This window comes from Salmo trutta, chromosome 10, assembly GCF_901001165.1.
Source record: "Salmo trutta chromosome 10, fSalTru1.1, whole genome shotgun sequence".
NCBI classification, from domain to species: domain Eukaryota; kingdom Metazoa; phylum Chordata; class Actinopteri; order Salmoniformes; family Salmonidae; genus Salmo; species Salmo trutta.
Window position 1 is genome coordinate 2937015 of NC_042966.1, and position 144179 is coordinate 3081193.

At 42.7% G+C, this 144179-nt stretch overlaps 1 protein-coding gene and 1 long non-coding RNA gene across 9 annotated transcripts; both read right to left on the reverse strand.

Moving 5' to 3' along the window:
* Positions 1–23273: 23273 nt before the first annotated feature.
* Positions 23274–98369, reverse strand: LOC115200961 (liprin-alpha-3). 8 transcript variants are annotated; one of them, XM_029764121.1, is made up of 32 exons: positions 98183–98368; positions 95948–96321; positions 93897–95142; positions 85384–85485; positions 84692–84856; positions 84457–84531; positions 84272–84331; positions 83959–84084; positions 80914–81006; positions 79433–79485; positions 78890–78983; positions 78455–78589; positions 78144–78227; positions 66086–66217; positions 65889–65951; positions 65286–65389; positions 60337–60481; positions 55685–55878; positions 54962–55208; positions 54294–54433; positions 51996–52114; positions 51174–51352; positions 40676–40876; positions 40445–40507; positions 39934–39960; positions 37857–38032; positions 34121–34218; positions 32847–33022; positions 27605–27673; positions 25766–25928; positions 25551–25618; positions 23274–24424 (listed from the first exon to the last, which is right to left on the reverse strand). In XM_029764121.1, the coding sequence occupies exons 3-31, from the start codon at positions 94221–94223 to the stop codon at positions 25566–25568; spliced, it is 3663 nt and encodes a 1220-aa protein (XP_029619981.1). In that variant the 5' UTR covers positions 94224–95142; positions 95948–96321; positions 98183–98368; the 3' UTR covers positions 23274–24424; positions 25551–25565. The 8 variants fall into 8 exon arrangements, with proteins under 8 accessions (XP_029619981.1, XP_029619978.1, XP_029619979.1 ...); XM_029764118.1 differs by having other exon boundaries at positions 51996–52117; positions 96082–96321; positions 98183–98367; XM_029764119.1 differs by having other exon boundaries at positions 51996–52117; positions 96071–96321; positions 98183–98367.
* Positions 98370–140107: 41738 nt separating this feature from the next.
* Positions 140108–143449, reverse strand: LOC115200963 (uncharacterized). The gene is made up of 7 exons (XR_003879639.1): positions 142953–143449; positions 142702–142796; positions 142184–142464; positions 141934–142046; positions 141493–141696; positions 140566–140859; positions 140108–140435 (listed from the first exon to the last, which is right to left on the reverse strand). It is a non-coding gene; the product is annotated as an uncharacterized LOC115200963 (long non-coding RNA).
* Positions 143450–144179: the final 730 nt, after the last annotated feature.

Genomic DNA, 144179 nt, shown 5'->3' on the forward strand with positions numbered 1-144179 from the left:
CATGATTCCATTTGTGTTATTTTATAGTTTTGATGTCTTCACTATTATTCTACAATGTAGAAAATATTAAAAAGAAAGAAAAACCCTTGAATGTTTCCAAACCTTTTACTGGTACTGTATATACATTTATACACCGGACTCCGACATTGCTCGTCCTAATACTTATTATTTTACTTTTAGATCTGTGTGTTTTGTTGTGAATTGTTAGATATTACTTCACTGCTGGAGCTAGGAACACAAGCATTTCACTACACCCGTAACAACATCTGCCAAATATGTGTATGTGGCCAATAAAATTTGATTGGATTTGTATGATTTCAAATAGTTAGTCTAGATCAGTGGTTCCCAAACTTTTTATAGTCCCGTACCCTTTCAAACATTCAACCTCCAACTGCGTATCCCCTCTAGCACCAGGGTCAGCTCACTCTCAAATGTTATTTTTGCCATCATTGTAAGCCTGCCACACACACGCTATACGATACATTTATTAAACATAAGAATACATTTTTGTCACAACCCGGCTCATGGGAAGTGACAAAGAGCTCTTATAGGACCAGGGCACAAATAATAATACAATAATAATCAGTCATTTTGCTCTTTATTTGACCATCTTACATATAAAACATTATTTGTTAATTGAAAATTGTGAATAACTCACCACAGGTTAATGAGAAGGTTGTGCTTGAAAAGATGCACATAACTCTGCAATGTTGGGTTGTATTGGAGAGAGTCTCAGTCTTAAATAATTTCCCACACAGTCTGTGCCTGTATTTAGTTTTCATGCTAGTGAGTGCCGAGAATCCACTCTCACATAGGTACGTGATTGCAAAGGGAATCAGTGTCATAACAGCGTGATTTACCAAGGCAGGATACTCTGAGAGCAGCCCAATCCAGAAATCTGGCAGTGGCTTCTGATTAAATTCCATTTTCAAAGAACCACTTGTTGCAATTTCGATGAGGCTCTCTTGTTCAGATATTGGTAAGCGGACTGGAGGCAGGGCATGAAAGGGACAACAAATCCAGGTCTTTGTGTCATCCATTTCAGGAAAGTACCTGCGTAATTGTGCACCCAACTCACTCAGGTGCCTCGCCAAATCACATTTGACATTGTCCGTAATCTGGAGTTCATTTGCACACAAAAAAACAAACAATGATGGAAAGACCTGTGTGTTGTCCTTGTTAATAATGCAGACAGAGAAGAGCTCCAACTTCTTAATCATAGCCTCAGTTTTGTCCCGCACATTGAATATAGTTGCGGAGAGTCCCTGTAATCCTAGATTCAGATCCTTCAGGCGAGAAGAAATATCACCCAGATAGGTCAGTCGTGTGAGAAACTCGTCATCATGCAAGCGGTCAGACAAGTGAAAATTATGGTCAGTAAAGAAAACTTTAAGCTTGTCTCTCAATTTAAAAAACTTGTCAATACTTTGCCCATTGATAACCAGCGCACTTCTGTATGTTGTAAAAACGATACATGGTCTCTTCCAATATCATTGCATAGTTAATACTGTTAATATATTTTCATCACTTGGCATATATAACAAGGCAATTAGAAATGGCAAACGGGTTCATTTTTCTAACTTGATCACTAATCAGAATAATTCGAGAGCGCTCTTCTCATTGATGGCCTGATAAATCCTACCCCGCAAACCTGTGCATTTTCCTCCACGTCTAAATGTGCGGCATATTTCGGAGATAAACATTAGGCTGGGTATAAGTTAGGCAACACTTGATAAGTTTGATACGTGCCTACCACGCAAAGGCACTATGGATTTATTTTCCCTGGTTGACACAGGCAAGCTCAGCAAGGTGACATCACAACTTAAGCCTTCTATCTGCCTTCTCAATCCTATCCCCACCACCTTCTTCAAAACAGTTAATTGCATATTTGATGGCTTAACTGCTATGGTGAAAGCCCCTCTAAAGAAAAAAATATATGGATTAGTAGCAATTTCTGGCCAATCTCCAACATTCCTAATTGTTTTTTAAACCGCTAAATGTTTTTTTTAAGTGCCAACTGTATTTTAGAAGAATTCCAGTCTGGTTTTCATGCCCACCACAGCACAGACACATCCTTAGTTAAGGTGATAAATGGTCTTAGTGCCAACACAAATGCCAAACAGCTCTGCGATGGACTCTTGGATTTAAGTGCTGCATTCGACATTGTTCACTATGATGTCATTCTAGACAGACTGGAGAGGTGGGTTGGCCTCTCCAGTCCAGTTCTAAATTGGTTTAGGACCTATTTAACCAGTCTATAGCTTGTCACCCTTGGTGAACATAGCTCAGAGAAAATAGATATCATGTGGCTTTCCACAAGGTTTGATTTTGGGTCCGTTACTGTTCAGTTTATATGTTACCCATTGGCAGCATTATCAGAAAGCACAGCATTGACTTTCACTGCTACGCAGACAACACATAACTTTACATTTGTGTCACCAGAGGATTTTAGCTCCATGGATACATTATTAGTCTGTATTGGTGATTTAAATACTTGGATGGCTCACAACTTCCTCCAGCTAAATCAAGATAAGACCAAGGTACTTATTGTTAGAGCCAAAACACAGAGAGAGAATCTGGCCACATATTTAATTCACGGGCAATAAAGATAAAATTTTATTTTACACTGCTTTCAGAAAGTATTCACACCCCTTGACTTTTTCCACATTTTACTGTGTTACAACCTGCATTTAAAATGGATTAAATTGAAATGTCTTTGTCACTGGCCTACACACTATACCCCATAATGTCAAAGTGGAATTACTGTATGTTTTTCAAAATTTGTACTAATTAATAAATGAAAGGCTGAAATGTCTTGAGCCAATAAGTATTCAACCCCTTTGCTATGGCAAGCGTAACTTTTTAAGTGTTCCACTCCGCTAGCAAGCAAGCAGGAAACAGTAATAATCAAGAGTACTGTAAGAAATGGAAACAAGGAATGCAGGAAGAATGTTAAAAAGTCAGCAGACGGGTAAAAGGAATTATGACAGCAAAGTCAGAACCTCTGTGTTGCAACCAGGCGATCGTGTCCTCATCAGAAACATGACACCACATGGAGGTACAGGCAAATTTCGTAATCGCTGGGAAAATAACATTCACACAGTTGTACGCCAGGTGGGAGAAGACATTCCGATCTACGAACTGAAACCTGAACAAGAAAAAGGACAGTCCAGACCAGTCTTGCATTGCTACCTACTCTTACCGTGTGACCATCTGCCCGTGGAAGTTCAAACACAGCAAAACTCCAAGCCAAAGAAAAGAGGAACAAAATAAAGTAATGGACAAATGGAAGAACTTGAACAGGATGATGACGACAACGATGATGAATACTACAGAAATGAAATACCGTCTTGGTGTACCCATAAAGAAGCGAAAGTACTGATGTATAACCCACAGAACACGCAGTTGACCCCAAACAGGACACACCTGTGGAACAGAAAGAAGTGGAACAGACAATGGACTTAACTGTGGACAAAGAAGTTCCAGCTCTTCCGTCACCAGCTCAAAGTGACTACACCAGTGAAGTAGAGCAAAAGTCTCAGTTGTCTAGGAGAGAACACAGACTGCCAAAGTTCTTCACTTATTCCGACATTGGAACTCCAGCCTGCTCTCCAACAAGGATCCCGACGACACACTGAGCGTAAATATATATTGATTGCAATTGTTCCCGAATGAGTGAGCGTTCATGTGCAAAGGATTAGCATATCAATTGTTAATATTAATGAACCCTGTGTGCCTCCCACAGCTGACCTTTTTATGACCCTTTGTTTAACCTGTTATGGCTAGGGGGCAGTATTTTCACGGCCGGATAAAAAACGTACCCGATTTAATCTGACTATTACTCCTGCCCAGAAACTAGAATATGCATATAATTATTGGCTTGGATAGAAAACACCCTAAAGTTTCTAAAACTGTTTGAATGGTGTCTGTAAGTATAACAGAACTCATATGGCAGGCAAAAACCTGAGAAGATTCTGTACAGGAAGTACCCTCTCTGACCATTCCTTGGGCTTCTTGGCTCTGTTTATTGAAAACTTAGGATCTTTGCTGTAACGTGACACTTCCTACGGCTCCCATAGGCTCTTAGAACCCGGGAAAAAGCTGAATGATGTAATTCCAGCCGCTGGCTGAAAAACATTAGCGCCTTTGGTAAGTGGTCTATCAGGGGACCATCAGACTGAGGCGCGTGCACGGGGCGACCTCATGTTTTTACTTTCTCTCTCTTTGAACTAAAACACAGATTCCCGGTCGGAATATTATCGCTTTTTTACGAGAAAAATGGCATAAAAATTGATTTTAAACAGCGGTTGACATGCTTCGAAGTACGGTAATGGAATACTTAGAATGTTTTGTCACGAAACGCGTCGGGCGCGTAACCCTTCGTCACCCCTGGATAGTGTCTTGAACGCACGAACAAAACGGCGCTATTTGGATATAACTATGGATTATTTTGAACCAAACCAACATTTGTTATTGAAGTAGAAGTCCTGGGAGTGCATTCTGACGAAGAACAGCAAAGGTAATAACATTTTTCTTATAGTAAATCTGACTTTGGTGAGGGCTAAACTTGGTGGGTGTCTAAATGGCTAGCCCTGTGATGCCGGGCTGTCTACTTAGAATATTGCAAAATGTGCTTTCACCGAAAAGCTATTTTAAAATCGGACATAGCGAGTGCATAGAGGAGTTCTGTATCTATAATTCTTAAAATAATTGTTTTTTTTTTTTGTGAACGTTTATCGTGAGTAATTTAGTAAATTCACCGGAAGTGTTCGCTGGGAATGCTAGTTCTGAACGTCACATGCTAATGTAAAAAGCTGGTTTTTGATATAAATATGAACTTGATTGAACAAAACATGCATGTATTGTATAACATAATGTCCTAGGCGTGTCATCTGATGAAGATCATCAAAGGTTAGTGCTGCATTTAGCTGTGGTTTTGTTTTTTGTGACATTATATGCTAGCTTGAAAAATGGGTGTCTGATTATTTCTGGCTGGGTACTCTGCTGACATAATCTAATGTTTTGCTTTCGCTGTAAAGCCTTTTTGAAATCGGACAGTGTGGTTAGATAAAGGAGAGTCTTGTCTTTAAAATGGTGTAAAATAGTCATATGTTTGAAAAATTGAAGTTTTTGGATTTTTGAGGAATTTGTAATTCGCGCCACGCCTATCATTGGATATTGGAGCAGATGTTCCGCTAGCGGAACGTCTAGATGTAAGAGGTTAACAGGCCGCCATGCCTGTTTAGCCCACTAGGGCACATTACTCTACCAATTCTTTGTGACGATAATTACTGTTTGTATGCTTTCTGTGAATTACTTAGTTTAGTAAATAAATGATTTTAAGAGAATTCATGTATGGATGACTCTTAGTAAAGGCTGGGTTCGTGCAGATACAACAATTTACGACATTTGGAATGAGACTGGACGCCAGGTAAAATACACCATTTAAACCAGAAGATAATCGGCCTATACTATAATATAATATTATAATATAGGAAAGTTATATTAGGAAAATTATAACTTTGTAATCTGAATATTTTCCTTGGTGCCCCGATCTCCTAGTTAATTATAGTTAAACGATTAATCAGTTTAATCGCGTGATAATAATTACAGGGAGTTATTTTGATAAACATGTCTTCAGTTTAATGGTGACCCAAAGACACGACACTGCACTATGCAAATCCACAAGCAATGGCCTCATGGATCACTCCTGTTCAACTATACCAGTACCAGCAGTATGTCTATGGAATCTAAAGAAAGACTAGTACTGCCTAATACAGAATAGACTGTTTAGTGTGCAAAGAATATGAACGTGCTCATGGACTTATAATAGAGCCGAGTACAGAAACAAAGAAGCTTAAGGACTTGTGATACAGTTGAGCACTAACTCGGGTATAAAAGAGTTCCTGTTGCTATGAGAGAGAGAACATGTCTAAAGAGCCATATGAGACAAAATAATGTTAAAAGAGCCATATGAGGTCAAAGACTTCCAAAGAGCCATACAAAGAATGTAAATTCAAAGAATGTCAAAAGATTTCCTGAATGAAACATTCCTGCAGCACTTAAGGTCAACGGTGATGTTATTGGGAAGATAACACATTTTGAAGGGAAGTGTGTGATATTATTAAGGCACTTTTAATTCTAGGAATTCCTGTAGGGGAACACAGGGCTTCCCAGATCACTCATTGCAAGTGACTTGAAGCCGAAGCTACATCTATGTCATTTATTTCTGTATTTTCCCCTTTCAAGTATGAATGTGATTTCTAATGTATTTGGTCCTGTCAGAATATTACAGATGTTACTGTGTGTATTTAGTCAGTAGCAAACATGTTTAAATCAATGGATATCATAATGTTTGTAAGTCGCTCTGGATATGAGCGTCTGCTAAATGACGTAAATGTAAATAAATCTGTTATTTGTATGTTTAAATGTTAGCCTTTTTGCTAGATAGCTTGCTAGAAGTCTGCTCACCTGCACGAGGTAACTTCATGATCAGAGAGAGAGAGACCATGTGCACAGCTCCTGTGTGTGTGGGTGAATGGGATTAATGGAAAGCTTTTGGGAAATGTGAATGTTGTTGTAATCTAAAGCACTAAATACAAATTAATACAAGGTTATACATATTTTCTTTGTTATTAGGATGAGATTGCATACTGATAGGAATTAATACATATGTAATAAATATAGGAGAAGTATATACAAGGATAATTCATGGCAATAATAAATAGTGGGACACGTGATGCATTTAAAAAGCTTGAAATATTTGTCATTGCATTTCATAGTGTCAATTTAAAAAGAGGGATAATAAAAAAGGATTAATTGAGCCATTGTAATGTATAAATGAGACAATACTGGTTTATTGAACAATTGTAACAGCTATGTAATTTTAGAGAAGATATTTTGTGCATTTGTGAAACATTCTATTTTGTACCTATCGTGCCTTCAGACCAATTGAATTTTTCCACATATTGTTACCTTACAGCCATATTCTAAAATGGATGAAATAAAAAAATCCTCAGCAATCTACACACAAAAACTGAAATACCCTATTTACAGAAGTATTCAGCCCATTTGCTATGAGACTCAATATTGACCTCAGGTGCATCCTGTTTCCATTGATCATCCTTAAGATGTTTCTACAACTTGATTGGAGTCCACCTGTGATAAATTCAATTAATTGGACATGATTTGGAAAGGCACACACCTGTCTATATTTTTTATTTATTTATTTTTATTTTACCGTTATTTTACCAGGTAAGTTGACTGAGAACACATTCTCATTTACAGCAACGACCTGGGGAATAGTTTCAGGGGAGAGGAGGGGGATGAATGAGCCAATTGTAAGCTGGGGATGATTAGACAGCCGTGATGGTATGAGTGCCAGATTCGGAATTAAGGTCCCACAGTTGACAGTTGACTCCCACAGAGCAAAAACCAAGCCATGAAGTCGAAGGAATTGTCCGTAGAGCTCCGAGACAGGTTTGTGTTGAGGAACAGATCTGGGGAAGGGTACCAAAACATTTCTGTTGAATTGAAGGTACGCAAGAACACAGTGTGGCCTCCATCACATTCTTGAGTGGAAGATGATTAGAATCCCCAAGACTCTTTCTAGAGCTGGCCGCCCGGCCAAACTGAGCAATCGGGGGAGAAGGGCCTTGGTCATGGAGGTGACCAAGAACCCAATGGACACTCTGACAGAGCTCCAGAGTTCATCTGTGAAGATGGGAGAACCTTCCAAAAGGACAACCATCTCTGCAGCACTCCACCAATCAGGCCTTTATGGTAGAGTGGCCAGACGGTAGCCACTCCTCAGTAAAAGGCATATGACAGCCTGCTTGGAGTATGCCAAAAGGCACCTAAAGACTCTCAGACCATGAGAAACAAGATTCTCTGGTCTGATGAAACCAAGATTGAACTCTTTGTCCTGAATGCCACGTGTCACATCTGGAGGAGCATGGTGGTGGCAGCATCATGCTGTGGGGATGTTTTTCAGAGGCAGGGACTGGGAGACTAGTCAGGATCGAGGGAAAGACGAACGGAGCAAAGTACAGAGAGATCTTTCATGAAAACCTGCTCCAAAGTGCTCAGGACTTCAGACTGTGTGAAGGTTCACCTTCCAAAAGGACAACGACCCTAAGCACACAGCCAAGGCAACGCAGGAGTGGCTTCGGGACAAGTCTCTGAATGTCCTTGAGTGGCCCAGCCAGAGCCCGGACTTGAACCCGATAAAACATCTCTGAAGAGACCTGAAAATCGTTGTGCAGCGACACTCCCCATCAAACATGACAGAGCTTGTGAGGATCTGCAGAGAAAAATGGAAGAAGCTTCCCAAATACAGGTGTGCCAAACTTTTAGCGTCATACCAAAGAAGACTTGAGGCTGTAATCGCTGCCAAAGGTGCTTCAACAAAGTACTGAGTAAAGCGTCTGAATACTCCTGTAAATGTGATATTTCCGTTTAAAAATATATATATAAATTAGTTTTTGCTTTGTCATTATTGGGTATTGTGTGTAGATTGATGAGAAAAAATCTATTTAATCAATTTTAGAATAAGGCTGTAACGTAACAAAATGTAGAAAAAGTCAAGGGGTCTGAATTCTTTCTGAATGCACTGGTGGCGATAGAATAGTAACAACAATGCACTATAAATATGAACTATAATGACTAACAAGCGCTTGTTAGTACACAGTTAGCCAGATGTAGAGAGTCACTGTCACGTCCTGACCAGTGAAAGAGGTCATTTGCCATAGTAGTATGGTCAGGGCGTGGCAGGGGGGCTTGTTTTGTATGTATTATGGGTTTTCTGTTTCTATGTGGGTATTTCTAGTATTCTATTTCTATGTTTTGTTTTCCATGTTTAGGCCGGGTATGATTTTCAATCAGAGGCAGGTGTCTTTCGTTGTCTCTGATTGGAAGCCATACTTAGGCAGCCTGTTTTCCTTTGGGGTTTGTGGGTAGTTATTTTCCGTTGTAATCTAGTGTACCTGACGGGACTGTGTTGGTCATTTTGTTATTTTGTCAAGTGTGTTCATTAAAAAGTTTGAAAATGAGCACTATCCACGCTGCGTCTTGGTCTCCATTTTACGACCCCTGTGACAGAACTACCCACCACCAACGGACCAAGCAGCGTGCATTCTTGAGGAGGAAGAGCAGGACCAAGCAGTATGGGTCAGAGGAGTAGACCTGGGAGGAGATCTTAGATGGGGCAGGACCGTGGACAAGCCCTGGGGAGTATCGCCGTCCACAGTGGGAGATAGAGGCAGCGAAGGCGGAACGGCGATACTGGGAGGAATGGCTAGGCAGGCAAGAAGAGGCCGAGAGGCAGCGCCCCCCAAATTTTTTGGGGGGGGCACACGGGTAGATTGGCGAAGGCGAGGTTAAGACCTGAGCCAACTCCCCGTGCTTACCGTGGGGAGAGAGTGACAGTAGGAGCATCGTGTTATGCGGTGGTGCGCACGGTGTTGCCCATGCGCACTCACAGGCCGGTGCGCTCGGTGCAAGCTCCTCACCGTTGCCGTGCTAGAGTTGGCCGGCAGCCAGGGAGAAGTGCACCGGTTCAACGTATCTGGTCTCCAGTGCGTCTCTTCGGCCCAGGTTATCCTGCACCTGCTCTACGCACGGTACCCCCCATGCACCAGCACGGCCCAGTTCGTCCTGTACCAGCGCTCCGCCCTTGCCGGGCTATAATCAACATCGAGCCAGGACGGGTTGTGCCAGCCCTAAGCGCCAGACCTCCAGTGCGCCTCCAAGGCCCAGTGTACCCTGTGCCTGCTCAGCGCACTCTTCCTCCAGTGCACCACCATAGCCCAGTAAGTCCTGTGCCTGCTTCTCGCACTCTTCCTCCAGTACGCCTCCATAGCCCAGTACGGCCGGTGCCTGCTTTGATCACGCGGTCCTCAGTGCGTCTCCCCAGTCTGGTGAGACCGGTTCCAGCTCCCCGTAGGAAGCCTCCAGTGATGATCAATGGTGCGAAGGCTCCAGCGATAATCCATGGCACGAAGCCTCCAGTGATGATCCATGGCCCGGAGCCTGTAGTATTAATCCATGGCACGAAGCCTCCAGTGATGATCCATGGCCCGGAGCCTGTAGGGATGATCCATGGCACAAAGCCTCCAGTGATGATCCATGGCGCGGAACCAGTAGTGATGATCCATGGCACGGAGCCTCCAGCGACGCTCCTCAGCCTGGAGCCTCCAGCGACACCCCTCAGCTCGGAGCCTTCAGCGGCGGCCTGCAGCCCAGATCCTCCAGCGGCGGCCTGCAGCCCAGATCCTCCAGCGGCGGCCTGCAGCCCAGATCCTCCAACGGTGGTCTGCAGCACAGAGCTTCCGGTAAGGATCTACAGTCCGATTCCTCCGATAATGATCCACAGGCCAGGGTTACAGAAGCTGAGGGATCTGCGGGCAGAACGAGGGTTACGCCCTGATCCGGAGCCACCTCCGTTTCTGGAGGATCGGAGGCAGAGGAGGGGTCTGGGTGTAGCGCATGAGCCGTCATAGACGTTTGTCACCCTCCCTTCCCTCCCTTTGTGTTTGGGGTTGTTTTTGTTGGGTTTTTGTTTGGGTGCAGTCGGGGTCTGCACCTTCGGGGGGGGGGGGGGGGGGGGGGGGGGTACTATCACGTCCTGACCAGTGAAAGAGGTCATTTGCCATAGTAGTATGGTCAGGGCGTGGCAGGGGGGCTTGCTTTGTATGTATTTTGGGTTTTCTGTTTCTTTGTGGGTTTTTCTAGTATTCTATTTCTATGTTTTGTTTTCCATGTTTTGGCCGGGTATGGTTTCCAATCAGAGGCAGGTGTCTTTCGTTGTCTCTGATTGGAAGCCATACTTAGGCAGCCTGTTTTCCTTTGGGGTTTGTGGGTAGTTATTTTCTGTTCTAGTCTAGTGTACCTGACGGGACTGTGTTGGTCGTTTGTTATTTTGTCAAGTGTGTTCATTAAAAAGTTTGAAAATGAGCACTATCCACGCTTGGTCTTGGTCTCTATTTTACGACCCCTGTGACAGTCACTCACTTAGTAAATAACAGCCATTGACAGAGACTAATTGCGGGATGGAAAGTCACATTGTTTGTCTCCCAAGACTCTTCAGAATATCTCTCTTTTTGTCTGTCACCAATTCTGTCTGCCGTCACGTGGTCTTCTACAGTTGTCCCCAACTCTGAAACACTCCTGGAGGAACACTCCTCCAGTACTTGTCCACCCTTGCCTCTCACCTCCCTGACCTGTTCATGAATTTTGTTTGCACCTGTTTGCTGTTGAATACTCATAATTCTGTCCTTGGGGGCAGGTAGCTTAGCGGTTAAGAGAATTGGGCCAGTAACCGAAAGGTTGCAGGTTTGAATTCCTGAGACAGCAAAGTGGAAAAATCGGCAAAAAAACCCCCAAACAACAAAAGAGAATGCTACAAAACTACATTTTATGGCGTCAGTGTACTATATGTGTAGTCTATTTGATGTCAGCTGATAATGAGGTTTCTGGTCATGTTTGACTAGAATGCTGCCACATGTGTGGTGGCCTATGAGAATTTGTCGGATGTAGCGCTGACTCATTTTGGGGAACAAGTCCAAATGCAACGAAAATAGATTTTTGGGAAAATTGAGATGTTTGTTGTTTTGGACACTTTAAACCCTTTACTTTATTGTATTGTAGCCAGCATACCTAATGTGAAAACACTAGCTCAAACGTCCCTGACCTGAGAGTGCCGCAGCTGACTTGGCCCATTCCAGATTGCATGCTACAGATCAATTAAATCAGGCTGGTTTAAACACCGAATAATCAGCTAGATAGTTAGTAATCTAGTAGTATAGTTGTAATTTACAATCAACAACGTAGTTATGAATACAACTTAAATTTTGCCTACAAGTAGCCGTACATCGGAGCTAACGAGTAACGTTCATAAGAGGTTCACACTCTTCTGATGCTGCTTGATCAGTGGGTATGCCTATAGATGGGGTAGCTGACACGCTTCAACGGATCAGAAGTTTGTAAGTTGTTGTGATTCTTAATGGTCAGATAGCTACCAACAATAAGAAGAAACTGCCATTTGGGGAATCGTAAGTGACATGTTTCAGCTAGTTGCATCTTGTTCTTGATACCATGTCTTGTTTTGAGGTGTTTTGACTGATTTCATTTCAATGCTAATATGGCAACAATTAACTAGCTAGCTAACCAACAACTGTAACAATGTATTTTATCTTTTCAATAAACATTGGAGACAAAATATATTTTAGATGTCAACAATCCAAGCCAATTGCGTCTGTTTTGCATCATAGTTGCTAACGCATCGGTTTTGTTGCTAAACAACCAACCCGTCTATTAGCTGGACAAAATTACATAAATCATCAAATCAAGCTTTATTTATACAGTGTATATCACACTTCAGACATGGATGCAATGCAATGTGCTTCACAGGAAAAAAACAAATAAAAAAATACAAATATAAAAAAAATACAGAAATATTTACTACACAACAAATATCAAAGGATAAAAAACCGAAAGATTAGCAATAAAAACAGAAACTAAAAACCACCCTAAGGAAAAGCAGTTAAAAAGGTGTTTTTAAAATCCCTTTTAAATATGTCCACAGTTTTGGCAATTCCAGAGAATGGGGGCATAGTAACTAAACACTGCCTCTCCATACCTTTTGGTCCTAGCCTTTGGGATAGTTTTAAGGCCAGTGCCAGAGGACCTGAGGGACCTACTGGGTAGATTAAACTAAAAAGCATGTCTGACATGTATTGGGGTGCACAATCGTGGATTGACTGAAAAACCAATAGAATAATCTTAAAAGGTATTCTTAAAACTTCTTCAGGAGACCCTGTGAGCAGGTTGTAGAGCGGGCTAGAAAAGCATGAGAAGTCTTTGATGTATTGCTTATAGTAGCTCAGCAACCCTATGATTCCTCTGGGCTTGTAATGGCTGTCGTAGAGAGGGGACCAAAGCGCAGCATGTTGATTGCTCATGATGAATATTTATTAAAACTCAAAACACTAAAGGAAAAATAATAAAGAGAAAAACGAAAGCGCACAGTTCTGTCAGGTACATAAACTAAACAGAAGACAACTACCCACAAACACAGGTGGGAAAAAACCCTACTTAAGTATGATCTCCAATTAGAGACAACGAGGACCAGCTGCCTCTAATTTCTGTCATAATAAAGTGCTTTGAGAAGCTAGTTAAGGATCATATCACTTCCACCTTACACCCTAGACCTACTTCAATTTGCATACCACCCCAAAGGATTGAAAGACGATGCAATCGCCATCGCACTGCACACTGCCCTATCCCATCTGGACAAGAGGAATACAGTATCTATGTAAGAATGTTGTTCATTGACTACAGCTCAGCCTTCAACACCACAGTACCCTCCAAGCTCATCATTAAACTCGGGGCCCTGGGTCTGAACCCCACCCGTGTAACTGGGTCCTATATTTCCTGACGCGCCGCCCGACGGTGGTGAAGGTAGGAAACAACACTTCCATTATGCTGATCCTCAACACAGGGGCCCCACAAGAGTGAATGCTCAGCCCCCTCCTGTAATTCCTGTTCACCCATGACTGTGTGGCAATGCGCGCCACCAACTCAATCATCAAGTTTGCTGACGAAACAGTAGTAGGCCTGATTAAATCAAATCAAATTGTATTTGTTACATGTGCCGAATACAACAGGTGTAGACCTTAGTGAAATGCTTACTTACAAGCCCTTAACCAACAATGCAGTTTTAAGAACAATACAAACAAAAGTAACAAATAATTAAAGAGCAGCAGTAAAATAACAATAGCGAGGCTATATACAGGGGGTACCGGTACAGAGTCAATGTGCAGGGCCCCGGTTAGTCGAGGTAATTGAGGTAATATGTACATGTCGGTAGAGCTATTAAAGTAGATAACAAAGTAGCAGCAGCATAAAGGGGGGGCAAAGCAAAGAGTATGGGTAGCCATATGATTACTCGTTCAGGATTCTTATGGCTTGGGGATAGAAGCTGTTTAGAAGCCCCTTGGACCTAAACTTGTTGCTCCGGTACCACTTGCCGTGCGGTCTTTCTGCCACAGGGGGGCTGGAGTCTTTGACAATTTTTAGGACCTTCCTCTGACACCGCCTGTTATAGAGGTCCTGGATGGCAAGAAGCTTGACCCCAGTAATGTACTGGGGCGTACGCACTACCCCCTGTAGTGCCTTGCGGTCGGAGGCCAAGCACTTGCCATACCAGGCAGTGATGCAACCAGTCAGGATGCTCTCGATGGTGCAGCTGTGGAACCTTTTGAGGATCTGAGGGCCCATACCAAATCTTTTCAGTCTCCTGATGGGGAATAGGTTTTGTCGTGCCCTTTTCTCGACTGTCTTGGTGTGCTTCGACCATGTTAATTTGTTGGTGATGTGGACACCAAGGCACTTGAAGTTCCCAACCTTCTCTACTATAGCCGTGTCGATGAGAATGGGGGCGTGCTCGATCCTCCTTTTCCTGTAGTCCAATCTTCTTTGTCTTGATCATGTTGAGGGAGAGGTTGTTGTCCTAGCACCACACGGCCAGGTCTTTGTACTCCATGTTCACTCATGGAGTACACGGCCAGGCATGACTCCGCCACCATTAAGTTCGCCGATAAAGGGAGGTTAGAAACCTGGCCGTGTGGTGCACTTCATGGCTACAGACGTGAATGCTACGGGTCGGTAGTAATTTAGGCAGGTTACCTTAGTGTTCTTGGGCACAGGGACTATGGTGGTCTGCTTGAAACATGTTGGTGTTACAGATTCAGACAGGGATAGGTTGAAAATGTCAGTGAAGACACTTGCCAGCTGGTCAGCGCTTGCTCGGAGTACACGTCCTGGTAATCCATGTGGCCCTGCGGCCTTGTGAATGTTGACCTGTTTAAAGGTCTTACTCACATCGGCTGCAGAGAGTGTGATCACACAGTCGTCCGGAATAGCTGATGCTCTCATGCAAGTTTCAGTGTTACTTGCCTCGACGTGAGCATAAAGTAATTTAGCTCGTCTGGTATGCTCGTGTCACTGGGCAGCTCTCGACTGTGCTTCCCTTTTGTAGTCTGTAAAGTTTGCAAGCCCTGCCACATCCGACGAGCATCGGAGCCGGTGTAGTACAATTCGATTGTAGTCCTGTGTTGACGCTTTGCCTGTTTGATGGTTCATCAGAGAGCATTGCGGGATTTCTTTAAGCTTCCGGCTTAGAGTCCCGCTCCCTGAAAGCAGCAGCTCTACCCTTTAGCTCTGCACGTACAGTCACTGTGGGGACGACTTCATCAATGCACTTATTGATGAAGCCTGTGACTGATGTGTACTCCTCAATGCCATCGGAAGAATCCCAGAACATATTCCAGTCTGTGCTAGCAAAACATTCCTGTAGCTTAGCATCTGCTTCATCTGACCACTTTTTTATTGACTGAGTCACTGGTGCTTCCTGCTTTCATTGTTGCTTGTAAGCAGGAATCAGGAGGATATAATTATGGTCAGATTTGCCAAATGGCGGGCAAAGGAGAGCTTTGTACACGCCTCGGTGTGTGGAGTAAAGGTGGTCTTGAGTTTCCCCCCCCCCTCTGGTTGCACATTTAACATGCTGGTAGAAATGAGGTAAAATTTAAAATATTTAAGTTTCTCTGCATTAAAGTCCCCGGCCACTAGGAGCGCCACCTCTGGATAAGCGTTTTCCTGTTTGCTTATGGCCATACATAGCTCATTGATGCTGGCACTAAGACCGCATTCAGTTTGCTGTGGTAAATAGACAGCTACGAAGAATATAGATGAAAAGCTGTAGACCACACTATCATGAGATACTCTACCTCAGGCGAGCAAAACCTTGAGACTTCCTTACCAACAATGACTAAACAGCCTTCAGGGAGGAGGTGAGGGCCTTGGCGGAGTGGTGCTAGGAAAATGACCTCTCCCCCAATGTAAAAAAAGAAAAAAGAAAAAGGAGCTGATCGTTTACTTCAGGAGACAGCAGAGGGAGCACGCCCACATCAACGGGACCGCAGTGGAGAAGGAGAAAAGTTTCAAGTTCCTCGGCGTACTGACAATCTGAATGGTCCACCCACACAGACAGTATGGTGAAGAAGGTGCAACAGCGCCTCTTCAACCTCAGGAGGCTGAAAAATATTGCTTAGCCACTAAGACCCTCAAACTTTTACAGATGCACCATCCTTTCAGGCTTTATCACTGCCTGGTATGGAAACTGCACGGTCTGCTCAACGCATCACCGGGGGCACACTGACTGCCCTCCAGGACACCTACAGTACCAGATGTCACAGGAAGGCCAAAAAGATCAAGGACATCAACCACCTGAGCCACAGTTACTCAACCCTTCACCTTAGAGGCTGCTGCCCATGTACTGTGCATTTCGAAAGTGTTCAGACCCCTCTGCTTTTTCCACATTTTGTCACGTTAAAAAAAATCCCTCATCCATCTACACACAATACCAGAAAATGACAAAGCAAAAACTGGTTTGTAAAAAAATGATATTTCACATTTGCAAAAGTATTCAGACCCTTTACTCAATACTTTATTGAAGCACCTTTCGTAGCGATTACAGCCTAGAGTCTTTTTGGGTATGACGTGACAAGCTTGGCACACCTGTATTTGCTTGGCACACATTCATCTCTGCAGATCCTCTCAAGCTCTGTCAGCTTGGATGGGGAGCGTTGCTACACAGCTATTTTCAGGTCTCTCCGGAAATGTTAGATCGGATTCAAGTCCGGGCTCTGACTGGGCCACTCAAGGACATTCAGAGCCTTGTCCCGAAGCCACTCCTGCATTGTCTTGGATGTATGCTTAGGGTCGTTGTCCTGTTGGAAGTTGAACCTTCTTCCCAGTTCATCTTTCCTACGATCCTGAATAGTCTCGCAGTCCCTACCGCTGAAAAACATCTCCACAGCATGATGCTGCACCACCATGCTTCACCGTAAGGATGGTTTTGGCCAGGTGATGAGCGGTGCCTGGTTTCCTCCAGACGTTATACTTGGCATTTAGGCCAAATAGTTTAATCTTGGTTTCATCAGACCAAAGAATCTTGCTTCTCATGGTCTGAGAGTCCTTTAGGTGCCTTTTGGCAAACTCCAAGTGGGCTGTCATGTGCCTTTTACTGAGGAGTGGCTTCCGTCTGGCCACTCTACCATAAAGGCAAGGGGTCTGAATACTTTCCAAATGCTCTGTATATCAGGCAATGGGTAAATCAGGCACTGGCTGAGAAGGACGTGGAGGTTTTTGACCAGGTAAAAATTGTCTGCTGTTCATTTATTTTCTGTCCCTCTAAGAGATATGTAAGAGATGTATTTGTAATAATGTGAAATATATTTGCATGTATTTCTGAAGGAAGAAAGGAAGGTGAGACCAAGGACACCTTGTTGCTCTTTCGTGCCTAGCTGTGGTCATCATCAGCTAAGGTGAGCATAGATCTTATCTGAGATTTTGCACACAAAATAACCCGTGCCCGGTCAGTATTCAGCCATGGGTTGAATTGAAACAATAGCTTTACAAACGCTATGTGGGCCTTAATAGTATCATTGATATATGACTTTTAAAGTATGGGTACATTTCAGTTGCTTTGTTAAAACCTCTTAGGGATCCCTTCACCCCCATTCCCACTCGAATCCCGTTAACGGGATTGCTTTGACAATACAGTGAAATTGCAGTGCGCCAAATTCAAAAAAACAGAAATACTCATAATAAGATTTCATAAAACATACAAGTGTTACACGTCAAAATACAGCTTAACTTCTTGTTAATCCAGCCGCAGTGTCAGATTTCAAAAAGGCTTTACGGCGAAAGCAGACCATGCGATTATCTGAGGACAGCACCCCGCATACAAACACATGAAAGTCATATGTCAATCAGCCAGGTGCGACACAAAAGTCAGAAATAACGATATAATTCATGCCTTACCTTTCAAGATCTTCTTCTGTTGGCACTCCAAAATGTCCCAGAAACATCACAAATGGTCCTTTTGTTCGATAAATTCCTTCTTTATATCCCCAAAAATGTCAATTTATTTGGCGCGTTTGATTCAGAAATACACTGGTTTCAACTCATCCAACAGGCCTACAAAGTATCTGATAAGTTACCTGCAAACTTGGTCCAAACATTTCAAACAACTTTCCTAATCCAAACGTAGGTACCCTAAAACGTAAATAATCGATACATTTTAAGACGGGATATACTGTGTTCAATACAGCGTATTCCAGTGACTTGAGTCACTCTGAGTGACACATGGAAAGAACAGGATTACTTCGTCATTTCTCAAAAGAAAAACATCAACCAATTTCTAAAGACTGTTGACATCTAGTGGAAGCCATAGGAACTGCAACCATATTCCTATTAAAAAGGGCTTCCCACCTAATGGAAAACAGATTGACCTCAAAAACAAATTCCCTGGATGGATTGTACTCGGGGTTTCACCTGCCAAATCAGTTCTGTTATACTCACAGACATTATTCAAACAGTTTTAGAAACTTCAGAATGTTTTCTATCCAAATCCACTAATAATATGCATATCCTAGTTTCTGGGCCTGAGTAGCAGGCAGTTTACTTTGGGCACGCTTTCCATCCGAATGTCAAAATACTGCCCCCCCGACCAGCCTTAAGAAGTTTTAAACCTGCCATTTCAAATTAATTCAATAGCAACAGTTAATCAATTTAGTTATCAAGCGATCACTCAGTAACTATTCTCAAAATAGCACATTGCTAGTAGTCCGTGACAAATATCAAAGGACCGAGAGACAGCTTCTATCTCAAGGCCAATCAGACTGTTATTAAACAGCCATCACTAAATAGAGGATGCTGCCTACATACAGACTTGAAATCATTGGCCACTTTAACGGATCACTAGTCACTTTAATAATGTTTACATATCTTGCATTACTCATCTCATATGTATATACTGTATTTTATACCATCTATTGCATCTTGCCAATGCCACTGTCATTGCTCATCCATATATTAATATGTATATATTCTTATTCCATTACTTAGATTTGTGTGTATTAGGTAGGTGTAGAGGTCGACCGATTAATCGGAATGGCCGATTTAATTAGGGCCAATTTCAAGTTTTCATAAAAATCGGAAATCGGTATTTTTGGATGCCGATTTGTCCTTTTTTTCCCCCCACCTTTTATTTAACTAGGCAAGTCAGTTAATTAAGAACATTCTTAATTTCAATGACGGCCTAGGAACGGTGGGTTAACTGCCTTGTTCAGGGGCAGAACAACAGATTTTTACCTTGTCAGCTCGGGGATTCAATCTTGCAACCTTACGATTAACTAGTCCAACGCTCTAACCACCTGCTTTACATTGCACTCCACGAAGAGCCTGCCTGTTAAGCGAATGCAGTAAGAAGCCAAGGTAAGTTGCTAGCTAGCACTAAACTTATCTTATAAAAAACAATCAATCAATCATAATCACTAGTTAACTACACATGGTTGATGATATTACTAGTTTATCTAGCCTGTCCTGCGTTGCATATAATCGCTTAGGTACACGTTGCTCCAACCATAAACATAAATGTCTTTCTTAAAATCAATACACAAGTCTATATTTTTAAACCTGCATATTTATTTAATATTGCCTGCTAACATGAATTTCTTTTAACTAGGGAAAATGTGTCACTTCTCTTGCAACAGTCAGGGTATATTCAGCAGTTTGGGCCGCCTGGCTCGTTGCGAACTGTGAAGACTATTTCTTCCTAACAAAGAGCCGACTTCGCCAAACGGCGGATGATTTAACAAAAGCGCATTTGCGAAAAAAGCACAATCGTTGCACGACTGTACCTAACCATAAACATCAATGTCTTTCTTAAAATCAATACACAGGTATATATTTTTAAACCTGCATATTTAGCTAAAAGAAATCCAGGTTAGCAGGCAATATTAGCTTGGTGAAATTGTGTCATTTCTCTTGCGTTCATTGCACGCAGAGTCAGGGTATATGCAACAGTTTGGGCCGCCTGGCTCGTTGCGAACTAACTTGCCAGAATTTTACGTAATTATGACATAACATTGAAGGTTGTACAATGTAACAGGAATATTTAGACTTAGGGATGCCACCTGTTAGATAAAATACGGAACGGTTCCGTATTTCACTGAAAGGAAAAAAGTTTTGTTTTTGAGAGTTTCCGGATTCGACCATATTAATGACCAAAGGCTCGTATTGCTGTGTGTTATTATGTTATAATTAAGTCTATGATTTGATAGAGCAGTCTGACTGAGCGGTGGTAGGCAGCAGCATGCTCGTAAGCATTCATTCAAACAGCACTTTCGTGCGTTTTGCCAGCAGCTCTTCGCTGTGCTTTAAGCATTGCGCTGTTTATGACTTCAAGCCTATCAACTCCCAAGATTAGGCTGGTGTAACTGATGTGAAATGGCTAGCTAGTTAGCCGGGTGCGCGCTAATAGCGTTTCAAATGTCACTCGCTCTGAGACTTTGAGTAGTTGTTCCCCTTGCTCTGCATGGGTAACGCTGCTTCGAGGGTGGCTGTTGTCGATGTGTTCCTGGTTCGAGCCCAGGTAGGAGCGAGGAGAGGGACGGAAGCTATACTGTTACACTGGCAATACTAAAGTGCCTATAAGAACATCCAATAGTCAAAGGTATATGAAATACAAATCGTACAGAGAGAAATAGTCTTATAATTCCTATAACTACAACCTAAAACTACTTACCTGGGAATATTGAAGACTCATGTTAAAAGGGACCACCAGCTTCCATATGTTCTCATGTTCTGAGCAAGGAACTTAAACGTTAGCTTTCTTACATGGCACATATTGCACTTTTACTTTCTTCTCCAACAGTTTGTTTTTGCATTATTTAAACCAAATTGAACATGTTTCATTATTTATTTGAGGCAAAATTTATTTTATTGATGTATTATATTAAGTTATAATAAGTGTTCATTCAGTATTGTTGTAATTGTCATTATTACATAGAAATAAAAATTGGCCAATTAATCGGCATTGGGGTTTTTGGCCCTCCAATAATCGATATCGGCGTTGAAAAATCATAATTGGTCGACCTCTAGGTAGGTGTTGTAATCTAACAATTCCACATGTTAGATACTGCTGCACTGTAAGAACTAGAAGCACAAGCATTTCACTACACTCGCAATAACATCTGCTAACAATGTGCATGTGACCGATTTGATGTAAGTAGGGCTTGGTTAAAACCCTGGATGGGAGACCAAATGAATGGCTGTAGATACAGTTGAAGTCAGAAGTTTACACATACACCTCAGCCAAATACATTTAAACTCAGTTTTTCACAATTCCTGACATTTAATCCTAGTAAAAATTCCCTGTCTTAGGTCAGTTAGGATCACCACTTTATTTTAAGAATGTGAAATGTCAGAATAATAGTACAGAATTATTTCTTTCAGCTTTTAATTCTTTCATCACATTCCCAGTGGGTCAGAAGGTTACATATACACTCAATTAGTATTTGGTAGCATTGCCTTTAAATTGTTTAACTTGGGTCAAATGTTTTGGGTAGCCTTCCACAAGCTTCCCACAATAAGTTGGGTGAAATTTGGCCCATTCCTCCTGACAGAGCCGGTGTAAGGTTCGTAGGACTCCTTGCTCGAACACGCTTTTTCAGTTCTGCCCACAAATTTTTATGGGATTGAGGTCAGTGGTCACTCCAATACCTTGACTTTGTTGTCTTTAAGCATTTTGCAACAACTTTGGAAGTATGCTTGGGGTCATTGTCCATTTGGAAGACCCATTTGCGACCAAGCTTTAACTTCCTGACTGATGTCTTGAGATGTTGCTTCTGTGTGGCTTAGTTGGCTCAGTTGGTAGAGCATGGTGTTTGAAACACCAGGATTGTGGGTTCGATTCTCACGGGGGCCAGTATGGGGGAAAAACAATGTATGAAATGTATGCATTCACTACTGTAAGTCGCTCTGGATAAGAGTGTCTGCTAAATGACTAAAATGTAAACATATCCACATTTTCCTAGCTCATGATGCCATCGATTTTGTGAAGTGCACCAGTCCCTCCTGCAGCAAAGCACCCCCACAACATGATGCTGCCACCCCCGTGCTTCACGATTGGGATGGTGTTCTTCGGCTTGCAAGCATCCCCCTTTTTCATCCAAACATAACGATGGTCATTATGGTCAAATAGTTATATTTTTGTTTCATCAGACCAGAGGACATTTCTTCAAAAAGTACGATCTTTGTCCCCATGTGCAGTTGCAAACCGTAGTCTGGCTTTTTTTATGGCGGTTTTGGAGCAATGGCTTCTTCCTTGCTGAGCGGCCTTTCAGGTTATGGTCGATGTAGGACTCGTTTTACTGTGGATATAGATACTTTTGTACCGGTTTCCTCCAGCATCTTCACAAGGTCCTTTGCTGTTGTTCTGGCATTAATTTGCACTTTTCGCACCAAAGTACGTTCATCTCTAGGAGACAGAACGCGTCTACTACAAATCTGGTTCATCCACCAAACTTGTGGAGGTCTACAATTTTGTTTGAGGTCTTGGCTGATTTCCTTTGATTTTCCCATGATGTCAAGCAAAGAGGCACGGAGTTCAAAGGTAGGCCTTGAAATATATCCACAGGTACACCTCCAATTGACTCAAATGATGTCAATTAGCCTATCAGAAGCTTCTAAAGCCATGACACAATTTTCTGAAATTATGCTGTTTGAAGGTACATTCAACTTAGTGTATGTAACTTCTGACCCACTGGAATTGTGATACAGTGAATTATAAGTTAAATCATCTGACTTTAAACAATTGTTGGAAAAATTACTTTTGTCATGCACAAAGTAGATGTCCTAACCAACTTGCCAAAATTATAGTTTGTTAACAAGAAATTTGTGGAGTGGTTGAAAAAGGAGTTTTAATGATTCCAACCTAAGTGTATGTAAACTTCCGACTTCAACTGTAGATCAATTCTCTAGTAGGAGGTGCTGCCCAGCCTATAGTTTTTTTCTGATAGTGGATATAACGTTGAAGATTTGACGTTGTTTCAAAAAGGTACTAATTCAACATATTTTATACAAGGTTTGTCTATGTTAAACTGGTTACAATGATGACATAATCCTGTGATTGAAAAAACTGTTTACGTTGATAACTTTTTCAAATCCAATGCATTTTCCATGTAGATTCCACGTCACAATATGTTGACAAATTACGTTGATTCAACCAATTTGTGCCCAGTGGGAACCTGATACGAGGGAAGGATAAAAAAAAAAATCAAAAACACATCAAGTTCCTGTTGACCTTCCATAGGAAGGATTACATAACCTTATTTGGAAGAGGAATTATAATGCAGAACAAAAAATTCATTTTTACAGGTATTTTTTAATTACAGCTTTTACAATCATTATTGTTATATTATTTTCAATTATCATCACTACTCTTCATTAATTTAAATCATAAGTTGTTTAAAAAATGTACATATACTTGTATATCTTAAATGTCCATAATTTAAAACGCATTTACTTTAAACAAAAATTACAGTCAGTCTTAACTAAGTATGAAATGAACATACAGTTCAGACACACACCATTAAAAAAATTACACAAATAAAACACACATTTTACAAATTACCCGTACCCACGCTTTCATGTCATTACATGATTGGTATCATTAATCTCACTCTAAAATGTTTTTGTTTTGGCATGCATATTAACAAACTTTTTTGTTGTTGGAACATGATTTTGTCATAACGCACTTCACTCATTGTCCATTGTCCTTCTCATTGTGCACCTCATGGTGTATGTTATGGCTTAAGAACATGATTCCATTCCCTCATATACTCTCCCTTCATAACTGTTTATAACCCTTATAACTTATTTCGTAACCTCCCTCTCCCTCTGTCCTAACACAGTGTTCCTCAACCTCTGGTCCATGGACCGACCAGTTCCTTGGATGATGCTGACTGGTCCCTCAGATGGTTAGCTGTACCTGATTTAGTCAGTTCTCAAGTGCTTGTTTTAATGTAAATGGTTCCCCAAGAGAGAAAGACCATAACTTGTGGGTCCTTAGGAAAGACCTTATCTTGCCTGTCCATGTTACAAAAAGGTTGAGAAACACGATCCCAATACAATGTTCTGAGATTTTAACAAATAGGGTATGCATGTTCTCTAGACAGTCCCAAAAAATCTGGGTCATCATTCTGTTGATCAGAATAGGAATGCAGTTTTACATCTCAACGAAAGAGTCATTATGTCAGTCATTTCACACTCACAACTGAAGATGAACTTAACAATGGGCGATGGAGTCACTTTCTACAGCATCAAACAGCTTCATGCCACAACTGTAGAGAGAGAGACATGGACATTCACTCTATTTTCACATCTTTTCATTCTCTCACATTGTCCTTGTTTCTTGAAGGATTCCAATTGAATTCTTGTTGTTTGTGTTCTATTCTCCATTTTGTTGATGATCTTCATCGTATTGTTCTTAAACTGGGTAGATTTGTTTTGGACCCTAAAACAAAGACATGGTTGATAAATAATGAAGCAACCAAAAAATAACTAAATTTCAGTATGGGTCGGCTCTTTTCTGAAATGTGTTTGGATGACGGAGAAGACTGAAATGACAAATGTGTTCTGATGACAGTACTGAAAGGACTGAAATATTTTTGGATGATGGCTCACTGAAATTAGTGGAATGTTTTTGGATAACTGGTATTTTTTTATTTTACTAGGCAGGTCAGTTAAGAACAAATTCTTATTTTCAATGACGGCCTAGGAACAGAACAGGGGCAGAACGACAGATTTGTACCTTGTCAGCTCGGGGATTTGAACTTGCAACCTTTCGATTGCCAATCCAACTGTAATTTCTGAAATTACATGTTTAGGTGACTGAAATTCAGACACTTACAGAAGGTGACAAAAGCACCATTCTAAATGTAAAAAAGTTGATGCTTTGTTGAGCCAGGAATGACCATTTACTACTTTACAACCAGTGGTGGAAAAAGTACCCAATTGTTATACTTAAGTAAAAATAAAGATACCTTAATAGAAAATGACTCAACTAAAAGTGAAAGACACCCGGTAAAATCCTACTTGAGTAAAATTCTAAAAGTATTTGGTTTTAAATATACTTAAGTATAACATTTTATGTAATTGTAAAAATATACTTAAGTATCAAAAGTAAAAGTGTGAATCATTTCACATTCCTTATATTAAGCAATCCAGATGGCACTATGTTCTTGTTTTTATAATTGACGGATATCCAGGGGCACGCTCCAACACACAGACATAATTTACAAACAAAGCATGTGTTAAGTGAGTCCGCCAGATCAGGGGCAGTAGGGATGTTCTCTTGATAAGTGTGTGAATTAGACCATTTTCCTGTCCTGCTAATAAGCATTCCAAATGTAGCAAGTACTTTCAGGTGTCAGGGAAAACATATGGAGTAAAAAGTACATACTTTCGATAAGAATGTAGTGAAATAAAAGTTGTCAAAAATTTAAATAGTAAAGTACAGATACCCCAAAAAACGACTTAAGTAGTACTTTCAAGTATTTTTACTTAAGTACTTTACACCACTGTTTACAACTTTTTGTACATGTTTATGATATTATTTGGCAATTAAGTATTTTTCTCACCTGGTGTGCTTATCTCTAGCAGGAATATGTTCTCACTGACCCTGACTCACCCCTGGGCCCAGAGTTCACTGAAACAGATAGCATTACGATTTTAAACACCAGTCAATGACACTAGATTTCCAGTCAATAACACTGAAATTATTGGTAAGCATGGAACCAATGACTCAAATAGCAGGTACCCATGGGGAAGGAGATGAAAGAGACGACCACCTCACCTTCACTTTGGACTTTCCTCAGGGTGACTGAGGGCGTGGAGATGGCGGAGGCACGGAAGTTGGCGGGTAACGTTTCCGAGGAATCAGAGGTCACGCCCCGGAGGTCCTTCTCTCTGAACATCTTTCTCCACGAGGGTGAACGAGTGAACGTCTTAGTGCCATCCTGTCAACGAGACAATATTGTATGATGATATAAGATTTACCAAGTGCTAGTCAGAAGTTTACATACACCTTAGCCAAAAACATTTCAACTCAGTTTTTCACAATTCCTGACATTTAATCCAAGTAAAAATTCCCTGTCTTGTCAGAATAATAGTACAGAATTATTTATTTCAGCTTCTATTTCTTTCATCACATTCCCAGTGGGTCAGAAGTTTACATACACTCAATTAATATTTGGTAGCATTGTCTTTAAATTGTTTAACTTGGGTCAGGCGTTTTGGGTAGCCTTCCACAAGCTTCCCACAATAAGTTGGGTGAATTTTGGCCCATTCCTCCTGAGAGAGCTGGTGTAACCGAGTCAGGTATGTAGGCCTCCTTGCTCACACGCACTTTTTCAGTTCTGCCCACAAATTTTCTATAGGGTTGAAGTCAGGGCTTTGTGATGGCCACTTCAATACTTTGACTTTGTTGTCCTTAAGCCATTTTGCCACAACTTTGGAAGTATGCTTGGGGTCATCGTCCATTTGGAAGACCCATTTGCGACCAAGCTTTAACTTCCTGACTGATGTCTTGAGATGTTGCTTCAATATATCCACATAATTGTCCTGCCTCATGATGCCATCTATTTTGTGAAGTGCACCAGTCCCTCCTGCAGCAAAGCACCCCAACAACATGATGCTGCCACCCCTGTGCTTCACGGTTGGGATGGTGTTCTTTGGCTTGCAAGCCTCCCCCTTTTTCCTCCAAACATAATGATGGTCCTTATGGCCAAACAGTTCTATTTTTGTTTCATCAGACCAGAGGACATTTCTCCAAAAAGTACGATCTTTTTCCCCATGTGCAGTTGCAAACCGTAGTCTGGCTTTTCATGGCAGTTTTGGAGCAGTGGCTTCTTCCTTCTTGAGTGGCCTTTCAGGTTATGTCGATATAGGACTCGTTTTACTGTGGATATAGATACTTTTGTACCTGTTTCCTCCAGCATCTTCACAAGGTCCTTTGCTGTTGTTCTGGGATTGATTTGCACTTTTTGCACCAAAGTACGTTCATCTCTAGGAGACAGAACGCATCTCCTTCCTGAGCGGTATGACGGCTGCGTGGTCCCATGGTGTTTATACTTGCATACTATTGTTTGTACAGATGAACATGGTACCTTCAGGCTTTTCGAAATTGCTACCTAGGATGAACCAGACTTGTGGAGGTCTACAATTTTGTTTCTGAGGTCTTGGCTGATTTCCTTTGATTTTCACCTGAAGTTTGATGGGAGGCCTTGAAATACATCCACAGGTACACCTCCAATTGACTTACATGATGTCAATTAGCCTATCAGAAGCTTCTAAAGCCATGACAGTCAACTTCTGACCCACTGGAATTGTGATACAGATAATTATAAGTGAAATAATCTGTCTGTAAACAACTGTTGGAAAAATTACTTGTGTCATGCACAAAGTAGATATCCTAACCAACTTGCCAACAGCATGTGGGAAAAATACAAGCACATGGTTCCCAGTTAATGTTGGTAGAAACAAAATGCCTTTCTTCATGAGCAATAGCCTTCGGCAGGCAACTATGCATCTACCATTTCATAAAGATTGTAACGCTTGCTTGTATGAGTCATTATTAACATTGAGAAAAACTTTGATGTTTTCATTGGCATTCTTTGATTATTATTATTTTTACCTCATTTGGTCTTCTCTCAGTTCCCATGGAGATGAGAGCATTGTACTCCTTCTCCAGCATCTGCCTCGCCTGGGAGAGAAAGAATGAGTGTTAAGATTATCAAGGGAATTTATTGATTACATTGAATTACAAAACAGTTGTAAATGAAGTAGGTTGGTGATTGTGGTGAACGATGGTTGTTCTGATTAGACTACGATAGTAGAATGGGGAATGCCTGTGCTCTGATTGGATAGTGGTCAGCCCGTCGGCATTGCTGAATTTTAGAGAACATTTTAGAGGACCCCATCTTGGCTGTGTAGAGACTTTTTTTAAATTGAAGGACATTTTCTGCAATTCTACATGTTTCTCAATGGAGTTGAAAGAAACTGTGTCAGTTTTAAAGGTGTGATATGCAGAAATCGCATCGCCATTTCCTGGTTACATTTTTTTTAATAGTTTTGCCTAATTTCAATTTGTGTGACAAAATAAGCAACAAAAACAAGTATATGAATCATTGTACCATTTAAAATCGCTGTGAAAAATATTTTAACTAAAAATATTGTATTTTCAGCTTGTTTGAAGCTGGTGTACAAAAGTATCAAAGTACGAGAGTAAAAGATGCAAAAACTAAACATAAGAATGGTAAGCATAGAAAACACGCACAATGAACACATCTACCGCTTCTTAGACTTGCTTTCAATGAGAATGACAGATCTATAACTCACATTTCTATATGAATTTGGTCAGGTCACCCAAAAGGTTACATATTGCAGCTTTATTAAAGTAAATGCCTTAGCTTTTATTTTGGTGATTGTTAGTTCTTAAACATATTATTAAAATATATATTTCATTATCTTTGTCTGGTTTTAGTCATTTAAGTTTACACTGAAAGCATTTTTCCATCATAAAATAAATATGAAAAAACTTCGACGGCCCGTCCAAGGATTTCCATGGCAGAAAAATCCCTGGTGGTGAGTACCTGCATGTTCTGACTGGACTACTGTACACACAAATATGCTGGGTTGTTTGGATGATCCAACTGTTGGGTTGCAGGCATTGGGCCACTTAGTTGGGTTGTTTACTTTAAAAAGAGCAAGGTTGGGTTATTGATGCTGATAGACCGTAGGCGTGGCTTAGCAGGAGCGTGGCTTTCAGGTAGTTTTTGGCCACACATGAGTGCAAATGTCATTCCTGTTAATCTGAACACTAATGCTTTTATAGCTTTAATAAGGGTTACACAAGTGTATGAGTCAAAAGCCTATGCATATCCGAATGTTGGGATAGTTACCACTTTGTTACAATATTGAAATACTATTGATATTCATTTCATATTAGAATATGGAAAGATTAAAAATATTCAAGGAAAATTGAAATTTGCAGTGTACAAACTTAACATGATGAACAGGACTAACATTTACTCTCACGGGTGGGCAAAAATAACTGTCTGAAAGCCATGCCTGCAAATTACCTATGGATTAGAATAAAAAAGGGTTTGTGCTATCCTTGGGATGTCCCTACCGTAACATTAACGGTTTTAAATTTCAACTGCCATGGGGTGACGTCAGCGTTGGGACGTCCCAAGGATTCCTGATAGCAAAGACCAATAAAAATGTGAATAGCAGCAGTCTTACCCCTAACCAATTCTGGCATAGATTTTTTTACACTGTTCTTACATTTTTTTGTACATAATGTCTCCACCATCATTTCCTATGACCAAAAACAGCTTACTCATTATTCACTGTATTTATTCCTCGAGTCTATTTTAATTTTCTCTTTTTTATCCTTAACTCTGCATTGTAGGAAAATAACCATAAGTAAGCATTTTACTGTTAGTCTACATCTGTTGTTTACGAAGCTTGTGACAAATACAATTTGAATGGATAAAGCCATCGATAACGTGACACCATTCATTCCTATGTGAAGACTCAATAGTGCATTGAAGCCAAATGAAGTCGGTTAAGATGGCGTCTCATGGAGACATACCATGCACAGTTTGAGCTACTCCAGGAAATGATGTTGCAGGCTAGCTCAGTGCTTCACCTCTCACTGAGTAACTCGAGTTGAAGGCCGACCGGGGTACTGCAGGCTGCCATTAGCAACTAAATTATAACTTCTTCTGTGTGCGATTTTAAAATAATAAGTTAAAGGACATACTCACACAGGCCAGTTTATTAAGTACACCATCCACGGTCACGGAAATTATTATTTCTACAGACAGTGAGTCACGTGGCTGTACCTTGCTATACAAAGCAGGCAGACAGGCATCAAGGCATTCAGTTACTGTTCGATTGAATGGGCAAAATGAGTGACCTAAGCGACTTTGAGCGTGGTATGATCGACGGCGCAAGGCATGCCGGATCCAGTATCTCAGAAACAGCCACCCTCCTGGGCTTTTCATACACGACAGTGTCTAGGGTTTACAGAGAATGGTGTGACAAAAAAATAAATAAACATCCAGTCAGCGGCAGTCCTGTGGGCGAAAACAGCTCATTGATGAGTGAGGTCGAAAGAGAATGGCAAGAATTGTGCAAGCTAACAGGTGGGCCACGAACAGGCAGGCAAATAAATGCGCAGTACAACAGTGGTTTGCAGAACGACATATCAGAACGCACAACTGGTCGATCCTTTCTATGGATCAGCTATTGCAGCAGACGACCACAACGGGTTCCACCACTATCAGCTAAAAACAAGAAGTGGCTCCAATGGGCACACGATCACCAACACTGGACAATTGGATGGTTTCTGTTGTGTCATGCTGATGGCAGAGTCATGATTTGGCATAAGCAGCATGAGTCCATGGTGTACTGGTGTGGGGAATGTATTCCTGGCAGACATTAGGTCCCTTGATACCAATTGAGCAACGAACGTTTCCAACACCTTGTAGAATCCATGCACCGAAGATTTCAGGCTATCTGGAGGCAAAAGGTGGTCTGACCCGGAAGAAGACGGGAGTACTTAAAACACTGTCAAGTGACTGTACAGCTGGTGTATTAGAAGCTATTATTGGTACCATGATAGTGTTCAAAAACTTTACACAAACATTTACCACGAAGTTTGCAATTTTTCCATTCACTATAACAGGGATCCTGTTATCTGCTAACAATTCCTGCAGTACCGCGGTTGGCTTTGAACTTCCGTGGCTTCAATGAGAGGGGGCAGTCATTCACCCCTGGGTCAACCCAGCATGAAAGTGATGGTTAAATTAGCCTGTTTGTGTAATCCAAACATATTGGGTTATTCACACAACACAACTGGCTGGTCAAAATAACCCAATGTGTGTTCTGTCCAATATTTACCCGAATATCCGAACAGACATTATTCCATTACTTGTGAGAGTATATATTTTTTTATTTCAAAAATGTGTTATACTTTTTATTTTTATTAAAAGGCTTTGACTAAAATTGTATTATCTATGTGACATTTCTACATGCAAGGAAAGACCATGACATTGCAAAATGTTTATAAAACAGTTTTGATGACAGTTTTTATGAGTGTGCCCATAAAAAAAGACTTACTGGCAGCCTACACACTTTTCACGCGTGTAGCTTGTTATTGTCAGTCAATCAAAGCAGCTTTACTGTCAGAGGCTCTATGTGTAGCAGTGAATGATCATCCAATAGGTAGGCTGTTGTTTAACCTGTTGGGGCTAGGGGGCAGTATTTTCACGGCCGGATAAAAAACGTACCCGATTTTAAACTGGTTACTACTCTTTTCCAGAAACGAGAATATGCATATAATTAGTATATTTGCTCTGTTTGTGAGTGGTCAGCCTAGTGGCTCAGAGACAGGAGATGCGCGGTCACGAGACTACTCCAATTTTTTCCTCACCTGTTTGAATGAATACAAGGTTGTCCGGTTGGAATATTATCGCTATTTTACGAGGAAAAATCGCACAAAAATTGATTTTAAACAGCGTTTGACATGCTTCTAAATATGGTAAAGGAACATTTTGAATTTTTTTGTCACGAAATGCGCCTGCGCGTCACCCTTCGGATAGTGACCTGAACGCACAAACAAAACGGAGGCATTTGGATAATAACTATGGATTATTTGGAACCAAAACAACATTTGTTGTTGAAGTAGAAGTCCTGGGAGTGCATTCTGACGAAGAACAGCAAAGGTAATCCAATTTTTGTAATAGTAATTCTGAGTTTACTGAGCCTCGACGTTGGCGAGTGTCTGAATAGCTAGCCGTGATGGCCGAGCTATGTACTCAGAATATTGCAAAATGTGCTTTTGCCGAAAAGCTATTTTAAAATCTGACACTGCGATTGCATAAAGGAGTTCTGTATCTATAATTCTTAAAATAAGTGTTATGTATTTTGTGAATGTTTATGCTGAGTAATTTAGTAAATTCACTTGAAGTTTTGGGTGGGTATGCTAGTTCTGAACATCACATGCTAATGTAAAAAGCTGGTTTTTGATATAAATATGAACTTTATTGAACAAAACATGCATGTATTGTATAACATAATGTCCTAGGAGTGTCATCTGATGAAGATCATCAAAGTTTAGTGCTGCATTTAGCTGTGGTTTTGGTTTTTGTGACATATATGCTTGCTTTGAAAATGGCTGAGTGATTATTTTTGGCAGGGTACTCTCCTGACAATCTAATGATTTGCTTTCGCTGTAAAGCCTTTTTGAAATCGGACAACGTGGTTGGATTAACGAGAGTCTTATCTTTCAAATGATGTAAAATAGTCATATGTTTGAGAAATTGAAGTTATAGCATTGTTGAGGTATTTGTATTTCGCGCCACGCGATTCCACTGGCTGTTGAATAGAGTGGGACGCTGACGTCCCACTGGCCCAGAGAGGTTAATATGAATGGAGTTGTTGGCCGGGGAGCGCAGCAAAATAGCCTCAATTAGCCTTGCTAGCTAACTTATCTGGCTAGTGTAGCTAGCTAGCTTCTTTACTTCAATTTGATGCAGTCAAGACAGACACTACCAGATGAGATGATAAACTTGTTGCTGCAATAGGTTGTCTATCTTGCGCGAGTTGGTTTGGCTACTTTCTCTCTCCCCCTCCATGTCAGACACTATGCCCCTCCCACACCGTTCTGTGCTGAAACAAGCAGAGTACACCTCTTGAGTCGCACGAGCAAGTCCCCATTGAAGTTTAAAATGTATTTAGACTATCCGGATACCATGATATTATTCGAATAGTGAAATTATTTCAAAAGCCCATCCCTAGCGTTGGTTTAGCAAACTGGGTCATTTTTAACCCAGCATTTTTTGGAGTATAACAGGAAGGGAAGGTACCTGTGTGTTCTGATTGGGCATCTGGAGGAGCAGGGCTAGGTCGGTGTAATCAAACGTGTCGTCCAGGGCTAGGAGGGCCCCATGGACCCCACTCTCTGTGAGATTATCTGCAAACTCCTTTAGCCCAATGGCCTGGACCCAACACATCACTCGATCATTGGACCATACCATCACATCTAGGAGGCGGACAGAAAGAGGCAGCTACTGTAGTACAATAACAATAAAGTGGTGTTACAAATACAGTGAACATTTGCATTTGAGAGACAAAGAATATAGCGACGTTATAGCCCAAGTTACCCGTTTTATTTGCAAGACAACAATCATTGGACAACAATCATACCGTCCTTGTCTCAGGAAGGTAAGTTGGTGGTTGGAGATATCCCTCTAGTGGTGTGGGGGCTGTGCTCTGGCAAAGTGGGTGGGGTTATATCCTTCCTGTTTGGCCCTGTCCGGGGGTATCGTCGGATGGGGCCACAATGTCTCCTGACCCCTCCTGTCTCAGCCTCCAGTATTTATGCTGCAGTAGTTTATGTGTCGGGGGGCTAGGGTCAGTCTGTTATATCTGGAGTATTTCTCCTGTCTTATCCGGTGTCCTGTGTGAATTTAAGTATGCTCTCTCTAATTCTCTCTTTCTCTCTCTCGGAGGACCTGAGCCCTAGGACCATGCCTCAGGACTACCTGACATGATGACTCCTTGCTGTCCCCAGTCCACCTGGCCGTGCTGCTGCTCCATTTTCAACTGTTCTGCCTGCGGCTATGGAACCCTGACCTGTTCACCGGACATGCTACCTGTCCCAGACCTGCTGTTTTCAACTATCTAGAGACAGCAGGAGCGGTAGAGATACTCTCAATGATCGGCTATGAAAAGCCAACTGACATTTACTCTTGAGGTGCTGACTTGTTACACCCTCGACAACTGTGAATATTATCATTTGACCATGCTGGTCATTTATGAACATTTGAACATCTTGGCCATGTGCTGTTATAATCTCCACCCGGCACAGCCAGAAGGGGACTGGCCACCCCTCATAGCCTGGTTCCTCTCTAGGTTTCTTCCTAGGTTTTGGCCTTTCTAGGGAGTTTTTCCTAGCCACCGTGCTTCTACACCTGCATTGCTTGCTGTTTGGGGTTTTAGGCTGGGTTTTTGTACAGCACTTTGAGATATCAGCTGATGTAAGAAGGGCTATATAAATAAATTTTATTGTCAATATCAGACGAGCCCCCAAATATGTTATGGTTCAAGATACCTGTAAGTTTACTGTACGTATGCTCACCTTGGTTCTGATGTTGGTTCTCATCCCTCCTCCTTTCAAGCTCCTTCCTGTCATAGTTCAAACGCTTCAAGCACATGATGCCATAATGCAGACTGACCCTGAGAGAGAGAGAAAGAGAGGGAGAAAGAGAGAGAAAAGAGCTTTACTGTTGATGTCCTCACAACCAAACACACAAACACATTAAAAACCCTGATGCAGAGAAACTGGAGAAAAGAAAAAAAACTTGAGTAGGGGAGACCAGGGTTGGTTGTCACAGTGCTAATTACTCCCAATCTAAATGGCACTCTAATATTTTTAAGGTTAAAATATGTAAATTCTTTGAAAGAACTCAAGACACCTGGTCAATTCATGTCAACATGACATGCATCCAGTAACTAGCATCTTAATTAGCATGGGGGGGTAGTGGTTGGGGATGGTTGTCACATGGAATATGGGGTTGGTTGTCACTATCAACTCCATTATAGTAAATCCCAAGCTTTTTTGTGCATGTGCTATAAAGAACTCCCTTTGTTGCCCCTCTCCCACACATTTGTTTCTGTCACACACCCACATGTGCAAACACACGCATACACTCACAAATTTACTAAAAAGGTAATTTGTTATTCTCACAGCCTAAAATGCTGAATTTTGTTAGGAATAACATTCGATCAAAGAAAGGCAATTTTTTTGTATGCTATATTGCTTTATTTCCTGTAACAAAAGGTATACGCTTCTAGCAAAAACCAACCCCATACTGTGTGACATCATCCCACAATGGGGCTGGTTGTCACAAGTGGACAGTGTTTGATGGCTTATGGAATAAGATATGAGGATAAAAATGGTCCCCCGTTTCAAACCAAGTCCTTGGTCTTTCTCCTGATATTGAAAAAATTATTGTAAGATTCACTACATAACCAAAAGTATGTGGACACCTGCTCGTCGATCATCTCATTCCAAAATATCATTCCACTAGATGTTGGAACCTTGTTGCAGGGACTTGCTTCAATTCAGCCACAAGAGCATTAGTGAGGTTGGGCACTGATGTTGGGTGATTAGGCCTGGCTTGCAGTTGGCGTTCCAATTCATCCCAAAGGTGTTCGATGGGGTTGAGGTCAGGGCTCTGTGCAGGCCAGTCAAGTTCTTCCACACCGATCTCAACAAACCATTTCTGTATGGACCTCGCTTAGTGCACGGGGGCATTGAAACGGGACTGGGCCTTCCCCAAACTGTTGGCACAAAGATGGAAGCACAGAATCGTCTAGAATGTCATTGTATGCTGTAGCGTTAAGATTTCCCTTCAATGGAACTAAGGTGCCTAGCCCGAAACATGAAAAACAGCTGCTCCAGAGTTCAATGGCGACAAGCTTTATACAACTCCAGCCGACGCTTGGCATTGTGCCTGGTGAGGCTTTTTCATGAAAACCCATTTCATGACGCTCCCGACATTTCTTGTGCTGACGTTCCAAACTGCCTCTGGAAGCAACTCGGTAGTGAGTGTTGCAACCGAGGACAGACCATTTAAACGCGTTACGCACTTCAGCACTTGGGCAGTCCCGTCCTGTGAGCTTGTCTGGCTATCACTTCTCGACAAAGCCGTTGATGCTCCTAGACGTTTCCACATCACAATAACAGCACTTACAGTTGACTGGGGCAGCTCTGGCAGAGCAGAAATTTGACGAACTCACTTGTTGGAAAGGTGGGATCCTATGACGGTGCCACGTTGAAAGTCAATGAGCTCTTCAGTAAGGCCATTCTACTGCCAATGTTTGTCTATGGAGATTGCATGGCAGTGTGCTCAATTGTATACACCTGTCAGCAAAAGGTGTGGCTGAAGTAGCCGAATCCACTAATTTGAAGGGGTGTCCACATACGTTTGTATATATAGTGTATACTGGTGCTAAGAAATACACACAAGAGTAAAACGTGTGACAACCAACCCCTTCTCCTCTAGAGAAGAGGAACAAAAGAGATGATGATAAGAAATACATGTAAAAACCATTGGAATATGTACATTGAGGGAAAAAAGTATTTGATCCCCTGCTGATTTTGTACGTTTGCCCACTGACAAAGAAATGATCAGTCTATAATTTTAAATGGTAGGTTTATTTGAACAGTGAGAGACAGAATAACAACAAAACAATCCAGAAAAATGCATGTCAAAAATGTTATAAATTGATTTGCATTTTAATGAGGGAAATAAGTATTTGACCCCCTCTCAATCAGAAAGATTTCTGGCTCCCAGGTGTCTTTTATACAGGTAACGAGCTGAGATTAGGAGCACACTTAAAGGGAGTGCTCCTAATCTCAGCGTGTTACCTGTATAAAAGACACCAGTCCACAGAAGCAATCAATCAATCAGGTTCCAAACTCTCCAACATGGCCAAGACCAAAGAGCTCTCCAAGGATGTAAGGGACAAGATTGTAGACCCACACAAGGCTGGAATGGGTTATAAGACCATCGCCAAGCAGCTTGGTGAGAAGGTGACAACAGTTGGTGCAATTATTCGCAAATGGAATCTCCCTCGGCCTGGAGCTCCATGCAAGATCTCACCTCGTGGAGTTGCAATGATCATGAGAACTGTGAGGAATCAGCCCATAACTACACGGGAGGATCTTGTCAATGATCTCAAGGCAGCTGGGACCATAGTCACCAAGAAAACAATTGGTAACACACTACGCCGTGAAGGACTGAAATCCTGCAGCGCCCGCAAGGTCCCCCTGCTCAAGAAAGCACATATACATGCCCGTCTGAAGTTTGCCAATGAACATCTGAATGATTCAGAGGACAACTGGTGAAAGTGTTGTGGTCAGATGAGACCAAAATGGAGGTTTTTGGCATCAACTCAACTCGCTGTGTTTGGAGGAGGACGAATGCTGCCTATGACCCCAAGAACACCATCCACACCGTCAAACATGGAGGTGGAAACATTATGCTTTAGGGGTGTTTTTCTGCTAAGGGGACAGGACAACTTCACCGCATCAAAGGGACGATGGACGGGGCCATGTACCGTCAAATCTTGGGTGAGAACCTCCTTCCCTCAGCCAGGGCATTGAAAATGGGTCGTGGATGGGTATTCCAGCATGACAATGACCCAAAACACACGGCCAAGGCAACAAAGGAGTGGCTCAAGAAGAAGCACATTAAGGTCCTGGAGTGGCCTAGCCAGTCTCCAGACCTTAATCCCATAGAAAATCTGTGGAGGGAGCTGAAGGTTCGAGTTGCCAAACGTCAGCCTTGAAACCTTAATGACTTGGAGAAGATCTGCAAAGAGGAGTGGGACAAAATCCCTCCTGAGATGTGTGCAAACATGGTGGCCAACTACAAGAAACGTCTGACCTCTGTGATTGCCAACAAGGGTTTTGCCGCCAAGTACTAAGTCATGTTTTGCGGAGGGGTCAAATACTTATTTCCCTCATTAAAATGCAAATCAATTTATAACATTTTTGACATAGTTTTTCTGGATTCTTTTGTTGTTATTCTGTCTCTCACTGTTCAAATAAACCTACCATTAAAATTATAGTCTGATCATTTCTTTGTCAGTGGACAAACGTACCCTTTGGTATTGTACATTTATTATTCCCATCCCACTACTCGTCTTTGCTGTTGATGATCAGAATTGTATTTGTTTTCACGTAGCACATAAATTAAGGAAGCAGATATGCCAAATCAATACCAAGATTTTGGCATGAATCTGCTTCCATACATGGAATGCCCTTCGATGACAGCAAAGATTTATTGAAACTATTTGAATCCAACCTGTGGAAGCTGTCCACCATTTTAAGCTGTCCTCTAAGCTCCTTCTTGGTGAGGTGGTCCAGCATGCGAGCGTCCACCAGAGACTCCATGAAGTAGGAACGGTACTGGGGCAGACCCAGGCTGGGCAACCACTCATTCCCTACCCACTCATGATTCATGTCCCCGTAGGCCAGGATCTAGATGGGGGGGAAAGAGGGAGGGAGAGAGAAGGGGTGTTGGGATACAAAACATAGGGGGGAAAGAGGGAGGTGGGATAAGAAAAAGTGGGTAAGAGAGAGCACCAGAGAAACAATTTATTTAAATTTCCTAAATTTCCTTCCAAAATCTTATCTGAGAATAGATAAAATAATTTAAAGGAACATTTGGGATATACAGTTGAAGTAGGAGGTTTACATACACTTAGGTTGGAGTCATTAAAACTCGTTTTTCAACCACTCCACAAATTTCTTGTTAACAAACTATAGTTTTGGCAACTCTACTTTGTGAATGACAAGTAATTTTCCCAACAATTTTTTACAGACAGATTATTTCACTTATAATTCACTGTATCACAATACCAGTGGGTCAGAAGTTTACATACACTAAGTTGACTGTGCCTTTAAACAGCTTGGCAAATTCCAGAAAATGATGTCATGGCATTAGAAGCTTCTGATAGGCCTTGAAATACATCCACAGGTACACCTCCAATTGACTCAAATTATGTCAATTAGCCTATCTTCAAACTCAGTGCCTCTTTGCTTGACATTATGGGAAAATCAAAATAAATCAGCCAGGACCTCAGAAAAAACAATTGTAGACCTCCACAAGTATGGTTCATCCTTGGGAGCAATTTCCAAACGCCTGAAGGTACCACGTTCATCTGTACAAACAATAGTACGCAAGTATAAGCACCATGGGACCACGCAGCCGTCATTCTGCTCAGGAAGGAGACACGTTCTGTCTCCTAGAGATGAACGTACTTTGGTGTGAAAAGTGCAAATCAATCCCAGAACAAAGCAAAGGATCTGGTGAAGATGCTGGAGGAAACAGGTACAAAAGTATCTATATCCACTGTAAAACGAGTCCTATATCGACATAACCTGAAAGGCCGCTCAGCAAGGTAGAAGCCACTGCTCCAAAACCGGCATAAAAAAAGCCAGACTACGGTTTGCAACTGCACATGGGGACAAAGATTGTACTTTTTGGAGCAATATCCTCTGGTCTGATGAAACAAAAATAGAACTGTTTGGCCATAATGACCATCGTTTTGTTTGGAGGAAAAAGGGGGATGCTTGCAAGCTGAAGAACACCATCCCAACCATGAAGCATGGGGGTGGCAGCATCATGTTGTGGGGGTGCTTTGCTGCAGGAGGGACTGGTGCACTTCACAAAATAGATGGCATCATGAGCTAGGAAAATGATGTGGATATATTGAAGCAACATCTCAAGACATCAGTCAGGAAGTTAAAGCTTGGTCGCAAATGGGTCTTCCAAATGGACAATGACCCCAAGCATACTTCCAAAGTTGTGGCAAAATGGCTTAAGGAGAACCAAGTCAAGGTATTGGAGTGGCCATCACAAAGCCCTGACCTCAATCCTATAGAATATTTGTGGGCAGAACTGAAAAAGCATGTGCGAGCAAAGAGGCTTACAAACCTGACTCAGTTACACCAGCTCTGTCAGGAGGAATAGGCCAAAATTCACCCAACTTATTGTGGGAAGCTTATGGAAGGCTACCTGAAACGTTTGACCCAAGTTAAATAATTTAAAGGCAATGCTACCAAATACTAATTGAGTGTATGTAAACTTCTGACACACTGGGAATGTGATGAAAGAAATAAAAGCTGAAAGAAATAATTATCTCTACTATTATTCTGACATTTCACATTCTTAAAATAAAGTGGTGATCCTAACTGACCTAAGACAGGGAATTTTTTACTTGGATTAAATGTCAGGAATTGTGAAAAACTGAGTTTAAATGTATTGGCCAAAGTGTATGTAAACTTCCGACTTCAGCTGTATGGTCTGTTTGCAATGTGATATAATCAATATAGTTTTGCTGATCCTGACAATGATATTAATGACAAAAACAACTCACCTGGTCCCAGCTGAACTCCTTCACTTCCTTCAGTGGAGGCAAAGGAAAGAGAAAAAAGGATAGATATGGAGGGAGAGGGAGGGAGAAGGAACGATTGCCAGAATGGTAAATGGCAGGAGGCATTATGGAGAGGAGAAGATATAAGGAAGGAGGGGAAGAAGGAGGAATAGTTTGTTAGTGAAGGAAAATTAGTTGGACAAACACTACATTCAAAGAGAAATTGGGGGAGTAGTGGGGGAAAGGTGCAGCAATACATTCCTAATCAGAGACAAAGACAAAGAAAACAAATGATAAATGGCATTTCATTCAGCATAGTCTCAAGTTGCCTGATGATTTTAAGCCAGTTAAATGTGTACAATTCAATCTAATACAGTTTCAAATTAATACACTATCGTTAGATAATTGAGTTGCACAAAATTTCTTAATTTGTTGAACATAGATTTAATCACTTTTGAAATAAGATACTTTCTAGGAGAACTTAAAGCAAATACAAAAATACAAAACAGCTTACTGGTTTTATGGCAGCGGTCAGTGACTCCATTTCTGCGTGAGTCATCCAGATATTACTGGTCGACTGTGATGTCATTGAGGACAATTTGAGATTGAGATTGGAAAAGAATAAATGATTACAGTTTGAATACATTTTCACTCAGACATATTCAAACTACTGGATGTGTAGCAAGTATGTTACTGAACATATGCTAATGTTTGTGTGCAGGTTATTACGTATTGTATCACTTACAGAGTGTGTGCTGGCCGGTGCCGAGGGGCTGGTGAGGGACACCATCTCCTGAATGGCCAGGCGCAGTTTAAGGCGGTGCAGGGGGTTACTGATGCCAATCTCCCGCTGGATCTCTGTGTCCGACAGGTTGGACATAATGGCACCGCTCTTCACATTGGCACGACACGCAGCCACATACCAGGCGGGCATGCCCACCCACAACTAAGACGAGGGAGACAGAATATGGGAATATTTACACACATATTACCTGCCGATAAGGCTAAATTAAATTAAATAATATGTTCATCATAATGTACAATAACAGTAAAGAAGTTGACACACCTACTCATTCAATGGTTTTTCTTTATTTTTACTATTCTCTACACTACAGAATTATAGTGAAGACATCAAAACTATGAAATAACAAATATGGAGTCATCTGGTAACCTAAAAGGCGTTAAACATATCAAAATAAATGTCATATTTGAGATTCTTCAAATAGCCACTCTTTGCCTTGATGACAGCTTTGCACACTCTTGGCATTCTCTCAACCAGCTTCATGAGGTAGTCACCTGGAATGCATTTCAATTAACAGGCGGGCCTTGTTAAAAGTTAATTGGTGGAATTTCTTTCCTTCTTAATGCCTTTGAGCCAATCAGTTGTGTTGTGACAAGGTAAGGGTGGTATACAGATGATAGCCCTATTTGGTAAAAGACCAAGTCCATATTATGGCAAGAACAGCTCAAATAAGCAAAGAGAAACGACAGTCCATCATTACTTTAGGACATGAAGGTCAGTCAACACTGGCTCTCCAGAGTTACCTCTGCTGCAGAGGATAAGCTCATTAGAGTTAACTGCTACTCAGATTGCAGCCCAAATAAATGCTTCACAGAGTTCAAGTAACAGACCACTTAATGCAAGATGGCGCCAACAGAGATGGTCGCCTCGCTTCAGGTCCTTAGGAAACTATGCAGTTATGTTTTTTTTATGTATTATTTTATGCATTATTTCTTATATTGTCAGCCCAGGAAATCTCAAGTCTTATTACATACAGCCGGGAAGAACTATTGGATTTAAAAGCGCTAACTTACCAACATTACAACCAGGAATAAGTCTTTCCTGAAGCGGATCCTTTGTTCGGAACCTCCACCCTGGACATGGGATCTTATCCCAGAAGCTGACCCAAAACAACGCGGTCGCCGCAGGAGAGGCAGACGGAACGGCCTACTGGTCAGACTCAGAAAGCGAGCACACCATCCACTGCTCCCGAGCATATTACTCGGCAATGTCCCAATCTCTAGATAACAAGGTAGACGAATTTAGGGCGCAAGTTGCCTTCCAGAGAGACATCAGTGATTGTAACATTCTCTATTTCACGGAAATATGGCTCACTCGGGATATGTTGTCAGAGTCGCTACAGTGACCCGGTTTCTTCATGCATCGCGCAGACAGAAACAAACATCTCTCTGGTAAGAAGAAGTGCAGGGGTGTATGCCTTATGATTAACGACTCATGGTGTAATCACAACAACGTACAGGAATTTAACCTCTATGGGCTATGTGGGACGCTTGCGTCCCACCTACTCAACAGCCAGTGTAATCCTGTGGCGCGATATTCAAATACCTTAGAAATGCTATTACTTCAATTTCTCAAACATATGACTATTTTACACCATTTTAAAAGACAAGACTCTCGTTAATCTAACCACACTGTCCGATTTCAAAAAGGCTTTACAACGAAAGCAAAACATTAGATTATGTCAGCAGAGTACCCAGCCAGAAATAATCAGACACCCATTTTTCAAGCTAGCATATAATGTCACATAAACCCAAACCACAGCTAAATGCAGCACTAACCTTTGATGATCTTCATCAGATGACACACCTAGGACATTATGTTATACAATACATGCATGTTTTGTTCAATCAAGTTCATATTTATATCAAAAACCAGCTTTTTACATTAGCATGTGACTAGCATTCCCACCGAACACTTCCGGTGAATTTACTAAATTACTCACGATAAACGTTCACAAAAAACATAACAATTATTTTAAGAATTTTAGATACAGAACTCCTATATGCACTCGCTATGTCCGATTTTAAAATAGCTTTTCGGTGAAAGCACATTTTGCAATATTCTTAGTAGATAGCCCGGCATCACAGGGCTAGCTATTTAGACACCCACCAAGTTTAGCCCCCACCAAAGTCAGATTTACTATAAGAAAAATGTTATTACCTTTGCTGTTCTTCGTCAGAATGCACTCCCAGGACTTCTACTTCAATAACAAATGTAGGTTTGGTCCCAAATAATCCATAGTTCTATCCAAATAGCGGCGTTTTGTTCGTGCGTTCAGGACACTATCCGAAGGGTAAATAAGGGCCCGACACGTTTCGGTTGACATGCTTCGTACTTCGAAGCATGTCAACCGCTGTTTAAAATCAATTTTTATGCCATTTTTCTCGTAAAAAAGCGATAATATTCCGACCGGGAGTGGTGGTTTTCGTTCAAAGAGAGAGAAAGTAAACATGGAGTCGACTCGGGGACGCGCGCCCCGTCCCATTGTCCTCAGATCGACCACTATCAAAATGCGCTAATGTTTTCCAGCCATGGGCTGCAAAGCCACGATTCAGCTTTCTGGCGCCTTCTGAGAGCCTATGGGAGCGTTAGAAAATGTCACGTCATGCCAGAGATCCCCTGTTTTTGTTAGAGATGATCAATAAGGCCATGAAATGGTCAGAGAGAGCGCTTCCTGTTTGGAATCTTCTCAGGTTTTGGCCTGCCAAATGACACCATTCAAACAGTTTTAGAAACTTTAGGGTGTTTTCTATCCAAATCAAACAATTATATGCATATTCTAGTTACTGGGCAGGAGTAGTAACCAGATTAAATTGGGTACGTTTTTTTATCCGGCCGTGCAAATACTGCCCCCTAGCCCCAACAGGTTAAGTAATTTTGTTCACCTGACCTAGACCTTACAATCAAATGCCGACCGCATTATCTTCCAAGAGAATTCTGTTCGATTTCGATTATATTCACAGCCGTGTATACCCCGGCCCAAAGCAGATACCTCGTCGGCCCTGAAAGAACTTCACTAGACTCTATGTAAACTGGAAACCATACATCCTGAGGCTGCATTTATTGCAGCTGGGGATTTTAACAAAGCTAACCTGAGAACGAGACTTCCTAAATTCTATCAGCATATCGAATGCGTGACACGAGCTGGTGTCATTCTGGATCATTGCTAGTCTAACTTCTGCGATGCATACAAAGCCTTCCCCTGCCCTGCCTTCGGCAAATCTGACCATGACTCCATTTTGTTGCTCCCAGCCTATAGACAGAAACTAAAACAGGAAATGCCCATGCTCAGGTCCGTCCAACGCTGGTCTGACCAATAGGATTCCACGCTTCAGGATTGCTTCGATCACATGGACTGGGATATGTTCTGGATAGCCTCAGACAACAATATTGATGTATACGCTGACTCGGTGGGCAAGTTTATTTGCAAGTGCATCGGAGATGTCATACCCACTGTGCCTATTAAAACATGTCCTAACCAAAAACCGTGGATTAATGGCAGCATTTGTGCAAAATTCAAAGCTCGAAGCCCCGCTTTTAATCATGGCAAGGCAACTGGAAACATGACCGAATACAAACAACAGTGCAGCAATTCCCTCCGCAAGGCAATCAAACAAGCAAAGCATCAGTATAGAGACAAAGAGTCGCAATTCAACGGCTTAATCACGGGACGTATGTGGCAGGGTCTACAGTCAATCATGGATTACAAAAAGAAAACCAGCCCCGTCGCAGACATCGACGTCTTGCTCCCAGACAAATTAAACAACTTCTTTGTTAGCTTTGAGGACAATACAGTGCCACTGACATGGCCCGCTACCAAAGCCTGTGGGCTCTCCTTCTCCGTGGCCAATGTGAATAAAACATTTAAACGGGATAACCCTGGCAAGCCTGCCAGCCCAGATGGCATCCCTAGCCAGCCCAGAGCATGCGCGTTTACGGACATTTTCAATCAATCTCTATCCCAGTCTGTTGTCCCCACATGCTTCAAGAAGGCCACCATTGTTCCTGTTCCCAAGAAAGCTGAGGTAACTGAACTAAATCACAATCGCCCCGTAGCACTCACTTCTGTCATCATGAAGTGCTTTGAGAGACTAGTCAAGGAGCATATCACCTCCACCCTACCTGATACCCTAGACCCACTCCAATTTGCTTACCGCCCCAATAGGTCCACTGACGATGCAATCGCCATAACACTGCCCTAACCCATCTGGACAAGAGGAATACCTCTGTAAGAATGCTGTTCGCTGACTACAGCTCAGCATTTAATACCATAGTACCCTCCAAACTCGTCATTAAGCTTGAGACCCTGGGTCTCGACCCCGCCCAGTGCAACTGGGTCCTGGACTTTCTGACGGGCCGCCCCCGGGTGGTGAAGGTAGGAAACATCTCCAACCCGCTGATCCTCAACACTGGGGTCCCACAAGGGTGCTTTCTCAGTCCTCTCCTGTACGCCCTTTTCACCCATGACTGCGTGGCCATGCATGCTTCCAACTCAATCATCAAGTTTGCAGATGACACTATAGTGGTAGGCTTGATTACCAACAACGACGAGACGGCCTACAGGGAGGAGGTGAGGGTCCTCGGAGTGTGGTGTCAGGAAAATAACCTCTCACTCAACGTCAACAAAACAAAGGAGATGATCGTGGACTTCAGGAACTCCCCCATCGACGGGACAGTAGTGGAGAAGGAGAAAAGCTTAAAGTTCCTCGGCGTACTGACAATCTGAATGTTCCACCCACACAGACAGTATGGTGAAGAAGGTGCAACAGCGCCTCTTCAACCTCAGGAGGCTGAAGAAATTCGGCTTGTCACCTAAAACACACAAACTTTTACAGATGCACAATCGAGAGCATCCTGTTGGGCTGTATCACCGCCTGGTACGGAAACTGCACCACCCTCAACTGCAGGCTCTCCAGAGGGTGGTGCGGTCTGCACAACGCATCACCGGGGGCAAACTACCTGCCCTCCATGACACCTACAGCACCTAAAGTCACAGGAAGGCCAAAAAGATCATCAAGGACAACAACCACCCGAGCCACTGCATGTTCACCACACTATCATCCAGAAGGTAGGTCAGTACAGGTGCATCAAAGCTGGGACTGAGAGACTGAAAAACAGCTTCTATCTCAAGGCCATCAGACTGTTAAACAGCCATCGCTAACATAGAAAGGCTGCTGTCAACATACAGACTCAAATCACTGGCCACTTTAATAAATGGACTTAATAAAAAGGTATCACTAGTCACCTTAAATAAGGCCACTTCAATGAAGTTTACATATCCTACATTACTCATCTCATATGTATATACTGTTCTGTACCATCTACTGCATCTTGCCTATGCCTATTAGTCAATTTAAATAATGCCACTTTAATAATGCTTACATATCCTACATCACTCATCTCATATGTATATACTGCTGTCACGTCCTGACCAGCAGGTGGAGTAGGTGTATAAGTGTTGGTCAGGGCGTGGCAGAAGGAGTGTGTTTTGTATGTTCTGTCTAGGTTGGGTTGTTCTATGTATAGTTCATTGGGGTGGACTTCCAATTGAAGGCAGGTGTGTGGTGTTGCCTTTGATTGGGAGTCCTATATTAGTTGGGTGTGTTTGTCTGTGTGTTTGTGGGGAATTGTTTGTGAGCACTGTGTTGATTGAGCCGGCGACACTGTCTAGTCGTGAGTACTGTTAATTATTTTGTTTTTCCTGTGGATGCTGTTCGGTTTTTCCCCATTAAAAGAATGAGTATCCACATACCCGCTGCATTTTGGTCTTCCCTTCAACACCACGACGAAATCCGTGACAACTGCTCTATACCATCTACTGCATCTTGCCTATGCATCTTGCCTACAGCCATCACTCATCCATATATTATATGTACATATTATTATTCATCCCTTACGTGTGTGTGTATAAGGTAGTTGTTGTGAATTTGTTAGATTACTTGTTAGATATTACTGCATTGTCGGAACTAGAAGCACAAGCATTTCGCTACCCTCGCATTAACTTGTTAGGGACCCCTTTTCTCCATTTCCGCCTGAATGACATGCCCATAGCAAACTGCCTGTAGCTCAGGCCCTGAATCCAGGATATGCATATTATTGGTACCATTTCAAAGAAAACACATTGAAGTTTGTAGAAATGTTAAAATAATGTATGAGAATATAACAATAGATATGGTAGGAGAAAATCCAAAGAAAAACCAAGTGGAAATTGTTTTTTGAGAGACCATCCTCTTAGAAATGCAAGAGAAAGCTCATATTGTAAAATGGCTCCCTGGATGCAATTCCTATGGCTTCCACAGGGAGCCATACAAAATATTTATTGGCATTTATTTTTTTACAAAACACCATGCTACATGGGGGCACATCATGGGGGCACATCGTTAATAACAGAATGACCTTCACATTCCTTGCTAGAAAATAAATTATTCAACACAAAAACTAATAATAATAATAATACATTAATGAAGAAGGTAGTAATGAGGCAGATAAGGTGATATCTCTACAAACTGATGAAAGTCCCCCCAGACATCAGTAAATTCAAAGGGTTTATTACGTTAATTGTATGTTATTTTTTTAGATGGAATATAGGAAGATAGTTCTTTTGGCCACATCTGCTTGCTTGGCGGAGTGTCACTCCTCCATATAATAGCTGTGCATTTATTGGCTACAATGACTGACAATTTAATGAATCTGGTTTTGCTACAAATATTAACTGGTAGAACAGAATCATCTCCAAGAAGAATAAGGGAAGGATCTAGTGGTACTGTCATATTAGTGACCTGTGAAAAGATCTGAATAATGTCTTTCCAATAATTGCTTAGTTCAGGGCAGGACAAAAACATATGCATAAGTGTGCCCACTCCTGTTTTACACCTGAGAATTGATCTTATACAGTCTCTCTGGTGTAAAGTAGACCCTATGGAAAATATTGAATTGCATCAACTTGTGCCTTGTGCTAAATGAAAGACACTGAGCATCTAAAAAGACCTTTTCCCCCCTTTTCTCATCCTCAGAAATAAGACCACGGTCATCATGCCACTTCATGCAAGCTTTCAGAGCTTCATCGTTCCCTAACAGAGCTTGAAGACTAGAGTAAATGTAAGAAATGAAACCTTTTACCCCTTTCCTTTCCAGCCACAGTTTATCAGTTCTAGGTTTACTCCCTGCTGAGTGGCAATATAATGCCTAACCTGTAGGTTGACGAAATTAGTTTGAGGTAACTGAAAACCTACACTCGATCCCTCCGATGTCAACAACTACAGACCAGTATCCCTTCTTTCTTTTCTCTCCAAAACTCTTGAACGTGCCGTCCTTGGCCAGCTCTCTTGCTATCTCTCTCAGAATGACCTTCTTGATCCAAATCAGTCAGGTTTCAAGACTGGTCATTCAACTGAGAATGCTCTTCTCTGTGTCACGGAGGCTCTCCGCACTGCTAAAGCTAACTCTCTCTCCTCTGCTCTCATCCTTCTAGACCTATCTGCTGCCTTTGATACTGTGAACCACCACATCCTCCTCTTCTCCTTTCCCCCTTCTGATAACCAGGTGGCGAATCGCATCTCTGCATGTCTGGCAGACATATCAGTGTGGATGACGGATCACCACCTCAAGCTGAACCTCGGCAAGACGGAGCTGCTTTTCCTCCTGGGGAAGGACTGCCCGTTCCATGATCTCGCCATCACGGTTAACAACTCCATTGTGTCCTCCTCCCAGAGTGCTAAGAACCTTGGCGTGACCCTGGACAACACCCTGCCGTTCTCCACTAACATCAAGGCGGTGACCCGATCCTGTAGGTTCATGCTCTACAACATTCGCAGAGTACGACCCTGCCTCACACAGGAAGCGGCGCAGGTCCTAATCCAGGCACTTGTCATCTCCCGTCTGGATTACTGCAACTCGCTGTTGGCTGGGCTCCCTGCCTGTGCCATTAAACCCCTACAACTCATCCAGAACGCCGCAGCCCGTCTAGTGTTCAACCTTCCCAAGTTCTCTCACGTCACCCCGCTCCTCCGCTCTCTCCACTGGCTTCCAGTTGAAGCTCGCATCCGCTACAAGACCATGGTGCTTGCCTACGGAGCCGTGAGGGGAACGGCACCTCCGTACCTTCAGGCTCTGATCAGTCCCTACACCCAAACGAGGGCACTGCGCTCATCCACCTCTGGCCTGCTGGCCCCCCTACCTCTGAGGAAGCACAGTTCCCGCTCAGCCCAGTCAAAACTGTTCGCTGCTCTGGCACCCCTATGGTGGAACAAGCTCCCTCACGACGCCAGGACAGTGGAGTCAATCACCACCTTCCGGAGACACCTGAAACCCCACCTCTTTAAGGAATACCTGGGATAGGATAAAGTAATCCTTCTACCCCCCCCCCCCTAAAAAGATTTAGATGCACTATTGTAAAGTGGTTGTTCCACTGGATATCATAAGGTGAATGCACCAATTTGTAAGTCGCTCTGAATAAGAGCGTCTGCTAAATGACTTAAATGTTAAATGTGTTAAAACGAGATGCCAGTTGTTGAAAGGATAGTAGTTTTAATTCCTTTGTTGAACCAAGAAAATGTAATACCATCTCTCAGGGCTTTGGGTAAGATGGGGTTATTATAGAAAGGTGTTTGTTCGTATATAGAGCTAAGCCCTTCTGTTTGTTTACAGACTTCAATCCATATATTTAAAAGGATTTTTAATGAAAGGGTTGTGTATGAGACCTAGCAAAGCTTTAGGTGGGCTAATATAAGGTATAGATGCCAATGTAGCAGGGGTCAGACACTACTCCTCTGTCTCCAAGAGGGTAAACTTGTATCTTGCCATACTCACACAGCCTTTACCTGAGATGTCCTTCTGAGTATGGTTTGCATAAAGTTGTGAGTTTCACTCTGGGGGGTTTCCCTTTCCACAGAAATGAAGAAACCTTCCTATTAAGTTGTTTGAAAAAAACTGGTGGAATAGGAAAGGGCAAGGTTTGAAAAAGGTACAAGAATGTTGGTAATATATTCATCTTTACACAATTGACCCGCCCAATAAGAGAAATTGGTAAATCCCGCCATCTATCCAATTCTTCCCCAACCTTTTTGAGAAGTGGAGTATAGTTCAGTTGATATGTCTTAATCATTTCAGAAGGAATTTGCAATCCAAGATATGTCATTTTCTGTGGTTTCCAAGAAAACGGCTGGACTAAGATTGGGTTCTTCATAGCTGCCCTGTTAAAAGGCATAATTACACCCTTCGATAGGTTTATTTTATATCCTGAAAAGGTCCCATATTCTTTCAGGATGTCAGCTAATGTTCGAAGTGACATTTCTGGTTTAGTGAGGTAAAGCAAAATGTCATCGGCATATAGCGAGACCAGATGTTCACGCCCACCTATACGAACACCATGAATGGATGGATGGATGGATGGATGGATGAGATCTAAAAGCTTCTGCCAGTGGCTCTATAGCCAAAAAAAAGGAGTGGACTAGCGGGACAACCCTGTCTTGGGCCACGTGATAGGGAGAACTGTGAGGAAATGTTTCCATTAGTCAGGATCTGAGCTACCGAACATTTGTACAGTAATCTAATCAGACCAACATACTTAGGTCCAATATTCATCCTCTGTAAAACTTCAAACAGGTAGTTCCATTCTATGCGGTCAAAAGCTTTTTCCGCATCTAATGAAGCCGCCACTACAAATTCTTCGTCATTCACTACATAATGCATGATATTAAATAATCTTCTGATATTATCAGGAGATGAGCGGTTTCTTACAAAGCCTGTTTGGTCCATATCAACCAAGTCCGGAAGAACCTTATCCAGTCTAAGAGTTATGAATTTCGCAAGAATCTTATATGAAGTGTTCAATAGAGATATTGGTCTATACGACCCACAAAGCAGAGGATCTTTCCCAGGTTTTAACAAAACTGTGATCAGTGCCTGTTCAAGTGTGTTTGGGAGCTTTTCTGTCTCTATGGCATAATTAAACATACTGCAAAGAGGCTCAATTAGTTTGGGTAAAAAGATCGATAGAATTAAATAGGGAATCCGTCTAACCCTGGTGATTTTCCCTCAGCAGTGTTGAAAATTATTCCCTAATTTCCTTTGATGTAATCTCTTTCTCCAAGTGCTCTCTATCCTCATCAGTTAAAGTTTGTAAATTGAGTTTGTTCAAAAACTCATGCATTGTGGCAGGGGCCATCCCCTTCAGACTTGTACAATGTTTCATAAAACTCCCTGAAGACTAGATTAATTTCCTCAGGACTGTGAACTGTGTTATTGGGTATCTTAATAGAGTGAATAACTCTACTAGCATCCTCTCGTCTTATCTGCCAAGCAAGCAACTTGCCTGCTTTATCTCCATGTTCGTAGTAATTTTGTTTTCCTAAGAGCATTTTCCACTTTATGGGTCTTCAGGTAAAACACTGCACATCATTAATGATTTCCTCCCAGTTAGTTAACCAATGAGACAACGTACCTCAAGCCATGTGACCACGGTGGGGCCATCCCATGAGGCAAAGGGAAGACCCTGACGACAGGCTTCTTCTAGCAGGTCTTGCTTCTTCTTGCTGCGGCGATCTTTCTCCACGGTGCCAGTTCCCATCTTGGCCAGGCCCAGGGGGTCGGCAGATCCCAGGTCATCAGAGGGCGTGGAGGCTGAGGTCAAAGGTCACTGCTTAAACCATAGGTGTCAAACTCATTCCACAGAGGGCAGAGTGTCTGGGTTTTCACTCCTCTCTTGTACTTGACTGATGAATTAAGGTCACTAATTAGTAAGGAACTCCCCACACCTGGTTGTCTAGGGCTTAATTGAAAGGAAAAAACAAAAACCTGCAGACACTAGGCCCTCCATTGAATGAATGAGTTTGACACTGGCTTAAACCACCTCTGTCTAGGACAGGGTTCGCCATCCCTGTTCCTGGAGAGCTACCCTCCTGTAGGTTTTCGCTCCAACCCCAGTTGTAACTCACCTGATTCAGCTCATCAACCAGCTAATTATTATAATCAGGTGTGCTATATTAGGGTGGAGTGAAAACCTACAGGACTGTAGCTCTCCAGGAACAAGGTTGGTGAGCCCTTGTCTAGGAATACTCCACATGATTACTGGAAAATCGGTTTTGCCATCGGTTTTTCTTCTTAAAATTGTGAAAGTAGCTGACCTTGTTGTATATGTCTTTAGGGTAAATTATATTACTGTTATATTGCAAATAATAGTGTATACTGTATAAGTGTGCAGGCAACCTTACATTGTTTCTAACCCTCATACCACACACATGGTTAACACTCTATATTGACTTACCCAGAGAGGCAGACTGACTCCCAGGTCCTCCAATCCTCCCTTTCTCCTTCTTTCCAAACAGGCGTCCAATGGAGGACTTGATGCTCTTCTTCTTGCTGGCTTTGTGGAGAGAGTCCTGACTACTGGTGGTTGCACCATCAGCAGACAGACTGACAAATTAATCTCAGAACATCACTAGTGAAAAATCATTACATCATTACATGGTTCTTCCCTGTGGCTCAGTTCGTAGAGCATGGTGTTTGCAATGCCAGCATGGTGTGTGCAACGCCAGGGTTGTGGGTTCGATTCCCACGGGGGGCCAGTACAATTTTTTTTTTAAATGGTATGAAATGTATGCATTCACTACTGTAAGTCGCTCTGGATAAGAGCGTCTGCTAAATGACTAAAATGTAATGTAAATGTACATGAGGGTCACTGATCTAGTTGAGTGTGACTCCAAATCCAGACCTCCATGGGTTGATAAATTTGATTTCCATTGATTATTTTTGTGTGATTTTGTTGTCAGCACATTCAACTATGTAAAGAAAAAAGTATTTAATAAGAATTTCTTTCATTCAGATCTAGGATGTGTTGTTTAAGTGTTCCCTTTATTTTTTTGAGCAGTATATTATACACTGCTCAAAAAAATAAAGGGAACACTAAAATAACACATCCTAGATCTGAATGAATGAAATAATCTTATTAAATACTTTTTTCTTTACATAGTTGAATGTGCTGACAACAAAATCACACAAAAATAATCAATGGAAATCCAATTTATCAACCCATGGAGGTCTGGATTTGGAGTCACACTCAAAATTAAAGTGGAAAACCCCACTACAGGCTGATCCAACTTTGATGTAATGTCCTTAAAACAAATCAAAATGAGACTCAGTAGTGTGTGTGGCCTCTACGTGCCTGTATGACCTCCCTACAACGCCTGGGCATGCTCCTGATGAGGTGGCAGATGGTCTCCTGAGGGATCTCCTCCCAGACCTGGACTAAAGCATCCGCCAACTCCTGGACAGTCTGTGGTGCAACGTGGCGTTGGTGGCTGGAGCGAGACATGATGTCCCAGATGTGCTCAATTGGATTTAGGTCTGGGGAACGGGCGGGCCAGTCCATAGCATCAATGCCTTCCTCTTGCAGGAACTGCTGACACACTCCAGCCACATGAGGTCTAGCATTGTCTTGCATTAGGAGGAACCCAGGGCCAACCGCACCAGCATATGGTCTCACAAGGGGTCTCATCTCGGTACCTAATGGCAGTCAGGCTACCTCTGGCGAGCACATGGAGGGCTGTGCAGCCCCCCAAAGAAATGCCACCCCACACCATGACTGACCCACCGCCAAACCGGTCATGCTGGAGGATGTTGCAGGCAGCAGAACGTTCTCCACGGCGTCTCCAGACTCTGTCACGTCTGTCACATGTGCTCAGTGTGAACCTGCTTTCATCTGTGAAGAGCACAGGGCGCCAGTGGCGAATTTGCCAATCTTGGTGTTCTCTGGCAAATGCCAAACGTCCTGCATGGTGTTGGGCTGTAAGCACAACCCCCACCTGTGGACGTCGGGCCCTCATACCACCCTCATGGAGTCTGTTTCTGACCATTTGAGCAGACACATGCACATTTGTGGCCTGCTGGAGGTCATTTTGCAGGGCTCTGGCAGTGCTCCTCCTGCTCCTCCTTGCACAAAGGCGGAGGTAGCGGTCCTGCTGCTGGGTTGTTGCCCTCCTACGGCCACCTCCACGTCTCCTGATATACTGGCCTGTCTCCTGGTAGCGCCTCCATGCTCTGGACATGACGCTGACAAACACAGCAAACCTTCTTGCCACAGCTCGCATTGATATGCCATCCTGGATGAGCTGCACTACCTGAGCCACTTGTGTGGGTTGTAGACTCCGTCTCATGCTACCACTAGAGTGAAAGCACCGGCAGCATTCAAAAGTGACCAAAACATCAGCTAGGGAGCATAGGAACTGAGAAGTGGTCTGTGGTCACCACCTGCAGAACCACTCCTTTATTGGGGGTGTCTTGCTAATTGCCTATAATTTCCACCTGTTGTCTATTCCATTTGCACAACAGCATGTGAAATTTATTGTCAATCAGTGTTGCTTCCTAAGTGGACAGTTTCATTTCACAGAAGTGTGATTGACTTGGAGTTACATTGTGTTGATTAAGTGTTCCCTTTATTTTTTTGAGCAGTGTATATATTATATATTTATATATATTATTTTTTCTTTATTTCAACGGGAAGTCAATTATATTACCTAGCTTCCTAACAAACACCACACAATGTAGACTAAAGTCATTTCTGTACCTGCGGAATTCGCGGTGATCATCCAGCCCCGCCCCTGGGTGTGTGTGAGTCATTCTGTCTAATCGCAGAGCGCGAGGAACTGGAGGATGGGTAGAGCCAATCAGGGCTAGCGCCCGGCAGTCGTCGCTCTCTTTGCTGTTCTGTATTGACAGAGAATCAGTTCAATTGAGTCACTGTAGACAACTCTTTTAATACATTTTAATTGCTGTAGGAAGATGTGTTCATTCAAGTAACTGTGCTAGTTTAATTCATTTGGAACCCTATAAACAGTTCCACCCATTTAAATCACAATAGAAAACTATATTTATTTGTTGTACTGAAAACAATTCAGCTTGTTTAAGTCACAGCACACTTGAGACTTGCAGCAACAATAAAACCAGATTGGCATAATTGTTTTTCTCGCGCAGCTACATGAGAATATATTTAGAAGACCAAACACACACAAACACAATCAAACACAGTGTAGGCATAAAGAAGAAGCTCCTTTACCCGGCGGGTAAAACTATTGAAATGATGTTACAACTAGGTTATAACCCGTTCTGATTGTAAACTGACATATGATGTCCTTTCAACTAGCCTTACCCGTTGGGGAGCAACAACCAAGAAGCGCACGTTGAAATGCTAGATGTGTCCAAACACAGACAGCCACCAGCAGTACGGTACTGTACCTGTCTGTCTGACTCTCGGGCAGGGGAATGTGACAGTTGGGGGGTGGAATGTCCAGAGCTAGGGGGAGACGGGGAGGCCAAGGTGGAGGAAGTGAGGGAGGGGGTCATGTAGCCCCTCCCCACACTCTCCCTGCCCCCGCCCAGCGAGGAGGGGGGGAGAGGGTTGGAGTCCAAGGCCACGCTGCTCACCCGGCTCTCGATCTCCTCCGCCCTCAGCTCAGTGTTCTCCTTCTCCTCCTGGATAAGCCTGAGAGGAGAGTGGCGAAGAGAGGAGAAAGGGGAGGAAAGGAAGAGTGATGAGACAGAAAGGGGCAAGTGAAGGGCATTGGATAAGTGAGGAAATGAGAAAAGAGGAGAAGAAAGAGAAGGGAGAAAAATAGGAAAATTACTCCTGAGGATAGCTGCAAAGAGATGTGTGCGGTATCACTATTTTATAATATGCATGTGCAATAAACCTCTGGCTTGAGTAAAGCGAATGAGTGTGAGTTCTTCTATCTGTATCGGTGTTATTATTCACTCCTGGTTTGGACAAAGCAGAGTAGAAAAGCAAAGAGAGGTCGATTTTTAGATATTGTTGGGGTTTTGACCTCTGGATCACCCATTGAATGGGACAGAGGATATAGTAAGAGTGTAGTTTATTGACATATTTCTGAGGCAATTTTAGGTCCGTTAGGAAATCAGTCAAACCCACCATTCCTGTTTGTGTTGTACCAGAAGACTTACTTGATCTCCTTGTTGATGGCCTCCAGTTGCTCCTGCAGCATGATGGCGAGGGTCTGCACGTCCGTCTGTCCGCTGGGCGAGAGCAGCTCAGAGCCAAACAGGGTCTCCCTGTCCTCCTCGTCATCCGAGCAGCCCCCCTCAGCTCCCCCCTCAAACCTGGGACCCAGCATGGTGCCACTGTCCCACTCTCCATACTGCAGAGAGACAGAGGAGGAGAAAGAAAGAAAGAAAGAAAGAAAGAAAGAAAGAAAGAAAGAAAGAAAGAAAGAAGAGACATGACTTGGAATTCTGTTAGCTACACTGTTAAACATTTCTTGTAAAATGTACAGTAAGACAGGGTTTCCCAAACAAAGCTTGATGATGAGTTGGTTACTTGAAAACCGCTGTGTAGCGCAAGGACAAAAACTACAATGTGCACCCAATGGGAGGCACCATGACCAAGTTTAGGAAACCCTGCAGTAACATACTGGCAGCAATTGCCCACTAATCCATTTTAGGGATTCACAAATATTACTGTAATCTAATTTACAATACCAAGTCAGTTACTGTAAACACATTTACAGTACCAATGACAATTACATCATATTACTGTAATTACCCAGTGACATATTAACCAGTGTTCTTTGCAGGTTGATTAAAAAAAAACAGCCATAGCAAGTAAAAGGTTTCTGTAACCGTTACTGAAAATGTAGTTAAGGATTCACTGATCTTCAGAATAACTGTTATTCATACGAGATATCTTATGATATACTGTATCTCTGGATAGTGATAATACATTACTGAGATATTCACCGTAATTTGATTCAGGCTTCTTGTAAATTACTATAATGTCCAAAGCAATGAAAAACAGTACAATACTTTAGAACTTACTAATAAACTGTAGCAAAGCTATTTTTACAATATTTTACTGTACTTACAAGGGATTGTATCAAGCAAGTTGACCACTAGACCATTACAGCATATTAATGAATACTTGGTGTTTCAAATAGTGATGTTACATTTGATACCGGAGCTACGATACATGCATCAAAATTACTAAGCCGTTCGCTTTGAAACAGTGTGCCGATGCTTATATCCCTTCATCAGAAGCATGTGATCAATGACGTCCGAAGCATCGTTTTGTCAAACCGCCACCTGATTGCTTTGGTATTGGTTTTGGTAGAAGACAAAAGGCTACCATGCACACGCTCTATGGCGTGTGCGAAGTCATCTATTGTAATTTTGCTGTTCTAAATGATTTTGACCAGCAGGTGCCACTAGTGTACACTGTGTTGATCAAAGCCTTGCGTAATGAACAGTTTCGACCCAATTTGCTTCAGGAGGTTTTGTTTCCACATCACTAGTTTTATATCACTTGTAATTCTAGAGGGCTAAACAAAGGCTTCTGAACTGGCTGTGATTATAGGGCAAAATAGATCAAATGGATATGGTTAAATATTCAACCATTAAAGGTTTAAAACCTATTGCCACTGATCTGTCCCCTATATACATTTGTTAAGGAACTACTACCACGTTTCACTTAAATTGGCACAGGACTCTCACTAATGGGTGCAACAAATATAGCCACTTCAAGGCATGCCTTAAAATATGTTAATGAGACAGCGATTATTTCCCCTCCCACAATGCACCATAATTTACATTACACTACATTAAATATACAGCAAAACAGTACTTTATTGTTGAATTGTATTGAAAAACTATTCATAAATTGCTGATAGTGAATATGTAATTATATATTACAGCATGCCAACTGATATTTGGTGTTTTATATCGCTTGCACTTTAGGCCTCAACAAAGGCTTCTAAACTGAAAAGTGAGTACAGGGCAAAACAGATCTAAAGGACATGGCTAGCCAATCAACCATTAACGGTTTGAGACTAGACGCCACACTGATCTGTCCCCTATGTTACTTCAATTACTAGGGACCCACTACCACATATCAGCTAAATTCGTACAGCATTCTCACTAACAGTTTCAACAAATATAACCTCTTACAAGACACACCTCAAAATATGTTAATGAGTCAGAAACAACAATACTATGCACCCACTAGTGTTCAAAAGGTTTTTGGAGCTCCAAAAATAAAGTATGATACTGTATTCTGAATTATTGTAACGAATATGTTTGGAGAAGTATGGGAGTCAGGCGCAGGACACAGGGATGAGTGCAAACAAAACGTGTTTACTCAAAAACCTACAATAAACTTCTCCCACAGCAAAATAACAGGGTTGGGAGAAACACCTCCAACAACCACAAAACATGACCCAATCACGGACAAGACAAACAGGGAAGCCAGAGGGTTAAATAATGAACATAATCAGGGAATCATAAACAGGTGTGTATAATTAAGACAAAAGAAAACGAACAGGGAAACATCGATCGGTGATGACTAGTAAGCCGGTGACGTCGACCGCCGCCTGAACAAGGAGAGGGGCCGACTTCAGCGGAAGTCGTGACAATTATAGTAAATTACTGGCAGAAAATAGTAAGTTACTGCAGAGGAAAATATTTGTAGAAATTCTTCTAATACAGTATATTACTGTATTCTGTGGGGGTACAGCGTTCCCATAATTAATTCTGTAAAACACATTTATGGTATTTTACTGTGCATTCAACAGTGTTTTACTGTTGAAATTAGAGAAATGTCTTAGTGTACTTTTATCCTTGCATGTCAAATCAAGACTCAAACGAAATGGCCCCAATGGGTAGGACTGACAGGTCACTCAGTCAATCATAAAACATTAAAACACAAAATTAGGCGCCACCCAGAGAGCTAGACTGGTCCAAGACTGTACATTGTGGGACAGGAGTTGAAACCCTTAAGAAAGGCAGCAAAGCTGTTAAAATGTTGGTATTTATTCAATTGCATCAGAACAACATACAGTGCCTTCGGAAAGTATTCAGACCCCTTGACTTTTTCCACATTTTATTACGTTAAAGCCTTATTCTGAAATGTATTAAATTGTTTTTTTCCCCTCATCAATCTACACACAATAGCCGATAGTGACGAAGCAAAAAACAATATTTTAAACATTTTTGCTAATTAATATATTTTTATTTTAAATATGAAATATGTAATTTACACAAGTATCCAGACCCTTTATTCAGTACTTGTTGAATCACCTTTGGCAGCGATTATAGCATTGAGTCTTCTTGGGTATGACGCTACAAGCTTGGTACACCTTGGGGAGTTTCTTCCATTCTTCTCTGAAAATCCTCTCAAGCTTTGTCACAGCTGCTGCACAGCTATTTTAAGGTCTCTCCAGAGATGTTCGATCAGGTTCAAGTGCAGGCTCTGGCTTGGGCTCAAGGCATTCAGAGACTTGCCCCAAAGCCACTCCTGCATTGTCTTGGCTGTGTGCTTAGGGTCATTGTCCTGTTGGAGGGTGAACCGTCACCCCTAGTCTGAGGCCCTGAGCACTTTGGAGCAGGTTTTCATGAAAGATCTCTTTGTACTTTGCTCCGTTCATCTTTGCCTCGATGCTTACTAGTTTCCCAGTCCCTGAAAAACATCCCAACAGCATGATGCTGCCATCACCATGCTTCACTGTAGGGATGGTGCCAGGTCTCTTCCAGATGTGACGCTTGGCATTCAGGCCAAAGAGTTCAATCTTGATTTCATCAGACCAGAGAATCTTGTTTCTCATTATTGACTGTATGTTTTGTTTATTCCATGTGTAACTCTGCGTTGTTGTATGTGTCGAATTGCTATGCTTTATCTTGGCCAGGTCGCAGTTGCAAATGAGAACTTGTTCTCAACTAGCCTACCTGTTTAAATAAAGGTGAAATAAAAATAAAAAAATAAAATGGGCTGAGAGTCCTTTAGGTTCCTTTTGCCAAGCGGGCTGTCATGTGCCTTTTACTGAAAAGTGGCTTCTGTCTGGCCACTCTACCATAAAGGCCTGATTGGTGGAGTGCTGCAGAGATGGTTGTCCTTCTGGAAGGTTCTCCCATCTCCACAGAGGGCAGCCAGCTCTAGAAAGAGTCTTGGTGGTTCCAAACGTCTTCCATTCAAGAATGATGGAGGCCACACTGTGTTCTTGTGTACCTTCTATGCTGCAGAAATGTTTTGGTACCCCTCCCCAGATCTGTGCCTCAACACAATCTAGTCTCGGAGCTCTACGGACAATGCCTTTGACCTCATGGCTTGGTTTTTGCTCTGACATGCACTGTCAACTGTGGGACCTTATATAGACAGATGTGTGCCTTTCCAAATCATGTCCAATCAATTGAATTTACCACAGGTGGACTCTAATCAAGTTGTAGAAACATCTCCAGGATGATCAACGGAAACAGGATGCATCTGAGCTCAATTTCGAGTCTCATAGCAAAGGGTCTAAATACTTATGTAAATAAGGTGTTTCTGTTTTTTTATTTTGCAAAAAAAAAAAAAAAAAAAAAATTAATAATAATTTTTGCTTTGTTATTATGGGGTATTGTGTGTAGATTGCTGAGAATTGTTATTTATTTAATCCATTTTAGAATAAGGCTGTAACGTAACAAAATGTGGAAAAAGTCAAGAGGTCTGAATACTTTACGAAGGCACTGTAAATGCGCAGCCTTTCTTTTCTAGGAGTTGGCTATAGCCAATACGTTATGGGACCAGGCTACCAGGGAGCTACAGTACTGTAGATAGTCCATGAGATCCTCACCTTGTTGCTTTCATCCCTAGGGGAAGCCCATCGGCCGCGGTGTGCCCTCCGGACCACCACGGCACAGGAGGAGCTGCCATAGCCGGCTGGGAGGGAGCCACCACCCTGGGGGTAACGGAGCTCTGAGGCACTCCCTGAAAGAGATCTTCAAAATAGGTTGGAGGGAAGTGAGCTCACATTGCTCGCCCTGCAGCATTGGTCACAAACAGTCGATCGCGATAGAATGGTCGATCTCCAAGTCATTCCTAGTTAATTGAGAAACATTTCTATAATAAAGCCTTGCATTCCTTCTTTTTCTGTCTTGCGTTGTTGGCCGTAGGTGCATTTGTTTCAGCTGCCCTGAACACCGGGTAGGTGAAGTATTCCCATTTTGAACCATTTCATGTGTCTGAAGGTACAAACTCTGCCTTCTCGGCGTGCTCGGAGAGCAAATCAAGTGCACCTATAGACTTTCTTGTTGATACTGTGATTCCAAAACATCTAAAACCATGACTAGAGAGAGACTGCCAACAAATACAGCAGTGCTGTTTTTATCAGTGAGTTCATGTTTAAGTTTCATTCAGCACAGTCAATACTTTTTATTCAACACTTTATAAGCCATGAAAGGCGCTGCTCCACTTGCGCTGCAACCAGCACTGCAGATTCAATGAATGAGTATCAAAGTGTATCGATAGGCTTGCGTAGTTATTATTAGCGGCTGTGTTTTTTAATATCGTGGAATATTTCACTTTCTCTAGTCATAGGAGTAACAACATGAATTTGTGTATGAGGCAGAAATGATGAGGTGTGACTCGTTTCACCATCAGCTCGAAGACAGTTTCCCCTTTATGGTCAATCTTAGCGGAGGGGGAGAGCTGAGGGACGGTCCAACGATGAGAGGCAGAACCTCTGATGTTATCCCTCCGCTGAGACTGACCATCAGATGCAGGCACCCTCAGTCCAGTAAAATGTAGAAAGCAAATAATTTAAATGTATGCTCACTTAGCTGTGTCTCAAAAGTAATACAACAAATGATGATCTATTTCCAGTGTGATCATATACATCAAGTTTTTAAATACAATTTGATAATGGTTTGAGAGGAACAACATTGGCAGGGCAATTCAATCATAGCCAATATGCAGTGATAATATATTGGGCCTATAGCATACTGCACAAACCTCATTGATACAAAACTGTTTTTAATAGATTAGTGTTGCATAGGCTTACGTTTTTTAAGTCATGTAAAAAATAAAAAAAAACATCTGTACTGTAGATCTCAGCCTGCATAGGGCAGTGGTCACCAAAAAAGAGTTTGTCATATTTTGTGAGATGAGAAAATACAAATATTTTATTCGTTATAGCACATCTTTCAGAATGTATTTCCCTCATTTCCTGAAAAAGAAAAGTTATGAATTTCTTCAGGATCGGTGGGTCCCCCACGTGACGGTTGAGCTAACATAGGCTAATGCGATTAGCATGAGGTTGTAAGTAACCATAAAATTTCCCAGGACAAAGACACATTTGATATTGGCAGAAAGCTTAAATTCTTGTTATTAATCTAACTGCACTGTCCAATTTACAGTAGCTATTACAGTGAAATAATACCATGCTATTGTTTGAGGAGAGTGCACAGTTCTGAACTTGAAAAGTTATGAATAAACCAATTAGGCACATTTGGGCAGACTTGATACAACATTTTGAACAGAAATGCAATGGTTCATTGGATCAGTCTTAAACTTTGCATATACACTGCTGCCATCTAGTAGCCAAAATCTAAATTGTGCCTGGGCTGGAATAATACATTATGGCCTTTTCTCTTGCATTTCAAAGATGGTACAAAAAATAATTAAAAAAGTATAGTTTTTTTTCTTTATATTTTATTTTACCAGATCTAATGTGTTATATTCTCCTACATTAATTTCACATTTCCACAAACTTCAAAGTGTTTCCTTTCAAATTATATCACGAATATGCATATCCTTTCTTCAATGCCTGAGCTACAGGCAGTTTGTTTTGGGTATGTCATTTTTGGTGAAAATTGAAAAAAAGGGGCGGATCCTTAAGAGGTTTTAATGAAAAACATTAACATTTGTAAATTGAGTGAAATTGTGACATTTTATCCTCAATCACAATATATGCTTTATTTTTTACACTACATTAGAAAGAAATCTAATGCTACCTCAACTAACAGAAAGTGAGAAGAACAATGTAAACTTAAAGGTCCGGAACAGTCATTCTGATTCCCATGTTTTTTTTGAGTGACTAAAGCATCACCTATAATATTTTTTTATCGATAAAAATGCTAAAAATGTTTTTTTTTCTCTCATGTCAAACTACCAGGAAGTCTGAAAAGACAGATTGAGTGGGCGGGAGCTAGTAGGATGTTTGGGTGGGGGGGGGGGAGCTCACCTTGACTGGTGATTCTTTGAAAACACCTACAGTACAGTACCAGTCAAAAGTTTGGACACACCCACTCATTCAAGGGTTTTTCTTATTTTTACTATTTTTTACATTGTAGAATAATAGTGAAGACATCAAAACTATGAAATAACACACATGGTCATAGTAACCAAAAAAGTGTTAAACAAATCAAAATATATTTGATATTTGTGACCCGATTCAGGAAACTAGGTGTATGTCGCAAGTCACGACTACACAGGAGAGCCGGTTGATGGTAAAAAATATATTTTTATCAAAATACATTTTTTGGCAGAAATGCCTTCTCGAACATGTGAACTTTCATGTGCCTTAAAAAAACGTGTATGCCATCTGTAAATACGAATAAAATTGTTAAATTATGAGCCTTGTTGGTTAAGCCACATAAAAAGATAGCAACTTTCCCACTAGCCATGATTGGCTGAGATAATGAGTGGGCTGGACATGCCGAGAGAGGAGTTCGGATTGGTCTGCCATATTCAAGGCTTATGTCTACTTGAGCTCATCAGTCTGTGTTGGTAATCCGGTCAAACACGGCATTTAAAAAAATATATATTGTGTAGTGGAGTTGCATAAGTGTTGTTCTCCACTTTCTGGAGGATCAAGTTTTGAAATCAGTGGAATTTGAGTATGATAGCTAAAGAGATGGCGAAAACACCTGTCTCTGGATTATATCTTCAAACTAAGGGCAACCATGGTATGGCATTCCTGACAGGGAGACATGTCCATCATGCATAATGATGTATACAGGTAAGATAGTCTAGCGTTAGCTAGCTACATTTTCACATATTACACGTTTCTAATTTTGACAGAAAGTGGTTTCATTTCAAGCTAAAGTGTACTGTTAGCTAGCTAGCTAATGTTAGCTGGCTGGCTCCCTAGCTGACATTATTATTTGTTTCCCAGAGCCGTTTGCTTTTCTAGTTTGAGCCTAATGTTAGCTAGCTAACATTGAACCTGGTTGGTTAGCTCCCAGCACCGTGGCATTGTTGTAACGTTGTTAATTGTTGTTTAACTAGATAATGTTAGCTGGCTGGCTCGTTAGCTAACGTTACGTGACGTGTGATCTTAAATGTTGTTTACCTTGCTAGGTTCATTGTTTACCTAGCTAGCTATATGTCTTAAGCTGAAGTGTACTGTTAGCTACCTAGTTAACATTAGCTGGCTGGCTCCTTAGTGGAGGTTACTATTCGTTTCCCATAGCTGTTTGCTTTTCTAGTTAGAGCCTAACGTTAGGCATTGTTGGAACTTTGTTCATTGTCGTTTAACTAGCTAACGTTAGCTGGCTGGCTCGTTAGCTAACGATACGTGACGTGTGTACAACATCCATTGAATATTGCGGGTGTCAGTAAAAGTCTTTAGGTTTTTTTCATGTTATCCAGAGGTAAACAAATCGTCGGCCAGAGCGTCAACTGTGCGCTCCGAGAGCGAAACGAGATGGGTGGGGCTAAAGCTTAAGAGTGTGTGAATGATGCTGAATGGGTGTAGATAAAGAAAAACTCTTCACTAGATACCAAAACATTCAAATGCAATTCTCTCAAAACTGAGTTTACAAGTTGATCAACTTTCAAAGCACAGTTACTTTCCCATTGTTCCTCAAATGCAGTGCATGATATGTCATTTTGTAGCTCTGAGTCTCTACTTTTATCCAATATAAAAAGCAACATTTCCCATTTTGCTACATAAGACCGAATCCAAGTTGTAGAAACATCTCAAGGATGATCAATGGAAACAGGATGCACCTGAGCTCAATTTTGAGTCTCATAGCAAAGGGTCCGAATACTTATAAATAAGGTAAATAAGGTGTTTCTGTTTTTAAAAAATTACACATTTGCAAACATTTCTAAAAAACTGTTTTTTGCTTTGTCATTAACGGGTATTGTGTGTGTGTGTGTGTGTGTGTATATATATTGATGAGGACAATAATTAATTTAATACATTTTAGAATAAAGCCGTAACATTACAAATACTTTCCGAATGGCTTGTATGTAAACCATGCCCCTCAGCAAACCTTTCTCCTGCGATGTTGGTTACAAGGTGCAACTTATTTAAATTCGGTAAGAGAATACGATTTTACCATTGATGTATTCAAATTAGTATTTTTGTGATGTCATCCAGCCTCCTGAATCCAAGTGTTTGACATGGGGAGGGGACCAGTAACTTTATGATACAATTTTATCAATGTAGAAGCAACAGTCATTTTTCATATTTTGGTAGTCCTACTTTGATCTGGTTTCATCCAATTATCATCCAATTTCATGAAAAACATGATTTTGACTGTTCAGGACCTTTAAAATCAGTGACTTGTCACCAACCATTATTTATGTTGGTTTTGAGGGTATTAGGGCAAAACATATTGATAATATCTCTGCGCTAGTCGTCTTAGCAAAATATAAAACAAACATTTAGAAAGTCTATCATTTAGGAGTGGTAAAGTGTTCATAACATGATCCTCAGACAAGGGGTGGATTACTTTTCCCTCGAGAGAACAAATGTGTTTATTTGATGCTTTTATCAAATGTATTTATAAATACCCTTGCAGCTCAATTGTGGCTAACCTGGAATAGGAAGAGCCAGGCCTCCCCCTCAGTTGATCCACCTCCAGCTGAATCCTCTCCAGCTCGACTATGAGCTGGTCCTGGGAGAGAGAGATGGGAGCACAGTACAGGATAACATTATATTCCAGTAAAGAAAAGTGCCTACTTGTTTACATGCATCTATTTCCATACTAAAATAACAAAACAAAGAACACATATAAGAATAACTAAAGAACAAACAGAACTGACAACTACAAGATCACAGAAGTCTTTGTCTGTTGGCAAAACCAACATCAGTACAGAGCAGTGTGACTGGTCTCCAGTTCTCGCAGCGAAACAGATAAACCCTTGCGATGATAGATTCAATTGCATATTGAGACTGGGGAGGGTAAACTATCCACACTAGTATCCCAAAAAGGGTTTGCAAAAGTCAGTGTATAGCCCTAAAAACAACCGGTGAGTAAGACCCGAGTCCAAAGTTATAAATCAGTATAAAGTACTTCTGATGTCCTCATTCCATGTATCGACAGATGTAAAGTACAACAACAATGTACATATTGAAATCTGATCAACTGGATACAATAAGGGGAAGATATGTACCTTGTTTGCTAAAAGATCATCTTGGGTTTTCTTCATGTTTGCTAATTCCTCTGACAGTGCATTCTAGAAGAGTAGAGGAGTGATTATGCCAAGTTTACTCATGTTTGACATTGATTGTGTTGATAAAAAAAATACATATGATTATTGATGGCAATATTAGCTTAATTTAGCATATGGTTAACAATGCTTTATAGTACCTTCTCCTCTAGGGCAGCCATTCTCTCTTTGAGGTGAAGCTGCAGTCGCTCGTTGGACTCAGACAGTAGCTTGTTCACTGTATCCGAGAGGCGTTTGTTGTGTTCGTCATTCATTTTCTCTCTCTGCCTTGCCTGAAACAGATGAAATTACGTAGTGAAGGTCAAGGTAGAGAAAAGAAAAAGCTGAAGAAACCGTGAGCTTTTGGGTAAGTATAAGAGTTCATAAAGACAGGATTGGGTTTAAATTGATTGGCCAAAATGCAGGGTAAGGAACACATTGTAACACATGACCACTTTAGCAGGTAAAGTATAGCAGGTATAATGCTTTGTAACTTGTTATAAGCATGTATGAGACTTTATAATAGACCACTGTAAACCCCAAGGCATTTTTGTATCAAATAATTATAGTAAGTTGAACTCAAAGTCAAGTTATGATAACAAATTAACTTTTTTCCCAGCTTGTTCTACTGCAGGTGAATTTTCTAAAATAGTTTTTAATACCTGTGTTTTGCATGTATATTGAGTGATTGATTAATCTTATGCTACACTAAAAATAAATTACATACAAGACTGTCAACTTCGTTTGTGTTTTTGTATATGTGTTTATCTTGTGTTTTCCTTCTTCACCAAATAAAAAGAAGATGAGTGTACATTTTCCCGCTGCGTCTTGGTCTCAACCCTACGACAACCGTGACAGAATCTCCCTCCAACCAAGGACCAAGCAGCGGGGTAAGGCGCAACGCAGGAACTATATGGACTATCAGGGGAATTGGACATGGGAGGAGATTCTGGACGGGGCTGGACCATGGCACCAGGCTGGGGACTACGTTCTCCCACCGGAGGAGATAGAAGCAGCGAAGGCTGAGCGGCGCCGGTATGAAGCTATATACGAGCCGATAAAGCACGAGAGGCACACCCAATAATTTATTTTTGGGGGGGGGCACACGGGTAGTTTGGCTAGGCCAGGCAGTAGACCTAAGCCAGCTCCCCGTGCTTATTATGGGAAGCAGGTGGAGAAGAGAGCGCCGGAGTATGCGGAAGTGCGCACGATTTTGCCCATGCGCACGCACAGTCCGGTGCGAGTGATCCCAGCCCCTCACAAGTGCCGTGCTAGAGTGGGCATCCAGCCTGGAAGGAAGATGCCTGCGCAGCGCATCTGGCCACCGGTGCGCCTCCTAGGTCCAGGCTACCCTACGCCTGCTCTACGCACGGCAACCATCAGGCCCCTGCACAGCCCAGTTCGCCCTGTGCCAGCAATCCGCTTGTGCAGGGCTACTAGTTCCATCCAGCCAGGACGGGTTATGCAGGAGGTGCGATCGAGACCGCCAGTGCGCCTCCACGGCCTGGTATATCCAGTACCAGCACCACGCACCAGGCCTCCAGTGCGTCTGCCCAGTCCAATTCAGCCTGTTCCCGCTCCTCGCACTAGCCTTAAAGTGCGTGTCTCCAGTCTGGTAGCTCCACTACCAGCCCCACGCATTAGGCTTCCAGTGCGTCAGCCCAGTCCCAGTCCAGAGTGTCCGGCAACAGTACCTCGTCCAGAGTGTCCGGCAACAGTACCTCGTCCAGAGTGTCCGGCAACAGTACCTCATCCAGATTGTCCGGCAACAGTGTCTAGTCCGGAACCGAGTGAGACGGCCTACAGTCCGGAACCGAGTGAGACGGCCTACTGTCCGGAACCGAGTGAGACGGCCTACAGTCCGGCACCGAGTGAGACGGCCTACAGTCCGGCACCGAGTGAGACGGCCTACAGTCCGGCACCGAGTGAGACGGCCTACAGTCCGGCACCGAGTGAGACGGCCTACAGTCCGGCACCGAGTGAGACTGCCTACAGCCCGGCACCGAGTGAGTCTGCCTACAGCCCGGCACCGAGTGAGTCTGCCTACAGCCCGGCACCGAGTGAGTCTGCCTACAGCCCGGCACCGAGTGAGTCTGCCTACAGTCCGGAACTGAGTGAGTCTGCCTACAGTCCAGAGCTCCTAGAGTCATCCTACAGTCCAGAGCTCATAGAGTACAGTACAGGGTCTACAGTGACATGTGTCAGGTCGAGGTATTTGGGAGGAGTGGACTGGTCAGGGGGTGGTCTTAGGCCCGAGCCTAAGCCACCTCCACTGTAGGAGGTTTTGGGGAGCGGGGGGGTGTATGCACGAGTGCCGTCGGTGACAGCAGCCACCCTCCCTTCCCTCCCTTTAGTTTAGGGGATTTATTTTTGTTTTGGGGTGATTTTTGTTTATTTGTGTGAGGTGCATCCGGGGTCTGCACCTTTGGGGGGGGGGGGGGGGTACTGTCACGTCCTGACCAGTAATAGGGGTTATTTGTTATTGTAGTTTGGTCAGGACGTGGCAGGGGGTATTTGTTTTATGTGGTTCGGGCTGGTTGTGTTAGTAGTAGGGTGTTTGATTTATTATTCCGGGTTTTGGGCACTGTTCTATGTTAATGTATTTCTATGTTCAGTCTAGTCATTTGTATTTCTATGTTTAGTTAATTGGGGGTTGGACTCTCAATTTGAGGCAGGTGTTTTCTCGTTGCCTCTGATTGAGGGTCCTATAAATAGGTATGTGTTTGTGTTAGTATTTTGTGGGAGATTGTGCTTGTTTAGCTGTGTGCCTGACAAGACTGTACAGTTCGTTTGTGTTTTGTATACGTTTATTGTGTTTTCCTTCTTCACCAAATAAAAGAAGATGAGTATATATTTTCCCGCTGCGTCTTGGTCTCTACCCTACGACAACTGTGACACGCACACTATACTAAATAGAAAAACAAATATTTTAACAACAGTGCAGAAATTGTGGTTTCACATAAATCAAATCAAATTTTATTGGTCACATATGTGTTTAGCAGATGTTATTGCCAGTGTAGCGAAATGCTTGTGTAGTGAAATTCAACTTCATTCGACCTCATACCCCTCACATCCCTGAATGTTCCATAGTTCACTACTCTACCTGCTAAGCTACCGGTCAGGTGAAACATTTTGTACAAAATCCTTACTACTCTGAAAAAAAATTAAATGCAACAATTTCAAATATTTTACTGAGTTACAGTTCATATAAGGAAATCAGTCAATTAAATAAAGTCATTAGGCCCTAATCTATGGATTTCACATGACTGGGAATACAGATATGCATCTGTTGGTCACGATACATTACATGGCCAAACGTATGTGGTCACCTGCTCGTCGAACATCTCATTCCAAAATCATGGGCATTAATATGGAGTTGGTCCCCCCCATTTGCTGCTACACCAGCCTCCACTCTTCTGTGAAAGGGACTTGCTTCCATTCAGTCACGAGCATTAGTTAGATCGGACACTTATGGGACACTAAAATAAACTGATGTAAAAAATACAAAACACAATTAAAAATAACAAATAATTAAGGAGCAACAATAAAATAACAGTAGCGAGGTTATATACAGGGGGTACCGGTACAGAGTCAATGTGCGGGGGCAATGGTTAGTGGAGATAGTTGAGGTAATATGTACAGTACCAGTCAAAAGTTTGGACACGCCAACTCATTCAATGTTTTTTCTTTATTTTTACTATTTTCTACATTGTAGAATAATAGTGAAGACATCAAAACTATAAAATAACACATATGGAATCATGTAGTAACCAAACAATTGTTAAAGAAATCAAAATATATTTGAGATTCTTCAAAGTAGCCACCCTTTTCCTTGATGACAGCTTTGCACACATTTGGCATTCTCTCAATGAGCTTCCCCTGGAATGCTTTTCCAACAATCTAGAAGGAGTTCCCACATATGCTGATCGCTTGTTGGCTGCTTTTCCTTCACTCTGCAGTCCAACTCATCTCAAACCATCTCAATCCCGGGATGGTATGTTGGTGGTTGGAGATATCCCTCCAGTGGTGTGGAGGCTGTGCTTTGGCAAAGTGGGTGGGGTTATATCCTACCTGTTTGGCCCTGTCCGGGGGTTTCATCGGATGGGGCCACAGTGTCTCCTGACCCCTCCTGTCTCAGCCTCCAGTATTTATGCTGCAGTAGTTTATGTGTCGGGGGGCTAGGGTCAGTCTGTCACATCTGGAGTATTTCTCTTGTCTTTTCCGGTGTCCTGTGTGAATTTAAATATGCTCTCTCTAATTCTCTCTTTCTCATTCTTTCTTTCTCTCCCTCGGAGGACCTGAGCCCTAGGACCATGCCTCAGGACTACCTGGCTTGATGACTCCTTGCTGTCCCCAGTTCACCTGGCCGTGCTGCTGCTCCAGTTCCAAATGTTCTGCCTGCAGCTATGGAACCCTGACCTGTTCACCGGACGTGCTACCTGTCCCAGACCTGCTGTTTTCAACTCTCTAGAGACAGCAGGAGCGGTAGAGATACTCTCAAAGATCGGCTATGAAAAAGCCAACTGACACTTACTCTTGTGTTACTGACTTTTTGCACCCTAGACAACTACTATGATTATTATTATTTGACCATGCTGGTCATTTATGAACATTTGAACATCTAGGCCATGTGCTGTTATAATCTCCACCCGGCACAGCCAGAAGAGGACTGGCCACCCCTCATAGCCTGGTTCCTCTCTAGGTTTCTTCCTAGGTTTTGGCCTTTCTAGGGAGTTTTTCCTAGCCACCGTGCTTCTACACCTGCATTGCTTGCTGTTTGGGGTTTTAGGCTGGGTTTCTGTACAGCACTTTGAGATATCAGCTGATGTAAGAAGAGCTATATAAATACATTTGATTTGATTTGAATTGGGTTGAGATCGGGTGATTGTGGAGGCCAGGTCATCTGATGCAGCACTTCATCACTCTCCTTCTTGGTCAAATAGCCCTTACACAGCCTGGAGGTGTGTTGGGTCATTGTCCTGTTGAAAAATAAATGATAGTCCCATTAAGAACAAACCAGATGGGATGGCATATAGCTGCAGAATGCTGTGGTAGCCATGCTGGTTAAGTGTGCCTTGAATTCGAAATAAATCACAGACAGTGTCACCAGCAAAGCACCCCCACACCATCACACCTCCTCCTCCATGCTTCACGGTGGGAACCACATATGTGGAGATCATCCATTCACCTACTCTGCATCTCACAGACACAGCAGGTAGAACTAAAAATCTAAAATTTGGACTCATCAGACCAAAGGACAGCTTTCCGGCGGCCCAATGTCCATTGCTCGTGTTTCTTGGCCCAAGAAAGTCTCTTCTTATTATTTGCTAGTGGTTTCTTTGCAGCAATTCCACCATGAAGGCCTGATTCACGCAGTCTCCTCTCAACAGTTGATGTTGAGATGTCTCTGTAAAGCATTTATTTGGGTTGCAATCTGAGTTGCAGTTAATTCTAATCAACTTATCCTCTACAGCAGAGGTAACTCTGGGTCTTCCTTTCCTGTGGCGGTCCTCATGAGAGCCAGTTTCATCATAGCGCTTGATGGTTTTTGCGACTGCACTTGAAGATCTTAAGATCTTGAAAAATGTTCTGCATTGACTTGTTTTTCTTTGCTTATTTGAGCTGTTCTTGACTGTTGTTTCTCTTTGCTTATTTGAGCTGTTCTTGCCATAATATGGACTTGGTCTTTTACCAAATAGGGCTATCTTCTGTATACCACCCATACCTTGTCACAATACAACTGAAATTCCACAAATAAGGAGGATAGAGTTATGGTCAGATTTGCCAAATGAAGGGCGAGGGAGAGCTTTGTACACGTCGCTGTGTGTAGAGTAAAGGTGGTCTAGAGTTTGTTTTTCTTTCCCTCTGGTTGCACGTTTAACATGCTGGTAGAAATTAGGTAAAACGGATTTAAGTTCCCCTGCATTAAAGTCCCTGGCCACTAGGAGCACCGCCTCTGCATGAGCATTTTTTGTTTGCTTTTGGCCTTATAGAGTTCTTTGAGTGCCGTCTTAGTGCCAGTATCAGTTTGTAGTGGTAGATAGACAGCTACGAAAAATACAGATGAAAACTCTCTTGGGATACTCTACCTAAGGCGAGCAAAACCTTGAGACTTCCTTAATATTAGATTTTGTGCACCAGCTGTTATTGACAAATAGACACAGACTGCCACCCCATGTCTTACCGGAGGCAGCTGTTCTATCTTGCCGATGGACCGAAAACCCCGGCAGCTGTATGTTATCCATGTCGTTGTTCAGCCACAACTCGGTGAAACATAAGATATTACAGTTTTTAATGTCCTGTTAGTAGGATAGCCTTGATCTGAGCTTATCCATTTTGTTATTCAATAATTGTACGTTGGCTAATAGGACTGACGGTAGAGGGGGATTACTCACTCGCCGTTGGATCCTTACAAGGCCCCCCGACTTGTTAGAAAGGTTGCATCCTATGACGGTGCAACGTTGAATGTCACTGAGCTCTTCAGTATGGGCCATTCTACTGCCAATGTTTGTCTATGGAGATCGCATGGCTGTGTGCTCGATTGTATACACCTGTCAGAGACGGATGTGGCTGAAATAGCCAAATCCACTAATTTGAAGGACTTTTGGCCATGTAGTGTACATTCACAAAAAAGTAGGGGCGCGGATCAGAAAACCAGTCAGTATCTGGTGTGACCACCATTTGCCTCATGCAGCTTGACACATCTTCTTCACATAGAGTTGATCAGGCTGTTGATTGTGGCCTGTGGAATGTTGTCCCACTCCTCTTCAATGGCTGTGCGAAGTAGCTGGATATTGGCAGGAACTGGAACACGTTGTCGATCCAGAGCATCCTAACCATGATCTGTCTGGTAAGTATTCAGGCCATGGCAGAACTGGGACATTTTTAGCTTCCAGGAATTGTGTACAGATCCTTGCACATGGGGCAGTGAATTATCATGCTGAAACATGAGGTGATGGCGGTGGATGAATGGCATGACAATGGGCCTCAGGATTTAGTAATTTTTGAGAAATAAGATATTAAATTTTTTATTTAACCTTTATTTAACAAGGCAAGTCAGTTATTAAGAACAAATTATTATTTACAATGACGGCCTACCCCAGACAAACCCTAACCTGGACGACGCTGGGCCAATTGTGCGCCACCCTATGGGACTCCCAATCACGGCCGGTTGTGATAATACCTGGAATCGAACCAGGGTCTGTAGTAACGAATCTAGCACTGAAATGCAGTGCCTTAGACCGCCACTTGGGAGCCCCCCTTTCAGCTTATTTCAGCTCATGAAGCATGAGACCAACACTTTACATGTTGCGCTTATATTTTTGTTCTGTGTATATTTGTAAGTACGGTGTCCATTGGAGGTCTGTGTTTGAAAGTAGCCTGGAATCGAAGAAAGCACCAGAACCAAGGCAAAATCAGTGGGATCTCACAGTTTGCAACACATGGTTTGAAAAAGCACGTGATCAAATTAAGCTTCAGACGTCATTGATGATGTACTTCTGATAAAGTGATACATGCATCGGCAAACTACTTCGAAGTTAGCTGGTTAGCGATTGCTACGCATGCCTCTGAGCTCTGGTATCAAACGTAACATCATTAGTACATTTCCCTGGTTTTCCAGAAATCCCAGTTGGAAGATTCCAGGAAACCCCTCAAACAGTATTTTTTATTTTTTTATCTGGGAATTTTAGTAAAGTTACCAGAGTTTTCCAACCCTACTTGCAGGTCTGATGTAGCCGGTAAACAATGATTTTCAGGCCATTGTATTAGGGTAAAGCTAGGCCTTATGAGATATGTATTTTCATAAAGAGTTATAACATTCACCTAAGAACTCTCTTGGTGAAGGTCACAGGTCTAAAATGAACGAATTCAACAACCAGGGGCTCCCGAGTGATACAGCTGTCTAAGGCACTGAATCTCAGTGCTAGAGGCGTCACTACAGACACCCTGGTTTGAATCCAAGCTGTATCACAACCGGCTGTGATTGGGAGTCCCATAGGGTGGCGCACAATTGGCCCGGCGTCGTCCGGGTTTGGCAGCTGTAGGCTGTCATTGTAAATAAGAATTTGTTCTTAACCTGCCTGGGCTAGGTGGGACGTCAGCGTCCCACTCTATTCAACAGCCAGTGGTAGACCGTGGCGCGAAATACAAAAACCTTAAAAATGCTATAACTTCATTTCTCAAACATATGACATTTTTACACCATTTGAAAGATAAGACTCTCGTTAATCCAACCACATTGTCCGATTTCAAAAAGGCTTTACAGCGAAAGAAAAACATTAGATTATGTCAGGAGAGTACCCAGCCAGAAATAATCACACAGCCATTTTCAAAGCAAGCATATATGTCACAAAAACACAAACCACAGCTAAATGCAGCACTAACCTTTGATGATCTTCATCAGATGACACTCCTAGGACATTATGTTATACAATACATGCATGTTTTGTTCAATCAAGTTCATATTTATATCAAAAAACAGCTTTTTACATTAGCATGTGATGTTCAGAACTAGCATACCCACCGAAAACTTCCGGTGAATTTACTAAATTACTCATGATAAACGTTTACAAAATACATAACAATTATTTTAAGAATTATAGATACAGAACTCCTTTATGCAATCGCGGTGTCAGATTTTAAAATAGCTTTTCAGCGAAAGCACATTTTGTAATATTCTGAGTACATACCTCGGCCATCAAGGCTAGCTATTCAGACACCCGCCAACGTCGAGGCTCAGTAAACTCAGAATTACTATTAGAAAAATTGGATTACCTTTGCTGTTCTTCGTCAGAATGCACTCCCAGGACTTCTACTTCAACAACAAATGTTGTTTTGGTTCCAAATAATCCAGAGTTATTATCCAAATACCTCCGTTTTGTTCGTGCATTCAGGTCACTATCCAAAGGGTAACGCGAGGGTGCATTTCGTGACAAAAAAAATCAAAATGTTCCTTTACCGTACTTAGAAGCATGTCAAACGCTGTTTAAAATCAATTTTTATGCGATTTTCCTCGTAAAATAGCGATAATATTCCAACCGGGCAACCTTGTATTCATTCAAACAGGTGAAGAAATAAATGGCCAAGTCTCGTGAATGCGCATCTCCTGTCTCTGAGCCACCAGGCAGGCCACTGACAAACAGTGCTCCTGTACTTTGCCCAGAGACAGGAGACGCCCCAATCCACTTTTTGGCGGCTTTAGAGAGCCAATGGAAGCCTTAGAAAGTGTTACGTAACAGCAGAGATACTGTAATTTCGATAGAGATGCAACAGAAGGACCACAAATTGTCAGACAGGCCACTTCCTGCTTGTAATCTTCTCAGGTTTTTGGCTGCCACATGAGTTCTGTTATACTCACAGACACCATTCAAACAGTTTTAGAAACTTTATAGTTTTTTCTATCCAAATCTACTAATAATATGCATATTCTCATTTCTGGGTGTCACGGTTGTCTTCAGTGAAAAAGGACCAAAGCGCAGCGGAAGTGTGGATACTCATATTTTTTAATGTTCACAAAAAGGAGTAGAGCATCCACTTGAAACAAACAAAACAACAAACAATACTCACAACAGCAACAGTGTGGCAGGCTCGTCCAAACGCAGTGCACACAACAATTCCCCACAACCCCAAAAGGCAAAGTAGGCCACGTATGTGTGACTCCCAATCAGCCACAACCCTCTACAGCTGTGCCTGATTGGAAGTCACACGGCCAAAATGAATGAAACAACACAAACACACAGACTCTTCTGCCACGTCCTGACCCAACTACACTCTCTACTGGTCAGGACGTGACAGTACCCCCCCCCCTTAAAGGTGCTAACCCCGGAAGCACCTTTAAAACAAAACCCAAAAACAAAAACAACCCCAAACAACAAAACAAAAATTCCCCTCTACTAAAGGGAGGGAAGGGAGGGTGGCTGCCGTCAACGACGGCACTGTGCTACACCCCCCCTCCCCAACCCACCTATATCAGGAGGTGGCTCCGGTTCTGGCCTTTCCCGGCAGTCGGGCCACTCTGGCAGTTCGGGGCAGTCTGGCCACTCGGGGCAGTCTGGCCACTCGGGGCAGTCTGGGCAGTCTGGCAGCTCGGGACAGTCTGGGCAGTCTGGCAGCTCGGGACCGTCTGGGCAGTCTGGCAGCTCGGGACGGTCTGGGCAGTCTGGCAGCTCGGGACGGTCTGGGCAGTCTGGCAGCTCGGGACAGTCTGGGCAGTCTGGCAGCTCGGGACAGTCTGGGCAGTCTGGATGCTCGGGACAGTCTGGGCAGTCTGGCAGCTCGGGACAGTCTGGGCAGTCTGGCCACTCCGGCAGTTCAGGGCAGTCTGGCCACTCCGGCAGTTCAGGGCTGTCTGGCCACTCCGGCAGTTCAGGGCAGTCTGGCCACTCCGGCAGTTCAGGGCAGTCTGGCCACTCCGGCAGTTCAGCGCAGTCTGGCCACTCCGGCAGTTCAGCGCAGTCTGGCCACTCCGGCAGTTCAGGGCAGTCTGGCCACTCCGGCAGTTCAGGGCAGTCTGGCCACTCCGGCAGTTCAGCGCAGTCTGGCCACTCCGGCAGTTCACGGCAGTATGGCCACTCCGGCAGTTCAGGGCAGTCTGGCCACTCCGGCAGTTCAGGGCAGTCTGGCCACTCCGGCAGTTCAGCGCAGTCTAGCCACTCCGGCAGTTCAGCGCAGTCTGACCTCTCTGGCGACTGTTGACTGACGGGCAGCTCTGACGACTGTTGACTGGCGGGCAGCTCTGACGACTGTTGACTGGCGGGCAGCTCTGACGACTGTTGACTGGCGGGCAGCTCTGACGACTGTTGACTGGCGGGCAGCTCTGACGACAGTTGACTGGCGGGCAGCTCTGGTAATGGTTGACTGGCGGGCAGCTCTGACGACTGTTGACTGGCGGGCAGCTCTGACGACTGTTGACTGGCGGGCAGCTCTGACGACTGTTGACTGGCGGGCAGCTCTGACGACTGTTGACTGGCGGGCAGCTCTGGTGATGGTTGACTGGCGGGCAGCTCTGACGACTGTTGACTGGCGGGCCGTACTGACGACTGTTGACTGGCGGGCCGCACTGACGACTGTTGACTGGCGAGGCTGGGTTCACGCACTTGAAGCCTGGTGCGTGGTGCTGGTACTGGGCGTACCCGATTGTGACCACGCACCTCCATGCTAGTGCGGGGAGCTGGCCTGGGGCTCCATTCTTGCCCCGCAACACTCCCCTTGTGCCCCCCCCTAAAAAATTCTTGGGGGTGCCTCTCGGTCTCCCTTACCTCGCCAGCCTTCTTCCGCTGCTTGGTCGTGTGTTGGTGGGGAATTCTGTCACGGTTGTCTTCAGTGAAAAAGGACCAAAGCGCAGCGGAAGTGTGGATACTCATATTTTTTTATGTTCACAAAAAGGAGTAGAGCATCCACTTGAAACAAACAAAACAACAAACAATACTCACAACAGCAACAGTGTGGCAGGCTCGTCCAAACGCAGTGCACACAACAATTCCCCACAACCCCAAAAGGCAAAGTAGGCCACTTATGTGTGACTCCCAATCAGCCACAACCCTCTACAGCTGTGCCTGATTGGAAGTCACACGGCCAAAATGAATGAAACAACACAAACACACAGACTCTTCTGCCACGTCCTGACCCAACTACACCCTCTACTGGTCAGGACGTGACACTGGGCAAGAGTAGTAACCAGTTTAAATCGGGTACGTTTTTTATCCGGCCGTGAAAATACTGCCCCCTAGCCCAGACAGGTTAACTGACTTGCCTAGTTAAATAAAGGTTAAATAAAAAAAAAAAATATCTGTCACTAACAATTACAGTCATAAGTGGTAATTCTGCAATTCACTCAAAAAGGCAAGCTGATACCGTCCAACTCAAATCTGGATCCCCCTACAGCATGTGTCAAACTCATTCCACGGCGAGTCGAGTGTTGATGAATTACTTGGTTGATGAATTAAGGTCACTAATTAGTAAGAAACCTACCCCACCTGGTTCTCTAGGTCTTACCTGAAAGTAAAAAACAAAAATCAGCAGACACTAGGCCCTTCATGGAATGAGTTTGACACCCCTGCCCTACAGGGTCACATCGACTCTATCGATTTGAATAATGACTCCAAAATCACTTTAAGTAACTGTACTCAGATATATTTAGTGCAACAGGTTTCCTAAAAATGTTTGAATAATGACAGCACATTGGGGTTTACAGTGTACAAAGAAATACTGCATTATTACCCTTTGCAACTCCTGATTCTTCTCTTCAAGTTGTGCCTCGATCTGTCGTAGTCGCTCCTCAAAGTTTCCATGGCGTTCCTCTGCCTATATAGGAAAGATAGTGTCTGTATATGAGATCAAATATAAACTCAGACTAACACACGGACAGATAGTTGGGTTGCCAATAGGAGGACAACTCAGGTCATACAGATGGACGGACGGTAGGAAGTGGACAGACAGACAGACACAACCAAGCAGTTTCACAGACAGTCAGAAATATCCACATGAGTAAACAGAACAAACGGAGTGAATTTAGACATCCAGTACAGTACCTTGTTGAGGGCAGCCACTCTCTGGGCGAGCTGGGCCTCAATCTCGGGCAGTGTTTCGGCCCGCTGCAGGGTCTGCTGGAGCTTCTGCTTGGCGTCCTCCAGACGCTCCTGGAACTGCCTGTTCTTTTCCTCACTCTGACAGCACACAGGACGAGAAAGAGGGAAGAGAGCAGATGAAGTCAGGGATATTTTTATACAATCCAGGTCTGAGCCCGAGGGCCGATTTTCTGGACTCAGATTAAGCCTAGTCCTGGACTAACACACACTTTTAATGGAGATACTCCATTGAGAATGACTTAAATCTAGGTACAGGAAATTGGCTGTAAGAATCTGTCCCTAAGTTTAAAAGACAATGCTACTCTGGATATAACCTACTCATTTTTACAGGGTTATTGTACATGTAAGCCACCCTTGTAGTCGTTTGTTAACCATTACCTGTCTGTGCAGTGACTCCTTGCTGGCCAGCTCATTCTCCAGCTTGTCTTTGATGTCATGTAGAGAGGTTGCTTCCCTCTGAGCACTAAGGTACCTGCAAACAACATGGACACATTGTGATGTGATGGTAAGAAAGGTGGATAACACCAACGGTGAACGTTGGTCGGGCCGATGACCGGCAGCGAGTAATGTCAATGTTAACGCTAACAAAGCTTATTTGGCACAATAGGAGTATAAACGTTTTCTAAACAAAGTTTATGTGCATTTATGCTCCACTACATCCCTGACCATTAGTTATGAATGTCCGCTCTTCACTGTATGTACAGTATGCAGACACAAGCCAACTGTTGCAGTGTGCTGTAACGATTGAAAATACCCAGGCATTGAGGTAAAGACGAAAGGTACATGTGTTGTGACACCTTGGTGACAGCTTTTCAGATAATGAAGGAAAAACCTGGTAGTTTGGCACCATTGTACTGGGTGTAAAAAAAGGGGAAATGAATAATCACACAAGCCAGTATCATTCTGGAAATAGAGGGTTACCTGCGTTCTAATGTAGTAATCCTCTCCTCCATATCCTCCCTCTGGCACAGAGCCTGAACGATGCAGAAACGTAGTGAAGCATGGTTAATCATCCAAATAAACATATGATTATACATTACACATTGTGAATATCACAAACTGTATAAAATGGTAACCTAAACATTTGACAGATAAATGTGCACATTTATATGAATTGACTGTTCATTATCACATTTGTTCAGTCATTTAATATGTGCACAGCTCCTCTAGTCTTTTTTGTCACCTAGGGCTCGTCGACTCTTTCTTTCATATTCAATATTAATTTACATGCTTAATAATATTATAATAAATATATATATATATATATTCTTAGGGATTGCCCCCTTTATTTCAATTTTCGCCTAAATGACATACCCAAATCTAACTGCCTGTAGCTCAGGCCCTGAAGCAAGGATATGCATATTCTTGGTACCATTTGAAAGTAAACACTTTGAAGTTTGTGGAAATGTGAATTGAATGTAGGAGAATATAACACAGGAGGATGCATGACTCGACCTTCACCTCTAACAAGCCAATTGGGGAGTTGCAGCGATGAGCCAAGCATGCTTGTGGCCATACCACCCTGAACATGTCTGATCTTGGTAACTAAGCAGGGTCGGGCCTGGTGAGTACTTGGATGGGAGACAGCCTTGGAATACCAGGTGCTGTAAGCTCAATTTTAACTAACCAAAAATAATTATGCATCATTAATCATTTACTACATTTTTGGACTTTAACATTTATATTTGTAACCATTATTTAACAAGGCAAGTCAGTTAAGAACAAATTCTTATTTACAATGACGGCCTACCCTAGCCAAACCCTAACCCGGACAATGCTGGGCCAATTGTGCACCGCCCTATGGGACTCCCAATCACGGCCGATTGTGATACAGCCTGGAATCGAACTAGGGTCTGTAGTGACACCACTAGCACTGAGATGCAGTGCCTTAGACCGCTGCGCCACTCAGGAGCCACTCGGGAGCTATATGATATATTGCCACTGATCCATGATGAATATAACTCATTAATGCATCTTTTCCCGTAATTCATTCTAGGCATTCTTATGCTCTGTGCTTTGAGATATTTGGATTGGATGCACATAATGGGATAGAAAAGCAGCTTGAACAGAGAGGCTTCGGGAACTGATAGAATGTAAGGCATGGGGTGGGCAGCCTATTTACTTTTTTTGTGTGTGTGTGTGTAAAAATCGATGCTCCTGGCCTTACTTGAGCGTCTAAAACTAGATAGGAAGTACTGTATGTAGAAATTATAATTGACCTATTTCAAAATGATATAACGGTCCTTTTTCTGTCATGCAAATTGATTTTGACAAACAAATAGGTAAAAAAAAATCACTTCAGCCCTCCGTTGAATTTTGTAATACCGATGTGGCCCTCGAGCGAAAAAGGTTTCCCACCCCTGCCCAAAGGCCTTGGCCAGGAACAGATTGGCCTGACTGACCTCCTTCACGTCCCTCTGGAGCTTCTGATTGGCCTCCTCTGACTTTGTCACCTCCCTCCTGGCGGCTGCAAGCTGTTCCTCTATTTCCCCAACCTGAAATGTCATGAGGAAGAGCAATAAGATAATAATGGACAATAAAGCACTATAACAGGATAGAGGGCCTTTATGTGTGAAGCCGTGAAGCACTGGTTTGGGTGGAGGCAGGTTATTGGCAATTATATAGAAAAGAGTGTCATGTACAATGATCAGGCTGTGTGGGTTTTGTCAAACAGATGAAATGTTATGACTGTCCACAAGAAGGAAGAAGGGAACTGGTTTTAAGAATCTTCATACACCCCCCCCAACCTAATCTATTTTTCTTTATATTTCTTCTCTTTTCTCTCTCTTTCACTTTTTCTCTTTCACACGCTCTCACACAATAGTGTTGGGAATGGTTCATAACAGTAACAGTATAAGTTGCATTAATTAAGCTCATATTATTCAACGGGTGGGTCTAATCCTGAATGCTGATTGGTTAAAAACGCATTCCAGCTGGTGTCTATTCCACAAGTTACCACCTGCTAAATCCATGACGTTAAAATGTATATTTACTCTGTTCCATCTGACTGTGCAATCCACTGTCTCATCAGCCCAGGCAGATAAGTTATAAACTTGATCTCCACTATAAAAAGCATCTAGACATTATCTCACATTTCTTTTCGACTAACATTTCATTTTCAACAGCAGAGATTTGTATAAACCTTACGACATTTGCAACATTGTTTCAATATTAAAATATTCAACTGTCCCATAGTAATGAACGTGTAGGGATCGGGAGTCAGGACGAGAGAGAGGCAGGCAGCGTTTCTCAGACAGTCAATCATGAATCAGCTGTCATTTTTATGGATATATACAAAGAAATGTCAATTGAAAAAGGGTAAAACGAAACGAAGTGCAGCTAGCTTGCGGTCTTTCCAGCTTTAGTTTGAAGTTATTGTGTTAGCTGTGTTGTTGGCTAGCTCCTCTAAATGTCCTAACAAGAGAGCAAATGTTCTATGCCAGGTGAAATCGTGCCTCATTAGCTCATTGTTATGGATGTCTCCAAATAAATGTCACCAGAAAACAGCTTTAACAAATGCAGCTACTGTTGTTATTCTGTCTACACTGTTTGACGTGACCGTAAGTTAGCCGTAGTTGGCTAGCTAGCAAGCAAAGCATAAGAACGTTGCCAGCCGGTATGGCTATGGAACATTTAGAACGAACGACTGGGTCGTGTCCATAGATACAGAACAAAAAGACTGAACGACTCGGTCGCGTCTCTGGCAACCGAACCAATAAAACGAATGACCAGCCGGCTTGGGTAGCAACCCTAGATTTGTTTCGGGACTATATCTTGTGGAAGGATGAAATAGTATGAATACATTCATCAAAATAACATTTTTCATGAAAATATGTAAATTATTATTTGAATATGTTGGTAACCCGTTGTATAAAAGTGATAATGCCCTCGAAGGGCAATATATATCATCCAAACACCGGCTTCTCGGCATTATCACTTAAATAAACAACACTGTAAAACTTTTAATGTAAATTTACAGTAACATACTGGCAGCAATTGGCCAGTAAGTCACTTTAATTTATTTTACAGTACAGCTACTGTAATCCATTTTACGGTACCACAAATATGACTAATCTAATTTACAGTACCAATTACAATTACAGAATATTACTGTAATTACCCAGTGACATATTAACCAGTGGTCCAGTATTTCAGAAACGGCCGGCCTCCTGGGCTTTTCACGTACGACAGTGTCTAGGGTTTACCGAGAATGGTGCTACAAACAAAAAAACATCCAGTCAGTGGCAGTCCTGTGGGTGAAAACAGCTCGTTGATGAGAGGTCGAAGGAGAATGACTAGTATTGTGCAAGCTAACAGGTGCGGCACAAATGGCACAGTACAACCATGGTGTGTAGAACAGCATCTCAGAATGCACAACTTGTCGGTTCTTGTCACGAAAGGGCAATTGCAGCAGACGACTACACCGGGTTCCACTCCTATCAGCTAAAAACAGAAAGAAGCGGCTCCAGTGGGCACGCGATCACCAACACTGGACAATTGAGGAGTGGAAAAAAATTGCCAGGTCTGACGAATCCAGGTTCCTGTTGTGTCATGCTGATGGCAGAGTCAGGATTTGGCATAAGCAGCATGAGGCCATGGCCCCATCCGGCCTGGTGTCAACGGTACAGGCTGGTAGCGGTAATAGTGTGGGGAATGTTTTCCTGAAACACGTTAGGTCCCTTAATACCAATTCAGCAACGTTTCCATGCACCAAATAATTCAGGCTGTTCTGGAGGCAAAGGGGTGTCCAACTCAGTACTAGATGGGTTTACTTTCCAACACACTAACTGATATTTGGTGTTTTATATCACTTGCACTCTGATCTGTTCCCTACATACATTTAATTGTTAGGGAACCACTACCACATATTAGCTAAATTTGTACAGCATTCTCACTAACAGGTGCAACAAATATAACCTCTTACAAGACACCCCTCAGAATATATTAATGAGACACTAGTGTTCAAATGGTTTTCGTCGCTCAAAAAATACAGTATGGTACTGTGTTCTGAATTACAGAAAATTACTAGCAGTGATATTCAGGACAAGGTTTGTAGAAATCCTTAAAATACAGTATATTACTGTTTTCTGTTGGGGTACAGCATTCTCACGGATGCAACAAATATAGCCTCTTACAAGGCACGTCTTAAAATACATTAATGAGCCAGAGACTCTTTCACCGCCCACAACATTTTCCCACAATGCACCATAATTAATTCTGTAAAACACATTTAAGGTATTTTACTGTGCATTCTACAGTGTTTTACAGTTGAAATTACAGAAACGTCTTACATTGTGCTGTAAAACACATTTACAGTATTTTACTGTGCATTTTAAAAATGTTTACTTTTGAAATTACAGAAACATCTTACAGTGTAGGCAATGCATACATGTACCAAAACATGTAGGGTAGGCTACATTCTCTCACTCTCTCGCTCTCTAACCCACCTGTCGACACATCAGGGCCAGTCTCTCTTTCAGCTGGGAGAGCTCAGCTCTTAGGCGCTCTATCTCCGTTTCTCTCTGTCTGTCGATCTCACCGTCCAATCCAGAAGACGGTCCATTGGGTAGGCGCTGATGTCACCGGTGACGATGGATTTCGAGAAAGGAGAGCGACGGGAAATTAGATCAATTAGACCCATGTTGAATATCAAAGAGACACATCATAATACCCATATACTATATACTGTAGTACTGTTATTAACTTTTGGACGCTAACAAACTTAAATACTGGAACCAACGTGCATAAATCCCGCCTTACATCTTTCCCGCCGTCCATCCCTTGTTGCCGTCTTTTAATTTGGTCTCTTAAAGAGATTACCTGCAAGAGAGGTAAATGACAAAAAATAGAGTGAATACATTTGTATCTTTCTTATTGTCAAGAAATTGAGATATGCTCTAATAAACATGCTCTAATAAAACATTTGTATCCCGTATGGCTTTTACCTCTTGTGCTGTTGCTTGTAGTTGATCCTCCAAAAGTGTCACTCTCTCAAGGGCCACCCGGAGTCGCTCTCGAACCTTAGGGCCAAAAATTAGAAATTAATGAGAAACGCTGAGAAATGTGTCTGTGTGGATCCCTTCATCAAAACAATAAAGCGACTGTTGAGAGAAAGCTACAGTAGCTGCTTATGAGTGGGATGGAGACCCAAAATGGAAGCCTGGTGGCCTGGTCGCCCACCTTCTCATCCAAAGCCTTGTGGTGTTCAAACAGGGACTTGAGGGCCTTGAGGACCTCCACTTCACTGGAGACCCCTGCTGGGGATTGGGCCTGTCTCTTCACCACCGTCATCCTCAGACTGCGCTCGTGACGGGACACAAGACACTCCAGGTGTTCTAGTAACAACTATATATGGGAAGGGAGAGGGAAAGATGGAAAGAGAGAGAAGGGGGGAAGAGAGTAGGAGAAAGAGACAGACAGAAAGGCATATAAAGAGATTGAGGGAGAAAGAGAGAGAGGCAGAAGAGTTAGCAATGCACGGAAGGAGATGGAGATAAGCAAAGGACAGGAGAGAAAGACAGGCAGAGTAGGAGGTGGAGAAAAAGAAAGTGGAGAGGAAGAAGGAAAAAGGAGGACAGAGAAGGTAAGAGAGGCAGAGGAGGAGGAGAGAGAGAGAGAGACAAGGTGGCAGAATGACAGAGTTTAGAGGGAGTAGACAGGAGTGGAAGAGCATAAGGTAGCAGAAAGAGAAGGGGGAGAAACATGGAGAAAAAGGAGAGGGCAGAGGGACGGTAGGAGAAAATGTGAAAGTGTGTACTAGGGAGAAGAGGGAGTAATAGAATTAATCAATACCACAACTACAATGGGTGAGAAAGAACAAACACAACTGCTGGGAAAGTGCTAGTGAGTAAAATGGCTGGTAAACATCTTACACATGTGTTGTTTCTCTCCGCCTTGAGCTCAGAAATCTCCTCTTCCCTCTCCAGTAGCTGCTCCCGGCAAACATTCAGCTCCTTAGTCAGCACAGCAAACTCCTGCAGTACCCCCAAGCAACATAACATTCATGAACTGACACAGATTACGCTGCGGTGACACTGTCAACTGGCCTTCAAGGATTAAATCACTGAGTTACACAATGATACTGCACTGAAATGCACTGGAAAGGTGAGAAACACAGCATAGCTATATCACTTACAATACTAACTGGAAACACTGTCAACAACAGTGTCAGTAAAATATCTTGCCATCAGAAGGTAATACAGCATGCAACACTTTTATAATTATTCCTTATGATCCTTACCCTTCCAAAAAAAGTGAAAATGATTCCTATTATTTGGAAGAAAAAGGAAACCTACAAATGAAGCTTGGTTTTGGCAGCACAAGCTTTATAATGTTCATTTTGGAGGCACAAGCTTAGAACATTTTCACTTGACTACCTTCAGACTGGAGGACTACAATGACAATGTATATGCTGCAATGTAAGCTGTCATCAACATGGCCTAAGACACAAAGAAACATACAGCATGAAATGCAATGCAACAGCGATGGGAGTCAGAGATAAGAGAAGGAGAGTATGCAGATGGTGACACAGTAGGATTGTTGGCACTCTGCTTTCTGGGGTTGGTCCTTGTTTGGATAAGGGTCAGAATTTCACTTGGCATCTCTGGTCATTTATTTGAATTCCATCTCTCTCATTCTCACTGTCTGTATGATCATTGAGAGACTTTGGGCTCCATTCAGGAGAACTCTTATTTAAAGAGTAGCATACAAACATACACTTTATCACACAGTCCAATTAGTAGTTGTACAGTTCACGTATGCTTTGTTTATTGTACAGAGTGTGTGTTGTGTACTTGTATGTACACTTACTAGTTCTAATCTAAAATCACAGAATGGTACTGGGGTACCGTTCAGAAATCTTTTTTTCAGAATAAGCTGTGTGTGTGCAGTTGAGGCTCCGTAAACCAAGCATACATTTATTAAACTACATAATAATAAAAACAAAAACATAACATAAACTGTGGATGTCTGTAGGATCAGTAGTGTATGCAGTGTGTGGATGAGTGGAGAGGTTGTTGTATGGTGAAAACAGACCAAAAAAAACAAAGGTGGTGGAAGCCAGCCTGCCAGTCAGGGAAGACAGAGTGTGTTGGCTGATGTGGCCACCCTTTATAGCCTGCAGGCCAAGCCTGCCCAGGTGCGCCACATCAGCTGACGATCCTCCCAGCTCTGCCCACTGGCCTCCTGCAACAAGTAAACTACCACACAGGAGATCCCAGCAGACAGAGTGGGAGGGACGTCACAAGCGCATAGATACCATAAGGAATTATAGGAGCAAAGTGATGATGCTGTTTGTATGTGGCTGCTATGAAAGTGAACTGTGTGTGTGGCACAGGAGATTGGTGGCACCTTAATTGGGGAAAACGGGCTCATGGAAATGGCTGGAGCGGAATTCGTGGAATGGTATCAAATGTTTTCCAGATGTCTGATGCCATTCCATTTACTCCACTGGCCATTCTTATGAACCATCCTCCCCTCAGCAGCCTCCACTGGGGTTCAGGTGATCAGGGGTGTATTCATTCCACCAATTCTGTTGAAAAACGTTTCTTAAAAGGAAGCAAACGGAATGAAATGGGAAAAAGCCTACCTGAACTCTCATTTGCAACTGTTTGGACTAATGATTACACCTTAGCTAGATCAGGTGTGCCCCACCTTCTTTGACGCGAGATCTACTTTTTCATTTGCCAGCCTCTAAACCAACCAACAAAATGTATTAAACGCAACACACCACTGAGTATGGACCTGCTGCTATGATACCTATTTGATACCCAAATATAATGTGGACCAATAACATGTTTTCCACAAATAAGTGCCACTCATTTAATTTCCTACCTTAGTGTGACTTTTGGCATAGGGTGGAGGCAAGTCGTTTTTCATAGTCAGGGCTGTAGCAGCTTGTTGCAAGTCTCATGCAGGCCACAAGGTGGTCATCAGTCATAACAGATCTGTACTTGGACTTTATCTTCATGTGAGAAAATGCAGACTCAGAGGTAGGTTGATCCAAAAAGGGCTGAGAGCACATCTTCTTATGTTGGGATACTTCTCCTCTAGCACTAGCTCCCAGAACTCTTCCTTCATCTCAGTGGTTGCCCTGGATTTCAGCTGAATGTCATTTTAAAGGGTGACAATTTCAGTTTCTGCTATAGTTGTGTCCAACTGAAAAAGTGATCCCATTTTGGAGGCAATGACTTCCACATTTATGTCTGTGCCAAACGGAAAGCACATTTAAGTGGCAATAGGCTCAAGTGATGCAAAGTCAGTGAAACGACTGTCAAACTCAGATAAGACGCTCTGGACGTGCTCCACGTAAGGTGCACTGTCAAGCTGTGCTGTATCTTTGCCCTGACGTTCAGGTTCTGAATGCATGTGTTGACAGAAGTGCAGGTCCTTACGTTGAAGCTTTCTTGTGAGCAGTTGTAGTTTGCATTTAATAGTGTTCACAGATCTGATCATGTCGATTACATGTTTGCCTTCTCCTTGCAGCTCTACATTCAATTCATTAAGCATATAAGTTAGGTCAGTGAGAAAAGATAAATCCAGGAGCCACTGTGTGTCCTCTAGCAGTGCATATTCTGCATGTTTGGAGACCTTGAGAAACTCCTTGATTTCACTGAATCTCCCTAAAAATGTCCTTTGGCTCAGCCACCGCACATCCGTGTGCAGCAGCAGGTCTGTGTGCTCCGCTTCAGTCTCTTCTAAGTGAGCACGAAATAGCCTCTGCTGTAGGCTTCTTGCTCAAAAAGAACACACAATCTTCATCGCAACATCCATCACCTCTTTCATGTTTAACATCTTCCCGCACAAAGCTTGCTGATGAATTACGCAGTGATAACTAAACTCAGCAAAAAATGAAACGTCCTCTCACTGTCAACTGCGTTTATTTTCAGCAAACTGAACATGTGTAAATATTTGTATGAACATAACAAGATTCAACAACTGAGACATAAACTGAACAAGTTCCACAGACATGTGACTAACAGAAATTGAATAATGTGTCCCTGAACAAAAGGGGGGTCAAAATCAAAAGTAACAGTCGGTATCTGGTGTGGCCACCAGCTGCATTAAGTACTGCAGTGCATCTCCTCCTCATGGACTGCACCAGATCTGCCAGTTCTTGCTGTGAGGTGTTACCCAACTCTTCCACCAAGGCACCTGAAAGTTCCTTGACATTTCTGGGGGGAATGGCCCTAGACCTCACCCTCCGATCTAACAGGTCCCAGATGTGCTCAATGGGATTGAGACCCGGGCTCTTTGCTGGCCATGGCAGAACACTGACATTCCTGTCTGGCAGGAAATCACGCACAGAACGAGCAGTATGGCTGGTGGTATTGCCATGCTGGAGGGTCATGTCAGGATGAGCCTTCAGGTAGGGTACCGCATGAGGTAGGAGGATGTCTTCCCTGTAACGCACAGCATTGAGATGACCTGCAATGACAACAAGCTCAGTCCGATGATGCTGTGACACACTGCCCCAGACCATGACGGACCCCCCCACCTCCAAATCGATCTCACTCCAGAGTACAGGCCTCGGTGTAATGCTCATTCCTTCGATGATAAACGCAAATCCGACCATCACCCCTGGTGAGACAAAACCGCGACTCGTCAGTGAAGATCACTTTTTACCAGTCCTGTCTGGTCCAGCGACGGTGGGTTTGTGCCCATAGGCGGTGTTGTTGCCGGTGATGTCTGGTGAGGACATGCCTTATAACAGGCCTACAAGCCCTCAGTCCAGCCTCTCTCAGCCTATTGCGGACAGTCTGAACACTGATGGAGGGATTGTGCGTTCCTGGCGTAACACGGGCAGTTGTTGTTGCCATCCTGTACCTGTCCCGCAGTTGTGATGTTCGGATGTACCGATCCTGTGCAGGTGTTGTTACACGTGGTCTGCCACTGCGAGGACGATCAGCTGTCCGTCCTGTCTCCCTGTAGCGCTGTCTTAGGCGTCTCACAGTACGGACATTGCAATTTATTGCCCTGGCCACATCTGCAGTCCTCATGCCTCCTTGCTGCATGCCTAAGGCACGTTCACGCAGATGCGCAGGGACCCTGGGCATCTTTCTTTTGGTGTTTTTCAGAGTCAGTAGAAAGGCCTCTTTAGTGTCCTAAGTTTTCATAACTGTGACCTTAATTGCCTACCATCTGTAAGCTGTTAGTGTCTTATCGACCGTTCCACAGGTGCATGTTCAATAATGTTTATGGTTCATTGAACAAGCATGGGAAATGGTGTAGGGCACAACTTAAGATCTGTGAAGTTATTTGGATTTTTACAAATGATCTTTGAAGATCAGGGTCCTGAAAATGAGACGTTTCTTTTTTTGCTTAGGTTAAGATAATAAGATGCTATGGTAGCCGCCTTCCCTTTGGTCACAGTCCTTTGAAAATTGACTGCTGCGCTGCCAGTAGATTTTTTAGTTCTTGTAACTTTCTTCTTCGTAATTCAGTCTTTGCTGGAAAATATCTTTCTTGGTTTTTGTGTGTGGTTTTAAAATGTTGTTCTATGTTACCTTTCTTTGGGATAGTGATGCTATTATAGCAGATGAGGCACACACATTTTGAGTTTGATAGACAAAAAAATAATCCTCCTCCCATTCCTTGTGGAAATGATACGTTTTCAGTTTTTTTGTATCCTTCCCTTCACTCATTATTGCTGCCGTCGACCACACAACTTAAGAACAATTTAAGGACAAATCTGTCTACAGTCGTGGCCAAAAGTTCTGAGAATGACACAAATGTTAATTTCCACAAAGTTTGCTGCTTCAGTGTCTTTAGATATTTTTATCAGATGTTACTATGGAATACTGAAGTATAATTACAAAGGCTTTTAGTGTCAAAGGCTTTTATTGACAATTACATGAAGTTGATGCAAAGAGTCAATATTTGCAGTGTTGACCCTTCTTTTTCAAGACCTCTGCAATCCGCCCTGGCATGTTGTCAATCAACTTCTGGGCCACATCCTGACTGATGGCAGCCCATTCTTGCATAATCAATGCTTGGAGTTTGTCAGAATTTGTGGGATTTTGTTTGTCCCCCCGCCTCTTGAGGATTGACCACAAGTTCTCAATGGGATTAAGGTCTGAGGAGTTTCCTGGCCATGGACCCAAAATATCGATGTTTTGTTCCCCGAGACACTTAGATATCGCTTTTGCCTTATGGCAAGGTGCTCCATCATGCTGGAAAAGGCATTGTTCGTCACCAAACTGTTCCTGGATGGTTGGGAGAAGTTGCTCTGGAAGGATGTGTTGGTACCATTCTTTATTCATGGCTGTGTTCTTAGGCAAAATTGTGAGTGAGCCCACTCCCTTGGCTGAGAAGCAACCCCACACATGAATGGTCTCAGGATGCTTTACTGTTGGCATGACACAGGACTGATGGTAGCGCTCACCTTGTCTTCTCTGAACAAGCTTTTTTCCGAATGCCCCAAACAATCGGAAAGGGGATTCATCAGAGAAAATTACTTTACCCCAGTCCTCAGCAGTCCAATCCCTGTACCTTTTGCAGAATATCAGGGTGTGGGAGACCCTGATATTTTTCCTGATGTTTTTCCTGGAGAGAAGTGGCTTCTGTGCTTCCCTTCTTGACACCAGGCCATCCTCCAAAAGTTTTCCTAAGCAAGCTCTGTACTGGTGGTGCCCTGATCCCGCAGCTGAATCAACTTTAGGAGACGGTCCTGGCACTTGCTGGACTTTCTTGGGTGCCCTGAAGCCTTCTTCACAACAACTGAACCGCTCTCCTTGAAGTTCTTGATGATCCGATAAATGGTTGATTTAGGTGCAATCTTACTGGCAGCAATATCCTTGCCTGTGAAGCCCTTATTGTGCAAAGCAATGATGACGGCACGTGTTTCCTTGCAGGTAACCATTGTTGACAGAGGAAGAACAATGATTCCAAGCACCACCCTCCTTTTGAAGCTTCCGGTCTGTTATTCGAACTCAATCAGCATGACAGAGTGATCTCCAGCCTTGTCCTCGTCAACACTCACACCTGTGTTAACGAGAGAATCACTGATATTGTCATGACGTTGCCCTCTTTGGGTACGTCGAGCACTATTTCCCCCTCCCTCTGCACCAGCCCTTTTCTATGCACCATACCCCTACCTCTTGTCTCCCAAACCCAGGCTGCTGTGGTCAGAAGAGGTCGTAAATTCCTATGAGGAGATCCTCTCCTCATGGCCACAGTATAGAGAGAGAGTGAGTTTCATAGAGAGGACAAAGGAATTTCTTCCACCTCACAGAACTGGAGAACCGAACAACATTTATGTTCTGGAGAAGGTATAAAAGATCGGTGAAGAATCCAGCTATGAACTGGTCCGTTTGGTACAATTTTGTGAAACTCATGGGAGACAATAAGGCCACATTACAATAACGCTGTTTATACAATAGCCTCAGCTATGAGGCGTACATCTAATTGTTGTATAAAATGAATGAGTGGGGATGGAACTGTTTGTGAAATTGTGTAATGTGATTTTGGACTGTTTAATGAAGGAAACTCCAATTCCCTTTGGAGTTTAACTAAATCAGAGGACTGCCCATGAGCACAGTTATGGTCTGGCGTCATGGGACAGGCCCTTTTCTGCTCTTCCGAATAAAACCCCCACCTAGGTTTTCTATCACCAGACCAGTTTACCTAGATAACGAGAGGGCCAAGGTTTGAGAGGAGACCAGCTTACCTCGATAACGAGAGGGCCAAGGTTTGAGACCATGCATTTCTCTTGATGAACTTTTAACCATACCACGTGGTTAAACTCTTAGACTATCGATACCGACAGAATAAGAACAAGTCTTTGATATTAATTACTAGTCTGCAGCTAGGAATTCGGTATCATTAAACACGAAGACCGACAACCGCCGAAACTGCTATTCTATAACGACATGAATGAATGTTACTCTGAACTATCCATTCTAACCACGACAGCGAGAGAGAGAGGGCGGACAGACACTCCAACAGAAACAAACTTTTCAACAGAGATCCCGACGACACACTGAGCGTAAATATATATATTGATTGCAATTGTTCCCGAATGAGTGAGTGTTCATGAGCAAAGGATTAGCATTTCAATTGTTATAATATTAAACTCTGGAGTGTCTCCTCAGATGACCCCCCACTCCCCTTTTGTCTAACAAGCCACCATGCCGGTTTAGCCCACTAGGGCACATTCTCCTATCATTTCCTTGTAAACATATCTACTGTTTGTTATGCATTTCTGTGAATTACCTAGTTAGTAAATAAATGATTTTAAGACAATTGATGTATGGATGACTCATAGTGAAGACTGGGTTCGTGCAGATAACCAACAATTTATGACGTTTGGAATGAGACTAACGTGAGGTAAATAATAATTCATTAATTCGAAGACTAATTGATCAGATATTAAAATATCTGAAAGTTATATTAGGAAAATTATAACTTTGTAATCTGAAGATTTTCCTTGGTGCCCCGACTTCCTAGTTAATTACAGTTACATGATTAATCAGTTTAATCGCGTAATAATAATTACAGAGAGTTATTTGATAAATAAGTCTTCAGTTTAATGATTCCAAAGGCACGACAACACGATGTCAGTTGGTCCTTTTGTGGCAGGGCTGAAATGCAGTGGAAATGTTTTTTTGGGGATACAGTTCATTTGCATGGCAAAGAGGGACTTTGCAATTAATTGCAATTCATCTGATCACTCTTCATAACATTCTGGAGTATATGCAAATTGCCATCATACAAATTGAGGCAGCAAACTTTGTGAAAATTAATATTTGTCATTCTCAAAACCTTTGGCCATGTCTGTACAAAGTTAATATATATGCCCACTGAAGTAGATTAGCCTTCATCTACTGTGGCCATGAAGGTCAATCTAATGAAAAATATGAACACAGTACTACTGTAAAATGTCTTATCAGATCCATAGGCTATTACACCTATTATCAATGACTGTATGGTAATTACAGTGCTAAAAAACAAATGTTTCCCTCAATCTGAGATGAAAAATAGCTAAAAGAAAATGCCGACAGTAAGGGAGCAAAAAGACAAAAGGGAACACAAGCACAAATCCTCTCCATGTGTAAGTACAATACCGGTTATTCTAAAGAGGCAGGAGTGGAATTAATTGATGTCCCTCTCTACAGTTGATCGTTTTTCTCTATATGGGGGAGCACCCAGATCTGCCACTGCAGGGATTTATTGTGAGCCAGCTTTGCTCTGCAACTGACGCATACATAGACAAGTACACATATGCAGTCGCACACACGCACACCCGCACCACGCACAAACACACAAATATACACTCAGACATACCAATCACACCCACATCCTCACTCACATGAAAATACATTGATTGTACCCCCACTCATACATACTGTACCCCCCCACGCACGCGCACACACACACACTACTGTACCTGTGGCAGGGCGATGGACAACTGTCTCGAGAGGGAGTCCTTCTCATGGCCTAGCTCTCTGAGGAGTAGCTGGGCCGTCCCAAGGCTGTCCTGGGTCTCCCTCAGGCTCTCCAGCAGCCTCTCCCTCTCGGTCAGCATGTTGACCATCAGGGACTCCAGGTTCCCTGTGCTGCCTCCCTCATCACCCCCAGCCCTTGATTCTCCTCGGCCACCGTAGCCCCCTCCCCCTATGGCCCCACCAGGGCCCCCAGCCCCGACCCCAGGAGAGGAGGGGCCTCCACCGCGCCCGTCCTCCGAAATGGTGGGCATCACTTCGCACATCATCATGAGACTGGAGAGTGTGTGGCGGGTTCTGAGAGAAAACGTCTATGTTGGGAGTTTGTGTTTACCCAAAAGCCCTGTGTGCAGGTGGGTCAAAGTGTGTGCACGTGTGATTCGTTGACAGAATGTCTGTTATTTGAACGAGATCTTCTGTTTGAGTCTGTTCATCTCTTACTGAAATGACAGTGTATAAAAAAGATAAATTGTTCCTTTATTTCTTTGTATGAAATAGCTTTTAATCATGTTTGACGCTTCCATTTCACTCCCTCTGATTCCATCTATTGCATTACTTCTTCTCTCCAAAACAACACTAACAAATAGGCCTAGTACACTTTTCTCTCTCGCTGCTTTTTTCTTACTGTGCAACAACCTGGGTTTTGTTTACCAGGAAGGAACTATGTCAGGGTTCCCCAACTGGCGGCCTGTGGGGCCGGGACAAATTTGGCCCTCTGGTGATATTATTTGGCCCACCCAAGTTTGCCGAGCTAAAATAGTTATTTACTTATTTTTGGACATAAATGACTGTAAAAACGCCAGCAAATCAGCTACAAGTGATTTTAATTTTGAAAATCTGTTCCAAAGTATTCTCATGCATAATAGAGAGATATATGTGATCATACACAAATGTAACAAAGATTTGAAATGATTATGTTTTAGTCCAATGTTATATCTGCTTGGGCTTCTTGCGGTCAGTTCCGCCCCCCTGACCATCCTCTCAGGAAAAAAATCAGCCCGCGGTTGAATCTAGTTGATAATCCCTGATCTATGTGCTCTTGAATGACCGAAGGAGGAAGTTTCTATGTGAAACTGGGCTGTGGTGGGAGTCTAGCATTGGCTGAGGAAAGGGAGGGGAGGAATGGATAGTGGAAGGCCAACCTTCCGACTGGATCCACAGGTTAGGTCTTCACAACACCCGGAGCGATAGCTGAAAGAAATAAAGATAGACAAAGCGTCACACTAGGCCCACCTCAGTTAATGCACTGTATACAACATAGGAAAAAACAAGCTAGGCCAGTACTACAACTACTGTAAGACAATTCCACAACATAAACCTGTAGTGTAACTTGATGTACTGTAAGTGTAGTAATCTCAAGCATCTCTCAAACATGGACAGATAATGATACGAAATATGTAATGAAATATAGGTGCTGGGGAGACACAGAGTGTGCAGGCTTTTGAGACCACACAGACTTATGTAACCTAATCTAAATGCTGAAGACATGCCCAGTTCCAGACCCTCCCCTCTCCAGATTGGGGAGCAGACCAGGAAATAGTGGCTCTGTAGTCTTTTCGAGAGAGACTACTAGTGGTACAGTAACAACAAAGGGCTGCCCGGGAAGACTACAACTCCCAGCCTGTGTTCCAATACTTTACAAACCCTTCCTTCCCTTATATTTATCTAATGATCACAGATCAATAAGGTGACTGGATGAGGTTAAAAGCTTGTTTCCCACACCTGTCCAGTTTAGGTTTGTGAACAGAGAGGATAGGCCTAAAATAGAGATCTAAGGAAAGATCAACGTTTTTCTTCAAGCCTGGTCCTGGGCACCCACAGGCTGTGCAGGCATTTATCCCTGCCCCCTGTTAACACATACTTGATTTAATAAATCGGGGTCTGGAAACTGGTGTGTTAGTGCTGTAATAGATGAAAAGCCTGCACACCCTGTGAGTCCCCAGTCAGGACCAGTAAGGAATAACACTGGTCTAGGACCATTGTTACATTTTATTACATGATGTGGTGGCTGTAGATAGGGCAAGTCAGGCCATCAGAACCATGAGTCAGTCTGGGTAACCCCTATAGCATTCCCTCCATGATCTGCCAGGAAGAGGATGTCTGGCAAACTGTAACCCACCCAGCACCTACTGCACATGGGTTACTCCTGCTGCTATATCAGCATCTTCCATCTCATCCAGGAGAGCTAAGGAGGACCACCAAGGCTGTCTCTCATGCCATCCTTCTACTGGTACGGGCAGTGGTCTCCAACCCAGGTCCTGAAGAGCTACTAGGTGTGCAGGCTTTTGTTCCAGCCCAGCACTGACACACCTGATTCAGCTCTGAGGTAGGGGTACTTAGTGATGGCCAGTGCACTGCCTGTACAGGGGACTAGAGAGACAGAGGACTAGAGATATTTACAGAAACACATTCAAAAGCAATGCAGAACACTGCCATATGATCAAAGTACAAACAGACTGGACAACCAGGCAATGTGACCCTTTAGCCCCTGCACTTCAGGACAAGTACTAGATGTGGCCCAAGTCTTTCCACCAAATATAATACCAATAGTAATGTAGTAGTATTTTCATTATCTTGTGAGGTAGGCTATTCAAACATGTTAATGACAATACAAACAGTTGACACGAGGATACAAAGGCGACAAACCTCTCAAGACAAACAAAGTCCCAAATTATGGACAAATTATTATATTGAGTCAAAGATGATTGGGCTTGTGATACCAGTTCCATCATTTTTCATGGCAAGAATAGGACTATAGGGGCAGCTGATTTTAAGCGTACTCAGTTTATGAACGCTAGTTGGTCATCTAGCACCATGTCTTCTTTGTACCTGACACACTGACTAATATGCAATGTCGACTAATACTGCATCATTGAACAGCTACAAAATGATCTCTGTATACTATTTATCATCCTACTTGCCATCCCCCTCATCATCTCTGTCACCACCCCATAGCTGTCACATTCCTAGCATGGTTGTGGTTGCTCTTTCCAGCCCAGAGTAGTAGGCTATCTCATGGTTGCTCTCTATATGGCCAATTAGGAGCAGGCCTCAATCTTGTACAGTATTAGGTTACTAAAATAGCAGCTATTCACGAATGGGGGACTAATAAGGAAAATATGAAACGTTTGAGAGAGAGAGAGATTGACGAGGAAGGAAGGAGCAAGGCAGACTACACAGCACTGTTCACCAGACATTGGGGCGGAGAGGGGAGTGTGGCCAAGCCTTTCGCTATTACCGACATTGGAAGAAAGTCGGGCATGATCTGTTCAACATAAATGGTGTCTTATATAGGCTACTCAGCATTTACGCACACATTAAATGATTTACTTGACATTTTTTACACATGAATGATGACTGAGAAAGCGGCGGTTTGTCCTGTGCCACAACCAGCCTATTTAAATCCATCTCATATCACGAAACGCATCATTGAAATCAATAACGGATTGTCGGCAGCTGGGCAGAGTGAGACAGAATCAAAGGAACGAAAGCCAGTCAAACATGCCTTTAGTCGCATCCCCAACAGTGTTTCAGTGCTGAAAATGAGGCGTTTGGAGATGACAGCTATAGACTACTTCCATGTTTTAATGTATGGGGGGAAAAAGATCATTTGATAAAACACACACACACACAACCCCACACAACTACAGACATTCCTGAATGTTCATAAGGAAGATATCTCGATGGTTAACTCTCATCATGCCATAGGATATAGGCTACTCATTTTATGGAGAACAACACGTCAGAAATACACTGTACGGGATCCAAAATACATGTCACACATTTTGGATACAATTTACTCCAGAGACAAACGAGAGAAAAGCACTAAAATAATGGTTATTCTTGGAAATCGTTGCTTAATAACGGTAGTTTATATACTAGTGTATTAGTTTATTATAAGCTTATAAGAACTTGGCAATGCATAGGCTACATATAACGTTATTTGTAGGCTACATTCTCTCTCTCTTTCTCTTGTGAGCGCCCTAAATACATCGAGGTGTGTGTTGCTAACGCACCTGTAGGTTAAGTACAGTACAGGTGCCTCGTTTATTTTATTGCATCGTTTATTGTATTTATTTTGCTCCCTCCTATATTCCCCTCCCTTCCTGACAACACAATAAACATAGGCTAACTGGTTATCGGCTACACAAAAACGCACACATTTTCACAGACTCTTCTCGTTTCATGCCATTAAATGGGTTGCGAGGGGCGGTGGAAGTTACATCCTTACCACAGTCATCGCGCGATGCTCATACTGTCCAAATCTGACGTTAAATATTTTTCGGACACATCTCCGCGGATTATGCCTCCGTGCCTGTGCTGCTTTGAAATACCCAGATATATGGTTCCCCCTGTCTCTCTCCTTTGCACATGTAAACGGCATAGGGGAGCGGGGAGCGGCGCTACACCACCTTATCATAGCCTCCCCCTCTGTCGGATTGGAAGGTAATGGGTCTTAAAGAAACATCCTCTCAGCATTCTCCACATCTCTCTGTGATTTCCGCGCGCACACACACACAGAACACACACACTGAGGCCCACCAAACACGTGATTAATTACAAGTCCCCCTGACTGCGGCGTGCAATTCAGGGCCATGTGGGCGGAGTCAAACGACTGACCACAACCACTGGTTTTTGTCCATCTGAGGTTTGACAGACACACACCGCATACAGTCACACACCGCATACAGTCACACACCGCATACAGTCACACACCGCATACAGTCACACACCGAATACAGTCACACACCGCATACAGTCACACACCGAATACAGTCACACACCGCATACAGTCACACACCGCATACAGTCACACACCGAATACAGTCACACACCGCATACAGTCACACACCGAATACAGTCACAAACCGAATACAGTCACACACCGCATACAGTCACACACCGCATACAGACACTGCATACAGTCACACACCGCATACAGACACACACGTTTGCGCAAGGCACACGTTGAATACAAACGTATTTCTTTGTGGAAGATACTAAGACATATTATATAAATGTGGTACCAGCAGATGTGTTGTAACACTTTTTGCTTCCTGCTATATTTGAGACAAGCTACAGATATTGTTGCAGTGAACAGACTTGTTATGTGTAATGCTTGGGCGTCGTGGGTGAGGAATCAAATGCAGGAAGCAGCGAATACAGGGTAGTGGCTTTTAATGGGCCAAATGGCAAAAAACACAAGCCACCCCAAACAGCGATGAGAGCGGACACAAAACAAAGTGCCCCAAACACAGAGGAAAACACAGTCGGCGCAAAACCAACGCACTAGCGCAAAAACACAACCAGCGTGTACACAAGCATACAACAGATAAACAATCCCGCACAAAGAGCAGGCGGGCCAGCTAGCTCATTTAGCCCCGCTAATCACCCCCACTAAGAACAGGTGCAAACCATAACAGAAAGGGGGAAAACAAAAAGGGAATCAGTGGCAGCTAGTAGGCCGGTGACGATGACCGCCAAGCGCCACCCGAGCAGGAGGGGGTGCCACCTTCAGTGGGAATCGTGACAGTACCCCCCCCCCCCGACGCGCGGCTCCTGCAGCCCCCCGACCCGGAGGGCGAGGCGCAGGGCGATCCGGACGGAGGCGATGGAAATCCTTCAACATGGATGGGTCCAAGACGTCCTCCGCCGGCACCCAGCACCTCTCCTCCGGACCGTACCCCTCCCAGTCTACGAGGTACTGCAGGCCCCTCACCCGGCATCTCGAGTCCAGAATGGCCCGTATGCTGTACGCCGGGGACCCCCCGATGTCCAGAGGGGGCGGAGGGACCTCCGGCACCTCATCTTCCTGTAGGGGACCAGCTACCACCAACCTGAGGAGAGACACATGAAACGAGGGGTTAATACGGTAATAGGAAGGGAGTTGTAACCGATAACACACCTCGTTTATCCTCCTCAGGACTTTGAAGGGCCCCACACACTGCGGCCCCAGCTTCCGGCAGGGCACGGGGAGGGGCAGGTTCCGGGTCGAGAGCCAGACCCTGTCCCCCGGTACGAACACGGGTGCCTCACTGCGGTGGCGGTCAGCACTCCTCTTCTGCCGTCCACTGGCCTCCTTTAGGGAGTCCTGGACGGCTCTCCAGGTCTCCTTGGAGCGCTGTACCCATTCCTCCACCGCAGGAGCCTTGGTCTGGCTCTGGTGCCATGGTGCCAGGACCGTTTGATAACCCAAAACACACTGAAAGGGTGACATGTTAGTAGAGGAGTGACGAAGTGAGTTCTGGGCTAACTCCACCAAAGGAATGTACCTCGCCCACTCCCCTGGCCGGTCCTGGCAATACGACCTCAGAAACCTGCCCACCTCCTGGTTTACCCTCTCCGCCTGCCCATTACTCTCGGGGTAATAACCGGAGGTCAAACTGACCGAGACCCCCAGCCGCTCCATAAACGGCTTCCAGACCCTGGATGTGAACTGGGAACCTCGATCAGAGACAATGTCCTCCGGCACCCCGTAGTGCCGGAAGACGTGGGTAAATAGACCAGGCCCTGGTCTATGGGAAATCGTGAACCTAAACCGGGCGAAGAACATGGCCCACCTTGCCTGACGCGGATTCAGTCTCCTAGCTGCCCTGGTAGTGTAGCCTTCCCTGTAGCTCAGTTAGTAGAGCATGGTGTTTGCAACGCCAGGGTTGTGGGTTTGATTCCCACGGGGGGCCAGCACAGGAAAAAACAAATGTATGAAATTGTATGAAATGTATGCATTCACTACTGTAAGTCGCTCTGGATAAGAGCGTCTGCTAAATGACTAAAATGTAAATGTAAATAGGGCCTCCGCAGTCTGCAGGGCCGTAGGGGCAACGGGAGGAGACGGCAGGATTTTGAAAACTGATCCACAACCACCAGGATTGTAGTGCTCCCCTGAGACGGGGGAAGATCTGTCAGGAAGTCTACAGACAGGTGCGACCATGGCTGTTGTGGAACGGGGAGGGGCTGCAACTTCCCTCTCGGGAGATGCCTAGGAGCCTTACTCTGGGCGCACACCGAACAGGAAGAAACATAGAACCTCATGTCCTAGCCAAGGTGGGCCACCAGTACTTCCCCCTGAGACTCCACACTGTCCTCACCACACCAGGATGACCCGAAGAGGGTAGAGTGTGCGCCCACCGAATCAATTGATCACGAACACCGAGCGGCACGTACATGTGACCCACGGGACACTGTGAAGGCGCAGATTCCAGTACTAACGCCTGCTCGATGTCCACGTCCACTTCCCATACCACCGGTGCCACCAGCCTAGACGATGGAATGATGGGAGTCAGATCGATGGGCCAGTCCTCAGTGTCATAAAGACGGAACAGCGCGTCGGCCCTCGTGTTCAGGGAGCCTGGTCTATAGGTAATCGTGAACCTAAACCGGGCGAAGAACATGGCCCACCTTGCCTGATGCGGATTCAGTCTCCTAGCTGCCCGGATATACTCCAGATTTTGATGGTCGGTCCAGATGAGAAAGGGGTGCTTAGCCCCCTCAAGCCAGTGTCGCCACACCCTCAAGGCTTTTACCACCGCTAGCAACTCCCTGTCCCCCACATCATAGTTACGCTCCGCTGAACTGAGGTTCTTCGAAAAGAAAGCGCAGGGGCGGAGTTTCAGTGGCGTACCCGAGCGCTGTGATAGCACGGCACCCACCCCAGCCTCGGATGCGTCCACCTCCACTATGAATTCTAGAGACGGGTCCGGGTGCGCCAACACGGGTGCTTCGGTGAACAGCACCTTCAACCTCTTGAAGGCTCCGTCCGCCTCCGTCGACCACCGCAAACGCACCGGCCCCCCCTTCAGCAGTGAGGTAATGGGAGCCGCTACCTGGCCAAAACCTCGGATAAACCTCCGGTAGTAATTGGCAAACCCCAAGAACCGCTGCACCTCCTTCACCGTGGTTGGAGTTGGCCAATTACGCACGGCCTTAACGCGGTCACACTCCATCACCACTCCCGTGGTGGAAATGCGATAACCCAGGAAGGAAACGGCTCGTTTGGAAAACACACATTTCCCAGCCTTAACGTATAGGTCATGCTACAGGAGTCTCCCAAGCACCTTGCGTACCAGGGACACATCCGCGGCGCGGGTGGCGGAATATATCAGAATATCATCGATATAGACAATCACGCCCTGCCCGTGCAGGTCCCTGAGAATCTCGTCTACAAAGGATTGAAAGACGGCTGGAGCATTCTTCAACCCATACGGCATGAGGAGGTACTCATAATGGCCCGATGTGGTACTAAATGCGGTTTTCCACTTGTCTCCATCCTTAATACGCACCAGGTTATATGCGCTCCTGAGATCCAGTTTTGTGAAGAATTTTTCTCCGTGAAATGATTCCACCGCCGTAGAGATGAGAGGTAGCGGGTAACTAAACCCCACCGTGATAGCATTTAGACCTCTGTAATCAAGGCACGGACGCAGACCTCCCTCCTTTTTCTTCACAAAAAGAAACTCGAGGAGGCGGGTGAGATGGAGGGCCGAATGTACCCCTGTCCTAGAGATTCCGTGACATATGTCTCCATAGCCACCGTCTCCTCCTGTGACAAGGGGTACACGTGACTCTGGGGAAGCGCAGCGTTAACCTGGAGATCTATCGCGCAATCCCCCTGTCGATGAGGTGGTAATTTGGTCACCCTCTTTTTACAAAAAGCGATTGCCAAATCGGCGTATTCAGGGGGAATGTGCACGGTGGACACCTGGTCTGGACTCTCCACCGACGTGGCACCTATGGAAACTCCTAGACACCTCCCTGAACACTCCTCTGACCACCCCTGGAGAACCCCCTGTTTCCACGAAATCCGGGGATTGTGATCAGCCAGTCAGGGGACCCCCAGCACCACCGGAAATGCAGGCGAATCGATAAGAAAGAAACTAATCCGTTCCTTATGATTCCCCTGCGTTACCATGTCCAGTGGAACCGTAGACTCCCTGACTAGCCCTGACCCTAATGGCCGGCTATCTAGGGAGTGCACGGGGAAGGGGGAATCTATCGACACTCGCGGAATGCCCAGCTTAATGGCGAGTCCGCGATCCATAAAGTTCCCAGCTACGCCTGAATCGATATAGGCCGATAGTTTTTTATATTTTCTGGGTCAAGGTTTGGCTTTTCAAGAGAGGCTTTATTACTGCCACTTTTAGTGAGTTTGGTACACATCCTGTGGATAGAGAGCCGTTTATTATGTTCAACATAGGAGGGCCAAGCACAGGAAGCAGCTCTTTCAGTAGTTTAGTTGGAATAGGGTCCAGTATTCAGCTTGAGGGTTTAGAGGCCATGATTATTTTCATCATTGTGTCAAGAGATATAGTACTAAAACACTTGAGTGTCTCCCTTGATCCTAGGTCCTGGCAGAGTTGTGCACACTCAGGACAACAGAGCTTTGGAGGAATACGCAGATTTAAAGAGGAGTCCGTAATTTGCTTTCTAATAATCATGATCTTTTCCTCAAAGAAGTTCATGAATTTATTACTGCCGAAGTGAAAGCCATCCTCTCTTGGGGAATGCTGCTTTTTAGTTAGCTTTGCAACAGTATCAAAAAGAAATTTCGGATTGTTCTTATTTTCCTCAATTAAGTTGGAAAAATAGGATGATCGAGCAGCAGTGAGGGCTCTTCGATACTGCACGGTACTGTCTTTCCAAGCTAATTGGAAGACTTCCAGTTTGGTGTGGCGCCATTTCCGTTCCAATTTTCTGGAAGCTTGCTTCAGAGCTTGTGTATTTTCTGTATACCAGGGAGCTAGTTTCTTATGACAAATGTTTTTAGTTTTTAGGGGTGCAACTGCATCTAGGGTATTGCGCAAAGTTAAATTGAGTTCCTCAGTTAGGGAGTTAACTGATTTTTGTCCTCTGATGTCCTTGGGTAGGCAGAGGGGGTCTGGAAGGGCATCAAGGAATCTTTGGGTTGTCTGAGAATTTATAGCACGACTTTTGATGCTCCTTGGTTGGGGTCTGAGCAGATTATTTGTTGCAATTGCAAACGTAATAAAATGGTTGTCCGCTAGTCCAGGATTATGAGGAAAAACATTAAGATCCACAACATTTATTCCACGGGACAAAACTAGGTCCAGAGTATGACTGTGGCAGTGAGTAGGTTCAGAGACATGTTGGACAAAACCCACTGAGTCGATGATGGCTCCGAAAGCCTTTTGATGTGGGTCTGTTGGCTTTTCCATGTGAATATTAAAGTCACCAAAAATTAGAATAATAACTACTGTGACTATAATGTCCGATAGGAATTCAGGGAACTCAGTGAGGAACGCTGTATATGGCCCAGGAGGCCTGTAAACAGTAGCTATAAAAAGTGATTGAGTAGGCTGCATAGATTTCATGACTAGAAGCTCAAAAAAACAAAAGGTTTATTTTTTTTTGTAAATTGAAATTTGCTATCGTAAATGTTAGCAACACCTCCGTCTTTGCGGGATGCACGGGGGATATGGTCACTAGTGTAACCAGGAGGTGAGGCCTCATTTAACACAGTAAATTCATCAGGCTTAAGCCATGTTTCAGTCAGGCAAATCACATCAAGATTATGATCAGTGAATAGTTCATTGACTATAACTGCCTTTGAAGTGAGGGATCTAACATTAAGTAGCCCTATTTTGAGATGTGAGGTATCACGATCTCTTTCAATAATGGCAGGAATGGAGGAGGTCTTTATTCTAGTGAGATTGCTAAGGTGAACACCGCCATGTTTAGTTTTGCCCAACCTAGGTCGAGGCACAGACACGGTCTCAATGGGGATAGCTGAGCTGACTACACTGACTGCGTGTACACAAGCATACAACAGATAAACAATCCCGCACAAAGAGCAGGCGGGCCAGCTAGCTCATATAGCCCCGCTAATCACCCCCACTAAGAACAGGTGCAAACAATAACAGAAAGGGGGAAAACAAAAAGGGAATCAGTGGCAGCTAGTAGGCTGGTGACGATGACCGCCGAGCACCACCCGAGCAGGAGGGGGCGCCACCTTCAGTGGGAATCGTGACATTATGTATGTCATGTACTGTTAAAATTGTGTTGATAAATGTTATAACTTTAATCAAATTATTTCATTGAGCATATATACACAGTTACTACCTATCCTGATTTATTATGCGATTTACTTTCCTCATGAGAATGAACACAGACTATACCATATAGACATCCTGACAAGCTGAATTAAAAAAATATATATATATTTCACCATTATTTAACCAGGTAGGCTAGTTGAGAACAAGTTCTCATTTACAACTGCGACCAGGCCAAGGTAAAGCAAAGCAGTGTGACACAAACAACAACACAGAGTTTCACATGGAAAAAACAAACATACAGTCAATAATACAATAGAGAAAGTCTATATACAGTGTGTGCAAATGAGGTAGGATAAGGGGGGTGAGGCAATAAATAGGCCATTGTGGCGAAATTATTACAGTATGGCAAATGAAACACTGGGGTGATAGATGTGCAAAAGATGAGTGTGCAAGTAGCGATACTGGGGTGCAAAGGAGCAAAAATAAATAAAATAAATATCAATATGGTGATGAGGTAGTTGGATTGGCTATGTACAGGTGCAGGGATCTGTGAGCTGCTCTGACAGCTGGTGCTTAAAGCTAGTGAGGGAGATATGAGTCTCCAGCTTCAGGGATTTTTGCAGTTCGTTCCAGTCATTGGCAGCAGAGAACTGGAAGGAAAGGTATCCGAAGGCGGAATTGGATTTGGGGGTGAACAGTGAAATATACCTGCTGGAGCGCGCGCTGCGGGTGGGCGCTGTTATGGTGACCAGTGAGCTGAGATAAGGTGGTGCTTTACCTAGCAATGACTTATAGATGACCTGGAGCCAGTGGGTTTGGCGACGGATATGAAGTGAGGGCCAGCCAACGGGAGTGTACAGGTCGCAATGGTGGGTAGTATATGGGGCTTTGGTGACACTGTGATAGACTGCATCCAATTTGCTGAGTAGAGTGTTGGAGGCTATTTTGTAAATGACATCACTGAAGTCAAGGATTGGTAGGATAGTCAGTTTTACTAGGGTATGTTTGGCAGCATGAGTGAAGGATGCTTTGTTGCGAAATAGGAAGCCGATTCTAGATTTATTTGGATTGGAGAGACGTAATGTGAGTCTGGAAGGAGAGTTTACAGTCTAACCAGACACCTAGGTATTTGTAGTTGTCCACATATTCTAAGTCAGAACTATCCAGAGTAGTGATGCTGGACGGGTGGGTAGGTGTGGGCAGCAATCAGTTGAAGAGCATGCATTTAGTTTTGCTTGCATTTAAGAGCAGTTGGAGGCCACGGAAGGAGAGTTGTATGGCATATAAGCTCGTCTGGAGGTTTTTTGACACAGTGTCCAAAGAAGGGTCAGAAGTACATAGAATGGTGTCGTCTGCGTAGAGGTGGATCAGAGAATCACCAACAGCAAGAGCAACATCATTGATGTTTTCAGAGAAAAGAGTCTGCCCGAGGATTGAACCCTGTGTCACCCCCATAGAGACCGCCAGAGTTCCGGACAACAGGCCCTCCGATTTGACACAATGAACTCTGTCAGAGAAGTAGTTGGTGAACCTGGCTAGGCAGTCATTTGAGAAACCAAGGCTGTTGAGTCTGCCGATAAGAATATGGTGATTGACAGAGTCGAAAGCCTTGGCCAGGTCGATGAATACAGCTACACAGTATTGTCTCTTATCGATGGCGGTTATGATATCGTTTAGGACCTTGAGCGTGGCTGAGGTGCACCCATGACCAGCTCTAAAACCAGATTGCATAGTGGAGAAGGTACGGTGGGATTCGAAATGGTCGGTGATCTGTTTGTTAACTTGGCTTTCGAAGACCTTAGAAAGGCAGGGTAGGATAGATATAGGTCTGTAGCAGTTTGGGTCTAGAGTGTCTCCCACTTTGAAGAGGGGGATGACCGCAGCAGCTTTCCACTCTTTGGGGATCTCAGACGATACGAAAGTGAGGTTGAACAAGCTAGTAATAGGGGTTGCAACAATTTCGGCTGATAATTTTAGGAAGAGAGGGTCCAGATTTTCTAGCCATGCTGATTTGTAGGGGTCCAGATTTTGTAGCTCTTTCAGAACATCAACTATCTGGATTTGGGTGAAGGAGAAATGGGGGAGGCTTGGGCAAGTTGCAGTGAGGGGTGCAGAGCTGTTGACTGGGGTCGGGGTAGCCAGCTGGAAAGCATGGCCAGCCATAGAAAAATGCTTATTGAAATTCTCAGTTATCGCGGATTTATCGGTGGTGACAGTGTTTCCTAGCCTCAGTGCAGTGGGCAGCTGGGAGGAGGTGCTCTTATTTTACATGGACTTTACAGTGTCCCAGAACCTTTTGGAATAGTGCTACAGGATGTAAAATTTGTTTGAAAAAGCTAGCCTTTGCTTTCCTAACTGCCTGTGTATATTGGTTCCTAACTTCCCTGAAAAGTTGCATATCGCGGGGGCTATTCAATGCTAATGCAGTACGCCTAAGGATGTTCTTGTGCTGGTCAAGGGCAGTCAGGTCTGGAGTGAACCAAGGGCTATATCAGTTCCTGGTTCTACATTTTGTGAACAGGGCTTTTTTTACCTTTATTTAACTAGGCAAGTCAGTTAAGAAGAAATTCTTATTTTCATTGACGGCCTAGGAACAGTGGGTTAACTGCCTTATTCAGGGGAAAAACGACAGATGTGTACCTTGACAGCTCAGGGATTCAAACTTGCAACCTTTCGGTTACTAGCCCAACGCTCTAACCACTAGGCTACCCTGCCACCCCAATGAGGTCAATATCCTTCCAGGATACCCGGGTCAGGTCGATTAGAAAGGCCTGCTCACTGAAGTTTTTTAGGGAGCGTTTGACAGTGATGAGGGGTGGTCGCTTGACCGCAGACCCATTACGGACGCAGGCAATGAGGCAGTGATCGCTGAGATCCTGGTTGAAGACAGCAGAGGTGTATTTGGAGGGCAGGTTGGTTAGAATGATATCTATGAGGGTGCCCGTGTTTACATATTTGGGGTTGTACCTGGTGAGTTCATTGATAATTTGTGTGAGATTGAGAGCATCAAACTTAGATTGCAGGATGGCCAGGGTGTTAAGCATGTCCCAGTTTAGGTCACCTAGCAGCACGAGCTCTGAGGACAGATGGAGGGCAATAAATTCGCATATGGTGTCCAGCGCACAGCTGGGGGCAGTTGGTGGTCTATAGCAAGCGGCAACAGTAAGAGACTTGTTTCTGGTGAGGTGGATTTTTAAAAGTAGAATCTCAAATAGTTTGGGCACAGACCTGGATAGTAAGACAGAACTTTGCAGGCTATCCCTGCAGTAGATTGCAACTCCGCCCCCTTTGGCAGTTCTATCTTGTTGGAAAATGTTATAGTTAGGGATGGAAATTTCAGGGGTTTTGGTGGTCTTCCTAAGCCAGGATTCAGACACGGCTAGGACATCCAGGTTGGCAGAGTGTGCTAGAGCAGTGAATAAAACAAACTTTGGGAGGAGGCTTCTAATGTTAACAGGCATGAAACCAAGGCTTTTACTGTTACAGAAGTCAACAAATGAGAGCGCCTGGGGAATGGGAGTGGAGCTAGGCACTGCAGGGCCTGGATACCCATCACCAGAGGAACAGAGGAGGAGTAGGATAAGGGTACAGCTAAAGTCTATAAGAGCTGGTCGTCTAGTATGTTCAGAACAGAGAGTAAAAGGAGCAGATTTCTGGGCACGGTAGAATAGATTCAAGGCATAATATACAGACAAGGGTATGGTAGGATGTGAATACAGTGGTGGTAAACCTGTGCATAGAGTGACGATGAAAGAGATATTGTCTCTGGAAATATCATTTAAACCAGGTGATGTCACCGCATGTGTGGGAGGTGGAACCAAAGTGTTAACTAAGGCGTATTGAGCAGGAATAGAGGCTCTACAGTGAAATAAGGCAATAATTACTAACCAAAACAGCAATGGACAAGGCATATTGACGTTAGGGAGAGGCATGCGTAGCCGAGTGATCATAGGAGCCCAGTGAGTGGCTTCAGGCAGCTAGCAGGCCGGGGCTAGCAAGCTAGCAGGAAGGCCTTTGAGGGACGTTGCGACGGAAGAAAGTCTGTTGTGGCCCCCTCATGCTGTTACGTCGGCACACAGATCAGCAGGAATCCGTGTGGTAAACCAGGCCAATTGGCAGAATAGGTAGAGTGGCCAAAGAATTTGTCCGATGGGCCTCTAAAGCTAACAGTGACAGACGTGACAGCACGTGACAGACGTGACAGAGTCTGGAGATGCCGTGGAGAACGTTCTGCTGCCTGCAACATCCTCCAGCATGACCGGTTTGGCGGTGGGTCAGTCATGGTGTGGGGTGGCATTTCTTTGGGGGGCCGCACAGCCCTCCATGTGCTCGCCAGAGGTAGCCTGACTGCCATTAGGCACCGAGATGAGATCCTCAGACCCCTTGTGAGACCATATGCTGGTGCGGTTGGCCCTGGGTTCCTCCTAATGCAAGACAATGCTAGACCTCATGTGGCTGGAGTGTGTCAGCAGTTCCTGCATGCAGTTCCTGCATGTGTCAGCAGTCCATAGCATTAATGCTATGGACTGGCCCGCCCGTTCCCCAGACCTGAATCCAATTGAGCACATCTGGGACATCATGTCTCGCTCCATCCACCAACGCCACGTTGCACCACAGACTGTCCAGGAGTTGGCGGATGCTTTAGTCCAGGTCGGGAGGAGATCCCTCAGGAGACCATCCGCCACCTCATCAGGAGCATACCCAGGCATTGTAGGGAGGTCATACAGGCACGTGGAGGCCACACACACTACTGAGCCTCATTTTGACTTGTTTAAAGGACATTACATCAAAGTTGGATCAGCCTGTAGTGTGGTTTTCCACTTTAATTTTGAGTGTGACTCCAAATCCAGACCTCCCTGGGTTGATAAATTGGATTTCCATTGATTATTTTTGTGTGATTTTGTTGTCAGCACATTCAACTATGTAAATGAAAAAGTATTTAATAAGATTATTTCTTTCATTCAGATCTAGGATGTGTTGTTTAAGTGTTCCCTTTATTTTTTTGAGCAGTATATATTCAGGTCAGTCTGGCTACAGTGAAACAAGTTATTTTAAGGATGTGAATAAAAAGATTTTATAATGTTCAAGACTTACGGCATGGGACAGTTCTGCAGGAGAACTAGGTACCACCGTCGCCTAATTTGCTGCATGTTTTCCTTTGAAAATGAAAATCACACAATCGGATGAGTATCCAAAAAAACATTATATCCACTAGTGATGAGAATTTCATAATTTATACATACCTCAGTGAAATCACACTGTGCTTCCATCTCAATGTACAGAGCGTACTGTAAGTTAAGAAATAGTAGGTTGTTAAGTTTGATAGTTATGACGACAACAATAATGATCATAGTAAATAATAATAATACCACCCCCCCAAGAAGTCACAGCATGTCACATCAGCATCCAGGAGTTTGATGTATGAATTGTGTATGTAGTGTAAAAACTGTAGGAAATAGGTCCCCAAAAGTGTCAAGAATAATAAACAAGAAAAAGTATGAGCAATAACAATAGTGTGCTTTGCATGCTGCAAGCACAGAAATAATATAACTTTTCATATGTAATAACAGAAAATAGGACTAATATAATATACTGAATAGCCAGCATCTTACCATCAAAACAAACACGCCATAGTTGATTGAGAAACCTTGCTTCGGTAGGCCCTGTGGTGTGAACAAGGTACAATTTTCAATAAAGGAATGGCAATCAAATGGTACAGTTCAGTGGAATAATTTAAAGGAATATCTAACCTGAACATCATCCAAACCAAAAGTCCTCAAAGGTCCAGGGGACAAGATCCAAGCAATGTTTCTGTGAACACAGTGTATGTGAAAGTAAAGGAAAAAGTAAAATTGAACAGCTTTTTATACTTCAGCATGTATAACAGTTTTGAACACAGTTGTAACTGAATTAGCCCAAGTATTTTTCACAACATGTGTTGCTGGACCAGAAAATGTATTTTCGACTGCAAACACACCATTTCTCGCATCAATGCACTCACATGCCAAAAACCGTTCCTCGGACACTGTTTCAAAGCAATGTGTATGCTTTCTTTGTAAATGTGTTTTGAAGTTTTTCTTATTTACCTTCAGTTTGCAGTGTGGACAAGTTTCAATGACTTTTCTTGACTTGACATGTATGTTGGGACCAGGTGATTTCATTATTGTATATACTATGTGTAGGCTGTGTAGACTCACTATGTGTAACTAAGGGAATGGCATCAACGATACACATTTAGAGCCAGCCAAACACAACAAGACATACATTGAAGAAACACAGAAAATCAAAGATCAAATTGATTACATAACTGTACATGTAAACCCAGGCTTACTGCTCAAGTAGGCAAATTTGTCCAAATAAGATTCCCTCATTGTGAGCAATTAGATAGCTCACGTGGAAATGGGTGCTAATTAACGCTATGCTAACATTGGTGCAGTAGTTGGTCATATAAAAATATTCCACTGCACTGGTATAACATGAATATTACAAAGTACATTATGCATAATGACAGGCTCACTTATTTCCATGGTTTATATTTTTATCCATGTAGATTAGGTTCGATTAAGATTCGCTTTCGTTGACGTTGATACCTTAGACGTTTACCTCAACTTGGGTGACCTTGAAGGAGATGGGAAGGGTTCGGGTTAAACACGTTTGACTCCGCCCATATTGAGCCCGGCCCTGATGTTTGACTCGGCCCACATTGAGCCCGGCCCCGAACTGCAGTCTGAGGTCAGGAGCTTCTCTGAGAGACAGCTAGGCCATGTTGACAGACAGACATACTTAACCATCATACCATACATAATGCACACTGTAAGATGTTTCTGTAATTTCAACAGTAAAACACTGTAAAATGACCTTAAATGAGTTTGATAGAATTAATGATGGTGCATTGAGGAAAATGTTGTTGGCGGGAAAAGTATCTTGCTCATTAACATATTTTGAGGTGTGCCTTGTAAGAGTATATTTGTTGCACCCGTGAGTGAGAATGCTGTACCCCCACAGAATACAGGAAAATACAGTAATACAGATCAGACTGGCAGCAAGTCTCACACCTGAGTGGCCCTTTTGATCTGTTTTGTCTCATAGTTACTTGTCAGTTTAGAAGCCTTTGTTTAGGCCTAAAGTGCAAGTGATATAAAACACCAAATATCAGTTGGTATGATGTACTATATAATTACATACTCACTATTAGCAGTTGATGAATAATTTTTCAATACAATTCAACAACGTACTGTATTATTTTACTAGGCAAGTCAGTTAAGAACAAATTCTTATTTGCAATGACAGCCTAGGAACAGTGGGTTAACTGCCTTGTTCAGGGGCAGAACAACAGATTATTATTTTATTTTCATTTTTTTTTTACCTTGTCAGCTCAGGGATTCGATCTTGCAACACTTTTGGTTACAAGTCCAACGCTCTAACCACTAGGCTACCTGCCACCCCATATTATGGTGCATTGTGGAAAAGTATTGTGGGGGGGGGGGGTAAATAATCACTGTCTCATTAACATTATTTAAGGCGTGCCTATAGCCGTGGGAAAATCTTGCTGTTTGGGGATGGGGGTGCTGTGATTTTTTTTTGCTGACGGGAAGTTTGGAAGCCTTTGTTTAGGCCTCTAGAAGGGCAAGTAATATAACACTCCTAGTATTAATTAATATGCTGTAATATACAGTACAAATGCCTAGCATCCAACCTGCTTGCTCCAATCCCTTGAAATGTCTGTAAAATACTGTCAAAATATCTTTCATACAGTTTATTAGTCACTTCTACAGTATTGTACTGTTTTTAATTGCTTTTGATATTGTAGTAATTTACAGGACACTGGCATCAAGTTACTGTGAATAGCTTAATACTGTATTGGCACTATCCAGAGATAGTCAGAGATATATATTCTGAAGACCACTGTATGCTTAACTACAACATTTTCAGTAATGGTTACAGAAATATTTTACTTGCTATGACTGATGTGTGTTTTTTAACAACCTTACTGTAAGTTGCTAAGGACAAGAGTGTCCACTAAATGACCAAAATGTAAAGGTAAATGTAAAAATAAAAACTTGCAAAGAACACTGGGTAATATGTCACTGTAAAATTTTATGTCACTGTAAAATTTTACAGTGGCTTTACTGTAAAATAAATGACAGCAACTTACTGGAAAATGAATGCCAGTATGTTACTGTACATTTACAGGAAATGTTTTACAGTGCATAACATGATAAGAACCTAACAAACAAAAAGTGAATATAGTGTGCTTTAGGCTAGTTTGAATATAAACTCAGCAAAAAAAGAAACGGCCCTTTTTAAGGACCCTGTCGTTCAAATATAATTCGTAAAAATCCAAATAACTTCACAGATCTTCATTGTAAAGGGTTTAAACACTGTTTTCCATGCTTGTTCAATGAACCATAAATAATTAATGAACATGCACCTGTGGAACGGTCGTTAAGACACTAACAGCTTACAGACGGTAGGCAATTAAGGTCACAGTTATGAAAACTTAGGAAACTAAAGAGGCCTTTCTACTGACTCTGAAAAACACCAAAAGAAAGATGCCCAGGGTCCCTGCTCATCTGCGTGAACGTGCCTTAGGCATGCTGCAAAGAGGCATGAGGACTGCAGATGTGGCCAGGGCAATAAATTGCAATATCCATACTGTGAGACGCCTGAGACAGCGCTACAGGGAGACAGGACGGACAGCTGATCGTCCTCGCAGTGGCAGACCACGTGTAACAACACATGCACAGGATCGGTACATCCGAACATCACACCTGCGGGACAGGTACAGGATGGCAACAACAACTGCCAGAGTTACACCAGGAACGCACAATCCCTCCATCAGTGCTCAGACTGTCCGCAATAGGCTGAGAGAGGCTGTACTGAGGGCTTGTAGGCCTGTTGTTAGGCAGGTCCTCACCAGACATCACCGGCAACAACGTCGCGTATGGGCACAAACCCACCGTCGCTGGACCAGACAGGACTGGCAAAAAGTGTTCTTCACTGACGAGTCACGGTTTTGTCTCACCAGGGATGATGGTCGGATTTGCATTTATCGTCGAAGGAATGAGTGTTACACCGAGGCCTGTACTCTGGAGCGGGATTCATTTGGAGGTGGGGGGTCCGTCACGATCTGGGGCAGTGTGTCACAGCATCATCGGACTGAGCTTGTTGTCATTGCAGGCAATCTCAATGCTGTGCGTTATAAGGAAGACATCGTCCTCCCTCATGTGGTACCCTTCCTGCCTGCTCATCCTGACATGACCCTCCAGCATGACAATGCCACCAGCCATACTGCTCGTTCTGTGCATGATTTCCTGCCAGACAGGAATGTCAGTGTTCTGCCATGGCCAGCGAAGAGCCCAGATCTCAATCCCATTGAGCACGTCTGGGACCTGTTGGATCAGAGGGTGAGGGCTAGGGCCATTCCCCCCAGAAATGTCAAGGAACTTGCAGGTGCCTTGGTGGAAGAGTGGGGTAACATCTCACAGCAAGAACTGTCAAATCTGGTGCAGTCCATGAGGAGGAGATGCACAGCAGTACTTAATGCAGCTGGTGGCCACACCAGATACTGACTGTTACTTTTGATTTTGACCTTACAGTGAAATGCTTAACTTATAAGCCCTTAACCAACAATGCAGTTTTAAGAAAAATACCTAAAAAATAAGAAATGAAAGTAACAATAATTAATGAGCAGCAGTAACAATAGCGAGGCCATATACAGGGGTACTGGTACAGAGTCAATGTGAGGGGTGCACCGGTTAGTCACGGTAATTCAAGGTAATATATACATATGAGCAGAATTATTAAAGTGACTTATGCATAGATAATAATAGAGAGAGTAGGAGCAGCGTAAAAGAGGGGGGAGGAGGGGATGTAAATAGTCTGGGTAGCCATTTGATTAGATGTACGGTAGTCTTATGGCTTGGGGGTAGCAGCTGTTTAGAAGCCTCTTGGACCTAGACTTTGGTAGCAGAGAGAACAGTCTATGACTAGGGTGGCTGGAGTCTTTGACAATTTTTAGGGCCTTCCTCTGACATCGCCTGGTATAGACATCCTGGATGGCAGGAAGCTTGACCCCAGTGATGTACTGGGCCGTATGCACTACCCTCTGTAGTGCCTTGCGGTCGGAGCCCGAGCAGTTGCCATACCAGGCGGTGATGCAACAAGTCAGGATGCTCTCGATGGTGCAGCTGTAGAACCTTTTGAGGATATGAGGACCCATGACAAATCTTTTCAGTCTCCTGAGGGGGAACAGGTTTTGTCGTGCCCTCTTCAAGACTGTCTTGGTGTGCTTGAACCATGTTAGTTTGTTGGTGATGTGGACACCAAGGAACTTGAAGCTCAACCTGCTCTACTACAGCCCCATCGATGAGAATGGGGACATGCTCGGTCCTCAATTTCCAGTAGTCCACAATTATCTCCTTAGTGTTGATCACGTTGAGGGAGATGTTGTTGTCCTGGCACCACCCGGCCAGGTCTCTGACCTTCTCCCTATATGCTGTCTCGTCGTTTTTGGTGATCAGGCCTACCACCCTAGTATCATCTGCAAACTTAATGATGGTGTTGGAGTGGTGCCTGGCTGTGCAGTCATGAGTGAACAGGGACTACAGGATGGGACTGAGCATGCACCCCTGAGAGGCCCCCGTGTTGAGGATCAGCGTGGCTGATGTGTTGTTACCTGCCCTTACCACCTGAGGGCGGCCCGTTAGGAAGTCCAGGGTCCAGTTGCAGAAGGAGGTGTTAAGTCCCAGGGTCCTTAGCTTAGTGATGAGCTTTGAGGGCACTATGGTGTTGAACGCTGAGGTGTAGTCAATGAATAGCATTCTCACATAGGTGTTCCTTTTGTCCAGGTGTGAAAGGGCAGCGTGAAGTACAATAGAGATTGCATCATCTGTGGATCTGTTAGGGCGGTATTTCTAATTGTAGTGGGTCTAGGGTTTCTGTGATAATTGTGTTGATGTGAGCCATGACCAAACTTTCAAAGCACTTCATGGTTACAGACGGTAGTGCTACGGGTCGGTAGTCATTTTGGCAGGTTACCTTAGTGTTCTTGGGCAAAGGGACTATGGTGGTCTGCTTGAAACATGTTGGTTTTACAGACACAGACAGGGAGAGGTTGAAACTATACTTGTACAAATAACTTTTTTGGTTTGTAAAATGGCCTCTGATGTTTGTAATTTCACTCACTGCACCAATCAGTGAATATTTAACCGAATGTACATTTCTACAGATGTAGGATATTCATTTGAACCAGCTTGCATCAGCAGGAAAATAATACTGCAGCAAGAGAAAATGTAAATTATTATGTGGATTATAATTCATGGAATTTTTTTTGTCGGGGTTGAAACATTTTTTGTTACGGCAAATCAAGTCTGATATTTAAAAGTTAAAATTACACACTTTAGAAGCCTTTTTAAACCTCAAATACACTACACGGTTGCATTTCCTGCTATGCAGGAAAATTCTCAGCAACAAAAGAGTGATCAAATTAAGATCCTACATCCTACACCTTTTATGTTACTCTATTATATTTCTTTTAAGAAATACATGACATAAAAGTAGGCTAAGCTGTCCATTCCGGCCTGAGTACGGTATTGTATTGACCATTATAGTCAATACAATATGACAATAATATTATTATATGTTTATTACATGAATTAGTGTGCAGTTTGTAAATGTAGTTGTCATGTTGTATTCTGAATATGTTGATGTGTGAGTAGTAGACCATGTATATACCGTATACTAGCCTATATTCAATTCTATTGCATTGAATGTTCTTTAAAATAAATAAACTAACAACATTGTTTGATATAAATGTAGTTTCCATACAAAATATACCGATATTGATAGCATATCTCAGGTAAACAGATAAGCTGGTTGAGTTTGGTACAGTCAATTCAGAAGGTAGGGCTGTTTTTAAGCTGCAAGAGAGCCCAGCAAGTGGTGATGTAATGTGTTCTCAGACAGTGATGTCATTGACTGAGACACAGCACGGATTTAAAGTGACAAAGGCGTTTAAAAAAATACCAGCGCAATTCTGCATTAGGCCTGGTCAGAGAAGAGTTAACCAGAGGGAGTAGGAATCTAGAAGACCAGTGTTGAAGGAAAGAAAGCACTATTGATGAAACAAGAGCAAATATACATGCATTACTCCCACATATGTCAATTATGTTCCTAATTTTATAATAGTTTCAGTGCAACACATGGTAATACAAAGATACAAAACACAAGCACAATTAATGTTAAACAGTAAAAATAATAGTAAGTGATTTGTGAATAATGAACCCCTATCCAGCTGTGATACGTGTGTATTTGCTGGGTGGAATGACTCTGTAACCTCAGACATTTGACATGTAGATTAGTTTATTGCTAGTACTGTAGCTTAAATTATATTCCTACTACAAACAATCACAATGTATACAAGATGACTAACAAATAGCCTTCCAAAATGTTGGAAATTATAAGCAGAAACATATCTAAATCAGGCAACAACAAAACATTCTACACCCTGTCAAACAAATATTTCTCTTGCAGGTGAATTCCATGTATGTATTTTTCTGTTGGTAGCATATCCTGATCATAGATTTATTTTCTGATAGTCCATTTTTCCAGGATATAACATAAAAAATAACTTTAGATGTTTAACTGTTTTTATTGGTAACCATCAATATCTCTCCCTGAAACGTGATCCTATTGCATCATTCTCCTATTCTGATAACAGTCCCATTCCCCGAAATTCTCTCTTCTCTTCTCCTCAATACACTATTTCCCTCTATCATTTTTATACTTCCCCCCATCTTTCTCACTACTATAGTCTCTATTGTACTACATATGTTTTGTCATCCTCAATTGTTGTGGTCTCTCTATAAACTTGTCCGCAGTACTGTTACTCTCCCTCTTCCAAACGAGGCACTTTGATCCACGCTTTCACCCTCATATAGGTCTAAAGATTTGGTTTTGGATAGGCTACCTCTTTTTTGGACCGCCTCTTCGCTCTCTCCACCTAAACTGATATTGCCCACATTCAACTCTGAAGATCCCTCCTGTTCTACCTTCATATCTACTGTTTCAACTATTCCACAATTTCCTTCTCCTGTTTTTGCCCTTCGACATGTATCCATAGAGAGAGCCTGTTCTGATTCAGGATTACCCAACGATTCGGGATTAGGTTTCCTTGATTCCTTACTTTTCTTGATTTTCCCTTGACTCTCTTGACTGGGTTCCTCCGTTGCTTTGGACAAGGCATCATTGTCCGGTATCTCTTCATAGATGCATAGGTCATGTACTGGTTTGGTTGATGCACATGATGTTTGATTACCAGATAGTGTTAGTTTTGCGTTCAGGTCCATAGATGTTGAGTCTTGCTGCTCATTGGTTGTAGCAATGTTTCCACTATTGTCTGTGGCTGTACCATGACTTGTGGAGGATTCTGAAGGGTGGCAACCTTCGATTTGTTGATATGTTGGTCTTACCACACTATAGGTCACTTCATCTGCTCTTGAAATATCACTGGTTGCCCCTCCATCTTCTTTCCCTGATTGGATACTGATTGTCCATCAGTCAGTCTGTGTCTGATAGATTGATGTCACTTGTGATTTTATAGAAGACGGCATGATTCTCCAACATTTTCTTTAAACTTTCACTGACAGAAAATGTGTCGCCATTGGAATCAGTTCCTGCATCATGAGATATTGGGTAATTGTCCACATTCAAGGTTTCCTCATGCCACAACGACTCTATTCCGTGGACTCGTAAAGGTATGAACTCTTGCCACTGATTGATTAAGAGGAACCATTCTGCTCTCCGATTGGTGGACAGAGAACTACTTTCACCATGATTGGCTGAGAGTTCTTCTTGGTCCTGCTCTTGTTCTTCCTCCTCGCACCTCCTCTCGAATCGCCGGCCTCCATCGGTCTGGTATACAGTCATTGAGGATATCTGATTGGAAGAAGTGGACGTTTCTTTACTTTTTTATGTTTCATGATACCCTTTCTTTCACTCTGACCTTCGTGTTGTGTTTTATTCCCAATATGACGTTCATGGCCTTTCATATGTCCCCTTCCCTCATCTGCATAAAGTAGTGTCTCCCCAGGGGTGGGAGGTTCTACTGTCCTGTTCCTACGTAGAACTGCTCCGTCACTATGGCATCAGCCTCCGCATACATCCTCATAAGGTCCAGAAACTGAAAAGTACAAAAAGTTCTGGAATTGGTGTGATTCTCTGAATGTAGTAAAGTGTAGACTGTATATTAACGAGAGTAATGTAGCAGAAAGGACAAACTTTCAGCATACATTTCTAAAAATAACTGATTGAATGTTTGTACCTAAGCATTATGGCTAAATGAATACCTGACATCTCCCTGCTATTTTTGGCCTTGTCATAGGTTTGTGTAGAAGGGGTGTTGTGGAGCTCCTGTTTCTCCCTCCTGGTCAGTGAATGGCCGGTCGCCACGGCACTCTCTCTGACTGCACTGAGAGAGAGCGCGAGCGAGAGAGCGAGACATAGGGAGGAAGAGCAGAAAGAGGAGGTGGAAGAAAAGCCCTGAGATTAAAGCTAGATTTGTAGATGCATGGAAACGCATAAGAAAAACACATAACAAGAACATATAGCAACACAGAGACAGGTCTATGGACATGGGAGTTAGAGTAATTTATTTCCCTTCTATGTGTCTCTCTACATAGTGAAACATACTGAGCTGTCAGAGAAGAGATTTATCATGACCCAGCTATCTGAATGACACACACACACACACACACACACACACACACACACACACACACACACACACACACACACACACACACACACACACACACACACATACACATACACACACACACCTCTGGATGACTCTCTCCCTGATCCTCTCCACACGTCTCAGTTTGGCCTCTCTCTGCTCAGGGGTGAGGCAAAGGTTAGGGTCTGGGGCAGGGGTTAAGAGAGTAGCATGTCCCTCAACCTGTAACATGAAGGAGTCTTTGTCTGTGTTTCATGAGGCATTCATAAGTTGTATCTTTCGGAATCAATGGATGTATATCATTAATCAAAATGGCAGTTGAATAGAAGGACATCTACCAGATTGTGACGTTTATATATGTGGCATGCTTAATTGTACTAGAGTAAAAGGCCAGGTAAAACTGTGATAAGACCTAACGTGTTACAGTTGATTGGCGATCAGTAGCTAATTAGCTTGTAAAAAGCCTTTATTAGAATATCACGTTTTATAACTGAATTAAGAGATGAAATGAAATGACCTGTAGTGAACAACAAGTCCACATCAACATCTCATCTTCTGTTCCTCCTAACACTCTTCTTGTAGTCATGACTCCCATCCTCCTGTCTTACCCTGGGAACAGAAGCCACACACCCATTTTCCACCACGGCCCAGTCACAAGCCTGATGGGGCTTCAGGGCCTCCGCAGCAGTCTCCGCCTTTGTCCAGGGGTCGTCTCTGGAGGACTTGGTGGTGACATTGTAGCTCTGCTGGGCCCTAGTTGCATTGAGCCCAATGGAGTTTTGTTCCTGCCTCTCTGAAGCTATTTCCTGTAGAGCCTTAGCCAACCGTTGGGCTGCTGGCTGCTCCTGGCTCATCTCTCTTATCTCTGCCTTATCTCTGCCTTGGAATTTTGATCAGGCGTCTCGAATAACTGCCTGGTCTTGAATAACAAAGCACCCCATGGTGCTTTCTGGATTATTTTCTTGCTCTTCTCTGTCAATCTGTGTTTCATTCCTGAAAGAATCTGCTCAGGCAGCGGAGTGGCCAGCTCATGAAGAGGCTCCTCCACAGAAACGGGTTGGGCAATCAGAGGGGGGGCCTGAAGGAAAAAAAGTGAGATTTCCCCTGATTGATTCATTCACATGTATAGGCCTGCATGTATGCAAATACAGGTAACTGCCAAAATAAAGGAAACATATGAGTAAATGATGGCTAAAAAGTATAATGAAAGCATGCGCTTCACACAGGTGTGGTTACTGAGTTAATTAAGCAATTAACATCCCGTCATGCTGAGGGTCATGAATAAAAATGCCCAGTTGTCCATTATTGTGGCTACCATGGCTCAGTGACTTTGAAAGAGAGGTCTCAAAGGAAAGTAGGGGGGTTAAAGTTGTATGTATGTATGTACAGTTGAAGTCACATACACCTTAGCCAAATACATTTAAACTCAGTTTTTCACAATTCCTGACATATAATCCAAGTAGAAATTCCCTGTCTTAGGTCAGTTAGGATCACCACTTTATTTTAAGAATGTGAAATGTCAGAATAATAGTAGGGAATTATTTATTTCAGCTTTTATTTCTTTCATCACATTCCCAGTGGGTCAGAAGTTTACATACACTCAATTAGTATTTGGTAGCATTGCCTAAAACTTGTTTAACTTGGGTAGAAACATTTCTGGTAGCCTTCCACAAGCTTCCCACAATAAGTTGGGTGAATTTTGGCCTATTCCTCCTGACAGAGCTGGTGTAACTAAGTCAGGTTAGCAGGCCTCTTTGCTCGCACACGCTTTTTCAGTTCTGCCCACAAATTTTCCATGGGATTGAGGTCAGGGCTTTGTGATGGCCACTCCAAAACCTTGACTTTGTTGTCCTTAAGCCATTTTGCCACAACTTTGGAAGTATGCTTGGGGTCATTGTCCATTTGGAAGACCCATTTGCAACCAAGCTTTAACTTCCTGACTGATGTTGCTTCAATATATCCACATAATTTTCCTTCCTCGTGATGCCATCTATTTTGTGAAGTGCACCAGTCCCTCATGCAGCAAAGCACCCCAACAACATGATGCTGCCACCCCCGTGCTTCACGGTTGGGATGGTGCTCTTCGGCTTGCAAGCTTCCCCCTTTTTCCTCCAAACATAATGATGTCATTATGGCCAAACAGTTCTATTTTTGTTTCATCAGACCAGAGGACATTTTTCCAAAAAGTATGATCTTGTTGGTCAGCTCATGCTCGGAGAACACGTCCTGGAAATCCGTCTGGCCCTGCGGCCTTGTGAATGTTGACCTGTTTAAAGGGTCTTACTCACATTGGCTACGGAGAGCATGATCACACAGTCGTCCGGAACAGCTGGTGCTCTCATGCATGTTTCAGTGTTACTTGCCTCGAAGCGAGCATAGAAGCAAGCCCTTCCACATCCGACGAGGATCGGAGCTGGTGTAGTACGATTCAATCTTAGTCCTGTATTGATGCTTTGCCTGTTTGATGGTTCGTCGGATAGTATAGCGGGATATCTTACAGTATAAGCGTCCGGGTTAGAGTCCCGCTCTTTGAAAGCGGCAGCTCTACCCTTTAGCTCAGTACAGATGTTGCCTGTAATCCATGGCTTCTGGTTGGTGTATATACGTACGGTCACTGTGGGGACGACGTCATCGATGCACTTATTGATGAAGCCAGTGACTGATGTGATGTACTCCTCAATACCATCGGAAAAATCCCGAACATATTCCAGTCTGTGCTAGCAAAACAGTAGCTTAGCATCTGCTTCACTTATTGGAGATTCTGGAGTGGTACCTGAGAGACCATGTTTTCCACCACCATCAACAACACAAGAAGATGGAATTTCTCATGGAAGAATGACATGACACATTCCTCCAATAGAGTTCCAGACACTTGTAGAACCTATGCCAAGGCGCATTGAAGCTGTTCTGGTGGCTCGTGGTGGCCCAACACCCTATCAAGACCCCTTATTATGGTGTTTCCTCTATTTTGGCTCTTACCTGTACGTAGATATATGTTTGCATATACACTATGTATATATCCATACAATGTTGGATCATATATTAATATATACATGGATCGTATGGAAATCCATTACACACTCATCCTCCCGAGTGGTGCAGAGGTCTAAGGCACTGCATTTCAGTGCAAGAGGCATCACTACAGTCTCTGGTTCAAATCCAGGCTGAATCACATGATTGGGAGTCCCATAGCACGGCACACAATTGGCCCTGCGTCTTCCAGGTTTGGCTGAGGTAGGCTGTCATTGTAAATAAGAATTTGTTCTTAACTAACTTGCCTAGTTAAATAAAAAAAATTTTTAACCAACCTCTTCTTTTGGATCTGAACTTTGACACTGGGTTTGGGTCGTGAGACCCGGGAATGGGCGGTTTCCTCCAATTGGCTAGCCTTTCCTGATGTCTCCTCATCCTCTCTATCTGCTCCTCTTCACTCATCCTCTCCTTATGAGGAAAAGTTGATGCTTTAGTACAACGTGTATGACTCCAATGCACAGAATGAATGGAAGTCATGGATGTTGTGTGTGAAAAAGGGAATGGTAGCAGGAAAGCTTGAGAATGCCAAAGTATAATGGTGCCAATAAAAATCTATGATATTGTGTGTGTGTGTTTGTGTGTGTTTGGTTTTACTATCCTTGTGGGGACCATAAGTCCTCACAATGATAGTAAAACAAGGAACATTCGGATAAGTGGGGACATTTCGCTCGTCCCCACAAGGAAAAAGGCAATTTTAGGCTTAGGAGTTAGGTTACAATTAGAGACATACAGTATTTCCCTCAGATTATACAGACCCACAAAGAATTAAAAAACAAAGCCAATTTTGATAAACTACCACATCTATTAGGTGACATACCACAGTGTGCTATCACAGCAGCAAGATTTGTGACCTGTTGCCACAAGAAAAGGGCAACCGGTGAAGAACAAACACCATTGTAAGTACAACCCATATTTATGTTTATTTTTCCTTTTGCAATTTAACTATTTGCAAATTGTTACAACATTGTACATAGCCATGGTATGACATTTGAAATGTCTATTCCTTTGAAACTTCTGTTGCAGTTTGTTGTAAACAGTAATGTTTACTGTTCGTATTTGATTGCGTATTTCACTTTCGTTTATTGTCTATTTCACTTGATTTGGCGATGTAAATATATGTTTCCCATGCCAATAAAGCCCTTTGAATTGAATTGAATTAAGAGAGAGAAAGAGAGAGAGGGGTTTGGGTGTAACTACATCGAGAATCATAGAGCATGTGTCTCTGTTTCCCTCTGTTGACTGTCAGAGATATTGCAACTTGACCTAATTGTAAGGAATCAGATGAGAATCAAAACATTTGAATTTGGCTTTGATTGAAAGAAAACATCATTTTTAAAAATCTGTCAGTTATTTGTATTCCATCAAGTGATTTACATTTTAACAAGGTGCAGAATATGGAGACTGTAATTCATTTGACAATTGTGGACCATCTAGAACTAGACAGATTCTGAGGATGACAGAGATAGAGGGAAAATAAGTGTATAAGAAAGAGCAATTGATAACATGAAAACCTGACAAGGACAATATTGTACAGTATAACACCAGCAGAAGAGACATTTGCTATAGTTATATCATACCCGTATTTGCTCAACTCTGGAAATCGATGATACATAGGTGGTTAATGTACACAATTGTCATGGGCATAGTCAAAAACTCCATATCATACTAGCTACCTGATGTCTCTCTCTGTGTTCTGTCACCATGGATATCGGACTGTCTGTTTCCTCTTCTGTCCAATGGATATACTGGGCCACTGTAGTACATACTGGAGTACATACTGTACATAAACAGAGATCATGGATGCAACAGAGATGTTTACTGTGTCATTGTTGAGGATTCAAAGTGGTATTATCAGTATGGTTGCCTCCTGATTCTCTACCCTTCTCGCAAAGTGTGCGCTTGCACACTACCTGTCATGGATTTGAAACATTGCATTGGTGTAAGCATTGGCTGGAGTTTCCACGATTGCTAAATCAATGATAAGAAGTGTACACTTCGAGAAAAGGGTAGAGAATCAGAATGCAACCTACTGTGTCTCTCAGTACTCACCTCGTAGTTTGGATCTATCCACACATGCCCCTGGTCTCTTCCCTGATTGGTGTCTTGGAGCTCCTGAGGTAAAGGGGGGCGGGCCGAAGGCTCTGATTCCACCCCCTAACAAAATCATACCCATCATTAACCAGTCAAAGCTTATTGTTCAGTTCATTACACCAAACAGCACCCTTATAAGAACATTGTCTTACATGCCCTTTCCAATATCCCTTTGGATATATGACAGCGTGCTGGGACCCCACTCTGAATTGGTATTCCACAGCACTATGGTAACCAACTAGGTCACTGGTATTGTAGTATGGTAGTCGTACCATTGGCAATCCTTTCGGCATCCTCTCTGTTGAAGATCCTGGTGTCCCCGGGTGGGAGGATGACTTCTGGAAAACTCCTTTGGGAACTTAGAAAAGACACAGAGGTGAAGAGAATAAATTGCTACAAGAGCCATACTGTATACTGTATTTCTATATACAGTACTAGTCAAAAGTCTCGACACACCTACTCATTCAAGGGTTTTTCTTTATTTTTGCTATTTTCTACATTGTAGAATAATAGTGAAGACATCAAAACTATGAAATAACACATATCGAATCATGTAGTAACCAAAAAAAAGTGTTAAAACAAATCTAAATATATTACATTTTTTTGATTCTTCAAAGTAGCCACCCTTTTCCTTGATGACAGCTTTGCACACTCTTGGAATTCTCTCAACCAGCTTCATGAGGTAGTCACCTGAAATGTTTTTCAATTAACAGGTGTGCCTTTTTAAAAGTTCATTTGTGGAATTTCTTTCCTTCTTGTGTTTGAGCCAATCAATTGTGCTGTGAAAAGGTAGGGGTGGTATACAGAAGATAGCCCTATTTGGTAAAAGACCAAGTCTATATTATGGCTAGAACAGCTCAAATAAGCAAAGAGAAACAACAGTCCATCATTACTTGAAGACATGAAGGTCAGTGAATCCGGTACATTTCAAGAACTTTGAAAGTTTCTTTAAGTGCAGTCGCAAAAACCATAAAGCGCTGCAGAGGATGAGTTTGTTGGAGTTACCAGCCTCAGAAATTGCACCCCAAATAAAATGCTTCACAGAGTTCAAGTAACAGACACATCTCAACATGAACTGTTCAGAGGACACTACGTGAAACATGCCTTCATAGTCGAATTGCTGCAAAGAAACCACTACTAAAGGACACCAACAAGAAGAAGAGACTTGCTTGGGCCAAGAAACATGAGCAATGGACATTAGACTGGTGGAAATCTGTCCTTTGGTCTGATGAGTCCAAATTTGAGATTTTTGGTACCAACCGCCATGTCTTTGTGAGACGCAGCGTAGGTGAACGGATGATCTCCGCATGTGTGGTTCCCACCGTGAAGCATGGAGGAGGAGGTCTGATGGTTACATTGTCAGTGACACTGTCAGTGATTTATTTAGAATTCAAGGCACAATTGACCAGCAAGTCTATCACAGTTTTCTGTAACGATACACCATCCCATCTGGTTTGCTAGTTATCTTGGAGAAATTACAAGATTATGTTAATAATACTAATATTGCATCAAATGGTTGTTTTATGCAACACAATAGGGTTCTTAGAACTCTATTGTGTCTGTGTGAACTGAGAGGAGCTTCTGAGATTTAACTCTAGCAACTGATTTATGATGGTCTTGTCTTCTCTCGGAGCCCGCATCCATAGAATGAGTTGGTGTTTGTGTGCCGGGAGGTACCAGGGTGGAGATCGCTCCGGTATGGATAATGATGAGAGGAACTTTGTTTTGGGGGCCAGACCCTGGTTTCTATACAATGAGAACAGTCTTTACAGCAGATACTGTCTGCTGTGAATTATTAGTATCTTTTATACAAATCCTAACCTTGTGACCCATTCCATACATCTGTTGTTTGTCATGAACATTCAGGAGGATGTACTTTGCTATTAAATGCTGTGGCTCAAATCCGCTCGTTGGGCTCTCAACAAATCGTCTAAGGGTGATTCGTCGACCAGCTTCATTATTGCAATAATTAATCCATGTTATTAATACGTTTTGAATAATATAATATCCTAATTTGTAGATTGGATTGACATTGTCTCTCCTCATTTTTTATTAGAATTTCCACAACAGCTCAGTGGGACTATTATTTATTTTTCAAGAGTACAATGACCCAACACACCTGCAGGCTGTTTAAGGGTTATTTGACCAAGAAGGAGAGTGATGGAGTGCTGCATCAGAAGACCTGGCCCCCACAATTACCCAACCTCAACCCAATTGAGATGGTTTAGGATGAGTTGGACCGTAGAGTGAAGGAAAAGCAGCCAAGAAGTGCTCAGCATATGTGGGAACTCCAAAACTGTTGGAAAAACATTCCAGGTGAAGCTGGTTGAGATAATGCCAAGACTGGTCAAAGCTGTCATCAAGGCAAGGGGTGGCTACTTTGAAGAATCTCAAATATAAAATATATTTTGATGTTTAAAGCCTTTTAGGTTACTACATGATTCCATATGTGTTATTTCATGGTTTTGATGTCTTCACTATTATTCTACAATGTAGAAAATATAAAATATAAAGAAAAATCCTTGAATGAGTAGGTGTATCCAAACTTTTGACTGGTACTGTATATCTGCCTCTGGTTGCTCCCTTTCTCAATGTGAACAATCCATATCAGTTCCTAAGCCTAAGCTAAATGAGCAAATGATCAGACAAAGTATGAGTGTTTCCGACAGTTACCTGTGTGCCTCTGTAAGTCCAGCAGGACCCGGAAGTGATCCCTGTTTTCAATGAGTCCAGAGAGGATGTCCTCCATCATCCACAGCTCTCTCTGGGCCTGGGGCTGCTCCTGAGCAGGGACAGGGGGTCATTTAAAGGCCAAATCACATGTAAGTAACTTCAAAACTAGTCTTTGAGTTGACTTAGTCATGAAACTTTGAACATGGCGAGCTTGCCCCTCTCTATGCATTTTATTTCCAACTGAGTTCAAGTTAGCAGTGGCTTTTGAAGCAAAACAAAACCGTGGATGACAGTCTCTCCTGGCCCCATAGATTTCTTTCAGGATATATGGAAAAATGGATATCTAAAAAAGTGAAGATATCCTTTAAAACTTCTTAGGGCTAGGGGGCAGTATTGAGAATTTTGAAAGAAATATGTGCCCATTTTTAACTGCCTCCTACACCAACTCAGAAGCTAGAATATGCATATTATTGTTCAGGTTTGGATAGAAAACACTCTGAATTTTCTAAAACTGTTTGAATGGTGTCTGTAAGTATAACAGAACTCATATGGCAGTCAAAACCCTGAGACAAATTCTGACAGGAAGTGGATACCTGATGTGTTGAATTACCTTTAAGCCTATGCCATTGAAACACACAGGGGCTTATTAATCTTTGAGCACTTCCTATTGCTTCCACTAGATGTCACCAGTCTTTACAAAGTGTTTTGAGTCTTCTACTGTGAGATCTGACCGAATAAGAGCCATGGAACGGTGATGGCCGATTAGACTCTGGCGCGCGAGTTCATGTTGGGTACTCTTGTTCCAATACGTTTTAAAAGAGAACGCAATCGTCCGCCTTGAATATTATTCATGTTCTGGTTAAAAAAGGCACTAATGATTTATGCTATACAACTTTTGAACGAACGTAAATATTTTTTTTCCCCCTCGTTCATGAAGTGAAATCCGGCGGGCATAGATCATGTGCTAACAACACGGAGCTTTTTGGACATAAATGATGAGCTTTTTCGAACAAAACTACATTCGTTATGGACCTGGGATTCCTGGAAGTGACATCTGATGAAGAGAATCAAAGGTAATGGATTATTTACATAGTATTTTCGATTTTAGATCTCTCCAACATGGCGGTTAGTCTGTATCGCAAAGCGTATTTTTCTGGGCGCAGTGCTCAGATTATTGCAAAGTGTGATTTCCCAGTAAGGTTATTTTTAAATCTGGCAAGCCGGTTGCGTTCAAGAGATGTAAATCTATAATTCTTTGAATGACAATATAATATTTTACCAATGTTTTCGAATAGTAATTATTTAATTTGTTGTGCTGACTTGACTGGCGGTTATTGGAGGGAAACGATTTCCTGAATATCAATGCCATAGTAAAACGCTGTTTTTGGATATAAATATGAACTTGATAGAACTAAAAATGCATGTATTGTCTAACATAATGTCCTAGGAGTGTCATCTGATGGAGATTGTCAAAGGTTAGTGCATAATTTTAGCTGATTTTCTGGTTTTGGTGATGCCTGTCTTTGAATTGACAAAACATTACACACAGCTATTGTCAATGTACTCTCCTAACATAATCTAACTTTATGCTTTCGCCGTAAAGCCTTTTTGAAATCGGACAACGTGGTTAGATTAAGGAGCTGTTTATCTTTCAAAGGGTGTAAGATAGTTGTATGTTTGAAAAATTTGAATTATGACATTTAATTGGTTTCAAATTTGCCGCTCTTGATATTTCACCTGTTGTTGGTAGGGTGCACCACGGGTGGCACGCTTGCGTCCCACATAGCCCCAAGAGGTTTTAACATTTGATTTAGTCCCACAAAACACCCATTGAAGCACCTAAACCCTGGAACAACATTTTGGCTAGTTTCATACCCTCAGCATATTATCAGATAATGTGCTCAGAACAAAAGCTACACAGGTCTTTATTTGAAGGATTAGTTCTTGGCAGATTAATGTGATTTAGACTGCATTTTGTGATGACATTGGTCTATCAGGTTTGACAAGCACCTTTATTAGGGCTTTGATTGATAACCATTTTTTAGGAATGGTGAGAGCCAGAGGCAGATGTGGCAGACCTTTACAATGCTGAAGGGTTTTCTATATTATATTACTGCCCTATTAACACATACTGTATAGTGACTTCAGAAAGTATTCACGCCCCCTTGAATTTTTCCACATTTTGTTGTGTTATACAAACAAAATTGAAAATTTAAAATCATTTTAGCATCAACATACTTTAATTATTAATTCAATTTCACATATTTAATTGTTTCGTATTTCATTTATATTTGTTAAATGTAATCTTTTGGTTCAACCTTAATGCATAATAAGCATCATCAACAGGGGGAACGTACGCTAATAAGCTGTAGCAAGAATATATCCATTTATAATACTTGTTCATAAAAGAGAGAATTGTTCATAAGGGCCTGAGATCAAAGTGAATATTCAGACCACTAGGGTTCAGTGTTTTATATAGGATATCCAGTAAGCCTCCTTTTGTAGTAGTAGGATCTCGATTGTACCTCCTCTCCTTGGTAGAGCAACATGCTCAATGCCTGTATAGTTGAGGGAGGAGATTGGATGGTTAGCTTCAACAAAGTGAGCTGCTACTGGATAGTCAATGTTCTTACACCTGATTGAGCTGCGGTGTTCAGCTATGCGTTGTTTTAATTGTCTTTCGTTTGTCCTACGTAGGCTTTTCCACATGAACAGATGATGAGATAGATTACTCCCTTGGTCTTGCATGAGATGATACCTCTAACAGGGATTTTTTGACCTGTGTGTAGGTGTCTGAAGATGGATGTTTTTATAGTGCTATTGCACTGTGTGTATGAGCCACATTTGTAGTTTCCATTTCGAATGGGTGTCAAGAGTGTCTGAGTGGGCTCAGGGGGAATGTCAGATCTCACCAAGCTATCTCCAGTATTGCAACCACGGTTATAGACCACCAGCGGGGGTTCGTTGAAGACGTGTGCAATTTTTTTGTTGTTGTCTGATTGCAGAATATGCCAGTGCTTTTTCAGGATTGCTTTCATTTTCTCCGAACACTTGGTGTACTTGGTGCAAAAGACAGTTGTGTTGTTTTTCTTCTTTGGTTGAGTTTTTAGTAATTCCACTCTTGGTTTTTGAGATATTTTCATCATTGCAGCATCAAGAGTTTTGTCCTTGTAGCCTCTCATTTTGAATGTATCTGTCATTTGTTTTAGCATTGCTGTCAACATCTATCTGGTGGCCACAGATTCGTTTAACCCTGCATAACTGACTATATGGTAGACCATTCTGGAGGGGAAGGGGATGCATACTATCCGCACATAGAAAGGTATTGCGGTCTGTGGGCTTTGTGTATAAGTCTGTGTGTAATGCATCATTCTCTTTGATGATCCATATGACCAGGTAGTTTATTTTTCTCTCATCAGACTGCATGGTGAATTTGAGATATTCAGAGCTCTCGTTTAGTAGAGTGTGCGACTCTCTTTATATTTATTTTTATAGTTTATAGTGTATTTCATTTGCAAACATTTCCACTTTGGCATTATGAGGTATTGTGTGTAGATGGGTGAGAAAAACATATTTAATCCATTTTGAATTCAGGCTGTAACAACAAAATGTGGAATAAGACTGCTCTATCAAATATCAAATCATAGACTTTATTATAACATAATAACACACAGAAATACGAGCCTTTGGTCATTAATATGGTAAAATCCGGAAACTATCATTCGGAAAACAAAACGTTTATTCTTTCAGTGAAATACGGAACCATTCCGTATTTTATCTAACGGGTGGCATCACTAAGTCTAAATATTCCTGTTACATTACACAACCTTCAATGTTATGTCATAATTATGTACAATTCTGGCAAATTAATTACGGTCTTTGTTAGGAATAAATGGTCTTCACACAGTTCGCAACGAGCCAGGCGGCCCAAACTGCTGCATATACCCTGACTGCTTGCACGGAACACAAGAGAAGTGACACAATTTCCCTAGTTATAAGAAATTCATGTTAGCAAGCAATATTAACTAAATATGCAGGTTTAAAAATATATACTTGTGTATTGATTTTAAAGAAAGGCATTGATATTTATGGTTAGGTACACATTGGTGCAACGACAGTGCTTTTTTCGTGAATGCGCTTGTTAAATCATCACCCGTTTGGAGAAGTAGGCTGTGATTCGATGATAAATTAACAGGCACCGCATCGATTATATGCAACGCAGGACAAGCTAGATAAACTAGTAATATGATCAACCATGTGTAGTTAACTAGTGATTATGTTAAGGTTGATTGTTTTTTATAAGATAAGTTTAATGCTAGCTAGCAACTTATCTTGGCTTCTTGCTGCACTCGCATAACAGGTAGTCAGCCTGCCACGCAGGCTCCTCGTGGAGTGCAATGTAAGGCAGGTGGTTAGAGCGTTGGACTAGTAACCGGAAGGTGCAACATCGAATCCCCGAGCTGACAAGGTAAAAATCTATCGTTCTGCCTCTGAACAAGGCAGTTAACCCACCGTTCCTAGGCCGTCATTGAAAATAAGAATGTGTTCTTAACTGACTTGCCTAGTTAAATAAACGTAAAAAAATAAAATACAAATTGAAAAAAATAAATTTCGGCCAAAAATGCCGATTACCGATTGTTATCAAAACTTGAAATCGGCCATAATTAATCAGCCATTCCGATTAATCGGTCAACTTCTAATCTCTGCATGTATATTTCCCACCGTAAAGCATGGAGGAGGTGGTGTTATGCTATGTGGGTGCTTTGCTGCTGACACTGTCAGTGATTTATTTAGAATTCAAGGCCCACTTAACCAGCATGGCGATCACAGCATTCTGCTGCAATACGCCATCCCATCTTATTTGCGATTAGTGGGACTATCATTTGTTTTCATCAGGACAATTACCCAACACACCTCTAGGCTGTGTAAGGGCTATTTGACCAATAAGTAAAGTGATGGAGTGCTTTGTCACCCAACCTCAACCCAATTGAGATAGTTTGGCATGAGTTAGACCACAGAGTGAAGGAAAAGTAGCCAAGAAGTGCACAGCATATGTGGAAACTGCTTCAAGACTGTTGGAAAAGCATTCCAGGTGAAGCTGGTTGAGATAATGCCAAGAGTGTGCAAAGCTGTCATCATGGCAAAGGGAGGCTACTTTGAAGAATCTAAAATATGTTTTGATTTGTTTATCACTTTTTTGGTTACTCCATGATTCCATATGTGTTATTTCATAGTTTTGATGTCTTCACTATTATTCTACAATGTAGAAAATAGTCAAAATAAAGAAAAGTCCTTGAATGTGTAGCTGTGTCCAATCTTTTGACTGATACTGTATGTTCCTGAGCTTCTTACCTTCAGGAAAGGGGTCATAATTTCCCCTGTTCCGTCCCTGCTAGGAATATATCTTACGTTAAACTGACCATTATGGGTATGAGTTGCAGTTACCTAAATTTAATTCAAGAACATTGTTTAAAATAAATGTTGTGAGAGCACAAGATAATCTGTGAAGTGTGATAAAAGTGAGGAGTCTATACCTCTGGCATCCCGAAATTACAGACGTGCTTGAGGTGTGAGTGGAACACAGATAGTTCACTCTCCATCCTCTCATACTGGCTCCACAATCTCTCCATTTCCTGTACCGAAAAGTAAACAAATATGTTTCAATAGGGGTTAAGAATAGGGGTTAAGAATTTAAGTTTAGGTTCATAATATGGTCTTCCTGATATGGATATCAAAGTGATTTTTAATTTATCATACAATTAGTAAAAAAAAGTAGCAGAGCCATTAGCATTGTTACAACGTTCCTTCTATTACACTACAGAATGTATCCTTTTTGACAGAGCAAAATGATCCTATGTTATGCACCAATGAGACGTCACAAATCCTTGCTCGGATAGTGACCAGTTCTTCCTGGAGCAAAGCCTTCTGGGTGAGCGCTTCTTCCTGTCCTTTGAATCCTTGTCTCCTCCACTCATCCAATTGCAGCCTGGTCATCTCTAAGGCGCACTCTACACTGTCCTATAAGACAGGGAGAGATGGGAAGGGTGAAACAGTTTTAAAAGTACACTGTACACCACTGTAAGACGGAAAATGATTAGAAAAAATGTTTTAATTATAGAAGATTCCAAAGGTAGAAGTTGCGGTGCTACAAAGGGAACCTTTCACCAGATTAAGCCATTGACTGTACAGTAAATAAAGTCAAGGCAAAGTTTGTGTGAAGTGTTGAGTGAATAACACTATACAAGATTGTTGTCTAGTAGAAAAATGACAACAATGTGAAGGCTATTGAAAGGAAACTGTAAGCTGAAGGTACTGACCTTGTCCACCTGTAGCTGGGCCAGCTCTAGAGAAAGAGACTGGAGAAGTTTGTCACACCTACACAGTCTAGTAAGCACAGCCTAACAGAATAAAAAAACTCAGTTACACAATCAAAAACAGTTCAATTAGTGAAACAAATCAGATAGAAAACAGTCAAACAAGAAGAAGTATATATTGGATAAGAAGGAAAATACATTTCATTAAAGGTGTCACGTCCTGACCCTGGTATGAGGTCATTTTTCCCTAGTAGATTGGTTATGGCGTGACAGGGGGGTGTTTTGTGTTTTCTGTTTTCTGTTTTCTATGTGGGTTGTCTAGTGTTTCATTCTATGTTGTCATTTTCTATGTTGTGGCCAGGTATGGTTTCCTATCAGAGGCAGCTATCTATTGTTTTCTCTGATTGGAAGGCATACTTAGGCAGCCTGTTTTTCATGGGGTTTTGTGGGTGGTTGTTTCCATTTAGTCTAGTGTACCTGACGGGACTGTTGTTGGTCGTTTTGTTGTTTAAACTCAGTTTTTCACAATTCCTGACATTTAGTCCAAGTAAAAATTCCCTGTCTTAGGTCAGTTAGGATTACCACTATATTTTAATAATGTGAAACAGTAGAGAGAATGATTTATTTCAGGTTTTATGTCTTTCATCACATTCCCAGTGGGTCAGAAGTTTACATACACTCAATTAGTATTTGGTAGCATTGCCTTTAAATTATTTAACTTGGGTCAAACGTTTTGGGTAGCCTTCCACAAGCTTCCCACAATAAGTTGGGTGAATTTTGGCCCATTCGTCCTGACAGAGCTGGTGTAACTGAATCAGGTTTGTAGGCCACCTTGCTCGCAAACGCATTTTCATTTCTGTCCACAAATTTTCTATGGGATTGAGGTCAGGGCTTTGTGATGGCCATTCCAATATCTTCACTTTGTTGTCCTTAAGCCATCTTGCCACAACTTTGGAAGTATGCTTGGGTCATTGTGCATTTGGAAGACCCATTTGCGACTAAGCTTTAACTTCCTGACTGATATCTTGAGATGTAGCTTAAATATATCCACATAATTTTCCTTCCCCGTAATGCCATCTATTTTGTGAAGTGCACCAGTCCCTCCTGCAGCAAAGCACCCCCACAACATGATGCTGACACCCCTGTGCTTCACGGTTGGGATGGTGTTCTTCAGCTTGCAAGCGTCCCCCTTCTTCCTCCAAACATAACAATGGTCATTATGGCCAAATAGTTAAATTTTTGTTTCATGAGACGAGAGGACATTTCTCCAGAAAGTACAATCTTTGTCCCCATGTGCAGTGGCTTCTTCCTTGCTGAGCGGTCTTTCAGGTTATGTCAATATAGGACTCATTTAACTGTGGACATCAATACTTTTGTACCTGTTTCCTCCAGAATCTTCACAAGGTCCTTTGCTGTTGTTCTGGGATTGATTTGCACTTTTCACATCAAAGTACATTCATCTCTAGGACACATCTCCTTCCTGAGCAGTATGACACTGTGTGGTCCCATGGTGTTTATACTAGCATGCTATTATTTGTACAGATTTTACATTACATTTTAGTAATTTAGCAGACACTCTTATCCAGAGCAACTTACAGTAGTGAATGCATACATTTCATTTCATGCATTTATTTTTATTTTTGTATTATTTCTGTACTGGCCCCCCGTGGGAATCGAACCAACAACCCTGGCATTGCAAACACCATGCTCTACCAACTGAGCCACAGGGTACCTTCAGACGAGTGGGGTACCTTCAGGCTTTTGGAAATTGCTCCCAAGGATGAACCAGACTTGTGGAGGTCTACAATTATTTTCTGAGGTCTTGGCTGATTTCTTTTGATTTTCCCATGATGTCAAGCAAAGAGGCACTGAGTTTAAAGGTAGGCCTAGAAATACATCCACATGTACACAGTCAACTTAGTATATGTAAACCTCTGACCCACTGGAATTGTGATACAGTGAAATAATCTGTCTGTAAACAATTGTTGGAAAATTTACTTGTGTCGTGTACAAAGTAGATGTCCTACGCGACTTGCCAAAACTATAGTTTTTCAGCAAAAAAATTGTGGAGTAGATGTAAAACGAGTTTTAATGACTCCAATCTAAGTGTATGTAAACGTCCGACTTCAACTGTGTGTGTATATATATGTGTGTGTGTATATATATATATATATATATATATATATATATATATATATATATACTGCTCAAAAAAATAAAGGGAACACTTAAACAACACATCCTAGATCTGAATGAAAGAAATAATGTTATTAAATACTTTTTTATTTACATAGTTGAATGTGCTGACAACAAAATCAAGTCAAAATGAGGCTCAGTAGTGTGTGTGTGGCCTCCACGACCCCTTATGAGACCATATGCTGGTGCGGTTGGCCCTGGGTTCCTCCTAATGCAAGACAATGCTAGACCTCATGTGGCTGGAGTGTGTCAGCAGTTCCTGCAAGAGGAAGGCATTGATGCTATGGACTGGCCCGCCCGTTCCCCAGACCTGAATCCAATTGAGCACATCTGGGACATCATGTCTTGCTCCATCCACCAACGCCACGTTGCACCACAGACTGTCCAGGAGTTGGCGGATGCTTTAGTCCAGGTCTGGGAGGAGATCCCTCAGGAGACCATCCGCCACCTCATCAGGAGCATGCCCAGGCGTTGTAGGGAGGTCATACAGGCACGTGGAGGCCACACACACTACTGAGCCTCATTTTTACTTGTTTTAAGGACATTACATCAAAGTTGGATCAGCCTGTAGTGTGGTTTTCCACTTTAATTTTGAGTGTGACTCCAAATCCAGACCTCCATGGGTTGATAAATTGGATTTCCATTGATTATTTTTGTGTGATTTTGTTGTCAGCACATTCAACTATGTAAAGAAAAAAGTATTTAATAAGATTATTTCATTCAGATCTAGGATGTGTTATTTTAGTGTTCCCTTTATTTTTTTGAGCAGTATATATATATATATATATATATTTTAGGCAGGTGTGAAAAAAGGCTGTAAAGTAAGAATGGTTTCAAAATAGATATGTTAATAGATTATATTTATCAATTAACTATATGCAGTGAGTGAACAGAAGAAATATCTACATCAAATCCATATTTGGTGTGACCACCCATTTGCCTTCAAAATATCATCAATTCTTGTAGCTACACTTGCACAACGTCAGGGATTTGTTGACATATACTGTAGTCAGGTGTATGATTAAACAATTATACCAAACAGGTGCTAATGATCATCAATTCAATATGTAGGTTGAAACACAATCATTAACTGAAACAGAAACAACTGTGTAAGAGGAATATAACTGGGTGAGGAACAACCAAACTCAGCTAACAAGGTGAGGTTGCTGAAGACAGTTTACTGTTACATACACCATGGCAAGACTGAGCACAGCAACAAGACAGAAGGTGCCTCAGCAAGGTCTCTCCCAGGCAGAAATTAAGGAAGATGGGTTTCCAGATGTGCTGTCGAAGCTCTTTTCAAGAAACACAAAAAAGCGGGCAACGTTGAGGACCGTAGACGCAGTGGTCGGCCAAGGAAACTTACTGCAGCAGATGAAAGACACATCATGCTTACTTCCCTTCACAATCGTAAGATATCCAGCAGTGCCATCAGCTCAGAACTGTCAGAAAACAGTGGGACCCTGGTACACCGAACTACCGTCCTGAGAAGTCTGGTCAGAAGTGGCCTGCCTTCATGGAAGACTTGGGGCCAAAAAGCCATATCTCTGACGTGGAAACAAGGCCAAGCGACTCAACTATGCATGAAAACACAGGAACTGGGGTGCAGAAAAATGGCAGCAGGTGCTCTGGACTGATGAGTCCAATATTTGGCTGTAGCAGAAGGCAGTTTCTTCGCCGAAGGTCTGGAGAGCGGTACATGAATGAGTGTCTGCAGGCAACAGTGAAGCATGGTGGAGGTACCTTGCAAGTTTGGGGCAGCATTTCTGCAAATGGAGTTGGGGATTTGGTCAGAATTAATGGTCTCCTCAATGCTGAGAAGTACAGGCAGATACTTATCCATCATGCAATACCATCAGGGAGGCATCTGACTGGCCCCAAATCTATTCCTCAGCATGACAACAACCCCAAACATACAGCGAAAGTCATTAAGAACTATCTTCAGCGTAAAGAAGAACAAGGAGTCCTGGAAGTGATGGTATGGCCCCCACAGAGCCCTGATCGTAACATCATTGAGTCTGTCTGGAATTACATGAATAGAGAGAAGCACCTGAGGTTGCATAAATCCACAGAAGAACTGTGGTTAGTTCTCCAAGATGTTTGGGCCAACTTACGAGTTCCTTCAAACTGTGTGCAGGTGTACCTCAAAGAATTTAAGCTGTTTTGAAGGCAAAGGGTGGTCACAACAAATTTTGATTTCTTCTGTTCACTCACTTTGCATTTTGTTAATTGATAAATATAATATATTAACATGTCTATTTTTGAAAGCATTCTTACTTTACAGCATTTTTTCACACCTGCCTAAAACTTGTGTGTGCATTATATTTAGTAACTTATTCTACATTTTGTTGTTACAGCTTTAATTCTAAATGCATAAAACATTGATAATATAAAACAATCTACACACAATACGCCCTAATGTCATAATGAAAACATGGTTTTAGACATTTTTATGAATTTATTGAAAATGAAAAGCACATCTAATTTTACATATAGTAAGTTTTCACATCCCTGAGTCAATCCATGTTAGAATCACCTTTGGCAGCAATTACAGCTCTGAGTCTTTCTGGGTAAGTCTGTAAGAGCTTTACACACCTGGATTGTACAATATTTCCATTATAATGAAAACATTTTTTCAAGCTCTGTCAAGTTGGTTGTTGATCATTGCTAGACAGCAATAGATTTTCAATCCAATTTAAGTCAACACTGTAACTAGGCCACTCAGCAACATTCAATGTTGTCTTGGTAAGAAACTGAAGTGTATATTTGGCCTTGTGTTTTAGGTTGTTGTCCTGCTGAAATGTGAATTTGTTTCCCAGTGTCTGTTGGAAAGCAGACTGAACCATGTTTTCTAGGATTTTGCCTGTGCTTAGCTCTTTCTGTTTATTTTGAACCTAAACTCCCTAGTACTTGCCGATGACAAGTATACCCATAATAAACTCAGCAAAAAAAGAAGCGACCTTCACTGTCAACTGTTTTATTTTCAGCAAACTTATTGTGTAAATATTTGTATGAACATAACAAGATTCAACAACTGACACATAAACTGAACAAGTTCCACAGACATGTGACTAACAGAATTGAATTGAATAATGTGTCCCTGAACGAAGGGGGGTTCAAAATCAAAAGGAACAGTCAGTATCTGGTGTGGCCACCAGCTGCATTAAGTACTGCAGTGCATCTCCTCCTCATGGACTGCACCAGATTTGCCTGTTCTTGCTGTGAGATGTTACCCCACTCTTCCACCAAGGCACCTGCAAGTTCCCGGACATTTCTGGGGGGAATGGCCCTAGCCCTCACCCTCCGATCCAACAGGTCCCAGACGTGCTCAATGGGACTGAGATCCGGGCTCTTCGCTGGCCATGGCAGAACACTGACATTCCTGTCTTGCAGGAAATCCCGCACAGAATGAGCAGTATGGCTGGTGGCATTGTCATGCTGGAGGGTCATGTCAGGATGAGCCTGCAGGAAGGGTACCACATGAGGGAGGAGGATGTCTTCCCTGTAACACACAGCGTTGAGATGTTATTCTGTACAGGCTTTTCAGTCAATTAGGTTAGTATTGTGGAGTAACTACAATGTTGTTGATCCATCCTCAGTTTTCTCCTATTACAGCCATTAAACTATGTAACTGTTTTAAAGTCACCATGAATGAAATCCCTAAGTGGTTTCCTTCCACTCCAGCAACAGAGTTAGGAAAGACGCCTGTATCTTTGTAGTGACTGGGTGTATTGATACACCATCCAAAGTGTAATTAATAACTTCACCATGCTCAAAGGAATATTCAATGTCTGCTTTTTTTTTACCCATTTACCAACAGGTGCCCTTCTTCCCGAGGCATTGGAAAAGCTCCCTTTTGTGGTTGAATCTGTGTTTGAAATTCACTGCTCGACTAAGACCTTACATATAATTGTGAGGGGTACAGCGATTAGGTAGTCATTGAAAAGTCATGTTAAACACTATTATTGCACACAGAGTGAGTCCATGCAACTTATTATGTGACTTGTTAAGCACATTTTTACTCCTGAACTTTAGGCTTGCTATAACAAAGTGTTTGAATACTTATTGACTCAATACATTTAAGCTGTTCCTTTTTTATTAAATTGTAAACAATTCTAAAAACATAATTCCTCTTTGACATTATAGGGTATTGTGTTAAAGCCAGTGCCACAAAATCTCAATTCAGTCCAAGTAAAATTCTGGCTGTAAGACAACAACATTTGGAAATACGTGTGAATACTTTCTGAAGGCACTGTCGGTGTGTATTAACTTTGTGTACACAGTGTATGTTCTTTGTTCATGTATACTAAATACTGTATATGGAGATCAAGTTCTGTTGTGCACATTATGTATATTCACAGGGTACTGTACCTTTCCTAAAGCTTTTTGTCCACTTGAAATATGGTGGAGGGAGGAATATACAGGCGTGGGCTAGGAATGAAAAGCAACATAAAAATTGAGATTATTAAAGAATTAAAAACCCAACCTTAATTAACTTCCTCTTTAATTATATTATGCTGTCTATGTTTTAGTTACAAATAATTCATAGTTTTCTCCTCACACTGTTGATTGTTTGCCATCTCTCAGTCCCTGGAGTGTGGGGAGCGGACTTAAACTCCAGCTTTGGAGACGCAGGGGCGTAATCGGTCTGTGGCATGACCGGAGGATCATCCTGGGGTCGAAAGTCAACCCAGCCCACTGGTGTGTGGGGTCGTGACCCCAATTGACCTCTTGCGGCTAAAGAACCTGACCCACTACATTTTGTGGGCTTGGGTGGTGTGTCAGGATCAGAATGGAAGTCCGGTCCCTCATTCTGCTGCTAAACTCTATTGGACTGGATGTTTTGGACGATGGACTGAGTACACAAGAGAGAAAATAGCACAGAATGCCAAAGTCATCACGCCCCTTAGACAATTCACCCAAAATAACCGTGTGACTTTCTAAATGTGCTTGGTGACAGAGACAGTGACAGATGGCAGATGTCTAGACACTGATGTCACGGACTGTTCTAGTCATAGACTGTTTTCTCTCCTACCACACGGTAAGCGGTACCGGAGCACCAAGTCTAGGTCCAAGAGGCTTCTAAACAGCTTCTACCCCCAAGCCATAAGACTCCTGAACATCTATTTGCATTGCCCCCCCCCCCCCCCCCCCCCTCTTTTTTACGCTGCTGCTACTACTCTCTGTTATCATCTATGCATAGTCACTTTAATAACTCTACCTACATGTACATAATAACTCGACTAACCAGTGCCCCAACACATTGACTCTGTACCGGTACCCCCTGTATATAGCCTCACTGTTGTTATTTTACTGCTGCTTTTTAATTATGTTACTTTTATTTCTTGTTTTTTTTAAACTATTTTTCTTAACTGCATTCTTGGTTAAGGGCTTGTAAGTAGCATTTCATTTCACTGTAAGGTCTACACCATTCGGCGCATGTGACAAATAAACTTTGATTTGATTTTGATTTGATGCTGCCTGCTACCTTTGTTGCATGCGCCGCCTCCCTCTCGGTTTGCAATGTGGTGTCCCTATTCTCCCCCCGGTGACCTGATTTGGTTCTCTCTGTGATCGGTTGGTGTGTGCCGCATTTTGTGAGAGACCATCTCAGAGAGAGGGGGAATGAGGGAGATCAATAGACTCACTGCTGCCACCTATCTGCATGAAGTTCTGATAACTCGAGCAACACCTGAGAGGATAAAAAAAGGGAGGACAATACAACAATTGAGATAATGGTAGCATTATGACTGAATTAAACCCTCTTTATAACAAAATAAATCAAATAATGTTTCTAATGAGTCCTATGTTTATTATTATTGTTTTTGTATTATTATTATTATTCATCTTAATATTACTAGTATTATTATTATATAAAGGTGTTCCTTAGGGAAATGCAAAGATTAAGTGGTGGGAAATAGTGCTCTACCTGTTGATGGAGCTGTCTGCTTCCATACAGGCAGACTGACTGAGTGCTCTGACCCAGCCCAGCCCAGCATGTCCTCCTTAGTGTCTGCATTGAAGAAGTAGGTTGTGCACCACCTTATATAATATGAATATATTATTTTACAGTATACAAAGACACATATACTGTGTATACAGTATAAACACATACTGTACATGTACTAAACATAGAGTCAACATAGTGGAAAGTGGAATGTAAACTTTATGTTCCTTACTTTGAAAGTATTTTTTCTGTTCTTGCATTCTCGCAGTGTGCAAAATAGAATGTTGTAGCTAGGTAATGGGATGCTACCCAAAACAGATTCTTCTCTACTATCTAGAAGAGAAGGAGGAGAGAGAAAAAGAGATGAGAGAGGCTAGAGAAAACTGCACTATTTATGTAAGGTACACACACAACGACATGATACAATATTATTTGCTTGCCTTTGTAGTAGAACAGACAGTAGTTAGGCAGGACAAACCATCTTCTTTTCCACAGTTTCAGCCCATAGCTGTCCTACATCAGACAAAGCATTTATAAGAATTATAAGCATTACAACTCATGAGCATTTATGACATGTATAATCATGTAAGAAGCAGTTATACGCATTAATAAACATTTACAAGCATCTATAAAAGGCTTATTCACAAGTGTTTCTGGAAATCCTACATCCACATTCAGTACAAAGCCTGTTTAATGCTACCTCGCAGTGATCAAAACATAATATAGGACGTTATGCTTACTGAACAGTACCTTATTGAGCCAACCCCTGATCACCACGGGGCAGTTGGGGTCTCTCTGAGCTGCCCTATATCTCTTCTGAACGTTTGTACCCTGTCATCACCGTCCTGTAAGAGATTGAGATAGGATCATTGATTATGATGCTGACAAAATAACCTCAGTAAATGTTGATGTTCATGATGTTTGGTAGAGTCAATGAGCAGTGAGCTTGTTAAACAGAGACTAAGCAAAGGGAGAGGTGGTTCAGGACAGGAGAGACAAACCTTGTTTCTGACAGGAAAAGAGGAGATTGTGACCACACTTGAGGCTTAGCTCATTCTGTCCTGATCCTCCATTCTGGGAGAAAGATACGAGGAGAAAAGAGGAGATGAGGGTAAGGAGAGGAGATTAGGGATGTAAGAAGAGAGTAACACATTAAGAATACTTGCATGCACCTCAGTGTCTATATGAAAGATTTGCCATGTAAGAATGATACGTTTATGTAAAAGAGTAAAGGTAGAGTATTGTTGGATCTAGGGACAAGAAGATGGAGACTACATCTTCATAGTAAGCTTATGATTGGTATTCAAAACTAGGGATGAAGATCAGACCCTTTTTAAATAATCAACAAGTAATTCGATCAGGAAATCCATCAGGACAAAAATTCATAAGGGTCAAGGGGCCCACATCAGGACCTGTAGAGAGCCTTCTTGTATAGATATGATGACCAATAGGGGCTCTTCTTTCTAAGCAAGACCTTGCATTTGGGCCAACAGGAGTCATACTTCTTTGTGTAGTCCTTTCTGTAGCCTGTAGTGCAGCTGATCCACAAATTTGGAGTACAGCTAAGTTAGGCTTATTTATCGTGACCTGAACGATTATCTCTTTACTAAATGAAAAAAAGGCAATCTGTGACCATAACAGCAAGAGGCACATAATGGCTTGTACTACATAGCTGTTGAGCAAATCATCCTTGCTTGTCTATGAACAGCTGACAGTGGCAATACAAACCAGAAGAAACTCTGGTAAGTAACAAATCAACAGCTACAGTCGATGGCATTAAAAAGCAATGAATCCCTTTGAAAACTGCCAATGTGGTATCAATATGAGTCAGAAACAGCTATTCTACTGTCAAAATTGACTACAAAGTGTAAATAGAATAATTTTGGTCATAAAGTCAGTTTCGTCTAAAAACGGAGTTTGGAACATCCATGCGTCACAACGGGTTAAAACCTCTTGAGGACCCCTTCGAGATAAAATCCCGTTAACGGGATTGGTTGGACAACAACCAGTGAGATAGCACGGTGCGAAATAAAAAAAATAAAAAATCTCAAAATTAAAATTCAAGTATTATACAGCATTTTAAAGATACTCTTCTCGTTAATCCAACCACATTGTCCGATTTCAAAAAGGCTTTACGGTGAAAGCAAAACATTAGATTATTTTAGGATAGCACCTTAGCAAAAACAAAAGCCATTTTCCAAGCACGGATAGCCGTCACAAAACCAGAT

Excerpts from the sequence above, each read along its gene's own strand:
- LOC115200961 (XM_029764120.1), bottom strand. The coding sequence starts at position 94,223 with ATGATGATGTGCGAAGTGATGCCCACCATTTCGGAGGACGGGCGCGGT. Across the intron at positions 55,209-55,684 it reads GCCATCAACAAGGAGATCAA|GCTTATCCAGGAGGAGAAGG; the intron begins GTAAGTCTTCTG and ends CTCTCCTCTCAG. Across the intron at positions 25,929-27,604 it reads CTGAGAGAAGACCAAATGAG|GATGGCACTAAGACGTTCAC; the intron begins GTAAAAATAATA and ends TCTCGTTGACAG.